Below are 120,907 nucleotides of genomic sequence, written 5' to 3'. Positions count from 1 at the left end.
TAGTTACTTATGTTTATTTTTTCATACAGAGAGTTGTAGTCGCCCTTTCCTCATTCACCGACATGCCCTCTCAGGCGTCTTCTAAAGTCCTACCCAGAGTCTCATCAAAGGTCCCATGCTGTAAAATATGTTCCCCTGCAGAGAAGGCCTGAGCATAGCTTCCTTCTGAACTTGTTGAAGCCAGTCCTCACATGAGCCAAAATATTCCCCTGAGAATGATGCCAAGAGTTCTTTCACGGTGCCCCACACCCTTTTTGAGAGAGCAGCGTTGTGCCTTTGCCAGTTTTTCCAGCCCTGGGTGATTCAACAGCTCAGGCTTCAGTTCAGAATCCAAACTTGTATCGATGTGTGACGGATTTTCACTACGCTATCAGGCTGGCTCATTGTCTGTTAGCGAGTACTATTTTGTGAGGTCTTCCAGCTTTTTCCACTGGCTTGTTTAATACCAAAGTGGGAATCACCAATCTGGTTTGATTTGTGTCTTAATACCTGGAAAAGGATCAAAGTCAAAAGGATATAATGGGGAATATAGTCACTGAGGTTGCCGTAGAACTTTTATCTTCATCATGTGTGTTATATATATGTAGTCGTCATACATGAGTGTACATACGTTATGTATGTATGACAATAAAATACAAACCATAATTTGCTCAAAAGATATCTAAAAAGTGATCTAAGCCAAAATCTCAGATAGGGTAATGAGCTTTATGTGTGTGCTTCTGTCTAGATAATATAGTAAGAAACTTACTGAACGTGTATAGATTGTTACTAAATTTATAAGGCTAACTTAAAAAAAAAAAAAGTTTTTGGCTTCAGCATGATCACTTCTTACATGAAGAACTAAACTGCTTAATAGGTATGACATTGAATAATATTTTGGGAAAATTTCTTCTGGATAACCAAGAGAATAGATCTTTTAATATTTGACAGAAATGGTTTTAACACTTTAACTAGAGGCTTTTCTAGACATCTAGTTTTTTAAAAAAGGACGCACATGACAGCTTTTATCTTTACAGAAAGTATTACCCTATTTTACATATGGGGAATGAAGGCATAGAAAGATTAAGAGATTTGCTAAAGATTACAGAGTAAATTCCTAAGAGATGAGCAGTCTCTCCTGAATTCCTGTTTATACTTCAGGAAGCTTGGTTTATGTATTAACCACGAGACCTTACTTCATCTTCATGACAGCACATCATGCACATCTACTTCTGAAAATGGAGCATTTTGCAGTTTTAAAATCCGTAAGACTGGGTACCAATTTAGAAATTATAATGTTACAAAGCAGTCACAAGGACTGTGGCTCAATAAGCTCATTACAAGGTTACCATGGCTTTTAGGGAATTAAAAATATTTACTAAATAGCGAATGAGATCCCTGAGAGCCCTGCTGGACCCCCTAATTCTTCCCACTGCTCTGTGTAGGTACATGGTGCAGAATCTGACCATTACCCTAACCCATTCCTTGATGGGATTTTTGAGTGATATTTTCTCTCTCTCTCTCTCTTTTTTTTTTTCTTTTTTTTTTTTTAAGTAGTTTTGAGAAGGGTATCAATAGGTAGAGATAACGACTGATGGGTGATTGTTTGAACAAGTCGTTTTGTGAATGACAGACGTGGTGTGTCTTCTTGTGACTTGGCATCTCATTATTTATTCTACCCATCTCACTTCTCCTCTGTCTTTCTTCCTTCCCCGCTGGAGTACTTAATCTGTCCTTTATCTACGTTTCTCCTGCTGGTTGAACAAGGGACCTTATGCTAGCAGCTAGTGCAGACCATTGTGCATCATTAGCCAGACCACTTGTGCTGACTGCTTTGTCAGCCTGATTGTGATGCTTTGCCTCTTGCTTCAGGGTTGGCCAGACAAAGGCTTCGGGACTACATGCAGCCTTGAACCAGGCATTGTATTGACCAGCTGCAGCAGGGAATCTCCTGAAGGCCTCTGATGACTTTTGTCAGATGTTTAAGTTGACTTTTGTGAGGCACAGAAAGATACACACATACACATATAGGAATGATGAGTACAATTGCTTTACAATAAGATTAAGATAAGATTAAAAATGAACTGGCTCCTCTCCTTAGACTTGCAATTATACTCTGTTGGAACTTTTTTGAAATCTATTTATAAAATTGCTTTTACTGAAGTTTTATTGTTTTCATGTTCCCATCAGTTTCTCATTTTGGTTCCAACAAAGTATTGTGTTTCAGTTTCTGGCTGATATGTGTATTTTTAATCTCTTGTTTAAATAATATTCTTCCACTTTTCACTAAACAGATTGGTTTCTATCTCACAGCTAGATACTTCTCTTGTACAATTGCTTAAGTGTTAATTCTTCAGCTCTGGAGAGCAGTTCAAACCTGTTAAAGGCCATAGTCTATCACCGGGCTTCCTAAATCGTAAAACTCCTCTTTCATTTATACTGTTATAAATCACAGCCAAATTTTGACAGTAAAATCATAAATAAAGATGCTTATATTGATTTAAATAGATATAGCTGAACCTCAAATGGCTCAGTCTAGCCAAATTGTTTTTCTTGTCTGTTCCTCCCTGTATGAAATCGATACAAACAAATGTTTGAGTTCAAGAACCAATTGTTTCCGTATTTCTAGAGAAAGATCAATTTTTGCTGCTTACGTTTGGGATTCTGGCTATGACCTGTCAAAAGTTTCGTGTAATGTTAAAGAGACTGTTTAAAAAAAAAAAAAAAAAGCAAGAGCAAATAGCCTTTTCAAAAAATGTACCCAAGTTACCTTATTTCAGTACTCCAAAAAGTATATTGAAACTTTAGTCTTGATGGCTTGGCAATAGAACAGTTTAATAACTAGAACAGTTCCTACTTTTTACTGGATTTTTTTTGCTCATTGTAACAAATTTTACTATGAGAAATGCAGGGAATTTAGAGGTTGTAAAACAGTTAGGTATCCCAGTAAAGGGAAAGGCTGGAAAGTCATCACTGCAGGACAAATTTCTGTGTGTTTCCAGAAACCAGCAGAAAAAATGGTGCCCAAGTCTCTCTTTTACTCTCTTCCAATAAAAAGAAATCCAATGAATTTTACACAGTTCTTCCAACAAGACTAAAGGGAATTCACTGAATAAATTGCTGTGTGAACATCAAATAGGGGAAAGCCATTTAGTGAGCGGCTTATTAACCCTAAGTAAGAATTCATTTAGAGCTACTGAAACACAGCGTGAGACTGCGGTAATGTATTTTCGGTTGGGGGGGAGAAGAGCTTTTCTACCTTTTTAACAAATCGGAAAAATACTTCTCAGCTCCTCTGTCAAGCATTTCATGTTAGGAAGCGGGGGAGGGAGGGGAGGATGCAGGAGTGGCTGGAGCTGCTGGGCTCTTCCTTTTCCCTCCTTTCTTACAGCCTTTTCCTGTTCACGCCTGGCCGCTGGCAGATGGTGCTGCGCTGGCCGCTTTCATCCCCAAAGCGGACACAGGAAAGGCAATCAGCCGAAGCCAGTGTTTGAGATCAACAGGGCTTTGTATCTGGTGTGGCCGGCTACGGCCTCCTTCCTCCGGCCCCAGAAACCCGCCTGGGGCTGGGCCGCGGGTGCAGCAGGGCCAGGGCCAAAGCTGGGACAGGTGGGGAAGCTGCCCCAGAGACCAATTCCCCCTCGAGAGTTAGCCACCCTGGGCTTTAGAAGAGGGTCTCAAGGACAGCCGTGCCATTATTTTTAGAGCTTTAGGACCCGGTATAACAGGGGATAAAAAAAAATCCCCTTTTTCTGGTGGCGGCTTGCAGAGGTTTGGGCTTTCCACACAGGCCGCGCTTGTTGAGGGGCTGCGTGCCTGTGAGCGGTTCTGTGGGAGCCGTTTGTTGCTGTAAACAGCCACGGAAACTGGGAGCTCTGAGGTCTGCTGAAAGCACCAAAAGATTTTATTTTATTTTTTTTCCTGCACACATCATGCTTAGCTTTTTCAACACCTTAACAAAAACATTGAAGGAGGGAAAATCAGTTTGATCCAGCCATGGAGCGGTTGTGCTCTGCTTTAAAACTGTTAAAATGTCTTGTCTTCGTATTTTTTTAATTAGCCAATGAATAATTTAATACCAACTGACTACCGTACAGACCAATCACGTTTTTGGGAAGCGTCTCAGGATGCTTATGTCTGCTGCAGATGACAGGTAGTGCAACAGCATCCAGCAGACGTTAATGGGGACAGGACGAATGCATGCTTAGAAAATGATGTTTGCCTTTGGTTCGGTGAGCTTTGCAAAACTGCAGTGCATAAACTGCTGTAATGCAATCCAGCTGTGCTAAGTACTGACTGGGGACCAATCCTAAAATGATTACAGGGTGGGTAATGCTGCTTTGTGGTAAACCTTTTTTTTTTTTTTTTTTTTTTTTTTTGAGTCCGCAAGCCCGAGGAGATGCACCTGATTCTGCATTGTATCAGATGTTACGTTACTGCCTGCAGGAGCTGAGCTTTGGGTTCCGTGATGGAGGATGCAGCAGGGCCTCTATTTGTCCATACTTTCCAAATCAGTGTGTTGTTTTAGGATGTTAGGCTACTGATATGTGCTAGCAATTATCTCTAGAGAATTGGCTGTATAGACGACCATGGTGCTTTGCCAAGTGACACTGTGTTTGGCTGAACAGTTTGAACAAATTGTTTCTTTTGGGGATTATGACCAAAATAAATGGAATTATTTAACAAAGAAGTTAAATCCCACAGTTTATGCAAGACAAAGCATGCAACCAATTTTTGTGTGGTGTTTTAAACAACAAAGATTGGAATTGGATTGTCAAAGACAAAATACGTTATAGTCACCTAATATATTCTAGTAGGCATCTGATAGCTCACTTTATTCAACAATGGTTTATTCAATGAATAATACATTCTGTATTTTTTTTCTGAAAAGTAATATTTAGGGTTAAGTTATGCAGTTAATGAGTCCAGTAATTAATAGGAAATCACCACAAATATATGTTGTAAAAAGCAATAGTATTTAATTTTCTATGTATTCAGAATTATGATCTACAATTGTTTGGTTATTTGTCTACTGTCACAAGATTTTCCCTTTTCTCTCTCTCTCTCTTTTTTTTTTTTTTTATTTTCTAGTGCTTCTGGGTTACAAAAACACAGGCATTGCTTTGAAGCCCAATTCTGGTTCATTAACACTGACATCAAACTCTGACTGGAAAATTGGCAGTGTTACAGCTTGTGAAGGAAGTTCCGGTTGCTTTCAGCATTCATGTTAGTGGTGAAGTTTGCTCTACAGTTTCCAACATAAGGACATATTTAGAAATTTAATTTTAGTTTGTGATACACTGGAGATGTTCTGACCACCACATCTTGCCATAACCAGTTTCCAAAGATGTACCAGTGCCAGACATGGGAAAGCAGTAATATTGGTATTAACAGCCCTCACCCTGAGCATTGAGGCAGGAGAGCCTGTCTCCAACTTCTGCTTCACTATCACACAAGTGGAAAGGGATTCTTGAAATGAAAGGCTTGTGGAAAAAAGTGTGCAAACTTTGTAGAATGTCTCTGCAGCACAGAAAGGGGCTGGCTATTCATGATTTGTACGTTTAACAAAGTACACTTTCTTCTACTGACTTCACATTGCATCTTCGTGCAGCATGAATGTCAACAAAAAGGTGAAAAGGTGTTCCTGAATTCTTTTTTTTTAATTTAAAAGCTGGAGTAAATGTTGTTGAATCATATGAAGGAGAAAATATATTTTTGACATATTTGTATAGATTTTGGAATTCAAACTTTTACCACTTGATATTTTCCCATTTAGAGCTTTACCTCCTCTTCTCCTTTTTACGGCATTCATTATCCTTACATAGTTTTGTATAATTTGGCTTTCTTGCCACTGTGAATTACATTTTACAGCTTAAAGAAAACACACATTTCTGATTAGGACTTATCTTTCCATTAGAAAGATATTATTTCTAATCAGTTATGAAGAAATGCTGGAAAGACTTTAAAGATTCGGTATCAGTCCATTCCTGCATTAGGTGGTGATATGGATAAGGGTGAGTATTACACTGGAGAGTCGCTTTACAGCAGGTATTTATTTAGGCAGGTAATCAGTATTCAGACCTGCAAACACAGCATGAGAAGATGAAAGTAGTAGATGTTTGGGCTTTATAGCAATCTAGGTTAATAAAGATCAAGAGGTTTGAAATGTTAGAAAGTCAAATCCATCAAAGACCTTCCTGTCAGTGCTGTCATCCTGAAACAGCAGGGGCTGCTGCCCAGGGTGTTTTCTTGATAATCCTGTGTCACATTTCTGGATGTAAACTTGGAGAAACTGTGTGGAGAAAGGATGTTCTGCGTTTCTGTCAGGTTTTCCATTAGGAGGAGAGAGAGAGAGAAGCAGTGAAGTTACAGGCATGATAAACACTGCAAATCTTCTCAAGCTGTTTGTTAGCCTACGTGTTCACTCAAAGTTGGAAAAAAACTGTCTGAGGCCATATTCAGTAGCATGGCTTTAAAAGAAGTCACACACAACGGTATATGTACTAACTTTCAAGCAGGTAATTAAAATATTCCCATTATTATACTATTCGTAAAACTCATCCATATTATTTGACTTATGTAAAAGGAAGGGTCAAGATGCTAGTTCCTACAAATAAACTGTTTTGTGTACAGTAGATGTTTATGCAATGTTCCAGAACATAAGGAAAGGGCAAAATAAAAGTATCTTTTCCAGAAAACCAATGGAGAACTGTGAAATCTGGATAAATAGTAAAACAAAGATCATCTTACATGGTGTGTACAATAGCAATTTGTGACGTTAGGAGCTATAGACATTTTTCTAGTTTGTCAGATACTTCCTGGTCCCTGGTAGTGGTGACATTCTTCTTTAACGATTGATCAGACTCTTGATGTTCTTAAATAAACTTTTTTTTTTTTTTTTTCAATAAGGAGTAAGACTTCATAAAGAGATAGTCTTCCTGTTCACAAGTTCCACAGTTCAATCAAGACTATTCTCAGCCAAACTAGCCTTAATTTTTGTACTTTTATAGAATTTCCTGTAGATCTCTCAGAAAACTGCAGCCAGCCCAACTGCAATGAGTGCATTCTCGATGCAAATGTAAGTCATCTTTTCAATTTGCTCTTGACTGAAATTTTGCCCCCTTTTAGAAAACAGTGTGGTGAGATTATTAAATAGCAAGTGCAGGGTGGATATCTCCTTCCTGACTTCAGGCCAGACATTTAGACAGGGAAATGGTTATTGATACTGCTGGGGAAATTGTTCCATGCAAACAAGTCAAGGCTCTATGCTCTGCTTTTGGTGGGACTGGGCCATTCAAAGGCAGGGCTATTATGGGACAGAGACATTATTTAAAGACCCAGTGCAGTATTAAGATTTTAGTAAGGATTAAAGCTAGCTTTTTATTTCCTTCATAGTATTTCTTTTAAAAATTTACTACTCCCTTTATTTCAGTGTTGTAACTTTACAGGCCATCTGTTAGATCTAAAAGGGGTGCTGTTAGGATTTAACTGCACCTCATGTCATGCTCTCCTGTCCAGCTTAAACACTCCCAGGACAAGGCAACTGTCCTGCTTTAAGGAACAACACCCACCGTCATAGTTTGTGGTTTGCTGCCATGTCTCTCCAGTAACTCTGGACAGGTTTCACAACTACCTCAAATCTTCATAACTGAGGAGACATTAGAAACCTAATTTTTTTCTTTGTTTGGTAGCTGTTTCTTGAGCTTGCCCTTCTTTGTCAGATTATAAAAATATCAAGACTGCACAGAAGGTATCAGTCCTGGCGTGATACTGAACTCTTAGTTCTGAAGGACCACAAATCCTAGTTCCTGATGAAGCAGAACATTGCTGGTGTTAGCACAGCTAATCCCACTGGGAATGCATTTCTGGAGCCAAATGCTTCTCTGAGTCTCTCTTTAGTCCTTCAGGATTGGTTCTGAATATATCTTCTGAACTAACTGAGGTGTAAATATGATGACAAATAGGAAATCATCAGAATAGATTTACTCATTGCTACTGGATGTATAAGTAAGCTGTAAGCATTCATCCTTGTTGTTGTTTTCCAGTATTTCAGTAAGTAACAGTAGTAGTAGTAATACTTCAGTAAGGCCTAAAAGTATTGATTCCTCTCCTCTCCTTCCCTCCCCTCCCCTTCTCTCTTCTCCCGTCTCCTTTCTTCTCTCCAAAGTGCAGCAGTTAAATTACTAAAATAGTTTTTCAAGGTTCCCTTTATGGCCAGTAGAGTGAAACAAATATTTCAAAAGAAAAGTTATCTGATCTCAGACATTTGTTTTAGTGTGAAATGAACAACCTTCTGGAAGTTCCAGTCTCTCTCTATTGATTCTAAAGTGATCAGGATTAGACTGTCTCTGTGGTGGTTTCACACTGCTGGGCAGCTGGACTCCACCACACTGCTCTGTCACTCCCTGTCCTCAAATGAAGAGGGGAAAAACTATGATGGAAAAGGGCTCAAGGGCTGATACAAGGACAGGGAGATCACTCGCCAGTTATCATCATGGGCAAAACTGACTCAGTGTGGTGAGAGTAATTTATTTTATTGCCTATTACTAACAGGCTAGAACAGGGAGAAACTAAAAGCAAACTAAAAACACCTTCCCCCATCCACCTCCTCCCCCGAGTGGTGCAGGTGAATGGGGAATGGGGGCTGTGGTCACTCTCTGATGCTTCATCTCTGCCGCTCCTTCACGGTCATTCCCTGCCCCTGCTCCATGTGGGGTCCCTCCCACAGGACACCATCCTTCCTGAACTGATCCTGTGTGGGTTTCCCACAGGGAGCAGCTCATCAAGAACTGCTCCCACATGGCTTCGTAGCATGGGGTCCATCCCCCAGGAGCAAGCTGCTCCGGCACGGGTCCCCCACAGGTGGCAGCTCCTCCCAGACCCCTGCTCCTGCGTGGGCTCCTCTCCACGGGCTGCAGCTCCAGCCTGGGGCCTGCTCCTGCAGGGGCTCTCCGTGGGCCGCAGCCTCCTCCAGGCCACGTCCACCTGCTCCACCAGGGGCTCCTCCATGGGCTGCAGCGTGGAGATCTGCTCCATGTGGGACCCATGGGCTGCAGGGGGACAGCCTGCTCCACCAGGGGCCTCTGCACAGGCCACGGGGGAGCTTCTGCTCCATGCCTGAAGCACCTCCTGCCCTCCTTCTGCACTGACCTTGGTGTCTGTAAGGCTATTTCCCTCACATTTTCTCATTCCTCTCTCCCAGCTGCTGTGGCACAACAGTTTTTTTTCCCTTTCTTCAATCTGCTCTCCCAGAGGCCCAACCAGCATTGCTCAGCTCTGGGAAGCAGCAGGTCCCTTTGGAGCCGGGTGGAGCTGGCTCTGATCAGACATGAGGCAGCTGCTGGGCTCTGCTCACAGAGGCCACTCCTGCAGCCCCCTGCTACCAAAATCTTGCAACGTAAACCCAGTACAATGATTTGGATATATAACTTTTAGTTGAACTCTCCTCTGTATTTTCCCATTAACCATCATGAACAGTTTACAAAAAACTGTTGAAACTCATTAAATAGATGTAGATGAATCCTATACAGGTTATATCAGAGAAAGATGACAAACTTCATCATTAAATGCAGAACATTTTTTGTCCTACCACTAACCAAAACTCTCCCAATTTTGTCATGAAGGCAGATTAGAGAATAAAAAAGTCAAAATCTGAGGAAAATCATGAAGGTCATTCAAATCCAGTGCTCAGGAAAGACTAGTACCTTGCACACAACCTCCAAGTATCACAACCTGCAAAGCAAGCAGCAACAAAAATGAAATGCACACGTACTATTTCTGAAGATACAAGTTATAGATGAAATTTTGCTCTCACTTTTTTTTTTTTTTCCCTGAGAAGTACAGCTGTTTGTAGTGAGTCATAATGCCAAATGCCCAAGGTTGTATTTGAAAGTAGGAAGTCAATCCGTTTCCAGTGTTCTTGTAACAGAGAATATGCCCTTCAATGCTTTTTTTCCTATTACCTAAACCAAATAATTAAAAAATAAAAATAAAGCAAGACAAAGACAAAATATGTTATTTGACTTTCTCAGCAGTAGTTTCCATATCACCTTCAACTTTCTGAGTGATCTGAGACTAGCTGTCTCTGCCTCTGCAGAATGATCGTATTTGTTGTGTGACACATCACTCGTGGTGACACTCGTGTGTGACACATCGCACGTGCCATAGCAGTCTGATGGATCTAGGGAGAGCTGCTGTTTACAGGATGTGCAGCTTGCCTTCCGAAATTCCAGGAAATAATCTGATTGCTTTGACCTCAGAGCAGCCATTTCAATTTACTACAAAACAACTGATAATATAGTTGTATTTACAAACAATGTACACATTCACTAGGCTTTTTATCTTCCAGTCATAGATCATGAGAATATAATCTCCTTTTCACTCAAGTTCTGGCCACCGAATGAGTGGTTGCTTGTCCAACCTTTCAATCAACAGCTGCTAAAACTACCAGAACCACATTTGAAGCAAATCTCCAATCACTTCCTTCTTGCCTGCTCATGAGGTCATAATATTCTTTGTTCTTATCCCAAATATTTACTTAAAGGGGTGAAAGATTTCCATTTTAAACAACTGAGCTGACAGCATTTTCTTAGACCCCGCTCAGTAAGATAAAGAACACCGCTCTGCATTAGAAGCTAACAGCGCTTTGGCTCTTTATTTAGACAGACAAAAATAATGAAAGTTACTACATACATTGGTTTTAATGCAGCAGTTCCCTTGGTTACAGCCAATTCCCCAGCACACCTCTACCAGCCAGAACAGGCAGACTCCATCCCAAACAGTTCCAGCTACAAGTGAGTAGGAACTTTTTCTCCTAGTGAAAACATCCCCAAACATGCCCCAAGAGGCAGTCTTCACTACTTGCTGTGAACATACAAGTATATGCTAATTAGTATGCCCAAATTCTTTTTTTTTTTTTTTAATGTATTGTAAATTTTAGTCTTAGTTTTTGGTGGTGGTTGTGGTGGTCGGCGTGCTTAGTTTAAAATAAAAGCTAGTCCTCTACAGTAGTGACTCTGTCATCTCCTGGTTGTACTTTTTTTCCTTGTTTGCTGTCTAGCAGGAAGGAATAGGCAGACACAAAGCACTTTCTGTCTCAGCTCCCAGTATGTGTAGATTTAGAGATTTACTGAGATTTAGAGAAAGTGAAAGAAAGATTATGTACATACTGGGATTCTTTTTTATATGGCAATTAAATTATTTGTATAACCTTCCCTCCGAGATAGCCTTTTTTAGTAAGTCATCTCACTAAAGACTGAGAAGCTACCACTTCTGTCTTGAAATGGGCTGAATTCACAGATAGCGTGAAAACAGAAGGATGGCCAGCATGTTATTTTAGTATGTTGATTGGTTGTGTAATATTACCGATCATTAAATATTAAAAATGGTCATATTGATTATTTAAAGACAGGTTTGCAAATGAACTGATTATGACTTTACTGGAGATGCAAAATTGTCAGAGTCAAAGCCCTCTTAAAAAAAAATGAACAAAATGTCTGGACTTTTACAGTCTGGCACCCAATCTCGGGGAAAGAAAAAATAAAAGAAAGAAATAAAAGACTATAGTGAGGTGCATGCTCTTAGTATATCAGATGAAGAAAGGGACTTACTAATATCTAGCTAGCTCTCCAAGTTTGTCCCTTGGCAGATAAACATATTTCTGACCACCCTAAGCTGTAATATGCTAATTTCCACAACTGTTTTTGTGTTATTCTTGAATGTTCCTGTAGCTGTCAAAACATATAACAACCCATCGTTTTGTTGTAATCCAACTGTCACACCAAATAATCAGACAGATAGGAAGATTCCTGCTCCTCCATTGCTAATACGGTTGTGCCCTGGCAAGCTGCTTGGCTCCTACTACAGATTCCAGAAATTAAAGTGCTGCCTCAGATATTTTAGTCACTCGTTCTGCCATTGTTTTCCTTCAGATTTGGTATCTCCGGATATGCCTCAAGGTATTGCATAAACAGATTGAGTCTTTGTTTGTTTTTGAACTAAACAAAATCCAACCCCAGTCTGCCTAGCCTACATCGAGTAGCTGGAATGGCATCTTTGCTCCCATAAAGAGCTCAACAGATTGAAAAACAAAACATAAGCAAAGCTTCCATGCTAATGGGAGATGCAGCCGCAACAAGCATTTGCTGAATGTTCTGGGTTCTTCAAGATTTTTTTGTACTTATTCTTTAAGTGTGAGAGAAAAGAATCTGCAATACTGCTGATAATACTATCACTGGGGAAAAAAAATAAAATGAGGAGACATAATCAACAATTTCTCACAGAGCTATAGCCCTAGCTTGCACTTAATGACTGTTCCTTCTCACTGATTGAAAGAGATTTTGTCATTTACAGCATTTTAGGTTATTACCAGGCAATTTGCTCATTTGAGAGATGCCTAGCTCCCTTGATAAGAAGATCATAAGGGCTAATATGCTCATCAGATGAGAACGTTTAATTTACTTCCATTCTCTCAGTTCCAATTTCATTATTGGAACTTGATAATATCTATGGCCCATAATTTCTTAGTCCATTAAGGGCTGGGAATACAGGACCATTTATAATACTTACTGTAGTTTTCTCTGCAGTTAACAGCCTTCCTTCCTCAAAATATAAACTTCAGTAACTCAGCAACAACTGAGAATGGGGTCCTAAACTAATCCTCTCATTGTGGCAAATATAAAGACTATAAAATTCCATATTTGCTTAAGATTTTATCAGCACACAAAATCAGAGAACTTGGGTAAAGATACGAATAACTTCTCTAGTCAAGAAGACCATTGAATTTTACTCTCAAAATTGAAAGTGATTGTTTCTTTTCATGGCATTTGTGGAATTAAATGCTCTTTAGACAATTTACCAGTAATCTGGTGGTCATAATTTATTTGAATATACATGAATTTACTGTTGTTTTTGTATTTGCAATGTTTTTAAAAAGCAAATCTGATTGCCTTCATTTCTACCTAAGCACTTGATTTAAGTCTTTTCTGTTATCTGACCTTCCTTCCTCTTTTTTTTTTTTTTTTTTTTTTTTTTTTTTCAGTCTGTGATATGCTTCCATTTTGTCCCCCAGGTTTCTTTGTAACTCTTATTATCAGCCTGTTTCTGTATATGGTTAATATTTTTCCTTTTGAGTCCTCAGATATACCCAGACCATTCTCATCTTGTTAGCTGGAGAGACTGTAAATAGCACCAAGGAGCAGAAAAAGTATTTATTTTTTTTTGCTCTATTGTTCAAACCTGCTTCCAGGGTCTTTTAGGACTGGCCAAATGTAGCTATTGGAAAGCACTGTGGGCATTAAGCAACTCTGAAGATTATTTCCTTTCTCTATTCAGATAAATTTCCTTTCCCTATTCAGATAAATCAATGTGTGCAAGTAAGCAAGGAGGATAAAATTTGCTGATTGCAAATTGTAGATGGAAATGACAACTCCAAGCAGTAAAATATAGACTATGAAAAAAAAAAAAAAAAAAAAAAAAAGAAAAGAAAAAGAAAAAGATAGCTTTCTGCTCTGAAGATCAATGAAAGAATGGGAGACAGAGACTCAAAAATGGGAGACAAGACTCAAAAATCTTGGGTTATCCTTACAGCAAAGCACATTCAGAACATTTGACCAAGACTATACAATTCCAATATTGATCAAGACTAAAGACTCTAAGTAACATAAATGACTTAACTCTAGACCTTGAGATGATGAGTTTGCTCTTTGCAAAAAGAGTTTGCTCTTTGCCATCATGGGAAATACTGCTGCATATTTCCCACATATGTGCACCACATATCAGTGTCGGAACGGTTTGAGAGGAAAATGGTTTTATTTAAAACAGAATTTGCAGTGAAACACCTTTAATTCACATCCTCACAGTTTCATGCTCAGGGGCACCAGAACATGTGTGTTTGGGAAATCTGTAAAGCCATGTGGCACCAAGGCAGAGATGCTTAAGCCACCCGTCCAGACCTATGGCACTGTCATGCCTAGGTCCAGCATCCCTTGCAATTACATACAGGACAAGTGACACCAGCTTTGAAGTCCTCAAGTTTCCTGGGTTCTTCTGAGGCTGGCAACTGTGTGGAGATTTTGGAAATGACCCTGTGGAGTCTTTAGGAGCTGATAGTGATAGCATCTCTATTCTGTCTCACCTCTGTGAGTCATCTGGATTTGTTCTTTGATCTTTTTTCTCCAGATCTGGGTGTCTTGTAAAACTGCACATAGATGTGCTGTGGTCTTGATAATCTGCTAATGTGGGTGCCATTAGCACAGGCCCTGTTGTAGCAGTGTGCTCAATCTGTTGCCTCCACACCCAGACATTACCATTCATTCTCCATTCACACCAGTTTCAGCCTATTACAGTTGTCTACACCCAGCGGCAGAGAAAACCATCTCATTTTTTTTCATTACAAGCATACCAAGCCCAAGAACCACAGGGTCTGCTGATGAATGGGGTAGGTGACCCATTGATGAAGGATAGAGAAAAGGCTGAGATATGCCAAGCCCTCTTTCCCTTGGTATTTACTATCAAGGTCAGCCTTCAGGCCTCACAGACCTCTATGCCTAGAGGCAAAATCTGGGGGAAGAGATTACCAGCTCTAGGGAAAGGTTGTATTAGGGTCACTTTAGCAAATTAGATGTATACAAGTCCACAGGACTGGACAGGATGTGCACGTGAAGGTGCTGAGGAAGCTGACTAATGGAATTGTGCTGGTCCTATCATCCCTGAAAAGCTGTGGCAATCGGATGAGATTGCCAGGTACTGGAAAAAAACAGCCTTGTGCAAGCCTCTCTCTCAGAGAAGATGATGAAGGAAATCTTTCTGGAAGCCGTTTCCAGGCTGATGAAGGACAAGGAGTTGATTTGGAGAAAATAGCACAGAGCTACCAATATGTTTGTTTTCTATGATGAGATGATTGGCTCTGTAGATGATGTGATCAGAGAAGCATACCCTGATTTTACCAATGCTTTTCATCCAGCATCCAATAACTCCAAAGTGGGTGAAAAAGAGGCAGAATCACTTTACACAAAGAGTACTGATCAACAGTCCAGAATCAAATTGGCACGTGGTCATACATGTTTCTTTGGGTTGAGTGGGTGGACACTCAGCCGTATTTGGGTCCTCACACTGAAATCACGAGGTGCTTAAGTTTCTGTGGATTAATGGGTCAGGCTGCAGCCCGGGGCCAGTACCTGCCCTCGCTCTGAGCTGGTGTGGCTGAGTCCATGTGAGGCGAAGCAGGAGGGCCCCTGGAGGTGTTCCCCCTCAAAGTGCCCCTCACCATCAGGTGCTTATCAGCACCAGGCTCCCCCAGCTCCCAAACATGTGCTCCTTGGAAACAATTCATCCCAGGCTTCCTGGTCTGGGGACCCTGTATCTGAAATCAACAGGTGAAAACAAACTGATTTTGCAAGATTTTTAATGAAAACCGTTTTCAGCTTCATACCCCCAGCATTTCAGTGAAGTGCTCCCTGCTCATGTCCCCAGCTCACAGCTATTCTGACACATGGCATTTCTCTGCAGGACTCCTGCAGCCCATAGCCTTTGACTCCAGCAGTTCTCAGTTACAGTAGTTCACGTTCATCCACGAAACTTGCCTCTTTCGTGTACCCTTTATGAATACATCTCTTTTTGTATCTTAAAATTACCTAATTAATTAAAATAACAGCTGGTTTCTTTGTTTCCTTCTGGGGAATTTACTCTGCTCCAGTTCCCCTCCCTAAAGTCAAACAACGCCGAGCGAGCTTTCGTAAGATGCGGGCGTTTCATTGTTCTCTCTGCACCAGATCTGATCAGATACTGCTGGTCTTTAAAGGCTGCTGCATGCTAAGGCCACAAAGTCACTGTTGGATGCATTTTCCAAATCTTTGTATGCTATGTAACTAAAGTTTTTGTGTGCGTGTTGTTTTTATTGAAACGTTTTGGCTGAAATGGGTGTGCAAGCTGACTGTCGCTGAGAAGTTATTTCCTGCTGTATGTAACAGCTCTATGAGGCAGCACAGTGAGCTTTTGGGATTGTGCTTTTGGGATTGCGAGGCATGCGATGCCTCCATCTCCTGTGGGGTTTGCGAGGCAGGTCGAGGCTTTTCCGAGGAACCTTTAAAAATACTTCTGCTGTGACTTCTTAGTGGATTGCAGTAGTTAATTTTATAGTGAGGGCAAGGTTTATATAGCTTTTACCATCCACGCTGCATTGTTTTATGTTGTGTATCTGTGGTATTACGTGGGATGTGGGCTTTGAAGGCCTTGTTATTCATTGTTGAAGGGATCAAGACAGAGGGGCTGATAATCCTGTGGATTTGGACAGCACAAGGCACAACACGGATTTTATTCCTGCACAGTGGCTTGATGAAAATGACTTGAGTAAAAGGTGTTTTTTTTTTTGTTTTGTTTTTTTTTTTTTTTTTTTGCCAAGGCCCTAAGCACAGTTAAATCAGGGTTTAGCCCTCATGAGGGCTTGGCGCTCCTGATTTAAGTTGCTCAGGACCAGACTCCAAACACCTTTCTGTGGCTGCCCAGACGAGGCTGCGCGTGCCAAATTTAGGTTTTCCCTCACACCTTCGTGTCTTTTGGACAACCCTCCTCAGGCGACCGCTCTTTGGGCAACACCGGTGTGGCCAGGGCAAGTTTACGGGACTCCAAGCGTAAGGATATATTAATATTTATATTAAACTTATAACACGAGGTTTCAATTTTTTATTTTTTCACGCTTTTAACCGAACTGTTTCCACACACCGCACCCTGCCCCGCTCCACCTCAGCAGCCGACCCCGGGGCTCCCCTCAGCACGCCCCCCCGCCATGTCCCCCCCGCTCGGCGCCAGCCCGCCCCGGCCCCGCCCCGCGGGTGACGTCACGGCGCGGTGACGTGTCGCCCGGGCGGCTCGGCGGTGGCGGCCGCCGGAAGCGGCGCGGGGCCGGCGGCTGCAGCGCGGTGCGGCTGCGGAGCGGCTCCGGAGCGACTCCGGATCCTTCAGCTCCTCTTTCCTCCCTCGCCGCGGCCCGGCCCAGCCCGGCCGTCCCGTCCCGATGAGCGGGCTCCGAGCGCTGCGCGGCGCGGCGGGGACGCCGCTGCCCACCCGCCTGCTCCTGTTGGGGCTGCTCCTGCCGGGGCTGCTCCTGGCCGCTGCGGGCGGCGAGCAGGAGGCGGCGGCGGCGGCGGTGGCGGTGGGAGGGCGGCGGGGGTCGCGGGCGGGCGGCCCCCCTGCCTCCTCCTCCTCCTCTGCGGCGGACACCGCGGCGGTTGTGGCAGGTAACGGGGGGAGCGCGTCCCGGGGCCGGGGGGGCGCAGCCGCCTGCCTGCGGTCCGATACCGGGCTTCCCTTCCCTTTTTTCCCCCATTTTTCTTTCCCTTGCTCTCGGGTTGCGGCAGGCTCCGGTGGCCCGGACCCGCCCGGTAACGGACCTGTCTGTCCGCAGGCTCGGGGGCAGGGGGTTGAGGAGCCGGGGAGCCGTCGGAGGGGGGCTGCGAGTTGCCCGGGTCGCTTTAACGCCTTCTTTAGGGAGCCCTGCGGCTGGGGGTGGGAGGGGAGCAGCAAACCCCACCGCCCCTGCGAAGCAAGGCGGGCTGCGCTTCCTGCCCCAGCAAAACCCGCCGCTGGCTGAACCAGCGCCCTGAGCCAAAATCGCTACTTTGCGCTAGGTATTCCGTTAGCCTGCTCCGAGGCCAGGGCGCTTCGGAGGTCCCCGTCGCCTGGTTTTTGTTTGGCTCGCCACAGAAACTAAGGAAGTTGGAACATCCGCAGTCTGAAGCAGGAGTCGCACCTCCCAAGGGTGTTGGGGAAATGCCGTGTTGGATCGGCTTTTTTTTTTTTTTTTTTTTTTTTTTTTTTTCAGAACATAACTAATGTGGTTGTAGGTGGTATTAAGTGGTTCTCGCTATGCCTGGTGCTGATGCTGTCTGCGTTTCACGCTCAGTCAATCTTGAAATGTCAATTTGGAGGGAGAAGTATTTTAAAAATATTTTTGGACTGTAAAACCACTGCGATGCTTGTCAGCTGCTGTGGTGCCTCCCTCCCCCACCCCCCTGCACTGGATCTGGCGAGAAAATACATGTGAGAAATGTAACACATCACACGTGGATTTACTGTTACATGTGTAAGCGTGGTCTGGGGAGCAGGTATGTTTAAGAGCCATCAGAGAATCAGTTTTAATCTTTTGAAGGTTTTTAACACAGTTCTGCATTCATCCACTTGCAGGATTTGGTGTTTGAGTTGAATGTGTGAATTGGCTGCCTGTCTGGTAGCTAACCCAAACAGTTCTAAGTTACTCTGCAGAGTCGGAAGGAAGAAGCCTTGAAAGCGGGGGGAGAACCAGATGAGTGTGCAGGGAGTGATTGTAGTTATATTATCTCTCATTCTTTCCTCTGAAGATTAAAACTTGCAGATGTGACATCAAGTTAGGAGGGACTGCAAGTATTCTGCTGGATAAAAACAGAATGAAAATCAAATTCCATAGGCTTGAGAGGCAAAATCCAGAAGTTAAGTCTGTTAAGTATAAAATGCTGTGCACAGAGGACTCTCAGATGCTCAAATACAGTGTAGGTGTATAGTCAGCACAGCTGTAGGAAATAATCCAGGAGTGATGGTTGCAAATTGATCTGAACAAGCAACATAAAGCAGCTGGCAAAAGCGGATGCTATCCTGGGATGTGTTGATCTGGCTTAAATTACAGAAAGCTCTTCATTTATTGTTCTTCATTGCTCTTCTGTGCCTAGTCTCGAGTATTAAACAAGCCAAAAAAAAAAGTCAGAAGTAGCAATGTGGATGGAGAGGCTTAGCCTCTGACTGATGTATTACTTTATTTGGGGGGATGGAAAAGGCTGTGGGAGGGGTGTGTCACTATCTAAGAAATTAGTTCAAGAGAGGATATTGATTTAATTTTTTTTTTCCATCTAATGTGGTTAAGAGGTGGGTTAAGAGGAAGTGAATTGTACGGGGGACGACTGAGGTTAAATATCAACTGGAAAGTTTTTACCAATAACATTCAAATTACAGAAATGGTTCAACAAATCCCATCACTAAAGGTTTTTAATGGGTTAGAGGAGCAGCTGGCAAAGGTAATCTAGAGAGATACTGACATGGCAGAAAAGGGATGTGCAAGTAATTTTATGACTTTATGATTTTATAAACAGCCATATTTTATCAGCTATTCAGGGACTCAATCGTTTGTTACTGTTGTCTACTTGCGTGCGTGCACCTTTTTAATCGTAACTTGTAAATGACAACTCTACATATGTTGCATCTGAAGATGTGTAGTCACAGTTATAAAAATCAGATCAATGAAACTGTTTCCACTGATTGGAATACTGTGAGGTTATCTTCTCTTCATTCTGTCCATGCTTGTTTACTCTTAATTTGGTTGAAAGTTTTAAGGAATCATTTATCCAGACCTTGAAGATAAGTGTGAGTTATCATATTCTGTTTATTCTGTTGTTATCTGCTTTGCAATTCTGGAGGATTTTTTTTTTTTGGTCTGAATTTAATAAATGATCAGAAAATCTGGTCATCTTTCAGGCAAGACAGAGAACTTGGAACTGTATCTGGCTAATAAAATTCTCTCAAATAGTAGCTTATAATATTTAGCTAGGCCATTCTTAACTGTAGCTCTACATTGTATTTACTGCAGAAACAGTGGATGCCACAATGTAACTGCTTTCTCAAAGTGAAAGATTTGCCTTGTTTACTGAGCTTCCATTCTGGAACTGCCCCATCATGTAGTCTCAGTGCTCTGTGATCCCCAAATTTCTGTCGTTGGCACTTGAGAAATAAAGGTTTGTGTAAAACACTGTTTTTTATGGAACTTTGTAACTGATTGAAGCCATTCTAACGCGGGTGGCTGTCAAAGGCTGGTTTTTCTCTTTGGAAGCTGACCCCAGCTGGCCATGCTAGCAGGATCAGTGCAAGAGAGCAAGCAGGAGGACATCCTGGTACCGGGAGGGAGGGAGTTTCCTGCTCTTTCTGCTTTGTGCTTTCTTTGTCCCCAGTGCTGTGATGAGCACTGCTGCGTTAGCTTGCAGGAATGTGAGAGGGGCAACAAAAACCAGTGGTTTTCTTATCAGACTCTTTCCTGGCATGCTCTGAGTGCCAGCAGCAGTGCAAGGAAGAGGGAGGATGGGCTGTGTGGGTGGGGTCAGCAGTGATGGCAGTAAGTGAATAAATGAGCCTCCCTGCCCATGTAATTGCATCTGAAGGTGACTGAAACTGCTCTGGTGACCTTTTTTAGCTAGAATAATCTGTTTAGAAGTTGGTGTGGTTACGTGTGAGACTTTACGCTTGCTATCACTCCAGCATATGTGTAGTGATCTTGATCGTGCAGAAAAATGATCTTGGATTACATGTGCATGCACTGGTCTTGTACAACTGAGCTCCAGGACTGGTCTCTTCCCTAGCAGGCTGCTTTTTAAGGCCAGTAGATTTTTCTAGTGACAAAAATTGAGTACCTCAAGCTTGTTTCGTTCTGTTACTTCTATATGTATGCTTGTAGCTAAGCTCTTTGTGATCTGCACCTATCATTTAGGTCGAGGACAGAAATTTGTGTCCTTTTCCCACTAAAATGATGCCGACCTAAAGCTGTCGGTCGCTTCCTGACTGCATTTCGGTGCAGTTACTTGAAGTTCTTTGACTCAGGATCATCCCTCCATCAGCAGGTTTTCGCATTGCTCTTTCAGCTGTAAGCATTCTGAAGCAATCTCTGCTTTCCTGGGGACCTCCTACTAGGCTCCGGCTAGCTACTCCTACGCAACTTGGGCATGACTCATTTTCTTCTAACTATCTATCCTAAGTAGGTTGAGCTGCTGTGCATCTGTCAAAAGAGAACTGGACCCGGTGGCAGAGGCAGTGGATCACGTTAAGATTTCTCATGATGATACTATCGCTACGGAAAACGCCTAAAAAAGCAGTTTCCTCTTTAAAAAAGCTTGTATGAAGTAAACAATTTGATATCCCTTTTTTTTTTTTTTTTTTTTTTTTTTTTTTACTGTGTGTGCTGCACTCTTTGTCCTTTTGTATTTAATATGTTCTCAACCAGCACTAGGGGAGAAGAACATATTGTAAAGATCTGTGATGCTGTGGGAAAGCTGGTTACAGGTTTAATCTTTCTGTAGCTTTTAATGCACTATCTAAAACTTCTCAGGAGTCAAGTGTGGTATTTTACATAAGAGTTGACTCTGAAACTTGCTGCAGAAGCCCTGATGCACACGAAGACTTCAGTGGGATTAGTCTGCATCTTATCTGTGAAATGCTTTTTTAAATACAGGAACTTGAGATGTTTATCTTGACCACACATGGTATGTGTGGGGAGTAAATAATCATTACAAGTGTTGTCCTAAAATAAGCACCTGTGCGTTTTCCAAACAAAGGTGAGTTTCGAGCTGTTACATAAGTTGGTGTTATTCTGCCTTGGTGGATGCTCCCCAGTCTCTCGTGTTGCCATGGAAACTATCTTTGCATCTCTGCAAGGGGGAGGGTGCATAAAACAAAATGCATATTTATAATTGAGAATCAGCATAAATGGGATGGGATGATTGCCTGGGTACTCTACAACTTGCGTTTGTTTACTTGATTTCTGCCAGCACTTCAGACTTAACTGGAGGATGTTTGTTCCTGTTTCTTTAATGCTTTTTTTCTCCCTTTGGACCTTGCTCCTTTTTCTTCCAATCACAAAAGCACGCCACCTTTCAGAGGCCTGTTAGAGGGATGTTTAATTCTGTATAATGAGAAGTAGTCCAGAGTTTTAACAAAAAAATAATCATGGAAATTGCACATAAGGTGCTTGCCAAAGCAGTTAAAAACTTGGGTTAACACTAACATTAACATAAGTGTTGACTCAGCAGAATATGAATTAACAGGTAGGAACCACCAGCTTTTTCTTTTTTTCTAAATCTCATCCTTGCTGTCTCTAGCAATGATTTTTAGCTACCTCATGAGGAAACTTCCTCTGTATGCAGACAGTGTTACACTCCTGCAGGTGAATTGTGCTTCTCTGGGGATCTCTGGGTGCAGGGGTAGAAGGCAGCGTCACTGAATATTGCGGCTTGTATTGCAAATCACAGGCAGCACCACAGAAACTTGGGTAAACTGGAGCAGTTGTCGAGGCTACTGGGACTGTGTGAAGCTTTAACTTCTGCTGTAGCTTAGAGTTTATAGGAATGCAAAGATAGCTTTGACACTCTTCCTCTAGGCCATGCTTTCTGTTCCCTACTTCTTTACCATGAAGCAATTCACAACTGACAGTGGCCCAGCCCTATGGTACTGTGTCCAGTTACAATTTTAATACATGATTTTTTTGTGTATATTGTTTCTGTGGTTGTAAGAAGCTGACGTGTGCTCAGCTTCCAAAACTGGTATCGGCAAAAACCATCAGCTTATCTGAAATGATTTGAAGGTGTTTAAAAGCAAACAGCCTTTGGTATCCGTTATTCAAACATTTTTTTTGGTGAAGATGTTTTGGGTTTCTAAACTCTGGGTACTTTCTCCTTAAAATTTGGAACTTTGCATACAAGAAGGTGTGGTATGAATGTTCTTTCTTGCTTTGCGGTTTAGAATAAAGGAAGGGGTTAGTCTTATGTAAATTACTCAGCACACGTAATAACGCTACACAGGAGAAGGAATAGGTTTTCCTCAGTTCCATCAGGTTACTGTGTGAACTGAATTACTTAAAATTTGGAATTCTTCACAAGTGTGGGGGATTCTCACAATATTATTTTGTTCTTAATGTCAATTAACTCTACTAGATGACCATTGAGATTTGTCATCGGTAACTCCTGAGCATACCATCTTTTTTTCAGCATTTGTAGTACTTCATGAATAAGGGAATGGCTCAGCAAGTGTTTTTTATATTTATGCTATCGTCTCTGTTTACATGTAGAAGTCTTTGGTGAGTTTTGCTGGGAATTTTTCAATGTAACTTTTGTTAATGTGCTGACACTTTGTTCCAACCATAGGATTTCATTTGAAACTCATTCCTCCCATGTGTACCCTCACTAACTTCTGTAAGCAGATGAATTTTCAGGTTGTACACCTAACCTAAAGCAGATTAAGATAACTCTATGTTGCTTCTCCATAGTTATAGCCTGAAATGACCAGCTTGGTTTGCTTTTCCCTCAATTTGCAGTGCTGCCTAGTATTTGGAGAACAGCAAGCAAGAAATATTATACTGTTAACAAACAAAACCACCCAAACTTTGTGGTCTTAGAGATGATTTTGAAACAAATACTGAAGTTAATCATTCGTAGTAGGAGACTTCCTTCTAGTGTGGTTTTAATTCTAGACTGCTATATATAGAAGGCTGCGAGATAACTTCTTACTGTAGCGTTGTGTGCCTGGGTGAAAAGTACTGTTGGCTTAAATTAGTTTTTGTTGCCTGGACTCAAATGATTTTGAAGTGAGAATGAGGCAGTTTTCTTTTTTAATGCTAAGTATGGTGTACTGTTTCATTAAATATTAAAAATTAGACTATAATATCATGTAGCTCTGATACTTACATAAAGATGTGATACAAAGGAAAAAATGTCTTTACATCCTTGTCTACTTGTATTTTTTAGGTTGAAATGCATCAAGGCAGCACTGTCCCCCCAAACATGTATATATGTTTGACTTAACTTTTGTCAGTGCTTTTTGGGAACATGGCTGGCTCAATTTCCTCTCTCCTGTCTGGTTTGTGTTCCCTGAAGACATCTCCTGAAACACTGCTGGCATAGCCACCGAGGGTATTGTGGTTAAACATGTAACAACTGAATAATATGTCAGTTCATAGATGAGAGACAAGGACATTATTTTGATGTAGGAACCTGTGTCCTGTATTCTCTAGAATGTAATCCCAACACTGCATTTTAAATGAATATTTTCGTTTTGGTCTGAGGAAACTGCAGTGCCTGTAATTGCCCTTCTTTTGGTTGCGTTGCAGGAAAATGACAGAGTCACTCTGCAGTCTTTGAAGGATGTGGCTTTGTTATCAATTTCAGCTGACCTCAGTGCAGGCTCTTGCTGCAGAAGAGGATATTCCTTTGTGCCTGTTGCGTTCTCTTCCTCCCTGCCTATTCTGTCTGTCCCAAGTTCTTTAATGTTGTTGTGGCTGAGGTGGTCCAGGGGAATGCACTGAGCTGGTAGTTGTCACTTGTGTTTTAGCAGGGTCAGGTCCTGGCTTCATTTCACTGCACTGCTGCATAAGAGCATCTGTGAGAAGGCAACAGTGTTGGAGGAAGGTAGTGTTGGCCATTTCAGTAGGAGCACATGCATGCCAAGTAGAAATTTTTGCTTTCAAATTAAACCTTCCAGGAGCCAACTCAGTTTTTACCAGTTGATTGTAAGAGAGCTTATCTCAAAAGCAAAATTGCTTGCTTGGCATAACTATTTGATCACATAAAGCAAACTAATGAAATATGATTTTTATTAATACAGGATAAGGAAGGCATCTTCCATTCTGATTGAGATGTAAATGTTTATCAGCTTGAAAGGAAAAAAAAAAAAAGAGCCAATCTGAACTCTTAGTTCATCTGACTGCTGCTTTTAATCTTTGTCGTAAAGGAATTTGAGTATAACTGGTTTGTTTCCTTTATTAAGTAAACATCTTTCTGAAGAAGCTACATCTGTGGTGTTTCCTTTTTTGTCACAAAAGCACTCAGATACTTGTGTCATGCTGCCTCATGTCTGTGTGTTTATAGTATTGTGAGATCAGTAGTCAAGGCTCTAATTTCTCTCTGTGTTGAAGAGTGGTAACATTTCCTTGCTTCAACAAAATGGAGGCTCTGTACACGACCTGGCCTGTTACGAGACCCACAGAAACTGCTGTTTCTTTACAGATGAGTGATAAGCAGTCACAGCTAATGTTACCTTAATGGGAAGAGAAGTTATGCATCTTCAAAGTACTGGATGATGACAAATGGAGCGTTATCCTAATTAGCTTCAGGGTGAGTGGAAGTTTGACGCATGACGGGATGATGAAGGGGGCCCTGCCATAAACTGCTGTTGATTGCACAGGTATCTGAAGGTATTGCATGATACTGTGTGAGAGGGTAATGGAATAGTAGCTGAGACTGTCTTAGTGCAGAAAACAAAACAAAATAACAAAAGCAAACAATACACTTAGGGAAGAAGAGAGAGGAGGAAGGAATTGGATATTTTCATACTCAATACAAGTAAAAGCTTGTATTGAATTTAACCGTATAACTGGAACTTGGTTGACTGTTACAGTTCTGATTTTGGGAGTAATTGTGGATTGTCCTTTGGAAAAAGCCTGGTATATTTCTTCCTGAAAAAATGACAAATTGTGAAGAAAGGAAGATAGTATACATACCGTTGTCATTTGAAAAGGGTATAAGAAACTAGAAAAGGTCTGGATAAAGCTGGATGAACTTCTTGTACATATGCTTTTGTGTATGAAAAGGCATTGAGACTCCTTCCTTTTAAAAGACCTGCCCTGTGGCCGTAGTTATTTGAAAGCTGAAGCCAATACACATTAACAGCTGTGGTTTAGGCCTTCACCCTGTGTTCTTCCTCATGCTGAGCAATTTCAGTTTAGTAAACTGACACTTTCTACTAGAATAATTCACAAACTGGTTAAGTGAAGGTCATATGTACCCCAGGCTGGGTCAGGGAAGGAAGGAGGGATGTGGGGCACTGTGGCAGCCAGGTGGGCTTTGGGTGGTAGGGATTGGTGGTGAGGATGTAGTAGACCAGTTTGAAAACATGAATGTTATAAAGGAGGCAACTATAGGAAGACTGGTAGTTTCTTTCATATGGGACCTAGGGGCACTGATTGCAAATCAGAAGGTTTAAATTAGACATCCCACCTGCCCCACACTTCCTCGGAGGGAGCGGACCTCTGTGAACAGGTGGAATTAAACTGGGGAACTCATTGCGGTTGTGTTGTTTGAAACAAGACAGCTTGGCAGATGCTGTTTTCCATTAGCTCTTCATTTTCAGTTTTGTGCAAATGTTTGAAGTGATTGCTAATGCAGAAAGAATAAGGTTAAAATACTCAAAGGAGAATGTCATAATGTTGTAGTAAGCTGCATCGTAATTTATACAGTAAGTTTTTTGGGAGATGTTGCTAAATGAAGGTTTTCAACTTGAGGGCTTGCAGAATACTTGCTGGCACTCACTTTGTAAATGGATTTTATTGAAATGTTTTCCTTCCATTGATTTGCATTGGTTTGCAGGCTCCTAAATGCTATCTTAAAGCTGAAATTTCTTTCCTGACAGAAGTTAATAAAACTACAATGACTTTTTGTTTTTGATTTTTTTTTTTTTTTTTACCATTCTTAGTTTTCTATGCCCAAAATGCTGTCAGCAGCAGATTAACATTCTTGCAGCAGCCAAGAACAAGACAACCATTGTCTTGTAACCTAAATTATTGCTTTAAATATTCTTTAAATATGACCCTGCCACTCTTATTTGCAGGATGATGAGGGAAATTAACTTTTCAGAGCTTGTGGTTTCTTCTTCTTTTTTTTTTTTCCTCTCCAAAAAAAGGTTTCAAAGGCTTACCAGAATAAAAACGATCATTTCACTGCATCTTGTGCAGTCGAAAACATTTTAAATGAAACTATCTGGCTTTGGCATGGATTCTAGTCTGAAAACTGACTCTACAGAAACATTTCATGAATATCTCTAGTTCAGTTTGCCTCTTTCAGAATTGTTTACTGTGCACATTAAAAATGAAAATGGAAGTGAAACTCTTCTAGTAACTGGGATGCTTTGCAGATGAAAACTAACAAAAATCTGGTGTTGGAAGCAATGAAAGTTCACCTTTGCCACATCTGTATTGTGCTCTCAGTGTTCATAAAGAGAAGCTTAATTCTGGCCTGTTTATTAGGAGCGTAGTAAGAGACTTGCTAGAAGCAGGAAGGAGCATGTATTGCACCATCAGGACAGAGCTCTAATTGTTTTCCTTGGCAAGAATTGTAGTCAGAATTTTGGAGAAGACAGTCTTCAATATGAAGTTATTTGGCTCTTTTTGCATACAGATGAGAGTTAGAAACATCAGCTCTGAACTGCTGTAGAAATCGGTGGCATACATATGTCCTGAGATCACCATGGAGGCTGCTGTTTGCACAAGCATTGGGAAATCTCAAAGAGCTCGTTGTGTGAGGCCGGATAGTGAGCTGAAGATCAGAATGTGAATATATAGGGCATTCTGTATCCTTTGGAGTTAAAACAGCATTTCTCTAAAGTACTTATTGCATACGTACTGGAGAGGAATATTTCCTGGATATTTTCTTAATGTTAGGATGTGAAGTAAGCATAGGCTAGAAATATGCTATAAAGTGAATTGCAACATTCATACAGGTGGCAAGTACTGACACTAATAATGAAGTGTTCAAAATATTGTGGTTTTAAGTGTTGGGCTGAAGTGAATACTGTACTTTCGTAATGCACCCTGTCCAAGAGTTGTAAGTAGCCTGCTATATTTGCATGAATAACAAACCTTTGGCTCTTACATATTTGCTTGTTTTATGAAATAGCCTCACCTGATGATCTCAAGTTTCTCATTTACTTAGAAATATTTTGAAGCTTGCTTCCTCTTTAAGAGAGGTTTGAGATAGGCCACGTTACTTCAAAGGGCAAGTTCTCATTAGTTAGTTTGTTAAACAGGCAAAAACCCTTGATTTTACTGATTGTGCATTAGTCATTTTCTATTTACTAATTCAAATGGATATGAAGTGTAGTTGTAATGATGATGTCAACCTCAATTATTTTTTTTACTGACCTGAAAGATTTTAGATACCTGAGCTGAGTTACCTAGGTATAACCAATTCAATTTTTCTATGATCAGAGATTGTATGTAAGATGTCATCCGAAGGATGACGTTCAGAAATCCTCTAGCTTTTATCCGGTTGCCATTTCTGTCAGAGGATGTAGGCAAATAACGATTTGCATTTGTTGGAGCAGGCAGAAAGCTTTGCTGTCAGTCCTTGTGCTGCTCCCAGATGGGGCTGGAAGTGTGTGGGATGGTTCCTGGTGGGGTATGGGCCCCAGCAGCAGTGCTCCCTGCCCGGCTGTTCCAGCAGGAAGCCTGCCTCCATGCCCCTTGGCTTCTCTGCCTCGCTGCTGGTCGTGTCAAGGTGGTTAGTGTCACACCAGACCTGGAGAATGCCCTCACGTTTGGGAGCTGCAGATTTTAACATATGAGGGAAGAAATGTACTTGGGTATCAATTACTCTGCCCGGTTTGCTGCTTAATTATTTTCATTTATTTTTAACATGGTTAAATTAGTAGGGCTCAGACATCTTTAAGTGCTTCCCTGTGATGTTACTTGATCAGAAACTTTAAGGGTTAGATTCCTTCCACAGTTCTTGAGGTGTTGGTATCTGAGTGAAGAATCTGGGCTCCTTCTCTAACACAGTACAGAGAGCAAACATGATACCTTGAGGTAGCAAACCCTGCTCAGACATGTGGATCGCACCATTAACTCTGTGCATTCAACATGAATATAACTGACAGTGGAAAGAGGACACTTCAGATGCAGGCAAAAAAATGTGTGCTCCCAGCTCTATATGAAAGCTCTTCCAGGAGCAGTGCCTCAACCTGCTTAAGGAGCCTCCAGCCTGTTGAAGGTGATATCTGACCTTACACCATAATCTTATATCTAACATTAGGCACCTCTTGAGTCATGCAAAAAAAAAAAAAAAAACTACCTGCCTTTAAGTTTTTAACTGCTGCAGACTGAATAATTACTGCTTGGGTTAGATATTAATTTGATATTTACATTCATAGTGCAGCTTAAGTGTGCTAAAGTCTTGTTTCCTGTCATTTAGCTTTAAAATGCTGCAGGATTAGGTTTCAGCCAATCAGTAATACTAGCTAGGAAGCTATAATTAATGTCTTAGGGAAGGGGGGAGGGAGGTGTTAACTCCTTCTCATCTTTGATATCCTTGTTAGCCTTAATTTATTACTTTGAGAAGGTTTGGGAGTTCTTGGTAGATGACTTGGTAGAGAAGATGATCTATCTATGCTTGAAGTCACTTCAGCTTTTGCACCGTTTTACAAACTTGATTTGAACGGTTGGATTGCACTGCAAGGCCTTTTTGTGTGTGCTCAGCTGGTTTAGGACCGATATGCCTGTGTTCATAAGGAACACCAGAAGACTATGCTGCCATCAGCTCATGTGGTTCTGAAAGTCTTTAACATAAATGTTTCAGATCTGCAGATAAGAGAGAAGCACAGCTATGAAAAAGGGAAAGAACAATTCCACCTCTGCATTAATTGCATCTGGGAACTTGAAGTAACGCTTTGTACTTCAGAGCAGAATGTTGTGCTAAATTGGAAATGGTGATATTCTCGCCCACAACCATTCGGTCTCATGCAACTGTGATTGGTTTAGTCACAAGCAGAATATTGGTCTGCCTACTCCGTCTTTGCAAGCTACCACGGCACTGGAGTTGCTGTTCGTGGTTCATTAGTATTCATAGGAGCTTTGCCGTAGGAAGGATGAGAGTTGTGGGCAGTGTCTTTTAATGGCATAGATTAGTCTCTGAGAGATAGCAGAGAGCTGGAGAAAAACTGAAATCTTCAAACATGGCTGGGGATGATTATAGCTTATTTGGAGGCTATGGTTGTCTTGTATTTGAGGACCTTTTAGTAGTCCTTCAGAATATCTGTTTCTGTGCTTTTCTTGGGCTAATGTTGGAACCTGCAGAGAACTTACAACTGTTTTATCTGACTGGTGAAAATTGTAATAAATCAGCATTTATGTTTAAATTTTGTAAAGTACTTTGAGCACAGTTGGATGTGCTTCATGTAATCAAGACATCCAGAAGACTGCGGGCGAACTCCTCATATACAGTCTTCCAAATATATACTTACTAACAGCAGCAATTTGTCTAGTATGTGATGACTTCTGTCATGTAACTCTTAAATAATTTTTTTCTTGGACAAACTCTGGCTTTGGGTGCCTGTCCACAGTTACCCTCACTTCTGCTCATGCTCCTTACTTGCCTCAGTTGAACAGCCAGTGGAATTTTCTAAGTATTGTGTTCAAAAGAAAAGCAAAAGCTGCACAGAAATCTACTTCTGTATTTTTTGTTGTTTATAAGCTGGTTCGGTTCAGATAAGGAGGGGGTGAATGAAATGAGAGTGAGTATTTGAGCAATCTGGAGTTCCTGTTCTAAATAAACATGGTGCCAATCCATTTAGATTAGTTGAGGCCTTGTAACTGTCTGAATTTACTTTGACTTTTTTGTGATTCTGCCCAATTTATGACCACCTGTAAAATTTGTGCTTTTATTCTGCTCTATCATTGCATTTAGAGTTGATGGTTGACTCATCACCTAATAGCTTTTATGTTTAATGTGAGGAATAGTTTTGCATTCGGTCTAACACAATATAAGCAGAAGGATTTAGCATGTGATATAGCGATAACATCTCCTCTGAACTAGGACCTTACTTGTGTATAGTGATTCTAGTAAATAGCAAGTGAACAGTTCCATACGAAGTAACGAAGTCAGCTTTCAGCAGAAGGTGACTCTAAATGAATTCCTCCATTCTGTCCACGCACCTGCTTGGCTTTAATGTTTAACGTGCCAACCAGCTGTCACTATTGCCCAACCAGATTGTAAAACGAGGAGATGAAATAAGAAAATTGGAGGAAAATGAGAATAACGAGAGGTTCCCAGCATGGCCTTCTGAATGTTCATCAGAAGATGGATGATGGCAGAACATGGGCAGAGAGACTAAATAGAAGCTGCTGGTGAAATGTTGTCGACGGAAGGAAGACACAGACGCTCAATATGAGTGAACAATGAACTTCAACTTTAATGGATAGTTCAGTCGCCTTTTATCTAGTTTGAACATAATCAACTCATACATATTGCAAAAACTAAGCTCAGCATTGGCTAACATTTCCCGCTCTTTTCAGGTAGTTCCTCCTTCTTTTAGCCACCGTCCCGCCTTAGGGACTTTCCCAATCGCCCAAGGGCATCGTGTCCTTGAGCATGATTGGCTCTCAGCCAGCTGCGTATGTGCCAGACTCATGTGAGTTGAGTACGGTACTTCACTAGCCCATTGCCTCCTAACTGCCCAACATCCACATGTCCTATTTCACTTAACCATTCCTCCACAGTGAAATGTGGGATGGGTGAGGGGAAAGCTGCATCAGCGGGGGTGATGAAGATTGTGGATGCTGGAAAGGTAAAAATTCTGGATCTTTCAGAAGAAATACCTTGGCATTATGAGATATTCAAGTCATTAGGATAGCTGTGGTGACAGACTGCTGTTGTATAGCATTTGAAGGGTTGCATGCACAGATCCCAGGAGCGAATGAGTTGGGGCGGCTGGGAAATGCTGCTTCAGTTCATTCCTTGCCTCTTTTTTTTTTTTTTTTTTTTTTTTTTGTGCTGTCATGTAAGCATTTTGTCCTAAGTGTTTAAGAAGCAAGTATAAAGCAAAGCAGAAATACTGTACTAATAGTTTTATGACTGTGTGGTTCATATTTGTATAAGAAATGTGGTGATTATGAAATTTTCTGCTTTGAGGGTGCTTGGCACGGTATAGTGTTTATTCTTCACTCGTGGCAGAATATTTTTCGTATGTCTTGTGACTGGAAGCTGTTAGCTAATTCACTGATTAGGATTGGCTTTAGTAATCAGTTTACTAAAAACCACCACCCCTGGCTTAGAGGAATTTGAGTCTGTGTACTCACCACTGGTGGTTTGACAATTAGTACTGCTGAAATGATCCTGCAAGAAACCCCAAGGTCATCCTTTCGCTTTTCCTGTGAATAATCTGGTTTTACTGATGAGTACTTCTACACTGCTAAAGACTTGGATAATGAACAAGGAGGGCTGTGTGCATGGGTCACGCTCTTGTTACTAACTGTAACTAACTAAACTAAAAAGTGGCAAATGGCTGTGGATTTTTACAGATCACTGAAGTATTTTTTGGATTAAGTGATCTCAGGCAATATTTTTATTTCTTTTATAAAAGAGTGAAGTTACTTGCATTTCTGCAGACCATTATCACTCACCTGTTACCCAGAATCATTTTGCTAAAAATTTTACTCACTGATTTAGGACAAGATTCAATTCCTGTGGCATCAGCTTTTATTATTAAAACTTTGGTTTCTGTTTCTTTAAGAGGAAAAAACACGTGTAGTCCTTATGGTTTAATATGGAAATACATGGGGTTGTTTAGAAATACTGGAATTGCAGTGTTTTTTTCATAGGCAGCTCTTACAGGGAACAACTGACACTTATTCTTCCATAAATACTATCTTTAGGTATATCATTGTGGGCTTTTTTCTCATCCTCGTTGATCCAGAGGTGGATTAAAAGGTTAAAACCTTGCTTAAGAACATAGTCATCTTACAAAACCAGGGAAGTAGCTTCCCTAAAATCTTGAATTAACTGTGTACCTGCAGCTCAAGAAGAGGGTATTAAGAGAAGTCTCAGCACGTGGCTAAGGCATGTGGTCTTCAGGAAGACTCTTCCTAACAAAAATGTCCTTATGTCTTATGTCCTAGTCAAGATTTTTTCCAGACTGCTTGTTTTTTCTTACCTAAAAAAAAAAAAAGTGGCTCCGTCACATAGACCTTGCTTTGGAAGGAGTTCTTGGTGTCTTGGACATGATGTTTATCAGTAAGCTCAGTGTCATAATTGAGCATCACATTGTGTAAAGGCAATTTTTTTTTAATTAGTAACTTTTTAAAAATACTATCAACTGGTTACAAATAAATTCAAAGTCTGGGTTATTTTCTCTCTCTTTTTTTTTTTTTTTTTTATCACCTTGCTTCTAAAGTCCTTTGCATATCTCCCCCCTTATTTTCCTTTGGAATTCGGCTCAGTCTATTTTGAGATGAGCAGAACCAAGGAGCGTACTCAAGCAAGGGAGGTATAATTACCTCTGCATTGCTCTGTTTAGTAACTTCTAACAGCTGCTTATTAAGCAAATGACTTAATTGACTTAATACCTATTAGCAATCTTTCTGGTAAGAAATTTTCTGCTAAAACAAATTCCAGTGTGCATAATTACCTCAGGTGACTTACTGTGCGGATCAGCAATGGGCTGTTTCAAACTTCTGTGCCTTCCCCTCCACTTCTCCCTCTCTGCAGCCCTGGCTTGGATTCCTCCTGAAAGTGTCATAGGTGGGATTTGCTGTTGACATACTTGATCAGCAGCAGTATTCAGTAGGAAGAAGATTGTTATGCTTGGGATCAGTTTTGCAATTGAACTTGCAGCTACTCAGTGTTGACGGGGGGGAAAAGGGAAGTCTTCAGTTTTGTTTTGGGTATAAACTGAGAAATCCTTCAAGTAGAAAAGATTGGTTCTGTACCCACTGTTCAGTATTTCTCTACTGTGTTTATAACCTGTCTCTGAGCAGTTGTCATTTGTCTGGTTTTACAAGTCACACCATCTCTTCTGCTGAGTGCAACAACTTATAAAAAGGATTTGGTACCAGTTTATTGGCTGTGGAATTAAACTTCAGGTAAATTGCTAGATTTCCCCTAAGGAGCAAAAGCAGCATTTTCCAGACAGATCCGAAAGTAGCTGTTTTCTCCTAGAATCTATTTATGCAGCATTTATTGTATTGATAAAGGAAGACAAAAATAGAGGCGAGGCACTCTGGTAGGCTGATTACAAGGAAGATATTAAGGGGAAGTGTAGCTTTTCCTTCTTTGGTAAATGTTTTATGTTAAAAAAGCAAACAATTGGAGAACATGCTATCAGGAACCAATCGGCTCTGTGCAGCCAAGCACAACTGCGGATCCAGATTGAAACAAAGGAGAAAAAAATTCTTAATTTCTAATAAATGGTTTTACTTACCAAATGATTAACATCTGTTTTTGGAATAACTCCTGCTAAGAAGTGGCCTTTTTATTTATGTGCTGCATAACTTTATATCTCGTGTATATTTTTGTACAAGTCTTTGATAAAGTTGATTACATTCTAGTTAATTAGTTTCTCCTATTCTGTATATGGTTAGGGCAACGTTGTTTCTTCTAGCTTCGTACTCCTTTTCTTGATTCTGTTCCCTAGTAGAAGGGAACATCTCCTTAAAAAAAAAAAAAAAAAAAAAGCATGTAAATGCTTTCATCATGCAAAAGTGAAATTCTTCTGCTTTTTGGGGGCGAAAAAAAGAGCAAAGGGAAGCTAAGATACTTGGAGTCTTCTTTCCCACACTGTGGGAAATGCTCCATGGAGGAAAACTCTAGGTGTGCTAAACTTAAGCATTGAGACTTTCTGTTATTTGTCTTCTAACCAAACTGCTTCTAGCATCTTTAGGCAGAAATACTAACATGGAATGGAAGAACACAACCACTGTTCCAGGGTGAAAAAAGAGGTGCACAATGGCCCAAGCTTTATATTTTGACAGAGTTCTTTGCTGAGACATCTGAGTGAACCATGCCTGGGAATTGTCATAGCGTGGGCTGTTAGGACTGCCTGGTGCTGTGCAAAGTTTGTAAGGCAGGGCTTTTTGGTTCATGTACAGCATTTCTTAAACAGATGAACCACTTTTGTACCACAGCAAGACATCTGAAAGTGTTTCTGCCCTGATGTTCTCTGCATGTGGAATAAGGATGCTCCTGGATGAGCAGTGTTGGCATCCTTACACTGATGTACGGTGATCTTCCCTTACAGTGACTGGCAATCATCTTTGTACATCCAGAAGATTTGTCTTTTTTAATTAATCCAGCCTGCCTGTAAGTCAGTTTCTTAAAGCTTAAGCCCTGAAGTGGCAGGGGAGAAGCAAATAGCTATGGATTTATGACCGTAAGATTTTTGAAGCTTAGAGAAGACACAATTAAATTTAGCAGGTCTTTTTAAAATAAAAATGCATGCAAGTAAATTTTATGAAGAGTTCTCACAATTGCTCTGTGGCCATCTTCATTCACCTTAAGTAAGCTAAACTCTTGAGATGAAAAGATGCTGACGAGGCTACAAATGAAGAAAGATGTTTAAAGTTTAGCACTGTTGTGGTGTTAACAAAGACATGTAATATAGAAATTTGCACCCCTCAGTCTATATTTGGTTTCAGTGGCATTTGAGAAGATTGTTTTTCCCGTGAATGTAAAATAACATTGCTATTCAGTGCATCTTTAAGATAAGTGAATGCTTTGTGCAAGTTTAGGAAAGGATGACCTTCTGGACAGAGGTCTCATCTTTGCCATTTCCAGGCAATGCTGTTACCCTGGAGTTGCTCTCGTGCTGGGTTGAATTAGTTTATTATTAAACTAGATTAAATTGTCCTCGTCCATGTGATGATACTGCTTTTGTTCTCCTCTGCAATGTCCAATTTGAACAATTAGATTTTTGAAAATTTTCCAATTAAAATTAGTTCTTAACCCTGTTTGGAGAAGTGCACGTATGCACATGTGCAAAAATTACTTTGGCAGGTTCAGTGAAAAAGAACACCTGATCAAGTGTTTAGTTGCACATATTTCTCATTCTGTTGTTAAAATGAGAAACTAACTAGAATGAGCCACTCTACCATTGCCAGCCAGTGGGAAGGATACAGGGGGAAGATGTCTTACAATGGGAGGAACTAAATTTTTAGAAGGAGGGGCAAAAGTAGAAGGTCTTTATAATCAGGTAAGAGAGCCAATAGGTCACCATATGAGACATACGTATTTTTTTGTTTGTTTTTAAATACAGTATGATGATAAATTTGGTACTAGCATATCAAAACTAGCAGTGAATTTTAGTACTACTTTTGCAGATAAGGAGACTAAGAAACCGGAATGAAAACCTTGTGACACTTGAACTGGCAGGGGTTGGCATTGAGAAGACCTGGAATGGAAAGAGGAAAATATGAGCAAAGCAGGGAGGGAATATCTGTGTGTGTGAAGGTTGGAAGGAGAAGGGGCATGATCTAATTTGTTATAGGAACTGATGGGGTTGAAAGTAGGAAGTAACAAGTTACAGTTGGCTTTCTATTCCTTTTTAAATATTAAGCCTGTTTATAGTAGGAATAAGCACGATGTGTTTCTCCTGTCGCCTTGTTACACACTACAGTATGTGTTGGTAGCCCTAGCTATCTGGCAGTGTGTGTAGCATCTTGTAAACTTGTTTTTGTGCTAGATAACAAGTTGAGTGTTCGGAGCACTAGATATTTTTGTAGCTTGTTCCAATAATGCTGCTTCCTGGCTGTGAACCGAGCATGCAAAACCACAGGCTGGTGGTTCTAGCCATAGACTGCTCAGTGATGCGCTAAAAGCGACTGTTCGCTTTGCAAGTCCTGCCTGAGGCGAATGCAAGCAGACTTAAATGTTTGCATCCATACAGAAAATCTTGATACTGATTTCCTACACCAGTTTTCTATTGTCCTGGCCAGTTAATGGCATGGCAGGAGGTTTGTTCTTCTGCCTCGTGCTCATGGGATGTGTTTGGGCAATGGAGCTTTGACTGAGGAAGAAAAGGAGCTGATGAGAAACTTCTTAAAATTTATTTATTTATTTATTTTTGGAGCTAGTTCATAGCTGCTCTACAGAAACTGCTGGCTGAGCCAACTGTACCTGTGATATGTCAGCAGAGCTGTGGTGGTTCCGTGAGGTTTGGGTTAAGATGCTACGACTGAACAAATTCTGGACCCGGGCGGTGTTTCTAAGGAAAACACAACACAAAATTCTTGCCCTGGCCTGCTGTCTCTATATTGTCATCGAGCTTAATTTGGGCAAGGTTGAAAACTGTTCTTGAATTCTTCACCTGTCTCTGTTTTGACTGTGCTGCTGCAGCAGGTGGTTTCTTAAGTAGGTCAATGGGCATGTGCTTGGCTACTGGTACACGAAGCTGGCATGAGTTCATGTGGCATGTAGCAATACCTGTGGGATTTGAAAAAAACACACGTATTCATGTGGCATGTAGCAATACCTGTGGGATTAGAAAAAAGTATTACAGAAAAGGTAAGCCTTCAAGAGACGTTTGTATCAAGATGTCCTTGTGAAAAACTAGCCAAGATCCTGCTTGTCTTTGTTTTCGTTTTATCTAGTTGCTGGCTTTTTGTTGCTTAGCATATATTTCTTTTAGCAATTACGTACATAGTTATTTTCCCTTGTGAGTGTACTGGCTCTTGTGCATACATAAAAATGAACAATTCCAACAAATGGCCATCTAATCCAAAGAGTGCTAGTGAGTGTTGAAGTGTATAAAAATATCATCTTTTTTTTTTTTTTTATGACAGTCCACACTCTTGCTGTCTCTTTTGTGAGTCATTTCAAATTAGGCTGCAGGTAGGAAGCCTTGAAAATAAGAAAACACTGTGCTTGTGTTTCTTCAAGGATTTTTTTTTTATTAAAAAGTGTATATAGAGTTGCATATTACAGGGTGGGCACAAATTTTTACTTGTTTTTAGAATAAACGAGATGCATGCTTTTAGACTAAAAGTATGGGGATGTATGTATGTATGAAGTATGTATGTTCTGGAGCTGGGTATTTGGTTTGTCACCTTACTGGTCTGAATTTGTGTGATTTCTTCTGTACCTTTGACCTCTTATATGGAATGGCACAATTTTAATGTTTATGAAAGCTATTTTGAACATTCCTTGGTCTTTGCTGATGCTTGTAGAACTGCCATTGTTTGAAAGATTGAACGTAGGTCTGGACTTTGCTGATATCAAATATTTTTTTTTCTAATTGCTGCAACTTTTTGACATTCTGTACTTGACATAATAGGTACTAAATTTTTGCTTTGGTATTGTAGTCTTGCAGTCATGTCTGTAACTTCAAAATAGTGGTGTATTATTTTAATTGGCAAGCTAAAAGAATTCTTTTTAATCGGGTTTTACTAAAACAGATGATCCTTTGTAAGGGATCAGTAAACCAATAGCCCATGTGATCTCATATGAAACAAGGGAATTTAAAGAACTCCAGTGTTTAATTTTTTTATTAAAACTTGGGTGGAAGTACTTGCTGTTTTTTAAAAAAATGAACAAAGAATCCTTTATGCAATGCAGAGATTCAACTGTACCGTAACTTATATAACCTACTCACTTTGGTATTCTCAAAACCTGTAGATTAAAAACAAACAATGAAACTTCCAGTTCATGTTAATAAATTCAGCAAACTTAAATAATGTTTGATGCATTGATTTTTATGTCAGCTTGCTGTTTGAATCTGATTAACATTTTTAAGTAATAGTATTTAATATCTTTATTCTCTTTACTACGTAAGCTATTCCTGGCAAGCGTTAGAGAAAAGGTTTTAAGTGCATTAAAGCCCACCTTCCAATAAATAATGCTCAAGCTCACAGCTTGTGCAGTTGCATGGAACAGCTGATGTTCAGAAATGGTTGGAATTAATTCTGATCATAAACCCTGAACTGGCTTGCTCTCTAAGGTGCTGCTGCTGCAGGTAGTTACATATGAGCTCTGAGCTCACTCTTTATCCTGTCGAGGTGGAACTTCTTTCAGTTTATGGGAATAGATTTGGTTATTTTTTTTTTCAGGGTGTTGGTTGTATTAATTCTGCAGATCTCCTTAACTTCCCTTCAATTTATTTATTTTTGGTTGTTTTTCTGCTTTAGTGCATTTCACTTACAATCATTTTTAAACCTTTCTGATCAAAAACTATGGGTGAGGTGTTAAGGTTACAAATTCTTGTTTCTATGAATATATTAAAGGTTTTAAACTGCTTTTGTCACTTCTCTGAATCAGTACAATTTAGTTCACTGTATTTCTTTTTCTACTGTTTGCACACTTCCTTTCCTTTCCTCCTTCTGTTGGCTGCAAGTTAGCTAACAGCATCTTGAATCTTATTTTTGATCGAGATTGCAGTTCTAGTGCAGTAAGTTATGTAACACTTTTTCATAAATTACGTTTTCTGCTTATAGAAACAGTGATAGGGTTTTGAAACAACCCTGTTTTTTTTTTTTTCCTCTGCTTCCCTTCTACTTAACAATGAAGTTAACCCTTCTCAAAACCTTGAGCTTAAAAACTGTTGTGTGAATTGTGGAAAAACTGTTTGTGTGAACAAAGCCATTAAACCTCTATTTTGTCTTCATGCCTAGACAGTCTTAGATCAGTTGGTGAAAGGAAAGGTGAGGCTTCTTGTATATCATGTACCAAAATACCACTGAATCCCATTGGAGCTTTAGACAAGTTACAATGCCAGAAACTCCTTGCTTTTAATCATGGCAGTAGGCTGTATACTCTTGTAATAGAAGTTTCATTTAAAAATACAGATCCCCATTTCTTTGGAGCTAGACATGGCCATGTTTAAGTAGAATTTTAGCTCTGTCTTTACACGGATGCGTGCATAAAGTCTCCTAATACAAGGTAGTTTTTATTGAACTATAAGACGCAAATCAATGTTATACAATATACTTTGTTTTTCTTTTTCCTTTTAAAAAAAAAAAAAGCTATTAATGAGTGAACATGCCTACTCATGCCTTCATTTGTGATGAACTCTTTCTTCTCAGTGATTATTACCCTGTTCTCAAGCTCTGGGCCTTTACAGGCATGCTAATTCTTATCATCCTGTTCTCGTTATTGTCTTTTAGCCTGTCTTAAGTTCTGCTGAAACTCATTTCTCTTCATTAGATGCAATGATGTGATGGTAAAGACCTGCAGATATTGTGAAGGCATTCCTAAGCAGAGTTCACACGTGTGCACGAGTACACACATTCTTTGCCCAGGCATGAGGAATACACATGCGTGCTTAAAGGCAGTACACAAACCTGTGCACAAACGTCAGTGCTGTAAGATCTCATTTTGGACTTGTTCAGGATTTTGCAACGGTTTCTTCACAGGCATGCCTTGTTCTTTTCCTGTCTGTAATCATTAGGTGTCTACTTAATATTTCAGGTTGTAAATGTGGTGGATCAACAACTTCTTCAGAACAGCGTGCTTCTTAGGAGTGTCCTAAGAACACATGGAGAGGACACAACTAACAGTTCATAAATAAGAATGACTACTGCTGTTACACCTTTATTTATATTTGTGAAGTGGAGCACTCCATTTTGGGGGCAGTCATAGAATCACAGACTTATAGAATCATTAAGGTTGGAAAAGACCTCCAAGATCACCTGGTCCAACCATCTCCCTGCTACCAATACCATCAACTAAATGGTCCAACCACCCCCCTACCACCAATGTCACCCACTAAACCGGGTCCCTAAGCACCATGTCCAACCTTTCCCTTGAACAGTGACTTCACCACTTCCCTGGGCAACCCATCTCAATGCCTGACTACTCCTTCAGAGAAAAAATGTCTCCTAATTTCCAACCTAAACCTCCCCTGGCATGACTTGATGCTATTCCCTTTAGTCCTATCACTAGTCCTTCTTGAATCTGCCTTTCAAAGGAGATGACAGATGCTTGTTGAAAAGGAGCACTGGAATCCAGACTTGTGCTCTGAGCCAGAATGTCACCCTGACCCGACACCAGCAGGACATCCATAGCTCTCTGGCTAATTCATGGAAACCTTCAGGGATGGAGTTTCTACATCTTCTGGATAGCCTGATCTAGTGCTGCAGTGGCCTCCAGGCAAAAAAAAAAAAAAAAAAAAAAAGAAAAGCTTTTCCTGATGTCCAACCTGATCTTCCCAATGCATCGTTTGACTGTTTGTCCATGTTTCATGGTCTGCCACTGCTGAAGAGGCTTTGCCATCTGTTGTGAGGTGGTTGCAGGTGCCTGTTAGATCACCTTGGCTGCCTTTTCAGAAGACGTTAAACAAGCCTAGTTTCCTGAAAATAAGTGGCCTCCTTGAATGTATGTAGGATTGAAACTTTGTTTTCTTAAGCCTAATAAGATTGAAGTTCGTTAAACACAAGATTTGGAAAATCAGTATTACCACACACTATAACTTTTGATTAAAAATGAATCTAAAATAAAAAAGGGCTGTAACTAGCTGCATGATGCAAGTTTGCGTTCATGTGTATACATAGTCAAACAATGCAATGTTTTAGTTAAAAGACACCAACAATGGGGGTTACTTGGAAATATTAGAATGTCGAAATCTTTTTGTGTAGAGGATCCAAGTCCAAGTACTTCAGAATGTACATTCTTGAGACAACCTAGACTGTTGCATATAAATAATGTAATAAACCAGTAAGATATGGAGAGAGACCAGATGAAATCAACACGTAGAAAGGTTGTTTCAGCTGAATTTAAGATGATGTGTAAGCAGAAAATAGAATAATGTTACTCAGTGAGAAAAAAGAGTGATGGAAAGTTTAGCGCTCAAAACATCAGAGCGGCTTAAAGTAAGTAAAAGTAACTAAAGTAAAGAAGTAAGTGTGTAGACTTCTTTAAAAGGTGATTTGTTTTAATTGAATGTCTGATATGCCTAGGTGGAAGATTCTTTTAATGTGTTGACACTTTCTGCCTTAAATAGACCATAAGTTTTTGATTAAGCAAAATTAAAAAAAAAAAGGGGGTGGGGCAGAAATTGAAGATGCATGTTGATCACTAAGCTAGTCGGGTAGTAGGCCACTACTGGAGTCTGCTGTAGGCTGTTTGTAATGTAGGTATTGGAAGTGAGAAAGTTCTTTAAGGTAGTTGTTTGCTTAGGATATGGTAAGCTTTAAATTTGTGATGCTACCACTTCAAAGCAAGAAGTGAAAGCTATGCTTTTAAATTCAGGTTCACTTCTCTTGTAATAGCCCCATCTTTGCTACATAGGCAACTATTGCCTTTCTTTGCTCTGTCTCCAGCACGTCTAGGACTTCTGGTTTGTGTGGTTGCAGAGAATTTTGGAATGCATGTGGATTTTTTTCCTGTGTGTGTCCTCCCAGTTCGAAAACGTTTGATTAATTTATTGATAAAGTTATTTGAGAAAGGAACCTAGCTTTGGTTTGGTATTGGTAGTAAAACTGTGTGGAGACAACCTCAGTTAACAGTTTAAACGTTGGTAGTTTTTTATTATTTTCATGTTAACTGGCAACTCTTCCCTTTGTTAATATGTACTGATTCAAGTATTACTGAAGAAATGAGACTTAATGAAAAGCAAAAACTTTCTTTGCATTTTAATAGAATAAATGAGAAACTTGCTATAACCCAGAGCTACAAAAAGGCATGGTTTTTGTACCTATTTTCTGGTTATATATTGGTAGTGTTCTGTATTCAGAAATAAAGAACTGACAAACACTGTCCTTCCCTGCCTCCTACAGATGACTTGGTATAAGAATTGCTTTGAAGTCTGTATAGACAAAAGCAGGTTCAAAGCAAAGTCATGTGTTACGTGGATCATTGTGCTAATACACAAAGGATGAAAACATTTGTACTGGTTGTTACATGTGACTGGAGTAGTTGGTTTTCAGGTGTCAGCTTTGGCAGGTGTTGTATTTAAAGCATCAGAATAGATTTCAAAAATGAAGTAAAATCCCTTGTATTCGAGTAAACCTGAGAGAAACTACAAGGTGTTACAAAACATGCTTCTATTTGAGATATGAATGAAGAACTTCAGATGTGTTTTACTGTCTATGGAGGCTGTATAACAGCAATAGGACACCCGATGAAACAAGACAAGCTCCAACATTTTTTAAAACAATCTTAGTTTAGTATTTTTATATGTTCTATTTGTTATATTTCTGTTTCTGTGGGAGACAGAAGGCCTTGTGTGAAATTAATTTCCTAGGGTTTTTGAAAATGGGGTCTAATTGAACGTACTGAATTAGAATTCATCTTTCATGTCTCTGGCTTGTTTTTGCTTATGTTTAATGAAAGACAGGTGGCTTTTTATCTTCCAGAAGTTATTTCCTTTTTGATAATTGGAAATGATGGACCACCTGTACTTCTTGATATTTGATATATTTTTATAAAAAAAAAAAAGTTACTGTAGCAGAAACACTTCTATTGGAATTTGTCTGGCTCTGGGCCTCTTTTTGTTCTTCTGTGTATTGCAGGGAGCAAGGAGCAGCAGAAACATTGGTAATACAGTGCACAGGGGATCCAGTTCCAGCAGAGTTGGGGAAAAAAATCTAGTATGTTGTTTGTCATGCTTCAGCCTTTTCAAATCTGACAGATACAAATGGCCATTAGTGTTTAAAGTCTCTTTTAAGACTCTTAAATTTTTAGTAAGCTTTATTTATGGTTGTCATGAAGCACCTGTAATGACTCTTGTAAAAATAGTCATTATCTGGAAAAAGCATGCTGTCCTTCGTTTCATCTTGATTTTTTTCACCTGTGCAAGTCAGGAACAAAGGCAATCTCAAGTGAGGACTTGAGAATAAATATTGTATGTATCTCTGAAAGTAACCAAAGACGTTAAATTGTATTTTATACTAATAATCTTTTGCAGATGGTTGTAACCTCAGTTGTCACAGTGTTAAATTTAAAGAAAAAGCACACTTTCTCATGCTTTCCCTTGAGTAAATTTCCAGGTAAATACCTTTCTGTTTCTTCTCTTCAGAAAACTTAAAACCACCACTTATTGATATCACAATCAAACAAATAGAGATGATGAGAACAAAAACACCCACCCACCTGGCTTTGTGTAGCCAGGTGTCACAGTCTGTTGGCTTTGGGAGAGACCTGTGTGTGTTCAGGTCTTGCATTTTGAAATCTTACTGCGTATTTTGGCTCATAGGTTTTTGGAAAGCAATCAAAACAATTGGAGCTTGACTTATGGAGCTACATAAATTAAACACTACGTGGACCTCTGTATTGCTATAAAGCCCAGCCATGGCATCAGTTTGTGGTTAACTACGTATGCTGTGTCTCCTCCACTTGGTAGTTGTCAGCTGCAACAAGTCTTCCAGGGCACGGTACGGAGGGCAAGGATTTAAGACCTGGAGCTGCAGTTCCCCACTCAAGTAGTAGCATAGCTGTTGTTCCACTGCATTAATTCTCATTTTGTTTATTTTGCTCACTCGCTGCATCGGTGGCTGGGTTCAGAAGACACCACAGGACCGGGGTTTAGAAGCAGTGCTGTCTGTGAAGTGCTTTTCTGCCGCCTCCTCCTTCAGTTTCTCACCCTCCTGCCCCCCTCCCTCTTCTGTCGCAAGTCTTTGTGTAGGAATATAGAGAAACAATTCAGGCTGAATCAGTTTCCTGAGCCTTCCTCTGCAGCACGACGGCACAAATGTGCTTCTGTTGGTACAAGGAAGGGGACAGTACAGGGGTAGGAACAAACGGTGGGGTACGAACAGTTAGGAATCCTTTTGGCACCAGACTTTGGCTTGTTCTGCCTCAGAGCATATGTGAAATAATTGCCTTGGCTCTTCCTTGCATCCTGGATGTGTTCGTGCTGTTGGGGAGCAACTGATGTTATTTGAAGCCGCGCAAGTAGTGTTTGGCGATGTGTGGTGCTCAGGCAAACGTAGAATACTCAGGAGCTTTATGCTTTGCTTTTGCTTTTGTGAACAGTTTCTCAAAATTTGTCCAGAGGCGTAAGCCTACTGCTTTAAGCTTGTGTACAAATGATATCTGTGTGCGATGAGAAGAGCTTTGTGTTTTCAGGTATGCATCATTTAACCATCAGCTTGAGCGAATCCTATCCAATGTTATATAACTTGTTCCGAGTTTTGGACTTTTTAGTTGAACCAAGTTTCCTCTTTTGTCCTCCGCATGACAGCAGTGCATGATGTCAGGCACATGATATTTGTTGTCTTCTCATTGTGTAAGAACTGGATTCTCTTTTAATGCCCACTTTAACAGCCAAGGGAGTGGATGTTGGAAAACAATACCCTTCAATACCCTTTGCTACTACTTCCATGGGCCCCAAAATATATTAATTAAAACTCTGTCAACCAAGAATAATCTGAGTTATGTGCGTCTAGAGTTTATTCTGACACTCTTAATTGCAAAATCAGTATCTGTGGTAAATTTGAGCTGTAGCATAATGGTGATATGTTTACTTTACACGGATATGTGATCATCTTTTTTTTTTATGTTCTGAAAACTTAAAAAGAAAACATGAAAGGGAGAGAGGGCTGTTCGGATCTTCTTAGCATCAAATAAGCTAAGGTGAACTGGGGCAGCATCAGTAGGTTTGTCAGCCCATTTTATCACTTGGCAAAATTTGTCATAAGAAAAATATTTAGCAGCATATTAGTTAGGAGCAGAACTGCCAGTTGTGCAGTCTGGATGTGAGTGCTAACTGCAGGGCAGTTCATGTAAGCTTCTGGAAGTAGGATAGTGCTCTACTAGCCAGCAATCTGCACCACTAAATCTTCCCATAAGCTAATGTGACTATTTAAAGAAACTATGATATTTGTACTTGCTCAATTACTGATGTGTTGAATGGTGCTGAAAGGAAAGGTTTAATTATGGTCTTATCGGTTAAATAAAATGAATCTCTGTAGTCAGCACGTTTGTATTTCTAAAAGCATAGGCGCTGCACAGGCTGACAGATTTAATGCTCAAATGCAAAAATCCTAACAGATTGTGTGTAATAAAAAAAAGAAATGCCTTGATGCTAAGGGCATGCTGTATTGTAAGTATAATGTTACAGTTTTTTAAATTTAGGTTTCAGTTGTATAATTCTGATATGCTCTTTTAAAGTATAAATACATTCTGACAACATGTTGTTACAGGAACTCTAGGGGAGCTGATGATGCTACAGATGGTGCTCATAGAGGATTAAATTTGATTCCTTCATAAGAACAGTTAATAATATACGTACTGGATCGGATGGTGTAAAAGACTTGAAGCGAGGTTGAGTAATGTCAGCAATGTCATGCATACTTGCCTGATTCGTGGATATAGGATATGATATGAATCACATGTGAAAACAAATATCAGCAGAACTAGCGTAGTTAAATGTCTAAGTGTAAAGGTGTAGTTTATTTGAAAGTAGCTCATGACCTTAAAACTTCTCTAGTATATATCTTTCACATGCTTTATTATAACTGCCTGGAAGTGTAATGATTTAGGACTTAAAAGATACATTTTTAAATCTTAAAATCATATTTATAAAACTTACGTCTCTTAGTAAACTTTTCTGTGAAAAATTAAGATGGGAGTCCTTTCAAAGTGCTTTCAAAGTGCTCCAAGAAAAAAAACACATTCTATTCTAACTTAGGATGTAAGTGATTAATATAATGTGTGAAGAGCATATCGTACTTTTTTTTTTACGGGTTTATTAAGTAATTTTCATGACAAAATCAAGATGCACGTCATGTTTACAATCACGTTAACTGAATTAAATATTTCCCTTCTTGGCCTTGTAATAAAGGATAGTAAAGTGAGACATTTTGTATTGCTAAGAGGAGACATCAGACATCTGTCTTTTTTTTTTTTTTTTACTGTACTTACAGGTTTGCACACTAAGTATTGTTACCTTATAGGTAAGGTTGGAAAGAGGAAAAGTGGAGAACTTTTCAATGGGTAGCATAAGATAACATCTCCATCTCCCAGTGAGCTCTGATACTGCTTTGTTAGGTTGGCCAGAGTTTCTCTTCTAAGTCATCTGTCTTTAACCATTTTATACGTGTTGTTCAGCTTCCCCCTTTCAAACTCACATGGGCTCAAAGAGGTTGTGCAAAGGGAGTCATGAATCCATCATCTTGACTTTTGTCTAGACATAGAGAAGAGTTGTAATTTGCTAATTAACTTACTAACAATCTAAATGTTTGCACTGATATCTTGTTTTGTCAGAGTAATCCATTAAATGATTAATGTATTCAAACTCTTTATATAACTTCCTCTTCAAACAAGCATTGCTGATTTGGGCTCATTGGAAGATGCTTGCTTTGAATTCTGTTTAATTACAGCAAAATTAGATTTGACATCAAATTTAATTCTTTAGAGAATTCCTTTCATGTCTTTTCCCTTTCAGTGGTTGCTGAAAAGTTCTTAAATTGATATGTGAGATGCTTTGAATGTCTTACTGGGTGATCAGAAAGTTAATCATATCTGCTGTTCTGTTTTTCACGGCTTTTTATCTGACACAGATTAGAGAAGTGCCAATCGAAACCTGCCTTAACACTTGGGTTTGCTAGTGGCATTATGTGATTGAGTTTCTGCTTTAAATAATGTATTGTTACTTCACTGTTTTCTTGTATATAAAAAAGAAATTTAAATTCACAGTTGAAGAGCTTTTTTTCTGTGGGTGTGGTGAAAGCAGAGATAAATTGATGGTGATTTTGGGAAAAAATCTTTCTTGCTTCATCAAGTGTGTGTAGGTATGATCAATTTGAATATACTGAAGATAAACAGAATAAATGGACACTTCTCAATAGTTGCAAAAACAGGTTTGAAACTTGCACATATGGATCACTTTTATACACATTGAAGGGGTATTGATTTATTTTAAGGTTGTTTTAAATGGTTATGCAAGGGATATTTAGTGGATTTTTAAGAACTGTGGCAACTTTTATGGAGCTGAACTAGCATAGTTTTTTCCCCCTCAGTGAAGTGTTACTAATCACTAAGCTTTCTATGTATTCAGAACAAGTCTTTCAGGTACCAGGTTTTGCAGTCAAGAGTTTCATTGTTAAGTCTTATCGGCTATTGTAAGCACCATTTCAGAAATTACCTGATTTCTAATATACAGTGGCAGAAAAGCGAAGCTTTGCATATCTTTAATTCAAAGACAACAGGGCATCGTTGTGTCCTCTCCTTTTGCATTACACCCCTTCCCCTTTCCCTGCTGTCATTAGTATTATTGTATGTTCCTTTTCCAGAAGCTCATTTAAGTAACATGAGTGTTTTGATTAGAAGATAAGTGTATTCTGCCCTTTTTGTCAAAATTTTGTCTGTTGCTTTAACGTCTTTTTTAGTAGAAAGATGTGCTGCAGTGATGAACTTTTTTCTCTCTCATCATTTAAATAAATGTCACAAATGACATTGTCAAGTTAACTGTTATCCTGCTCAGCCTACTTGCCATATGGAGGAGTTTAATTATTAAGAGTAGGAGTGATTTGCTTTGGGAGTTGTTAATTGAAAGATTAAATGAAGCTCACTCTGAGGATCTCTCTTCAAGCATTTGAAGATTTTAATGACACCTTATGTAAGCATTTAAGATAAAAGCTACATGTTTGTTGCTTTTATTGTGAATAGGCGTTTTGAACATCTGGTGAAATTTCTGAAAACACTTGCTTTCCAGTAATTCAAATAATCCCCACTGTATCGTTCAGATTTGTACTCAAGCTTCTAAAAAATCATCATTCTCTTACAGTTTTTTTTTTGCCTTAAATAATTTTGAACTGATGGAGAAACTGTAGTATATTAAAGTATGGTGTAAAACTAAAACAGAAAAGAAATGCAGCTGTAAGAAAATCCTAGTGAGGTGAAGATGCATTTGGTGGGGGGGGGAGGCAGGAGGGGATTTTGTGGTCACTTGCTTAGACTCTGGAAAATGCAAAGAAATCCTGCTTCTGTCACCATGGCTTGCTGAAACATAGTTATTTTAAGCTCAAAATATGTGCTTAAGAAGCTGACACTTCAGTATAGTGCTTGCCTGTGAGGTTTCCCTTTATTCCAGATGGCTTCTTAGGAGTGAGGAATCATAAAACTAGCAGAACGTGGCACACTCCTGAGTTTATCACAAAAAGGACAGTCATGGAAACATCATAGGCTTCCATGGGACTGCTGCTTGTCAGCTCTTCCTCTCGGTGAGTGCTCAACAGAAATGATGTGTAGCTGCCCACTTCTCCAAGCAACTCCCAACAGCCAAGTTCCTCTCAGCAAACTAATTGGGAACCTGATTCCAGGTACTCAGGACAATCTTGAAGGCTTTGTGTGTTCATGTATTCTTAAAAAGGCTCCTTGAGGTACCAAAAAGCCTTTGGATGCTTTGGAGACCAGATTGGAGCTGCAGGCACCTGGCAGGAGTCCCTCTGTCACACTCAGGCACAATTGCAGCACTTACGCACCAGTGTCCATATGGAAAAGAGGGGTAAATAACTGCAGGTTATCTATATGTGGGGCTGTTGGGCCTTTTCATTCTGAGATCTGCTGTGTTCCCAACAGTTTAAGGAAAAGCAAATGCAGGATAGATAAGACTGTGCGATGATCATATACCCTTTGCTTTGGAGCCACGTGCATTCCTAAAATAAATGTCAAGGGCTTTGCTGACATGAATGCTTGAAGATACGGGTAATTAATTTTCCTTACTGGCTTGTGTTGACAGTGTTGCTCTGCAAGCTTACATCCTGTTACCTTCAGGAAGTGGGATGAAAAAGCTGTGACCCTGCAGTTCAGGAGAACTTCCAACTGGAGATTTTCTTGTAGCCTTGCCTTATTTTAGCACCCTTTTAAAATGAAAGGGTGTGGGGGGGAGCCAAGTATTACTTTCCCCTTATTTGTGTTCAAAACAAACAAACAGCTTCCTGTGTACTGTACTGGGTAACTCTTAACTCAGTTCATTATCATCATGTTCTACAAGAAGGGTGGCTTTGAGCAGCCCTCTCCTACAATTGTGGCTTTGAGCAGCTCTCTGGCCAGGCACATGTTTTCTCCTGCTCTCAGAGCTAGGAGGCAGTTCCTGACCTACTCAAGGCAGGAGGAAAGGCTTCCTTCCAAAGCCTCCGCCAAGTTTGAGCCGTAAATCTCACATTTAATATTTCAGTGACAAATTTCCTTCATTATCATGTCCCTAACGTGCGAAATCCCCTCACTTCTGACCAATGCCCAAAGAGGTGCTTTGTAACTCCTGCATGTCCTGACAGCAAGGTGTGCCTGTAGGCACATGGTACGTGTGGTGTGCCTTTGCCAACCTCAGCTAAACAACATCTTTTACTTCGTTTTACTTTGCTAATTTCTCAGTGGTGCTCATTAAAGGAAGGATCAAACCTGAAGTTACCAGGTTTGCTTCCTGAATATCACCTCTGTACTCTTTTCTGTGACAGTGATTTTGGACCATGCTTATTTATGTATGATACACCAGACTAGGGCAGACATAGTGGTCCAGGCCTAAAAGTTAGATTTATCCTTAAAGTATAATAAAAGGTTTTGAATCCCAGATGCCTTTGGCAGGGTGGATTCAGAATGAGATATGAATTGCCAAGACTTATCAATTGTTACTTGTTGCTGATCCTTAGGCTTTTGATGATGGCACTTGCTGTATATCGAGACACTTCCCCTAGACTTATTCTAATGGACTGGACATTTGAGAAGTTTTTAATAGTACTTCATCTAGTATTAATTTGAATTACACCTGCCTTGTAAATGAGGCAAAATGCAGTGTTTTAAAACCTTCTGCAGAGTTACAAATGATCACATTTCTATCAGTTGTTTTTTGGATTTGGTAGGGGTCTGTAGGTATTCCTTTGAAATGATTTTCACTTATTGTGTAGGTTGTAGCTTTCTGATTTTTTTTGAAATTGTTCTCTGAAGAGAGGGATGACCAAGTGTTGTCAGTCTGGGAACATTATTTTTAATTTTACTGCATGAAAATAAGGTTGGAGTAAATTTGGGTTCTGTATAGAGTGGATTAATTTTTATTGCAGTCGAGATGTCCTGCTGGATGTTTCTCAGCTCAAAAAAGAGCAAACTGGAACTCAATCTGTTCTTCGAGAGAGATCAAGTGTTCTTGGGGCCAGGGCATGGGGCATTTGAACCATAAGTAGCCTATTTACTTCTTTTAAGAAGAGTTATAGCTCTTTCAAGCGCTTTCATGTTTAAATAACCAAAAAAGGCTTGGGGAGGTTTGGGCTGGACTTCAGGAAGAATTTCTTTCCTGTGAGGGTGGTCAAACATGTGAACAGCCTTCCTAGAGAGGTGCCTGTTGTCCCATGCCCCTTGGTGGTCAAGAGGCATTTGCAGAATGCCCTCTCATCCATATGCTTTAAGTTCTGGTTAACCCTGAAGTTGTCAAGCAGGTGCATTCAACCTTTGGGGATCCCTTCCAACTGAACTGCTCTATTCTAACGCATATTTAGAAGTACTCATTAAGATTAAGAAACTGATCAACCTCAGTGTTGAGAAAGTGTAGCCTGAGGAAAAGTTGTGACTTGAAAAGCTGGCCTTTCAGCTGAACAAAATGGAAAAGCATTTGAGTGGGTGCTTGCAAACTGTGAACTCCATTTATCTGATGTATTCCACTATGTAAGAGTAGGACTAAATACAAATCAAACAAGTTGGGTGTGTTGGAGGGACCACTTTATCTGTTCTAACAATCGGGCTTTCTTCTAACTTAAAGTGTATGTAATCTTGCAGTACAAGTATGTTATGATTCTGATATATGACTGTTTTTAAGTAGTGCCATACTCTGTGGCTACTGGAATTTAATAATTAGCAGAATGCTGCAGTGATTCGTTACTATTGCAAGGGAAGCCTTTCTATACCAGCCACCATATTCCAGGGGGATAAGTCCTTAAATCCCCCAATAATTGTAAATTTCTCATTGCAAGGTAAAAATTTAAATGCCATCTAATGTGCGAACTAAACATTTTCTAATGAAACAAAGATGGATAAATAACTGATTTTTCTAATGTTAAAAAAACAAAACCAAACCCCACAACCTTAGAAGAGCTTCATTTTTTTTTTTTTCAAGGCCTTCTGATTGTATTCCGAAGCTGAAAAATGTTTGTGATAGGCCTAGTTTAGCATTTAGTAATTTGTCTCTCTGAAATATGTGAAGTACTTGTTAAATAGGTAGTATTTCTATCTCTGTGACTGTGTTGTGGTTTTTGGTTGATATGTGGACACAGATGGAACAGTTAACTTCTGTGTAATAAAACTGGTATAGAAAGTAAGAGTGCATTAACTCATGTCAGTCTGTAGGGATCAGTCTTGTTAATGTCCGAGATCCCAGCTGTGACTTGGTTGCCAGCTTTATTATACTTCTGCTTTGTAGCAAGTGGAGTTGTGTCAGCATCTCTTATTGTTATAAATTAAAAAAAATAATCAACTGAAGTCAGAAAAGCAGAATCATGCCAATTCAATTAGTATGGAATACTAAAGCAATAAATTTTTCTATGCAAACTCAATCCTATCAATTTCTGTATGTTTCTCTTCCATTACTTGTGCAAATGAGCTTTTAATAACTTCAGTAGTAGAAAGAAAGCTTAGTCTTTTGATAGACTAGAAGCAGAAAAAAAATCGTGCCTCCTCAAATTATATTTTTAATGATATGACTGAAGCTGAGTGTACTTAACTGTTGTTTATGGGAATAGTGTATTTTTATAATGGTTATTATGTTGGGAAATCACCATCTCAGTACTGAACTTACAAAAAATAATTTCTGTATCCTTTTCCACCTCCTATTCTTTGAAGGGTTTGGATGCATCAGAACAAATGGAAGTTAGCTACTAGTTGATGCGAAGGTCTGTGAAAGACAAGTCTTTAACGATGGGTTGATCATTGTGTATTATAAAAATGGGCAGCATTTGGCATGTGTCTTGTGGCAAGGAAAGAAAAATGGTATACCAAATCCTGACATGGGGAAGCACAGCCATCAAATGGGCACAAATCATGAGCCTTCAGTAACAGACATGGTTGAACATGTGCTATTTGTGACCTGGGTTCCTGCTCTGTGGTGACTGCTGTTTTTTTATCAGAGTATTCAGGGCTGTGGGGTATCATATTCTTGTCAGTTCGCTTTCCTTTGTGGTGTGATTTCTTCTCCTGTAGTCCTTCTTGAGTATTTTATGTTCAGTAGTACTACCTACAGTACTACTGCACTGTGGGTATCATTCCTTTATCTGCTTATGAAGCTGTGATAGAAGAACATTATAATCTATTGTCTTTCTCATCCTCATCTGCTTTTTGTTTTCCTCCGGCTTCCAGAAAGGAGGTTGGAAACAACAGTGACTTTATTTGCTGTTGTGATGATGTATCGTGCAAAATGGTTGACAGATAGGAGAAGAGGTAGAGGTTACAGGGCGTTGGCAGTGAGGGCAGAATTGCAGGAGTCAAACTATACCAGTGTCTGCTGAGAGCTTCCTTATTGCTTAAAAAGAGGGTGTGTTTTCACTTTTTTGTCAGAATTCATATTTTATGGTTAATTTGTTGTCTTTGAACTGGAGGCTACGTGCGGGCAAGTACATGTATACAAACAAAATCTGAAGTTCCGTGTTACGCTTTGGGAATTTTATATTCTAGAGTGACAGTGACTGATATTTCTGTTCTGATTTGTTTTCCCCCCTTTAGATCCCTGCAGTTCCCTCAGCCCACCATGCTTTACTGAGGAGGACCGATTCAGCCTAGAAGCTCTCCGCATGATACATAAGCAAATGGATGATGACAAAGATGGTGGTATTGAAGTAGATGAAAGCGATGAGGTAAGAATATAAAAAGTCTTCACTTGTGCATACCTATGAGGTCTGTCCTTCCCCCTGTTTTACATAGCTGCTCTTTATGTTCCAGAACCTGAGTAGTTGTTTCTTTTTAAATTCAGCCCTTTCTGCATGAAAATGCAGAAAGTAAGTCAGAAATGGAAAATTGTTGTCCGTGGTTTTAGCCTAAAAGAAAAAAAAAATAAGAGTATGTATAAAAGGTGTTATTTTTGATATTAGTGTAAAAGGTCTTGGCTTGGCTTGCATTGAGGGTTACTAAGCATTGATATAATCTACCAAATGTTATTTTAGTTTCTTTGCTTTAAGATTTTCTTGCTTAAGGCATCACCGGGCTTTCCTGTTTACCTCACATTTGTTCAAGGCGCTTCATGGTGCAAAACAGTACCTGTAAAAGACAGTCTAAATGCTTTATGTTTTTTTTTTTTTTTTCCCATCTTATGGGCAAGTAGTAAGCACCTCCTGCTAAAGGTTAATGACAGATTGAGGTCTGTGAACTAAGGAACGTTATTCAAAGCTGCCTGAAGCATTTTGTGATAGTGCTTGAATGATTTCAGTAGTCAGGCTCCTGGTGGCCCTGGCAAAGGGCTTGCCCTTTTGTACTTCAGCTTTACCATCTGGATACTCAGAATTACTGGGGAGGAATGGAGATCTATCCATGTAGTTTCACTGTTCTTGCTTCTCCAGCTTTCTGGCAGGAGAAAGGAGGGGTTGGTGTGTGTGTGTGTGAAGATGTCCCCTGATTTCCTGTTTGCTAAAAATGAGGGGTATTACCATGTGGTTCTGAAACCAATTCTCACTGAAGGTGAGTAGGAGAAGAATCTAGCCTTGTTTTCTCATCCCTTTTTTGTAACATCTCCCTGAAGGAATGAAGTTATGAGTTATCGTGGTCAAGTCTAATTTGATACCACACTGAGTTCTGTGTGAATATGTACAAAACAACTATGGTGCTTCCTGAAGGAATACAGTACAATAGAGAAGATGTTCCAGAGTAAACTAACGTGCTCCTGAGGAAAAAATCTGCCCTGTACCTTAAGGCGTGTAATGGTGCAGCAGTTCAGGCACTGAAAATACTCTGTAACATTAGAGCTAGGGTGTTTATTAACATGAATATCTGGGAGAGGCACAATCCAGTCTGCAAAATGAAACATTAGTGACTGTGAGTTTTCTGAGAAGCTTTTCAACATTGCATGATTATCTTGACTTGCACTGCATTTTTTTTATACACGAAGGTGAAGAAAGTTAAAAGAAAACACTGAAATACACATTGAAAAGTTTCTAGCAGTATTCAAAAGACCTGCCCTTGCTTCCAATACACCTCTTCATCTTTATCTCTGAGACTAAGTTTCCTCCTGTTGCAGAGGAGTGTCAAGGTGAATCAAAGCAGCAGAAGCTACTCTTAAATTCGTTAAAATGACTGAAATTTGAATAGATCATGAGGGTTGCGGTTATAGCTAGGGTATGAGAGATTAGTGAAGCTATGTATTCAAAGTACTCACCGTGCATAAAGCAAGACAACTGAAATGTAGCCCTTTCTCTCTACTCTGTTTTCAAATGTTGGTGTATTTAATAAGAGCTAAATTAGCTTTTTTTCTGCATTTAGTATCTTGCAGATCAGTGAATACGTATTTGCACAGATGTACTTTCATCTAAGACATTACAAGCAAACCTGAAATTAGTGAAAACCATAATTTAATTGGAAGATAAACTAGTAATCTATATGTTCCTGTGCTGCTTTAACTAGTTTTTATCTTAATCTTCAAAAATCTGACATTTTAACAATGAAGTTATCTAATTACCTTATTACTTACAACACATGTAGTATATATTCAGAACAGTAATTGACACTGCTTCCAAAACAGATGTTTTATCTGTCAGAGTGGATAATGCTGCTTGTCTTGATTAAAGATGAGAATAGATAATAAACCACTTAATTATAAATAAAGCTTGCATGAGATACAGGGATCTTCTTAACAGCAAGGTAATGGATTCTTACTGTTATGTGCTGCATGGCTTCTGCTTACAACAAGACTCCTGGAAGAGCAGTATATTGATATTCACCAGCTTTATTATTATTATTTGGCAGGAAAAATGACAAGGTATATTAACTTTCTGCTGTTGTACCACTAGTAAAACAGTGTTATGGATTGCAAGCCTGTATTTACACTGAGGAAGGAAGTTCTTGTAAATAAGTTATTTTGAGAAAGGAAAGGTGACAAGAAATAAAGATGTTGAACTACTTTAGCTATTTTAATTTGCTAATCTAGTTGAGAACCCCTGGCAGTGATTCCCGAGACCTTGCTTGCTCTTCTTTTTTGGAAAGTTTCTCATGCCTTGTTTTTGTTGTAGTTTGTTTATTCTATGTAAAATAAAGTCTCACATAAAACTGTTCCTTAGAGAATGAATTTCTCTAGGAAGTAGGAAAACGTGAACATTTATAAGAAACTTCGTGTTTCCTCAAAACTTGTCTGCAACTGGAAGCCTTTTGGGGTTGGCTTCTGTAGGCTTGAAAGAAGATTTTAGCTAGCTAACCTTTGTGAAGTTCATGTGGGAAACTTGATCAAAATTTTTACTATGAGATTTATTAGTCACTGAAACACATAAGGGATTTGTGGAAGTCAGCTAAGAAAGGTGGAAGGGTTCTAGTCTGATCATGGACTGGTGAGATTTTTCCTTAGTTTTGATGTGTTACCTAAGTTAAATTCACCAGAAAATACTTTTCTAGTTTGAAATGCTAGAAAATATTTGAGGAAGAAAAGAGGTTATGTCATAGATACTCATTTTTGATTTTTTTTTATTCAGGATTCACATAATTTTATAACATTTTCCTGAATTTTTAATATAGAATAACATAATTCAAAAACAAGGAACATAACTCAAAGGAAAAAAAGATTGATTTGGATAATAAACTTGTGTTATAATTTAAAGTAGATCATGCTTTACTGTGCTGCTATTAATTTTTGTGAAGTAGGATATCACCGTGAAAGGCAGAATGGGAGGAAAAAGGAAAAGCATAGAAGACAAGACTGTAGTTATCATTAGGGTAGGTCAATATGAATTTTTCAAATCTGGCTCCTGCTACTAATATTTTACTATTAATGTACAAAAGGTTGCAGTTGTTTACATTGCTTCAAAGGTGTAGACTGTAAAAGGGTAACTAAAAGGGAGGACATTATTGACTGAGGCTTTAGTCATGTGCTGTGGGAGGCTATCTGCCTCAGGAAGCATCTGTTACAGCAGGCATATATGACTTATTTTAATGATGAAGAGGCACGAGTAGCAAGACAGACTTATCAGCATGTTCGTTATTTACCAAGTTTTTTTCCTGTTTCCAAAGAAACTGTATGTGTAGATCCTACATCATGTAATCACCTCAAGGAATCTCACTGTAGAAATAAGTAAGTTGATGGTTTTGAAATATTACTATGTTATGTGTATAATGACACAAAAGCTAATGGCATGAATTTACAGCATTTCATGGGATCCCTCGATTAGGTGATTTAGTATCTCAATATCTTGCATAATTAAAACAAAAACAAAACAAACAAAAAAACACTAAAAAGAATACCAAGAGACTGCAGTACTGAAAGCATCAAATGATCAGAGAATGCCCATGAGCAAGATTGGTCAAAGCAGCTGGAAACTCAGAGGTGAGATGTATAAGTGATGTCTGGAGACAAGAATGTAAAAATCAGTCTGTAGCAGCTTAAACAGGGTGGGTGATCATCATCTGTACAGCGACCAAAGCAGTAAAAGTAGCTAATGTGATTTGATCAGGAAGAGTAGATCAGCGCCTTGGCTGTGTGATGGGCAGCCCAAGACCTTCCTTGAAGTGAAAGTGGCCATTTCAGAACGTGTGCAAGCTCTGTGAAGCCATTAGTTGAAGGTCATATTTGCATCTGTGATGCAAATAATCCAAGAGAGATGGAACAACCTATGTTATGAGAGAGTGTTTGAAAGAAGATGAAGAGGTGGAATAATCCAGTTGGGAACCAAAATTGAGGAGGTAGAAGAGTCAAGCATAAACAGAAATAAGTAATTTCTAGAATTAGGTTGAGTCGAGAAATACATGCCTCAGTAAACCCTGCCTTTGGTGCTCATTGTCCTTTAAGGTTTTAAGAAAAAGTAGAAGAGTATGAATGGTTCTCCTTTTACTTAGTGTGTAATTTGCTGGTGATATTCCCGGTGGTTTACATTTCCTTTCTTTTAGCAGTTAAAATGGTACATACAAACACCACAGTCTGTTTTACAAGCTTGCTATATGAAAATATTGTGCACTTAAAACTTTTAAACTCCAGATACCTCTGTATTCTTGAACAAAAGCAAATTTATACACAGCATCTCTGTCCCCTTTAATTGTTAAATCTTGGAGACAGTAAAGAGTTAGCAAAATATTTTAGGGGAAAAGTACATCTATGTAATATGTTGGAAAAATGAGTGGCTGGTAGATAGTGCATATGTATAGGCAGTTGATGGAATAAATGGACATACTTCTAGCTTTCCCAAACTTTTTAGATGATAGGGAAGCATAGAAGTTACAACCTCCCTAAATTTAGCCAGAGGCTCCTGAAGAAATCCATTCAAATGTTTTTAAACTGACACGTGTTTTTTAAACTGTCACACGTGTGACGTAGTTGGAGAGCTTGATCTGCCTTTGTTAGTGTCTCTTGGGACCTTGTTAAACTTCAGGAGCTCACCCCAGGTGTTGTAACTTCAGCTGGGAGGAGATCTACTGTGAGCTCTTGCTTCCTCTCATTGCCTGCAAATATACACTCAGCAAGAAATGTCCTTGTTAAAGGACATAAATTCCCTTAGTGTTTTGGCTTTGACATTATCACTTTTATAATAAATGTCCTTAAACTGCTGTTTGTAAGGTGTGTAAGGTAGAAAATGCTTCAGAGGCAGACTGCTGGGCAAAACTGTGTGTTGTAGGGAAATGCTTACTGCGGCGGCTCAGAAACGATACAACTGTTTTGCATCATCCCAGATATCTCCCGAGTGCGTTTTACATCTCGCTGTGCGAGAACATTGTGTGAAGAACATTGAACTTTCAGATGAGTACGCTGAGTGTCCTAACCAGTACGACAGCCCTTTTCCCCCAAAGCTATCTGCTTACTCTAAAATTCCGTTAGTTTTAGTAAGCAGCTAAATTTCAGCTGCAGATGTGTTAGTAGAGGTCTTGCTTCTATTGAATTTTATCATTCACCTGCTAATGCGTTTGCCTCTGATTGTTAAAAGGCAAACTCTTCTATCCTCCTGAAGTTTTGCAGCAGCTCAGCATGTCTACACAGTCTGTGCTTTTCAGAGCCCGCTAGGCAGGAGGCAGCCCTGCCTTGAAAGCATGATGGCAGTGCTAGTCTGTGGCTGTGTCTGTGCAAAGAAGTCCAGTGGAGCGGCAGCGTCTGTTATCATGGGTATGGTTGCATAGAAACTCGTGCAGACGTGTTTTGGATCAGACCTGCCTCATGCCTTGCCTCCTTGGAGGTGCTTAAGCTAATGTGTAGCTGTCTGCACCTGTTTTGTAGCATTGCAGGCAGTTAGTCCTGCTACAATTAAATGCTCTCTTGGAAATTAATTCCAGCTTTTTTTTTTTTTTTTTTTCCCAGTAGAACTTGTAGGTTACTTAAGATACACTTGCTTCTGCTTTCATTAGCCATGGACTTTGTTTTACTGGAGATGTTTCCAATATGCTTGAATAAATTACCTTATTTTACTCTGTAAAATCTTCAGAAGCTATTTCTATGGGGGGAAATGGTGAATGCTGTTGTACCTTAATTGCAGCATGTTGAATGTTAAAAGCACACTTGCCATCAACTTGCCATCATAACTTGGTAAGGCTTGACAGTGTGCAATAGATGGAGTAAATCTGGTAGCACAGGATGGGACAGCTTTGTAAAAGGCCATTTAAGGGTGACTGCTGCTAGGACTGCCTCTATACTAAGGTAGGGTTAAAGGAAAATTGAGGTTTTGACTTGTTGCAGGTTTTCTTCAGAAGAATTAAAGCAAGAGGAAATAATAAAACTGAAAGGAATAACACTGTAGAAAGGAATGGTTGCTCAAGGGAGGATGGTAACACTTAGCCAGGAGATGTTACTAATTGCTCTTAAAGTAAACTTGTCAGTTGGAGGGTCTATTTTAAGTTTGTGAAACTGAAAATCATAAACTTGTGTCTTTATCCAGAACAAGGAATAAACATAGCATGAGTGCTTCCTTCTGCAGTTAGTGAATGTGGTTAATTTTACTTTTCCACTGTTTAGCAAAAGTATGCGATTGTTCATTTGCTCCTCAAGGAGCAAGGATGTTTTGCAATTTTGCAACTTCCATATTTTTCTGCCCTGCATCTTTGTGGTGTATGGCTTTAGTGTGTCAGTGCTCCCTTGGTGTCAGACCTGTGTTGGATTTTGGTGTCTGTTTTTCTTCTTTGGAAGGGTTAGAAGTTTGTGGTTCTTGCTTCAGGCTAGTTCTTGGTTGAGTTTGCTGGGTTTTGGTGAATGTTACAGAAATAAAGGCTCTGTGGAGAGGAAGGTGGTGGCTCACCTGACCTTGCCTTGAACTGTTCCAGGGCTTCAGCTTCTGTTGGCGCCAGGATGAAAGTTTTTCATCCCCACTTTATTACACTGAATCCTGGGCTCTGGGATATGATTTTTTGTTTGTAGGAGCACAGTTGTTAATATTTCTTCTGGGATCAAAACTCCAGGTTTGATTTTAGGTGTGTGGCTTTCTTTAAAGTAATTTTTAGTTGTTTTTGAATTACCTACCTCAACTAATGGCTATTTTACACTTCTTTTTACGTAACTCGTCTGCTTTCTTGGTTTCAAATTTGTAGTCTTTAAAAGGCCTTCTCCCTGTTGAATAATTATGTTGGCTAAGATAATACTTCGATGTGTTTTGTCAGAGCTAATTCTTTTAACCTCCCAATTTAGAGTTACTTTTCTAACCTCTTCTTTGTGTACTTAATGGCCAGGGCAACAGAAGAGAGATTAGCTGCCATGACAAGGAACAGAAAAATCCTCTTTCTACCAGAGTTGTTCTGTTTTTATGGCTTTCTTCAATTTAGGATGCAATTCCTTTTCTTAACAAAACTTCCATATTAGGCCAGCTCTTAAAAAAAGGTATTTTAAGCAAAAGAGATGTTTGTTGACTGTCATATCTCTTCATTAGCGACTGCATTCCTTCTTTGAAAAGTGATGTTTTCTTGTCCAGCTGTACATGCTGTAACTCTTCCCTGTGGCAGTCCTGTGCTGTGACTGTCTCTGACCTGAGAGCAATATAGGTGGGATTGAACAGAAGACAGGCACTTTGGTTTTTCATGGAGAAATCCTCATAAACACAGGACCACTCCCGTGGAGTTACTGCAAACTAATTATTTAATGCAAGTTGCTCGAGGTGTTTGTGTGTGGACTCCTTGTTTAAAAAAACAAACAAACAAAAACATTTAGTCAAATACCCTAACAGTCTTTCAATGTAAATTAGATCTTTTCCACTATTCTTCTCTCCTTCTGGATTTTTTTTTTATTGTAAACTTAGATTTTTCTGTATTTGTGATGAAATTTGAAATTAAGCTTTCAGTTTTCCCCCCTCAAGCTTACATAGCTGTGTTCGCATCAGTGCCGTGTGAATGTATCTGTTAACTCCTGCTCCCTCTGCTGGCTTTGTAGCCCAACAACAGGAAACCTTGAAAGTTTTCCATACATCCTTTCTGCATTGCTTAACTGGCTGTCGAGGTAACCCATGTTGCATTTTAAAAATCAGAACGCTTTCCTGTATAACCTTATAGGGCTCTTGTGTGATATGTAACACCCTAAAGCTTTTCTGTATATCAGTTGGCATCTGTCATCTCTTTCTTCCTAGCCTTGTCTGTAGCATGATTTTCTTAACAGCATTTCAGACTTTTTCTTGACAGCACCTGTAGCTGTTCAGATGTTCCTGTCGTGAAATATTTTGCTTTTGCTGTCAACTAGCAATAGATGGAAGAAAATTGAAAACTCGGAGGTATGAGCTTTAGCTGGGGAGGTGCAAAATGTGCTGAAACCTTTAGCTACAGCATGTATTCCATTCTGTTCCCCTTCAGAAACCACACTGGCCTTTTTAAAACAAATGTCTGTGCCTGTCACAGACACCTTCGATTGTACATCGTGTGCTGGTTATGGGAATTACCAGCTTCAGAGTTGTTGTGCCAATCTGGGAAGTACTCAGAGTTCATGTTTGGACTGTGGAACATGCAGCAGATACATTTCCATATGGTTACAGCAGTCATTCCTTTCTGTGCTTACTGTACTTTTTTTACTACTGTTGGACCAGGGTGTTTTCAAAGTTCTGCAAATGGCTCTACCCCAACAGGCTGCATTCTCAATTTTCTCATTTAGTACATTTCTCTGATATTTCTCGTATGCATGCGTGTGTAAACATGAGCATCTCTGCCTTCTTATACGTATGCACAGTAGTAGTTCAAGCACACATGAAATTTTTATTGGCTAAACAGAAATAATTGAGTAATCAAACTGCTTTAGAAAGCTATTGTCTGTCAGTCAAAAATGCTCTGAAGTGGTAGGTGAAAGAGGGCTTGCACCCAACCTGTATTTGGAACCAAAAGATAGGCATGGTATTTATGATTGGATTCAGGAAGGCAACTACTATTGTATCTGAAGTGTAGTAGTTAGAGGAGAAACCTGAATCCCTTCCTGTATTTTTTTTAAGACTTCTAATTTTCTTGTAAGAATGAAGATTTTAATAAGGGGACTTTGGTAAGTGTGAGTTTCTTCTTGTATATTTCTGCTATCATACATTGATTGTTTTTCCATCTGGTGCAACTTGAACTAAATCATCTCTAGATTTGTTAGAAATGTGGGAAGATCTGCAGATGCTCTATTCCAGGAGTAAAGTTTAAGTGGGACATCTAGCAGTTCACCACTTGCCATTCTTTATCACCTTTGTTTGAAGCAGAGATAGCATATGGACCTGCCACATAAAAACTCTTTTTTGTTAGCTGTCTTGACTACCTATAGCAAGTTTTGGTTGGGCTGCATATCCTTCAGGGAGTGAGGAAAGCAAGTAATCTCCTCTGAGATTACTTTGCTCTCATGTTAGTTTTCTGGTACTGCTACTCATAAGGTGTCCATCCACAGAGGTGTCTGATGGTGTGCTTTTTAGGGTCTGATACCGATGTAAGGTTACTGCTACTAATGGGAGATGGGTTTGCTAACCAGTATTCCAACTTCTCTAGGCTCTGTGTGAAACAAATAAGACCGGCACCTATTTGTTATGTTCTGTGTTATTCTTCTATTGTCTTGCTCACTTTGTCCACTTGGAAAGCTTCATTCATACCTGCAGTAAGTTTTTCAATCTCTCCCTCTCATAATTTCCCCTACTTCAATTCTGACTTGCAGCTGAAGATATTTCAGTTACACTGAAACTTGGAAAAAGAATGGGAAGCAGTAGGTACGAGAAGAATTAAGGGGTTTCTCTGGCATAGTGCTGTACTACACTGCAGCACTAGTGTGGTTTTATGCACACCCAATAATGAATGCAGTATAAGAGCTAAGATTGTTGGCTAATGGACATTTAGCACTCCTCAGCTTTTGGGGGAGGGAGGAAGGTCTTCATTTCATGGTTGTGGTATCCATTTTTCCTGACAGTGGCCCTAGCTAAGAGGATATATGCTAGGGTCTTGCATTTCCATGCTTTTTCTGGCTCTATGTATAAAGAGAAACCATTTGCAATGACTTGTGAAATACTGATACAACACTGTTGTATAATGAGATTGCAGGATCTGTTTTGTTATGCTTACTAATATGCAAAGCTTGGTATTTTGACATAGGCTTTCTATTAATTATTGTAAATGAAATGCCATGTGTAATACTTCTGTGCTTGGAGTGTAGCCACTGAGGCATCATTATTAAGAAGAAAATTGTCCCTAAGATGGCTTCTGTTTTTAATTTGAAATGGAACTAAAATTTGTTATCTACTCAGAAGACTAATATTAGTTAACACCTTTCTATCATTCCACAAGCGGTTGTTTTTAACTGCTGTAGCAGGATTCAGGTATTACTCATCATCCATAAAGGTCTGGTGTGTTTTCTATTATTACATAGTCATCTTCATCTATTGAAGGTAAGACCAAATGTATTCAGAATGGAAAAGTATGCAGTATGATTTGTGCGGTGCATACTTGGAATCACTAAGTCTAAGGTACAAGAAAAATGTTGTTAAACGTTATATACTAGCAATTGCAAATTCAGTTTTCCTAGAGTTTAATAATTGCAGAATCAAGTCCTGTAAGAGTGTTAAAACTTCCTTTTTGAGTCTTTGACATAGTCAGCTTACATGAATTGTGTGCTGCTTGCAAGGGGAAGAGATAGTAAAGATTTTTTTTGCCCTGATATACTTGCAGCTTCTGCTTAGAAAGTGATGTTTTTTAATTTGTTTTCCTTCAGTTTTTAAGGGAAGATATGCAGTATAAGGATGCCTCGAATAAACATAGCCACCTACACAGAGAAGACAAGCATATTACCATTGAGGATTTATGGAGACGCTGGAAAACATCTGAAGGTAGGTTAAAAATATATTGGTTATTGAAATAGACACAGTTTTCCACCAAGTTGTTTATAGTAGTAAGTGGATGACCTCTTCTTCAGCATTTTCATGAATCTGTATCAGTACCGTGATTCACAGGGGTATAAAAACCCAACTGAATGCTCACTCTAGTGTTAATTTCTTTTTGACGTGCTGGGTACATTAAGATAGCTTTCACACTCATCGGTATGAGGTTGTAATTTATGGAAGTGACTGTTGCAATCATTGAATTCCAGATAAGTGTTTTTATTTAGTGAGCAAACCCTAAGGGTTTCTATCAAGGTGTTTTTTAACATTAATTATACACTGTACTAAGTGGAAAATCCAATGTACTTCTACTGTATAAATTGTCTTTGGGCTACAAAGAGCTAAAATTCCTAGTCCTAAGTATTTTTTAAAATCTTTTGAAACTTGGGATACAGGACCATGCAATGATGATCCAACGTGCATTCCTTGATTTGAATGAAATTATAAGCCACATACTTCATGAATGGTATACTGTTCATTGCTGAGTATGTTCCAGGATTTAGTGATGAAAAAATAAATCTGTAAAAGTTAGGAATGTTGGTCATAGTTAAGAGTAATTTTTTTTAACATTCATAAGCTATTGAACTAATGATGTGTGCTTAAAGATCTGTAAATTAGTATCAGTTGAACAAAAGATTGAACAGAAGCAAATTGAAACTAGGAAGATGACATTTGTTCAACTACTGTTAGGCACTCGTTTAAGTGCAGTCAGAGGTCATACATTGCAACTGTTTGCTATGTAGTAAACCAGTTGTATTTTAATCGGTGGATGTTTCTTGCTTCATCTCTTCAAGTATCCTTTAGGTACTTGCTCACAGAAGATCTTGTGCAATGAAAACATTGCAACTAAATTATCAAAGAAAAATTTGTCTACAATTTTGTCTGACCTATAGTAACTCTTCAGAAATGCAGGCTGTAGTATTATCAGAAGTATCTGTATATAACTTTGTTCCACGTCTCTTGAGTACAGTGAGTAGTGTGAATAAGACTCAGATTTTGAAAGGACTGTCTGGTCTTCCTGTGTCTGCTTATAGAGGCTTTGCTCTGCACTGTTCAGTGCTGTTGTATGTTCAGTACCATTATACTGAAGTTCTACCATAGGGATGAAAATGAGCCTCCCAAGCGGACATATAAAGGATGCTTTAGGAAAAGTGGAGTTTATACTAACAATATTAAAGTTTTATGTTTCTAATTGAAATCTAACTGTTATATGCTTATTTTCTTTATTCTTTCTTTTAATTGTATGCTAAGAAATAAAGTTGTTGAAGTTTTTGGAACTTTTCACTTGAGCTGCTTAAATTCTGAGATTTCCAAACTCATGTTTTGGTAATTAATAACTGCCTAAGCTTTTTATATGATGTTCCTCTTCACTGCTTTTTGAACTTAGAAGCAAAGTGACATGGTCTTGAAATGTTTTTTTTTTTTTTTTTTTTTTTCCCAATACAGAACTTTTCAAAGTTGCCTCTGATTTTTTTTTTTTTAATATGTATATGCATGCTTGGTTTTGGTGACTTAGAAAGCATGAAGCCTCTCAAATCTTAAACTATTTTCTTTTAACTTTAGGAAACACACAAGATATTGCTTTTCCTTTTTAGATGTTTTAGGAATACTGATTTAAGTGCTGCTAGTATATAGTGCCAGTTTAATGCAATTTGACAGCATGAAGCAAGAGCGTGGATGGTAGTGTAAATGGTGGTATCGGTAATTTGAGACTTCGTTAAGTAGTCTGTAGGTATCTGTGAGAATTACAAGCTCTAAATAGTGCCTTTGACAGTGCCCATTAGTGCTTATGCAGAATTGTCTTCTGGATTTAGTGTTTCTTATTTTATGGTGAATTGAATTGTCCTTTCTTTCTCATAAAGATAATTTTCTCCAGATGTTTGTCTTCAGCATATATCAAGTAGTTTAAAATAGCCTTTTGTTTGATACAAGATGGATGAGATTTGAGGGAAGAAAAAAAAAAAAAAAAAGCAGATTGCTTTTTAATTATTTCTGGCACGAGGCCTGCTTTTGGTATCCCCCCTTGCCTTAAAATCCATAAGTAGTAGTCTGTACTGGTGCAAGTTAAAGGGATTTCGAGGCTGCTGTAAGTTTTTCTTGCATGAAAGGAAAGACAGTGCAGCTAAAATCAGCATCTAGTCTGTTGCTCTGTTGCCATACAGCTTTGGTGACTCTTTCAGTGAAAACAACTGGCACTTAGTTTAGTTGATGCCGCTGACCATTTAAACTTTTAAATCTTGTGATTTAACTCTGGAGAGACAGAACTCTTTTTAGAAGATTGGTTAGGAACTGGCATATCTTGTGTAAAGCATAGAAAACCCTGCTTCCTAAAAGTCTTCTGATTTCTGTTCTTATGTACGCCTGTTCCTTGTGTTCCATATGCTTGCCGTGTGGTGTTTGACTGTCTTTTTAACTAAGCAGTATTTATTTATATATGCACAAAGTCTGTCAGCTATTCTCAAGTATCAAGGTTAGTTGTTGTTGAGTTAAAGTTCAAGTGCAGAGTCGGTATTTATTCTGCCTTGAAGAGGTGCGAGGTGGGAGTTCACAAAGGTGATGCATGAACACTTGCTTTGATGTCTAAAAAGTGATTGAGCAGAAATTGGCATTCAAAGTCCAGTCTGGAGCATCTGTGGCCCTAGCCCTTGTATTCTGCACCCCCTACACCACCCAGATCAAGTCTGCATGAATTTGAGTGCTATTAGAAGAGAGATGTTTACATATTTAGTCTCAGTCATAAGGCAGTCTGTAAAACTGGGGCAGGAGCCTTCAGCTGGATAGCTCTCTGACCTGCCTGGGTGAATAGAGCAGGGAGCTGTATTCTTGACAAGGTAGCATTGTCCCATACGACTTCATTGCTGTGGCAAAACAAAACTGTAGTGGTCAAACCTGGAATTCTTGAGTTGTTTACTTCTGTCAGAATAAGTCCTACCAAAAGTCAGTTTCTATGAACTGATTTTTTTTAAAGAAAAAGCAACTACTTTTTCTCTGCCGTTATGGCTTATTTGACGTTTAATGTCATACATCCTGTAGTTTGTGGACTGTTCTATAATACAAAATGGCAAATACAAAAAATGCAAGCTCTGTATTTTTCCTTCTGCTTTCCACAGAGAAGAAAGTAAAAGGTGACCTGAAGTCTACCTTCTTTAGTAGATAAACAAAGCCTTTAAAAATATCATTATATATGTCATCACCTGTTTTAATCTGAGGTAATATTTCGTAAGTATTCTTGCAGTAGCTAGGACTAAACTGCACGCCATGGAGATGTTAGGATTGTTTTCCACTTTGTTAATCGTTTACTGTCTCAGTTTTTAAATATCGGAGATTGGAAACACGTGTGGGTCTTGGCGAAGGACATGTTACCTAAGGCTCCATGCCATTTGGAGCAGGATGAGTACAGTACTGCAGATGGGTTGTCTTGCATGAGGTGAAAAAAGACATGCACTTGGCTATTGAAAAGATAGAGAAGAAGGTAAACGCTGACCCAGACTTAAAATTTTTCATGCTATTCAAAAGTTATAAAAACTAATAGCAGCATATTTCATACTAATGCTTTTGAATCTTTCCATGTGTTTGATAGAGTATGTTTTTTTTTTTTTTTTTTTTTTTAATTTATTACCTGGTCAGCCTGCTTTTAACTCTAAGCCCAGAATATGGCTGTCATTCACTTTTGGCCAATGCTAAACTCTTTGAAATACTGCTGTTGAATGCAGTCTGACTTCTGAAAGGTGCAGGAGGTCCAAAGGAGTACTGGGGCTGATACTATAATGGTTTTACTTTGTGGCTCCCTGTGCTATGTGATAAATCTAACGTGATTAAAGGGATATATATATAGCCTGATCTTCCAATCAGTTATGAATATGTGTTAGCAAGGAGCAACTTTGATACAGGGCCAGTTTGAAGGTCCTTTTTGCTTCTTTCACCTTCAAGTATGTTATAGATGTTTTTTTAAAAAAAAAAAAACAGCCACGTTGGGATCCAGAGCATAACAGCTGATGCAAGTCTACAGACTGAGTGCTGCATTGGGGTGTAAATGTGGCTTTTATACCTGCCCACCCAAAGCATGCTGCTGACATCCTCAATCTCAAGATAGCTCTTTGAAAATAAGTGTGAGAGGGAAGGATATGATATCTCTTTTAATGCAGTGTGCTTTTAACTTACAGCAATTGTCAATTGCTACTCCACTATCTGAAGGACTATGCTCTTTTTGGGTGATTAAAATATGGAAAAATTACTACTACTGCAGCTTGCTTATTGGAGCTGTCACAATCTAATTGCCAGTGCTGATCGAGATGAATTTCTGCTGGCCAGCTTGACTTTCAGTATGCTCCTGTCATCAGTGCTCTTGTGTCATGTTTCAGTAGGCTATAAATGCTTCTGCAGGAGAAAAAGGCCAGTTTGCTTCTCGCTGCTGTGTGCTGTTGTAGAATAAATTCATACACTGGTCATAAGGTCTTGTTAGAGACAAGTCAAGCAATACTTCTGACCAGTATATGCCATGTAGAAAACACAAATGGAAAGAAACAATTTGAAGGCTTTCGCTGATAGCAAGTCTCCCAGGGCTCTGCTGTGGTGCTGCAGAAAAGGGAGGACAGGGCTACAGCTGGACAATGTGGGCATTTGTGGGCCTAGCACTAGAAATTCACTGACGCAGAAGCAGATTCTAAGTGTCCGAGCAGTGTCAATAACTTACAGAAAAGTCTTCTACAGAATAAAGCTCTGATGGATTAAGCACTTGTTGTGAAACCTTGTTTTGGGACCTGGAGCAAATTGCCTGGCTTGAAGGTTGGCTTTATAAACTGACAGGTTAAACTGCAGGTTTCTCTTGCAGTCTTTGTTTCTGTATTATAATTGTTTCAGACTCTCAAACAGTATAGATATGAAACCCTTAAGTTGAAGGAAGCTTCTGTGGTGGTAAGAGGACGCTTCAATGGACCATTATTGTTGTATGGAACACTTGTGTTCAGTTTCCCCAGGGTGTCCCCTGGTCTACTTCCATTCCCTGATCAGTGCTGTAGTTGAAAAGTGATTTTATGTGTATTTCAAATAAAACATAAGTGAAAAAGCAATCAGTTATTGCATGAAGTCAAAATCTAACAGTTTCTACAAAGAACTCGTATACTTTGAAAATAAATTCTAAATGTAGAAATTGTGCTTCATGTAAATTCAAATGTATTTCATTAGAGCCCAGATGATATTTCTTAGGTGAAAAGTTTAAAATTTACTGCTGAGGGGTGTGTGTGTGTGTGTGTGTGTATATATATATATATATATATGTTTATATATATATATATATATATATGTGAAAACAGTTTCACCTAAATCTTGACAGTGTGACTACCAGGTATTTTCATCAGCAGTGAAATTTCAGTTTTTCCATTTATCAACTCAGTGAATTGTGTTACTTCCAAAATTACATGTTGTACTCTCAGTGAAGTCTGTAGTGTGTAGTAGCTATTTTAGGTAACTTTTGTATGTCAAATCAAAACTGTGCATTTGCTTTGAATCAGTTTGTGAATCTGATGCTTGCAGGATGCAATTAAGGATGATCTGGATGATCGTAGTCAACCTTTCTGAAATGCTTAAAATTAGTTGTGAAACTGATCTTTTCACATTCAAGAAACATTTAAGAATCTTTGCAATGAGCATATGATCTGTTTACAAATAGCCGAGACATCATTTATCAAAGCTTAGGGTATTACGACAAAACCGTGTCTGTTGTAAGATCAACACCTGGACAACAGCTTGTGGTGCTAAAGCAGAGGAAGAAATGGGAATAGTGTGCTGAGAAGGAGTAATACACCACCTATATGAATGGCTGCAAGCGGTTTGTATTGTGACTGTATTTCAAAAGCTTGTAAGTGGGTCTGAAAGGTGTTCTAGTTATCTGAATTGATCAAAATCTGAAATGTTTAAGCTTGTTTTTCATCTTTCCTGATTGTATGTGTGAGATGCTGTCTCTGCCCAGCTTTGTCACGTGCGAGTAGTTCTAGAGAGCAAATTTCCTTTCTTCTCTCCCCTTTTGTGGTCAGTAGGCACAAGCCTCTGAAGATGCTGGTGAAAATGGGTCCCTGGGAGAGATCTTGGTACTTTGCTTTAAAATGGGTACAGCACCTGCAGACATATGCAAAGACAAAAGGGTTGAGACTGAGATCATTAAGCGGATTTGTCACAAGATGCAGTCCCGATTTAAATATATCTATAAAATTATTCTGTGGATTTTTAATAAAGAAATATTGGTTCCGTGCTGGTTTGGTTACCATGTGTTTCCCTGAGGAAGCTTAGGCAAATAAGAAAAATGCAAAATGCCAGAAACACATTGGTTAGTATGAATGCTAATTCTATTCTAGAATCTGCAGTTCTATTTGGCTAAAGCCTTATGCTCACTAACTTCCTTTTCTACTGCTTGTCTTCTATGTCTTGCTATCGATTTTTGTGAAAATTAAGTTAATCAAACATTTTTCTTCTAGTTCATAACTGGACTCAAGAGGATACCCTTCAGTGGCTGTCAGAATTTGTCGAACTGCCCCAATACGAGAAGAATTTTAGAGACAGCAATGTCAATGGAACAACACTTCCCAGGTGAATTTCTTCTGAATTAGTTTCAAATGATTCCCCACAGGTTCTGCTGATTTAGTCAGGATGTGAGACCGACGATGTGAACTTGAAGTCTAACAAGACATGGATGAATCCAAGAAAAGAGAAATGCCCTCGTGCTTCTGAAGAGATGACTGACTTTTTTCTGCCAAAATAGTTCCAAATATAATTTGTATCCAGCCGTTCCTTTCATTTTAGCCTTGTTTCTTCCTGTTGAATTTCTATCAATAATCATGCAGTTCTGTATGTTAGCTCACTTTGTTTTGGACAACTTCCAATATATTGCATAGGTATACATCAGAACTATCTGCATAACACCTCTTCTTGAGCATAGTTACCAAAGCTGAGTATTGTGTGTATTTTGTGGAGTTGGTTTCACAAATTTATAGATCAGCTATTGCCTTTAGCTGTGGCAGATGGATTAATGATTATTCCTGAAAAAGTGGAACAGGGAAATGTGGAACAGGTCAATCTATTGTATCTTTTAATTAAATTGCATGATTATAATCCATATAACCAGGAAATTCCATACATTGAGTGTTTATTTTTTTCATGGATGGGTTTGAATATAGCTTGTGAAGTAGGTAATGTTTTTGTTGTTAACAGGATAGCAGTAAATGAACATGCTTTCATGATCTCTCACCTCAAAATAATTGACCGGAGCCATAGACAGAAACTTCAGCTTAAAGCCTTGGATGTTGTTTTATTTGGACCTCTCACACGTTAGTATTTTTTTGTATTTTTTCTTATATTTTCATTGTAGGAATTCAACAGAAAATACTTTCAGTGAGGCTTGATGCTGTAGGTAGGATGGCTTATTTTATATTGTGATTGTACTGATGGATTGGTTGGCATACACTATGAAATTAAATGAATTAAAACTTGTAAGGATGCTGGAACTCTAGAATTGTAAAATTTAAGACTGTAGTAATTTTGGTGTGTTACCAGTGGGCTGCATGTTGGCTTTTGTGTTGCAATAAGTACATTCTAACTGTTTTTGACTATGTTTAAGTTACACTTCTAGCTAATGTTACATTCACCTCCAAGAAATCTTGGACACTGCAAGCTGGGATGTTGAAATGAGAGGGGATGACTCCTCGCTCCGTGTCCCAAAGAGGAGGAGACTGTGATTCAAACCCAATGCCAATGTCTTTTGTGCGCACTCAAGTTTAAGTGCTGTTAAATATAGTATTACAGTTTTGCATCTGACACATTTTAGCTTATGCAAACATTTCCTTACCACATCACCAGTGGTCTACATGCTTACTTGTACACAGTTACAGTTGTGTTGTGTTTCTGTGCGTGTTGTCTGCTCCCAAACTAGGAAGCCCTTCCAGAGCTGGTAGGGAGTTAGCCTTCTAAAAATCTACTTTGTACAAGAAAATTTTTAATTTAGTATTAGGGTATTTCAGAGGGCACAAATGGAGGAGAACTTACTGAAACATAACTTAAAGTTCTTCCCAGGGTGATAAAGTGTAATTGGGAAAGCTCTCTTAACTAATTTAAATATATAGACAATGTAATGTAAAATTTAATAAGCTTTCCTCAATGTAATGTACGTTTTAGTATAGACTGTAGATTGCATTAGAACAGAATGGCTTACGTTGCATCACCTTTTAGGCTGTGCAGGAAAACAAAACAAAACACAACTTCACGGTGTATTCATGTATCCACGAAGTGGTTAGTGATCATGTTATTCTCTGTACAGGTCCCCCTCACAACTGGATGAAAGATTTTGTATTAACGGTTTCTATAGTTATTGGTTTTGGAGGCTGCTGGTTTGCATATACCCAGAACAGAACCTCCAAAGAACACATCACAAAAATGATGAAGGACTTGGAAAGTCTCCAAACAGCAGAACAAAGTCTCCTTGACTTGCAGGAAAGGTATGAAAACAAACAAAGCCTAGTTCAGTTGTCCTTGACTTCATTTTGTGGTGAAATACAAATACAGACCATTTATGCTCATAAACACTGCGCCTTAAAGCTTTCTTTGGATTTTGTTAATCTTTTTACATAGAAAGTGTGATGTCAGTGATGATGGGTTTTTGAGTGGGTAGATATTGCTCCTGGATGTTTTAGAATAAAATAATAACTTAAAGGTGAGAGTAGAGATTCAGTCTTTTGAATCTATTGAAATCTATTGATTTAGAAGTACATATTGTTATATTCATACAATTAGTTTGCTTTGGAATCTCTATTTTCTTTATGTACATTGAAATGAGAACACGGAACTATCTTTCTCCTGTTTCAAGCTCTTAAGTTTGAAATAGACTTTGGCTGATTACTTTGTATTACTTATTTAGCATGATAGTTGGTAGGTTTCTCTGGTACTTACGTAACTCAATTTTCTATGAAGATGGCTATTTTGATCTTATTAATGAAAGTTGATCTTCTAATGAAGATTCAACTGAAAGTTGGCATATTTTGTTTGACACTGGACATTTTGTCATGATGCTGCACATTCATGCAGCTTGTATTCAGTATTACAGAATTGCAGAAAGGTTGAGGTTGGAAGGGACTTCTGGAAGTCATCCGGTCCAACCTTCCTGCTCAAGAAGGGACACCTAGAGCAGGCTGCTCAGGATCACATCCAGGTGGCTTTTGAAGATCTCCAGGGAGGGAGACTCCTTACAGGGCAACCTGAGCTTGGTCACACATACAGTGAAGTAGTATTTCGTGATGTTCAGAGGGAACCTCTTGTGATCCAGTTTGTGCTAATTGCCTGTTGTCCTGGCACTGGACACAATTTCTTCTCAAGAGGGTGGCAATTTTTAACAAACATGCTGTGTGTTTTCTCATTTTTCTGTTCAATGTGAAGGCTTGAGAAGGCACAGGAGGAGAATAGAAATGTAGCTGTGGAAAAGCAAAATCTGGAGCGCAAAATGATGGATGAGATCAATGATGCAAAACGAGAAGCTCATCGCCTAAGGGAGTTGAGGGAGGGAGCTGAATGTGAGCTCAGCAGGCTCAAATATGCAGAAGAAGAGCTAGTACAGGTATCTGCAAACTGTATGTATTTTAATGTTGACTTTAATTTGGTCCTTTATTAGATATTTAGGGTTTAGAACAGCCTTTCTCTGACACTAGATTTGAATGGAAAATTCTGGGAGTACTAAAAGCAAAAGTCTGTCAATCATGTCATAGCTTCAGGAGTATTTTGCTACATAAAAGGACATAACTATGTATTATCTTATCATAACGTAACTGGATTCATGGAACAGGATATAAGAAAGCTTGTTTTCTATCTTGTTATCACATGAGAAGGAGTAGCTTTATCTCACTCTTGAGTAGTAATAGAGGATTTATAATACTAAATCAATGTGTTGTCTTACAAATACTTGTAAGCCTCAAGTGAGTGACTATATATCACCAGAGAAATATCTGAGTGTAATATAGTACATGGAAATTCACATACCTTAATTTCAGAAATGCCTCATCTGCCTTCCTGACAGATGGGCACTTGCCAAAGCTTGTTGTAAAGCCTTAATATGTTGCTCTGGGTTTAAAAAGGTGTTTATATTTTGTTTTCTGCTGTCAGTTCTAATGAGAATCTTGGTGATGCTTTTTTTTTCTTTTTCGATGCTAGGTTCGCATGGCTCTAAAAAAGGCTGAGAAGGAATTTGAGCTGAGAAGTAACTGGTCTGTTCCTGAAGCTTTACAGAAGTGGCTTCAGTTAACGCATGAAGTTGAAGTGCAATATTACAATATCAAAAGACAGCATGCAGAAATGCAATTAACAATTGCCAAAGATGAGGTACTAATGTTTACTCTTCAGTTACTTAAGAGCGATATCTTGCTAGGTGAATGAAACAGTAAACACAAATTATTCAGATAAGTGTATGGATATTTTTTCTCCTTTGAGATGATGTATGCTGCCTATCAATATTGCTGATATTTTGCTGTCTGTATTAAGTACATAACATAAGCGTTTCTGCTTTTTAGGCAGAAAAGATAAAAAAGAAGAGAAGCACTGTATTTGGAACATTACATGTTGCACACAGCTCCTCACTGGATGAAGTGGACCATAAAATCCTTGAAGCAAAGTAAGACTAATAACAGGACGCATGTGTTTTTTTTTTTTTGACTGTGTATTTCTGGAATTTGAACTTACTATCTTAGTGTTTTTGCACTTCTATGTGGAACAGCTTAAAAGACATTAAAATGGGAATATTTGCAGCCTTAAAGGGCCTAGAATGGCTGCACTGGTGTTGCTTTGCTATTAAGAACAGAATAAGTAATTTTAATGCTTGCTTTTTTTCAGGAAGGCACTCTCTGAGTTGACAACCTGTTTACGAGAGCGTCTTTATCGATGGCAACAGATTGAGAAGATTTGTGGTTTTCAAATTGCACACAACTCTGGGCTACCGAGCTTGACCTCCTCTCTGTACTCTGATCACAGCTGGGTAGTTATGCCTCGAGTTTCCATTCCTCCTTATCCAATTGCAGGGGGAGTTGATGACTTAGATGAAGATACTCCTCCAATAGTTTCACAGTTTCATGGTAAGTATTAAGTTGAGTAAACTTGATGGGAAAGCTTTCGAACATGGGATTTTAAAATCAAGTGGGAGGGACATACTAAAATCATATAGGGTTGCATCAAAGTTTAGAAGCAACAAAATTCTGTGTAACTTTTCAGATGTCTTTTGGGACTTGCATAAACTGAAAATAAGGTTTTGCAATAAAAATAAAGGAAAAAAAGCCTTTGTTTCTTTACCATGGTGGGGGTGGGGGACACTCCAGGTACAGAGTGAGCTAAAGTTTTTAAAGTCTGCTTGTCATGCTTGGTTCTCCACTAAAACAAGTTCTTATCTGTAGTGCTATTTTTTTTTTCTTAGCACATAGCACATTTATCCTTTCAGATGGAAGGGATGGATTTTGCCTAGGGTTCCTTGTGCTACATAGCTTTTCAAACATTCTTCAAATCCTGTTGTTGTCCAAGGGAAGCTTTCAGGGAGAATGTTTGTGTTTAGATACATTGGGTTGTTTGAGTGTGAAGCACAGAGGCCAAATGCTGGAGGGAGGGAAATCCAGCTTTGGTTAAACTATGATGAAAGTATATACACTGGGGATCCAGACCACCCTGGTATCTTGAGTCATTACGTCAATACAAGAGCCTGTTTCATGGAAGTTTTGATTAACTGGACTCTGGAGGCATATCAAAAGATGAGCTTCCATGTAGCTTTTTTAAATAAACAATATCAAGCTGGGGAATAAGTAGGGAAGAAATCTTTGTTATGTGTGTACATTTTTCTTCCAGGGCTGGAATTCTTAGAATCAATTAGAATTTTAAAAGCACATAAGGAGAATGCCACTTTGCTGGCTTTGTTTCATGTGCTTGGGGCATGTTTTCGTTCTAAATATACCAGTGTTTTTGCGTGTATTCCATGGAGCCCTTTGAAAAGTTTAATACCAATGCAATGCTATTTTTTCTGTAAGTTCTGATTACTTGTAAAGAGTACTATAGCCTTCTCTATAAGGGCTTTGATTTAAAGCTTAGTAACAAATTCCTTGGATGACCCAGTAAGATGTGGATTCCCAGGTCCAAAATTCCAAGAAAGAATATGGAGTAACCTATGGTGTGGTTTTAAAACAGAGCTCACGACCTTCCAGATAGTCTAAAATGGCAAATCACTGAAATGTGTATGTAAGATGTGATTTTAGTCCATCTTCTTGTTCAGGTCTTGCATGAAAGTGAAGCCAGAGAGCAACAAAGTGCAGCTGGTTCAGAGGATCGAAGATTAGAGAAGGACTGTATAGTTTCTAAGAGCACATGTAGTTGAAACTTCTGTTTTTGTTAAAATTTAGTTTGTCTTTTTGGAAGTGTTTATAGCTAGTGAGTGGTATCTCAGTTAATCAGTGATGAAAGTTACCTAAATCATAATAACGTTACAAGAACTTTAACTATGTTTTCTGAGTTTTGATGAAGCATAAGTGTCTGCTTTTTGTAAAGTGATAGCATGAGAGAAGTAACTTTTTAGTTTACTAGCTTTTATAGTTTGTACTATTTACAAAAACAAACTGGAAATGTTTGGGACTGGGGAAACAAAAAATATGTTCAGTGATGTTCCTGAAAGGAACATCATTCAGGAAGTCAAATTATTGTGTGATACGTTGGTAACTGCTAAATTATTCCCATCCTTTAGAGAAAAATGACAAATGCACACGAGGAAGGACAGAAGCAAAATGGCTTGTCTCACTCATGAGGCTTCAGGCAAAAGACAGTATGCAGACAGGTCAGTTACAAGCAAGACTTTCAGTGTCTGGACATAACTGAACTGTCTGGTCTAGGCTGTTACCTGGCCTTAGCATCCTTTGATATCTGTGTAAGGTTGGCATAGTTGGCAGTCAGATGGACAGGCTTCTTTGCACTTCAGCAGGAAATATGATAGGCTAAAATGGTGTGAAGTAATGGATCTGTTTAGTCCTGAAATTAAGAACAGGAGGATATAAAGTAGATGAACAAGGCTGAAACGAAGGCATTACATGAAAGGGATAGTGAAATTTTCTGTTTTCCATTAACTTGCTAGGATTCAGTTGACTCCTTGATCTAGTGGGTTTCATTTGCACTATAAAACTGATTCTAAGTTGTCATAGCTGAATCTTTCACAATCCTGCAAATATACCCCTATAAGAAAACAAAATGCTTATAATTTCTCTTAAGTCAGTGATGGTCTTGTTTTTTACACCAGCAAGTAGGATGGCATCTTATTTACCTGGACACACAGTACAAATTGCCTAAATAGATTCTGTATTCTTTGGTATACATTTATTTATTTATTTATTTATTTATTTATTTTTTTTAGGAATTTGATTACTGACAGGCTTGTTTTTTTTAGCTGCTTTTCCAAGTCATAGGGAATTCATCAAAGTAAAATTAAAAGTTTGATTTATATGATAACTGTCATGTTAAGACTTGGAAGCCACTGTTTATTGCTCACTCCAGCAGGACACAAAGTCCATGTTGTGGTGAAGGTGCAGTTGTTTGCAGTTTTGTGAATGGTTGTGGCTTCCTGCACTGAAAACAGGAACTGAACCTTTTCTGAGATTCCAGGAAGGGAGACTGTAATCTACCTGACTGACTTGCATCTCAAAAATAAGATGCACGTTGTGTCAGGCTAGACATCTTTGTCTACAGTAAATGTTAAATTCTTTTGGTATGCTGTACTAAGTAAACGTCTTGAGCAGCAGTAAAGGTATGGTCTGTCTTATTTTAAGCTAAGTGATGCATTCTGTTGGAGAGTGTAACGAGGTATATGAGAAGTCGTGAGGCATTACAGCTATCCTGAAAATAGATCTGGAGGTTTCTTTCCATAAAAGTATTGATGTCTAATCAGTTTCTGAAGGAGGAATTGGATGAGAAAGATCATAGTTTGTCACTTCCTGTTAGGTGCTTGAATGGTCGACTCTTGTGTTGCTGTCTCCACCCATTATTTTTTTCCTGAAATTCTTAGCATGGAAAAAGAAAACATCAAATAGGAAATTCTTGAGCTTGAAATGAGGTTGAATTATATATTTTCTATCTTGTTATATATGATTTAGTTTTCTATGTCTAATGTAATTTTCAACTAATGCAGTGTATTTCAGTTGAGTGTTTGGTTAGGTACCACCTACATTACAAAACTTTCATGTGTGGTTATTTGGAGCTTAAAGAATACAAGTAAAATACAGGATATTGTGTAGTGTGCTAACTTGAGTACTGCTATTTTTAGTTCATAAGGGTTTGCAAGTCTCATTAGTCTCTTCCCTCCCAAGGGAGGGTCGTGAGGCAGTGCTGCACATGGTCAGAATAGTATTTGGTAGGCACAAAACTTCTGCAGTTGGTTAGCTGCTTCATCTACCTGTAGAATGTGTAAGGTGCTGTTAGTCTGCCTTCTCTCTTAACAATAGAGCAATGTCCTCTAAATAATTGAGCAATGTGAAAGTTGTTTAAGAATCACTGTGACTGAAGCAGACACCTGCTATTTAGTCTTTAGAGTAGATTTTGTTAACATCGATGTCACATGGGGGGGTTTGGTTTGCTTTTTCTTTGCCTCAGGGTCCATTGTAAAACCTCCCAGCACACTGGCAAGAAGCAGTAGCTTGTGTCGATCAAGACGCAATGTTGTGCCATCATCTCCACAATCTCAGCATGCTTTGCACTCCCCTGACCCTGACATCCTTTCTGTGTCGAGCTGCCCAGCTCTTTATCGAACTGAAGAGGAGGAGGAAGCCATTTACTTCTCTGCTGATAAACAATGGTATGGGGACTAGCAAACAGCACTTGGGAATCTGATTAGGAGTGTTTGAGGCAGTCAGTTTAGAATTAGAGGTTGAACCATGACGAAAATTAACGTAATTTGTAGGATAATATAAATGAATGTAGTCAAAAGGAGCAGAAAGTGTTCATGTCTGGTATGTGTATGTAAATAGCTAGCATGTCATGTACAGTTAAGTAATGTTACAATCCAGGGTGCACTGAACTAACCCTGATTCTCCATTACAATATGTTACTGGCTTTTACATCTGAAACTAGGATCAAAAGCAATGTCAGCTACTGGGCGAAGAGAAGATGGATGGTAACACAATTCTTACAGCATGTTGAGCGTGTACCTACTCTTGTTACATGGCCTCATAGGAAAAGGTTAAATTCCTTTTGGAAGGAGCAAATGAGCTTGTTGAAAGGTAGGGACACTTGTCCTGAAGAAACTTTTTGTATATGATAGACTTAAATCTCCTCCTTTCATTTCATAACTTTTCTGACTTCACGTGCCAGAAAGATAGTTTTTGTTCTTTGAAGTGAGATGCAAATGACTGATTCTGGGCAGATCCTGCTGTCCACAAAAAGCAAAATTGCAGAAAGTAATTATTTTAAGTTTAGGTAATGAAATGATATAGTGCAAGTTGTAAGTTAAAATGTTGGACTTGATGTTTTTGTTAATTAACTACTAGGGAAAAGTGGGTGGTGCTTTTAGACTGATATTATTGATTCTAAATTTCCTTGTTAATTGCATGGTGGAAATAATAGTTTCATTCTTTTTTCCTTTGTTTGCTCTGACTCAGGGAAGTACAGGAAGCAGGTTCAGAATGTGACTCCTTAAATTCATCCGTTGGAAGGAAGCAGTCTCCTCCATCTAGTCTTGAGATGTACCAGACACTTTCTCCTCAGAAAGTATCCCGGGAAGAACTCTCACTGGAGGAATCATCTACAGGAGACTCCTCTTCTCTAACTGCAGATATATCTAGGGGCTCTCCTGACTGTGTAGGCATGGCAGAAACTAAGAGCATGATTTTTAGTCCTGCAAGCAAAGTTTATAACGGAATCCTGGAGAAGTCCTGCAGCATGAACCAGCTTTCAAGTGGGATCCCAGTCGTAAAGCCTCGGCACACCTCGTGTTCTTCAGCCAGTAGTGACAGTAAACCCAGCCACGAAGCTTCTTCTGTCCCTAGGATAAGTAGCATCCCACAGGACCTGTACCAAAATGGTGAAAAAAACAAAAAGCCATCAAAAATAAAAAGCCTCTTTAAGAAGAAGTGTAAGTGAGGTGGGCAGAAGAAGCCTTGTAGTAATGTTATAAGTACTGTTTTTTAAATCTTTAGGAATGTAATTCCATTTGAGCATTCCAGACTGGATGCGTTAATGGAATACTCTGTAGGTGGATTCTATTTAACTGACTTTGCTATCAAAGTTTGTGCCAGCTGTCAATGAGAAATCATTAAAAGTTTCAGACAGTTTACATTCATTTCTGCCTATTTATTTCTCTTTTTTTAGTTTATTCATAAACCTTTTTTAAGCCACTTTGGACTCACAAGCTTTAATGAACTAGTAAGCCCTCCTGGGCTTGCCAAAGTTTCTTGTTTACCAGAGCATCTTCCTATCTTTCCATAGAGCTACAACATTTATCTACTGGACTTCAAGAAAAATAAAAGAACTAATTGAATTGCACTACTGTTTTACAGACTGGAAAAGTCTCTCTGCAAGTGAAACTGAAAGACTTGTATTTGAGGAGATGAATCTTTTCACTTTTAGATCTTTGGGGTTTTTAAGTAGAACCTAGAATTTCTAATTGACTTGATTTCTGGAAATGGAAATGCCACGCTTTTATTATGGGAAGCTTTGTTAGATGCATTTATTATTAGAATGGTTCAAGTCCTGCTGTAAAGATCATGTTTTTCCCAGGACTTTCACTGTGATTTCACTTCACTGCAGGCTGTATGATAAATATATATATATATATATATATGTATGTAATTTAACAAGAGAAGAGGCTCTTGATTCCTTATGCAAGTGATGGATATGAAACTTGACCGAGGACTAAAAATATTCACTCTCTTAAAACGAGGAGGTGGGGGTTGTTGCTTTTGTTTACAGACTGACAGACAATGGACATTTCGGTTTGTGAAAGTTTTGTACTGTGGTAAAGATAATAAATTGGAAACATTATTGTGCTTGGGAATGTTCCAATTTTAGCTAATGCTTGTTTCAGAAGTCATGTTTATTGAAAGCTGTTGTAGGCTACATTGCTTATGCTTACTGCTGTGTATAAGTTATTGTTATATTTTTTGGATTAGCTATTAATGTCTTAATGTCCTCCTTTTGTAAGATTTCATACACTTTATTTTTGTATAGTTTGAAGATTTAGCTGTTCAGACATGTCTGAAGTAAATGGTATAATTTTATAATGCATACTGTTATACTAACTCATAATTTTAGATATAAAGATAGCTATAAAGGTGAGACTCGACATGCTTCAGAAAAGTTTTTGTTGAGCTTTTATACGGAGAGATGAAGTTACTACGAGATAATAAGGAAGCCTTCTTAGGGCAACAGTAGCTAGTTGCTTGAAAACCATTTTTTTTTTCCAACAGTTGGAGACAACAAACGTACTGCTTGAGTAACAGTGCCTTTTATTCAGTTTGTCTGAAAACGTTAATACTGAGCAGGAATTTGTTTTGAGGTACATTCCAAAGAAATACTTCTTGCTCTAATGAACACAAGCAATTTACCCAGCGATGACTAAATAGTTTCAGCTCTTCCATAGGGGTATGCTAGTTGCCTCAGTAACAGGTGCCACTGCCAGCAGCCTGTGATCAGGGGCTCATTCCTCGACAATATGTACATGCTGTACTGTATGAAAGAATTAATTCACTGATTGCCTAATCTTTTTTTGCTAGTAAGGAGCCTTCAACAAAACCTGTAGCTAATTGAAATTGAAATGATACATGTTTTTCTATAATTTTCTATTTAGGTTCCATTGTACATAAATGATGTGTTAGTTCTGTCCTTAATAAGTGGTGGTGATGTTAATGGAAGCATTTACTGTGGCTAGTGAAATGGTTAGAAGAGGAGGGTTAGAAGAAGAGATGTAGATGCTACCTATGCAAGTACCTTAAAAGTCCTGGAACATTTGGATTCTTCCTGTTCTCTTACAGAATTAATCAGATTTTTTTTTTTTACTGTATGAAAATGAGTGTCATCTATATAAATATAAGTATAGGCAAATAAAAGATTTGGTAAAGTTTGGAGAAGAGACAAATTGCTGGAATAGTAAGTAAGGAAATTACATTGTCCCATTCTCTGAATCATCACTGAATAACAGTGGCTGCAAAAGTAGACACCATTGCTGCCTTGTGATGACTTTAAACTAAGATTGTGCACTCTGTACATGTTAGACTGTCCAAAGGCAGCTATGCAAAGACTTGTGCCAGAGAACCACCTCACTGCTGAGACTTCAGAGTTGTAGTTAAAAGCCTGATGAAGTACTTTAACCTGTACAAAGGGGAAATGCATAAAATTAAGGCACTTTTGGCTCCACAACATCACAGAAAAGAATACCACCAAAAATGTTCAATTTTGATGTCTGCACTTAAGAAGGCTATAGCAATAATTAAGGTTTGGGGCTGGATAGTAGATCTTGTGGTGTAACGTTTGAGGAGTTCTGTCTCTGTCATTACCAAAGAAGATAAAGCAGCTTTTTGATACTGGAGAGTAAATATATGTACACATGGGGGAAAAAAAAATAAAATATCTGGTACCGAGGAGCGGGAGGACAGCACTTTCTTAATCCTGACGTCAAAGTCATGCAAGCTCAAATACAGAGAAGCCAAAACAGACAAATCCAGTGTTCTATAGTAACAAAAACTGAAACAGAGGTAGTGGTAAGTTCTTCATTAGCTGTGAATTTTTAATGTTAAGTATCTTTTCTGAAATACACAATTTAATCAACTTCTAGGGAAAAAAGATGGCATTGTACAAACAAAATTATCATAGGTGTGATAGGTTTTGGCTTTATAGTGGCAAACTTTTGGAGCACAGACTGCTCTCAACACTCAGTTTATCACCAGCTGTCCTGTAACCTTATAGCTGCTACTTAATAAATATAATAGAACTAAAAGCTTAAGTTAATATGATCAGAAGTGGTGAGTATTGGATGTTGGAGCATAAACTGTAATTGGTTTTAAGTTCAAAGCTTTTTTCATTATTTTAATAGAATCCTTATACTTTTTGCCACCTTAATTTGTACACAATCTAAGTGACTTGCATTGCTACTATTATGGCTACTATAGACATGTTCGTCTTCAAACCTGTAGCTTCTTTTTTCTTGTCCACTAGAAAAAATAAAATCATTTGGCTTCTATCTGTTTTTGGTAAGGTAGAGAAAGGAAATAAGAAGGAAATGTATGTAGAGATCACTGATACTGGGATAGATCCTCACTGGTAGACATCAAATCCAGCCTTAATGCTGAAGTACCTGGCATATGTCAACATCTCAGGATTTGATGTGCTTTAAAAGGCCCTCCAAGTTTTTCCTATTTTTGCTTAGTGCAAGTCAAACCAGTTGGCAGTCACTGTCCATAAGGGTTCCTGTAAGATGTTAGACATCTGAGACGATCTAGTGTCATCATTGCTTAGCAGCTCAGGACTTCCTAAGCTCTAAACTCAGAATGGTTGTGATCAGAGTATTTTTTTGATCTTTTGTAGCCAAAATACGTTTTATTTTGAATTCTTCAGTACTTTCTCAGAAAATAAGGATCTTTGCTTTCTTAAATGTATTGTTGAAGGTTCATTTGTCAGCACAGGGGCCCCTTTGTAGACACCGCCTAATTGGTAACCTCTTCAGGGTGAATCCTAAGTCTTTCACCTGAAAGAGGAAGAAATGTCAAGTATGTGATTCTATATCAAGAAGTGTACTGACAATAAAAAAAAAAAAAAGGGGCAAAAAAACAACAAACTACCAACCTTCTAGAACCAAACTTTTCCCTTGTTCTTACTTAAGACTAGGATTTTTCTCTTCCCTAATAATACAAAAACGTAGGGAAGTTGTTCCTGGTTGTGTGGGGAATACCTTTGACTAGATTATTGCAAACCTTGAGATGAAAGCAGTTGATTCATTTTCTGTGGTCAGTGATGGAATTTAAAGCTGCATATGTGTAGTTCCAGGCATATCAGTACACTTTTCTTTCCCCATTTCACTGATACCTAGGCAGCAGATTGCTTTCTGATGGACAATTTGCTGAAACAGGGAAGATTCTCCATCATTGTCATGGTTATAATGATCCATCCTCATCTGGAAGACTTGGAGATGGTGAACCCAAGAAGACTTCCGTTTGTTATATGTATGGATGCGAGCTTGAGTTAGGCATTAATTTTGACTGACTAAAAGCCTACAAAGACAATTAGAAATTAAGCTTACAGTATTTTGATGTTTTGCTTCTCAACATGCGGGAAAGGAATGTGCAGAGGAGAGAGAACTCCAATTAGCATTTCTCATACCTCCAGCTTTTAGAGCTTCAGGATAGTTTTTATTCCATTACCAGGTTACATTACTGAAGAAGGATTGCTAGCTTAATTTTATAATGTATGCGAAGAAGCATTTATTTTCCATTTACTTAGAAGCAAGGGAGAAGAATGTAAATAAACCTGAGTGTTTAATTTTTTTTTTTTTTAAAGCCAAATAGAGGAATCACTGGGTCTTGTACCTCTTTACTACTTGCTTATCTCCTTGTACAATATGTTAACTATGATGAACGAGGTTTTCTCATCTGTTCCGGTTGCACTGACTGAAGTGATGTGTGTTTGAAACACAGCTTGCTCAGAATTTCTCTAAGCATTTTAATCCTGGGTATTGCATCTTCACTGAATAATGGTTAAGCCTGCTAAGGCTGTTTGATTTCAAGTGTTGGTAAACTTTTCTGCTAGTGACTCTTAAACACTGACTTTTTGGTATAACCAGTAACCAAAAAAGGCTTTTGCCTGTAGTGTTTGTGTGCTTGATAGCATGTAAATGTTTAGGTAACAGTTCTTTTGAGGCTATAGTGCCAATTCAACAGTGTCGTACACATTTTCAGTAGATGGCTTTCCCTTCAAGGCCTTTTTGAGATGGTGCTGGTCTGAAATTCCACTTAGTCCTTTCTTGCATAAACAGAATGTACTGATTCGTATAAATTAAAACAAATTTAAACTGTTATTCCCAGTTGCTCTTGCATCTGACATCGCTTAAGTGAGATGGCAGCACTCACCAATCTGCTGTCTTTCAGCAATAAAAAGGATGCATTCCATTGTTCACTCTCCATCTGCGAGTCCCAGAGTCCCATGTTTACCAAATCTGGAATGTGTGCTCTGTGTATTCAATGCTTCTCTGAAATGAAAAGTGCTTAGGGTGGCCTCAGATGTTAAGGGTGGCACAGGGAAAAAAAATTCCTTTTGCTCATTGCATAGGATGAAAAAGAGTGCAAAGATATATCACTTCTAAGTCACAAGACTAAAGAATGCTCACAATTTATATTGCTGGAGATGAGAGGTGCATTCAGTCTCAAAACTTTCAGATCAGTGACTTTGTCCAAGAATTAACCTTTCTTCTGTAGAAATTTGCAGGGCATTGACTTGACATTTCCATTCTATTTTCAATCCAACATTAAAGTTGGTAGTTACAGCACTAACTTGTGATCGCCAGAGCTCAGAGCTGTTTCAGATAATGATTTCAGTAGTGTGTCTTAAAGCTGACTTCGGTTTAGTACGTGTTAAAGAAATCTGAATTAACTCTTTCTTCTTTACATTCCTTTTACTTTAGTTCAGCTCAGTTCTTTGTGATCTTCTACTGTTACAAAATAAATACAGGTACTGATACTTGATTGTTTGTTTAGAATACATTTTTTTCAATTAGTAATTGTTAATTACTAATAGATAAGTGATAGATACTGCTTTTAAAGACTAAATTGTGGTTGGATATAGTTGTAAAAATGCTGCTGTACTTCAGTTGAGCTAGGTACGGCATTGACTGGTGCAATTTCTGTATGAACGGTGAAGTTTTCCTTCTTAAATTCTCCTTTGTTTTGTATCTTAACTTGAAGCTGCCCAATTATTTTCAGACTTGAATTTGTTTAAGGTCAGTATGTCTAGTCCTAACAAAGGTCGGCCAGTTGTCAGCCATCAGCCCGTTCTTACTGGAATTAATTAAAAGTGGTCTTCTGCGGAAACAAACATCTTGAATATTTGTACTAGCTTATTAGCTTGTTAGATGGTAGAACAGGTTCCTGGAGGTCTTCAGGTGGAAGGCAGAGAACTGAAATGAACCAGGTAACCTGTGTTCTTTTCTCAGCTTTCAAATCCATCTCCCAATAGGACTGAGTCTCCCCAGGGGAATGTAGATGTACTTACTGCTTGGAACTCTGTAGTTAATTATATTTGGCTATCTAATTCTAATAACTTGCATGTGCGCTTTGCTTGCTTGCTTTTCAATAGCTGACATAAGCCATGGGAGATCTTAGGGGTTTGTTTAAAAATTGGCGATGGGGTGGGAGAAATCTGCCAGGTTATGGACTGACTTGAACAAAAAACCTCCCAGCTTGTGGTTTAAAGGACTTGTTTATATAGCTCTTAATGAAATGAATTGGATATCATGTGTTTTCACATTACACGCTGCAAGCAACAAAAATAATTACTTTTAACCCCACATTTTAGCAAGGCTATTTGGGAGATGTCTTCCCCTGCTTTTATTTTCAATAAAAAAAAAAGCAAAAAACAAAAACATTTAGTAGTGAGTGCTCAGCATATTAATACCTGACTGAGAAAACTAGCAGAATTTGAGTGACTTGCATTGTTTTTTTAATTACAGCTTTTTAAAACTGTAGATACTTGCATAAAGACCATCATTGGATATAGGTTGTTTTTCAATGACATAGCAAGAAGAGGACCAAGACAAGTAAACAAGTGCACAATCTAAGTCTTTCTTAAAATGCTTTACTGTTCTGGGAAGATATGTTGTCCTCCATGCAGATTCTGCTCTTCCTCTACTTGCTCTTAGCTGCTGTTTGTTTTCATTAGCTGAACTAAAATAAGAAACAAAGCCCTGAGACCGACCAGTTTCTGTCTCTCTAATGTATACACAATGTACTTGCTTTTAACTTCATCTACTGCATGTTGTTAATGCTGTACACAGATGCAGTTGGAGTATTTCTTTAGTGTTGTACAGCATGATGCATTTCATTCCCCTTTCTAGTTTACCTCCCATTGGCTATATATTGCTTTACAACTGGAAAGAACTGAGTTTTTGGGAATTGAGTCTGTTTGCATATGATTTTTTTTTTCCTGTGAGTCTTATGAGAAATGTCCTGCTTGGAGAGTCTCAGACAGTATTTTCCTGTGTTTATTCATGTTATTTTGCTTTATTTTATAAGTGGATATTGATTTCTGATGTGTTGTTACACTTAATGTTGAATAAATCTGATTTCCGTTTTGAAAAGTGAAATTGTGTTAGTGAAAATGTTATGTAATGCTAATTCATTTGAGACTTTTCCCAGAGTATATAAACATTGATATTTTTATTTTTTTTAATTTTTTTTTTTTTTTTTTTTTTGTTATGCTTAGAAGTCTGGCCAGTATTTCTTTGCTTACCATGCGATCATTAAATTTGATATCAATTGTACTGGGAAGAAAAAGGTTTGGGCAGACTTATTAGGCTTGGAGATTCTGAGTCTTAGGGCTCTTGCTTTGAAAGACACTTTTACTTTTAAAGTTGCTTCATACTATGAATGTTGAGGATTTGGGGGGGGTGGGGGAAGGTTCTGAACAAGGTGAAAAGCCTTTCCAATTAACTATTGGTATGATGCCTTGTGATTTTGATCATAAGGAGTGGTTTGAGAATCTTCAGGCTCTCTTAAAAGTTCTTACTGTTTAATATTCCTTACGTTACTAACTCTTCATGACTGAGAAGAAGCACAAGCTGCACATGAAGAACAGTTTTTAAAATGAGTTGTCTTGTAACCTCTGCTGCAAACGGAATGCCTTACATTTAAAGTCCCACCTATCTGAAGGTAATAAAATTGCAGTGAGATAAGCAGGTGAATGACAATACAGGTGAGGGACCATGGAAACCATGTGAATGGTGTTCAGACAACTTATAGTACAGAATAAATTTCTGCTCTAGAAAGAAACAGGTTATTGGAAATCAGAACTGTTTATAAGTTATTCTCAGTTTAGTCTAACATAGCTCACTACAGAAGCAGTAATGTGGTGTGTGAGATGGTCACTGGCTTCACTTCACTTTGTCCCTATTACCCTTGATTAAACCTTATATATGAATCAGCTCTGCATCTTTGGAGAGCTAAATTACTTTCTGTTGGGGACCGACCATTCATTTCTCTGGAAAGTTGTGAATGAGCTTATTTTAGCATAGGCTGTAATAAATTTTTTTTTTTTTTTTTTTTTTTTTTTTTTTTTTTTTAGCCGTTAAATTTGGCACCCAGGCAAGTGGACCACAGAGCATTTTAATACCGTGGGATGATAGTGCTGAGCTTTGCATAAAGACCAGTTTCAGCGGGCTGGGATTCAGTCACCGAAGTTAGATCTCTTTCATTCTAGATGAACTACTTTTTATTACTACCGAATTGAAGTCAATTTCCTGACCTTGTCAAATTTAAGCTTTTAAACTGACAGTTTTAACAGCTCCACTGGGTGCTGGCATTGCTGGTGAACGTCTGCAGCATCCTGCTTAGCCTTAGTGAGGTGAAGGCCAGGGGTCTTCTGTATTCAAGGAGTGGCTGAAAGCATTCCAGAAATATTTTCAGAATCTCATCCTGGATTTCCGTTTGTTCCATACATTCTATTTAAATCTACTCATTCTATAACTTCTCTCATTAGTACTGGTTTTATACAGGGAAAGCTTAGCAATATGAAAATAATCAGAGGATTGTGAATAAAAATAATGGCTTGGGAAAAAATCCATTCTGTTTTCTGCTCCAACTATAAAATATGTTAATCTTTTTCTAGTAATTTTAGAGGAAGTAGATAAAAGAATGTTATTTTGGATGTTTTGTCTGTCTCCAATGGTATACCAACGTTATGTGCCAGAAATGCTTCAAGATAGATGGGTACAAAATAAAACACCAAATCTTGTGGTGTTTAAAGCATTTTTTTTTTTAAGCCTGCTGTTGTCTAGTTAAAGTAGATAAAAGCCTGCATAGCTGTAGTTTACGTTGCCAGAGATTTTGATTAATTTCTGTTTGGGGCTGAAGAAGCAGCAGAGACATAGGAAAGAACACACCGAGTTTTGGAGAAAGTTGATGAAAATTAATGAGTCACCAGTATGTAACAAGCGAAGATCCTCTGAAAGTAGACTTCTCATGAGGCTTATCGCACTTCCTAAAGAACTTTAGTTAATAAGTCCACAATGAATTGTTCAAAGGTGTGCTTTAGCTGTAGCGTTTCTGCTTTGTGTGTGTTTGGATTCGTAAACAGCAAGAACTCCAAATTTAATTAGAAGTAAAAAGAACAACCAGCTTCAGCTATGAAACTTCAAAGAGGAAAGAATAAATCATTTTAAGACAAGTTTTCTAGCGTAAAGTAACCAAATACAGCAGTGAGCTGTGTATCAGTAACCTCGATTTCTTTTGATAAGCTGCTCAATCCATCGTTATCTCAACATGAAGTTCTTTTGTAGCAAAAGTGACTTTTTTTTGTTGTGTAATGCAAAGAAGAGTTTCTGGAGTGCAATTTATCCCCTTGTGAACCTCCTGCAACCTCTATTGCCTAAGCAAGGCCTGGGATACCTCTGCTGCTTTGTGCGTGTCAGTGCACCTCATACAGGCAAACCCAAGTGTTTTTTTTTTTTCTTTTTTTTTTTTTTTTCTGAAGTTTCTATTGGAATTTTGTTTTGTGGAGCGTGGAATACTTCATTTTAAGATTCCTGGCAGGTCTAGCCAGAGCTATTGGGTCACAGTCTGAGCCGACTGCTCAGTGCATATATTGCTAATGTTAGCCATAGACAAGCACGTTAGTTTTCTAGAGACTCTACAGAGTGGAGACAGTTCTCACTCACCAAAATATTGAAATGTTTTCCATCTAAAACATGACAGTACAGGAGGAAGCCTTGAAGTAGATCTACTTACTTCACTTGACTCAGGTTATTTTTTGAACAGGAAAATCAATATTACTTTGTCCTTCAACATCCCAAAGTAGTAAATAAAGGAAAATATAATTTCCTCTTACACAGGGCTACCAAAAAAATTGTTCATGACATAACTGTCAAGTGTTCAGACACTAAAAGGGGTAAAGTAATATGCTCGTGTAGCTGGTGGGAACAGTGAAGGCACCATGGTTCCATGTTAGGTTTATCAGTATTTAACTTTGTTAATGATGGAAAAGATGAAATGTAAGCGAAGGAAGCAAAAGACATTTACTGGAAATTCAGTGTAAACAAGACAAATATGAACAAGTGTAGATGAGTGGTTAGGTGATCAGTTTTGATAAATGTATGTTAGAAGTGTTAACTACTTGATCCCTAGAATGCTCTGGATGTAATTCATTACTCGGGAAAGAGACTTGGCAGTCCAAGTGAGAACTCAGCATTCAGCTGCTATCAGTGTGAACATGTAAGATGTCAGGATTGGAATTGGATATGTAGAGAATGGCGATTATGCAAGTTGATTGTTAGCAGCCATGACACTAATTTCTCTTAAAAGCTAATTTTGATCTTCTTGAATCAGTCATGTTGAGGGATTTAGTATATACTCTTCAAAAACACTTTGCCCCAAAGCCCCACTCAACCTGGCCCTGAACATTTCCAGGGATGGGGTATCCAGGGCTTCTGTTCCAGTGCTTCACCATCCTCAATGCAAATAATTTCTTCTTAATATCTAACCTCAATGTACCCTCTTTTAGCTTAAAACTGTTACCCCTTGTCCTATCACTGTATTCCCTGATAAAGGGTCTTTCCCTATCTTTCCTCTAGGATCCCTTTAAGTACTGCTGTAAGGTTTCCCCAGAGTCTTCTCTTCTCTAGGCCGAATTATCTGAACTCTAACTGCCTGTCTTCATAGGAGAGTTGCTCCAGCCCTCCAATCATCTTTGTGTTCCCTTTGGATCAGACGATCATCTTGGCTTTTTGGCCTCTGCCAGATATTTCAGTATTCCTGTGGAACAAAACTGTTCTGAGATTTGTATGGAAATAAATCAACCTTCCTTGGCATGAATTTGCTGCAACTGCAAAGGCTATTTTGGATCTGTATCTGCTGTAGTTAAGAATACTCAAGAGTCCTATTTTCCAAGGGAGCTCCAACAAACCTATTATCAAAGAGCTGTGATTGATTTTGTTGCATTACAACCAAACATTAATTTTCTTCTTTTGTTCCACAGGGAGAAAGGGGCGTATGTTTTCCATCCCTTTAAAGATGCTCTTCATCTCCAAGCACTGTGTAAGCTGGCATATGTTAAATTCTGAACATCAATGGAGAAGGCAGCACTGTAATTCACACATTTTGATTTGACAGCTAGGTCGCAAATATGCTAACGTTCAACTTGTTGGTTATTATTGCTGCTCCTTTTCACAAGGGAAAATTAGTATGCACATTTGAGGATGGCTTCTTTACAAAGAGTTATATAAACTAGGCAGGCAGCTCAATTTCCTAGCTGTTTATGAAAAGACCTTTTATTTCTTACTATATTCCCAGTCTGGGAGAAGTCAAACATTCATTTGAACAGAAAGGCTTGGAAGTTGAACAAATAGCTCCTTCACTTAAATGCAGCCTGAACTCTTCTGAAACACTAGCTGTTCCTATTTTTTTCTTTCTTGAGGGTTTTGCACTGTTGAATCACTGTTTCAGTTCTGTGTTCAGGATATATCACATTCAAAATTCGTCTATGGAAGACTTTAGGGAAATCTGTGTGTCCATGCTTTGCCATTAAAGGAATAAGCAGATGAGAGAATTTCACTTATTACAGCTCTTAGGTCGGTCACCTAGCTATGGAGGAAGGAACGAGTCAGTTGCATATTAATAAGAGGTTTCTCTGAATCTGAAATAAAACCAGAAATTCTAAAAGTAAACTAAGCAGAGAAAAACCTAATAGGAAATAATATAACATTAAAATCCTACTGTCCTCACTACTTGAAAATAGCTGTTCCCATGCATTTGTTCCTAGACAGTTGCAGTCACTGCTTCTTAGATTACTGAACCTATTGACCTTTGAGGTATGACTTCCCAAATTCAAACCAAACCAGTGTGAAGCCATGTATTGAATGGGGCTTCTTGACTTCATCGTTACCAGTCTTTGCATGGTGTGTCTATTTCTCACAGCAGCTGTAATAGTTCAAAGCTCCTGGTAACTGTGTTAGGAGCTACCCTCAGCTTGTGCAGGGTGATTAATTGCTTTGAGGGAATCACTAAATTATTAGTGGCCTCCTGTTGTCATTGAAATTGTAATGTTTGTAGTAGTTTGCAACAGCAAAGGACACCTGATTTGATCAATACTCCACCGCAGGCTGTAGTTAGTGGGAGCAATGAAGAATTCAGAGATGGAAGAATAGGACAGTCAGGAATTGAAAAACTGAATCAGTTTTCAGTGAAATACTGCTGCTGGATTGTGAATCTAAAATCAGCTGCCTCCTTGAATTTTTATAGCTTAATTGTATGGACAACAGAAGGATTTGCCAACGTGTGTTTTTAAATTGTTTTCGAATAGTACCCTATTCGCTTGAAGCACTTAACTAGTGCTCCATTTACTTGCCAGCTTGGAACTATAACTCATCAAGTTACCTTGGTCATTTATTTTTCCAAATTATCTTATTGGAAGACTTTTAATTACTATAATTTCTGCTACATTTCTGCCCCCATCTCTGCTAGCATTACATGGCCAGCTGAAACTAGCAAATTCTTTCTGTATAATGCTGGAAGTGTGACAAAACCCTAATTACTGAAGTTCAGTTATTTTGCTTCCACAGCACCATAATACAGGATTCTACAAATGCATAGAAAATGGTGTCACATATATGACTGCATGACTTTATAGCATAAAGGTATAACTTACTGTTACACGTGCTTTGCACCATTGCAAATCATTTGCCCATTGTGCTTAGTGAAAATGAAGCAGTATAGTGTTCTTTATTTCTGTTTTCTAGTAGTAAAATACAGCTGTAATATCTTGCTCACAACTGTCAACAGGTTAGCTTCATGAATCTTTATGCAGCCACTTTCATTTGATGTGGTAACGAGTACTCTGCAAATACACTACAAAACTACAGGTCTTTCAAAGCTGCTTTTAATGAACCAGTGGGACTTGGTTCCTTCGCTGTCAACAGCAGCCAGCCCCAGCTGAGCTTTCCTCGTGCACTTCAAGTCTGTATTTGATCACTCTGCGTAGACTGCTACTGCTTCTGTTTTGTCCATTTTGAGGTCCTTACTTGATAGGACACAACCCAGAGCAGCTTTGCCAGGTTCAGTCTAATGAAATACCTACTACCTAGCACAGCAAATCTCACAATAATAAGGTGGGGGAAAAGAAGACTTCCTTATGAGAAATTCACGTTGCCCACTTTGAACTCTACATCTGCTAACAATGTGGGCATTGACATACATATGTATATGGAAGGTGTATGGCTAAAGTTTAGCATAAGTTCCCACTAACACTTTAAGACAGCAATGTAGCTTTCAAGTGGAGAAATTCTATTGTTTTGTCTGTTGTCACTTTGAAGTGAAAGATTTCTATTGTTTTCTGGTCCTTCAAAGGTAACTATCAACAAAGGTAGTACCTTCGGATCTTTGCTTTAATGAATGCAAGAAAATAGCGTAATACATTTTGATTAAGCTTCACATGGGAGGTTCAAATCTAGTTCTTACTGTTGCTCATTTGCTTTGTGACTTTTAATTAAAACACTTCAATTGTTCTGTAAAAAAAAGGTAATAGTGACTTGCTTCCTGCAGGGGGTTGAATAAATGTTAAGCTTCTGTTAATTGAAAGTGCTATTCTGAGTTCTAGGTATTAGTAATTCAACGGATTAAGGGATGAAACTCTTCTGAGAGCTGAACATTTCCTCCTGCAAAGAGAAGTCTTGATTTTCAAAGCCACATGAGACTCTACTCTGTCTTTCAGGACACACTAATCTATTCATATATTAAAAAAAGTGCAAAGCAAAATGAAAAGCCAGGAAAGAGTATAAAAATAACAAGCAGCTTTGACCTTTCTTCATCTTACACAGGGAGTTTCAGAAAGTGACAGATGATGGGGGAAGGAAAAGACACAAATCTGGGAATGTGAAGTGGCATGGGACCATCACAAAGACTTTCAACAGTGCTCTGTATTTATTTCACAGATGTATTGCTATTTTTTTTTGTTTTGAAAACCACTCTAAATTAATGGAGTAATAGAAAGGAATGCGCAGGCTTATCCTGACATTGCTGCTCATTAGCTGAAGGCATGAACGTGTACTCTGCTAAAGCAGGTTCCCTGTTTCTGGAGTTTGTTTCCTTTCCAAGAGAAAAGCCTTGCTGCTTGACTTCTTTGATATGCGTGTTCGATAAATCCACCTAAAATTTCAGAATTACTGAGATGTCTGATTAACCTGCTAGTGGATTGCAGATAGCATATGTTTTCTGAGAATGTCAGGCTGATCTCTTTCCATAAGTTGATTTTGAAGTGTACTGAGGAACAATGTCTCTTCCCCCTCCCTTTATTTTTAAAACCTTTATTCACTCACTAGAACTTGGTCACAGAAGCACAGAACTGCTAAGATTGAAGAGACTGTTTAATAAAATGCCCCTTTTTCAAGCTGAGGTTTCCCTACAGCAGGCTCTCATGCCTGTGCTCAGTTTGGTTTTGAGTGGCTCTACAGCTGGGGCCTCCACAGCCTCTCTGGGCAAACTGTCCCAGTGTGTGATCAGCCTCAGTTGGGGAAAAAAATAAAAATTCCTTAGATGTAATTAATCACTTGAAGTTACAGCTGTTTCCTTGTGTGTGTGTGTGTGCCCTCCCCCCCCCCCCCACCCCCCCTTCTTCACTGTGTACCACTGCAATTAGTCTGGCTTAGTCTTTTATTCTTGCTCTCACCAGATATTGATGCACATTGACAAAATTCTCTGAGCCTTCTCATCTACAGGCTAAACAATCCCAGATCTCTGAGCCTCTCTACAGATGAAAGTTGCCTCTGTCCTGCAGTCATCTTCACAGTCCCTTAGTGGAACTGTTCCAGTATACCCATCTCTCTTCTACTGGTCACAGCACTTACGGTGTTGACATACCAGCAGCACTGAGTGGAGTGGAAGTATTACCTCCCCTTTGCCTTCTGGCGGTGCTGTTCCTAGTGTGGCCTAGAAGGCTGTTGTCGTTTGTTTCAAGGGGATATTACTGGCTCATGTTCAATTTCTTGTCCACTGGGATCCTCCATTTTTTTTTTTTTCCTGCAGAGCTGTTTTCCTTCCAGTTCGTCCACACACTGTGCTCGTGCATGGCGTTGTTCATCCCCAGGTGCACAACTTGGTATTTCCCTTTGCTGAACTTCACAAAGTTCCTGTTAGCTCGTTTCTCCAGGCTGTTGAGGTCCCTCTGAATGGCAACATGCCCTTTGGTGTATCAGGTGCTCCTCCTCATTTGCACATCATCTGCTAACTTGATGATGTGCTCTATTCTCTTATCTAGATTATTAATGAAGAGTTTAAGCAGAATTGGGCCCCAGTTATCAGCTCCAAGGGTGTACCACCAGTTACTGGTTTCCAGCCAGACTTTGTGCTGCTGATCTCAACTTGTTGAGCTTGGCAGTACAGTCGGCTTTCAGTCCACTTTACTGTGAATTTATCTAGTCTGTATTTGTCCGTACATGTGTAAGAATGTTATAGGAGGCAGTCAAAAGCCTTGCTAAAGTTGAGATAAACCATACCTGCTGCTCTGTACTCACCCACTGCACTCATGATTCCTGTTTTGTAAATTCCTGCTGACTAACCCATTTTGGAAATGGCTTCCAGAATGATTTGATCCTTCGCCTTGCCATGGTTGGAGGTAAGGTCAAGTGGTCTGTAATTCCTTGGATCTTCCTCCTTGTCCAGAATGTACCATACCCACCCTTCCCAGCACGTGAGCTGTGTGAGTGCTCTCGCCACATCTCACTGGGGGCATGGAGACTAATGAGATAGCAGCCCTACAACTGCATGCAGAACTCAAATTTTCAGCATTTGCTCTGCATGCCGAGAGTGTTAGCATACAGGCAGAGAGGCAGTCATACTAATTTCCTGTTGTTACCATGACCAATACTACGGAGACGTACCACAACACAAACAAGCTATTGAAACTTTGAGGAAATGCTCTTCACTTTTTCTCTGCTTTGGCAATGAGAAGAAAGGAAGTACTGGAGGACAATGACTATCGGTTGCTGCTCTATATTGCTGAGACCTTTTTACACCCTGTCTTTAACAATAGTAAGCAGTCAGCTCCCCAGTAAGCCCAAACTGCAGTGCACTGTTAAGAAATGTGGCAAAGGTTGAGAAGGGAAAATGTTCATTGACTACTGGAAGAACTGTCAAGTGAAAGAACGTGCAGGATAGGGTGCTTGGAGAAACTGTGATGCTCAAAGGGCAAATGATTTGAAGTAGGACAAGACTAGCAGATTTGAATAGACAGGTGAATGTAAGAAGAGAAGTGAGATCAGAGTAAACAAATAATAGGACTGGGAAATGTTAATATATAGTTCCACAAGAGGCAAGAAAATGCTCATAAGAAACTACTACTTCTAAAGTATCCATGCTTCATAAACCATGTAAAAATGAAATGCTCTGTTTTGAGTAATCCTTAGTTTTTAATTTCTCTGTGCTGGAATGTATGCTAATGTGATCTGAAATGGAACCAAACATTGTTCTTTCAAGGGCTTGCTTCCCCGTACTCTGCTTTAATACCTTTCTTTCCTGCATTCCTTGGGTATGATAATAGCATTCAGTGAATCATATCAGCATGCAGAGCTTAATTAATGTTTGCAAAACACTTAGATCCTCAGATGATGTGTACTATGTGCATCCGGTGCAACAGATTATTGACAATAAACACAGGGTATTTTTAATTCCGGCAGCAACTCATTCTTGGTGCTTTTTCTATCACAAAAGCATCTCCATGAGGATGGCTGTGATAAGTCATGTCAAGGTCCAGCTATCTCACTATCTAGTCTCCAGGAATAGCAGGTGTTTAAGGAAAAGAACTGTGAAAAAGACAGATGCTTTATCTGACAAGCCCTCCTGGCTTCAAGCAACAAATAATTTTAAAGATCTTGCAACCCAGAAGCTGCATCGAGTACCTGCCTCTGAAGGGAATTCTTGTCCCTACCTTTTCAACCAGTGCTTGGTGAGCTGGGGATTAACCCTGCATACACTCCTAAGGGTGTTGTTTTCCTCTGCCTGAGAGAGAGAACATAGAGGAAAAAAAATCATATATTTACTCCATTTAGTTGGAAGTAAATCTCCATCTACCGTGATGATAAATGTATTTCAGTCACCAGAGGAAAAAATATTATGCACTATTTGGTACTTTGACATAACTGTTCATGGAAGAGCTAAGAGTATATACTTTCAGCTCCCAGAATAAGATGATTTATTGCTTTAAATTTATCTGATTTTTTAAAACAATAGATTCATATCCAAGGAGAGATCAGTTCTTCACCCCTGTGAGCTACAGAGCTGGAGTCAGATGCATTAATTCATATTAATAAGATGCTAAAATTCCAAGGTTTTATATAAATTAAAAAAAAATGTCTATGTAAGGAATTGCTCTGCTTTGCCATGTCCTCCCTTTTCCCCTTCCAACTGATGGACAGTGTTTTGCATATCCACTGGCAGCAGATTTTTTTTTATTCCTGAGGAATAGAGATATTTGGAAATGTGATACATATATGAACTAGAACCATTTTTATGTTAAATTGGGTTACAATTTCTCAATTTGCACAAATAAACTGATTTGTAATTTAAAATCCTGTGAAGAAAATTCTATCCCATTTGTATGGGGAAATGGATAACTACTCTGTGAAATCTTGGAAATATTTTGAGATGTTTGTAATGAAAGGGCCAATAAAAATGTAAATGATCTCGACTGTATTTATATATTTTGCCCAGTTCTCTGGCAATGCTGCTGATTTTGATAACAAACAGCCTACTACGCATTTTTTAACACGATGAAAAACAAAACAAAACCACAACTACAATATTTGCATTTAGTTATCTGCAACCGAAGGTATCTCTTCCATTTCACGTTAGTCAAGCAGATAGTATGTGTTCACCGAATCTTTTCATTTTGGTCCTAGATTTTACTCTAGGTGGCAGAGTTGTTCTATCTATATTATGGGAAGAACAGATTAAGAAACAAAAAATGGTTAATAATGTGTAACTCCTCGTTGTGAATAATTCTTGCTTCCTAAATCAGTTGCTTTATTTTTCCAATAGTGTCAAATTTATCTGTAAGCAGGTAGGATTCATAAGCTATGTCTTTGAGAGAAAAAATTGTTTTCTTCGTGAATGCTGCATGACTCAATTAGAAACTCCAGAATATTTTGTAAAGTATAATTGCTATGATAACACTGATACTGGGAGCGTGTTTGGGGGAGCGTGCATGAACTGCCACGTGTTCCCAGTTTCCTGGGAAGGACTGAGGTTGGGGGACGAGTTCATCTTTCCAACAGTTCCAAGTGCTATGCCAATATGTAATTCTACAGCAAGTACAGTCACGGGCTAAATGCTGGCCTTTGGTTTGTGGACTATCTTGACTTACTTTTCTCTAGAGTTGTGTCTACTATCTGCCCTGTATTTTGAACTGAACTCACCCTTTATTCAAACTGGGTGTAACTTTTCGGTACTATGCAGTGAATACAATGCTTGCCTGAGCACACCTGAATCAAAAGTAGAAGGTTCAAAACTCCGATGACAACTTCTCCGTTGATACTTCTGAAGTGCATTTTATTTTATCACATAATGTCAATCAGAAATCTGTAAAGGTATGTGGAATATGGGATTTATTTATTATTATTATTTTTTTAAGATATCTGACAATCTAAGACCTTGTCAAATAGGATGCTAAGTAAAAGTGGGAAGCAGTAACCAAAATAGACATAGACCTGTCAGACAAACATAGCACAGATGAAGACCAGGAACAAAATAATTGACGGGCTATCAGCAAACTGCAGGCAAACTTTTCAGGTGATAAGGATGAAACCTGAGGCTCCCGGGTGCTGCAGGGACTTGTGGAGCTATGCAAACTTACTGGGGCAATGTGCAGGAGAAAGGAGCTCAGGGAGGAACAAAAGGGGAGTGGACAGAAAGGGGTGTAAAAGGGGATGGTAATATGTAAAATGGGGCCAGTTAGCACTCTTACTTGAGTCCTGTGCCTGATCACAGCAGTCTGTCATAGCCTCTTATAAAATCGTTTCTTAATCTTGTTCACCTGTGTATGTGAGTGCTGCAAGGATAAGATGCCAGCTACTGGGGACTGGTGTGAGTGGATCTGGGGCCTGTGACTGCAGCCAGACTGGGGTGTAGGTGCCCTGCAGCCAGTGGGGGTCCTGGTCCCAGCTACTGGAGCTTTGGGGGACTTACTGGGGACTTGGTGCCTAAACCACCGGGACAGGAAGTGTGTGCTCCTCAAACCAGCTGGTGCGTGGTGCACCCCAAAGCTGGTGTGCCTGACATTTGCCTGCGAGCCTCCAGCTGGACCAGCAGGGGAGTGAAGGCCTGCTGGGCACCTGAGAGGGCTGGGAACCTGGGCAGGGCTGTTGGATGGGTCGTGATGGTACATAGGGAGCTAGAGATGTGTGTGTGTGCTGGTAACACAGAGAGTGCTGAGCGTGTGCCTGCACTTGTGTGCTGTCTCTGCCAGCTGAAGAGGAGGAAGGGGGCCTGGCTGGCTGTGCTTGTTCTATGGCAGTCCTGTGCATGGGCACTGTTGAAGACAGCAACTTGTCGGTGGCGGTCTGTGTGACCAGCCATGTCAGCATGCTCTCCGTGTCTGTGGATGCAGGCTGTGTGTCTGTGTGTCTCTAGAGTGTGCTCAGCTGGGTGAACCTGCAAAGGGGAAAGCAGGAAAGCAGCAGCCACATCCCCCAGCCTGGGCAGAGACCCTGGGATCCCGGGCACCGGGCGTAGCAGAAAGGGCCTGCCCCAGAGCAGCCCGAAGAGGCCGTGCCCAGTGTCCCTAACAGGGTTCTTTGTTCTAGAAAAGCATCAAATGCTGCTGATTTATGTATTCATTTATATATTTAGACTGTGAAAAGTGAAAGGAAGTCTGTAAACTATATTTTTGACATAAAAGTTTTAGGAAAATGTGAATATTTGAATTTTTGAAAAATATGTAAGTTAGCTTGACTCAAAGGCTCCAATATTTTTAAAGAGGAATGAAAGAATAGTTTGCCTATTTTTGAGCTTCGATTTTATGTATAAATCCTCAAAGCCTACAAGTTTAGCATTTCTATGGGCTATAAAAGCAGCTTTTTATTGACTAAAAACTGTACGAATTTGTACTCTTATTGCTTCTAAAAAAATGTCAACCCGATTACTGAATAAAATTGAAGGCTGCCTTCAATTGCTCAACTTGTTTGTAAGAAATCTGTTGTGTTTACCTTACAAAGCTGTAATGAGCGATATGTATTTGTGGGAATATTTTATCTCTCAAGGGATTTTGGCACTCTGCATGCTAACTAGCACCACTGCAATGTTACCATTTATCATTAGGGAGCTTTGAAGGTCTACAGCATTAATGCTGCTACGCACTGCTTGCCATGACAAGACTAGTGTTTCTACAGATTACTCATGCCGTGTTGTCAATGGGAAAGGTCATACAGGACTGAATTCTGCTTAATGTAATATTTCTTAATTCATAGTTTCTTAAACAAAATGCTTTCTCCTTGCTATAGGACAATTGAACTAATAGCCTTTAGCTTGTTACTGCAATTCTTGCAATGTTCTATTTTGGGAGAATAGGTTTATCTTATTGCCTCTCTATAAAAGTGTTCGGAGGTCACCTTTCGAGACATCATTTTTCTTTCTGTTTGCTCCAGTCACCGAGAAGAGATTCTGTTCTCTGAAGTGGGAAGCTCTATGTTAATGTGGTTTAATGTCTTTTCCAGAGGGAGTTTCTATCAAGTAACGTGATGCTCAGGAGGTGAGGGTGACTATGTTTGTAGCTGCTCTCTGTGCTAGAAGAATTTCATATTTTTTTTACATCTTTTGAGTGTTAATGAAGCTATCTTACAAAAGGTTTTTGACTTTGAATATGTTTTATCCTCTAAAAAGCTGAAGTGAAACCTTTATACCTGTTATCTTACCAAGCATTACACAACTTTATTTAAACAAGCTTCAAACAGGCTTGGTATCTATTCCACTCTTGTTAATAAGACATGAAGAAATAGGAGCAACAAATTTGTTTTTTGTCTTTGCTTCTCTAAGAAACATCTGGTCCTGACCTTCCTCTTCATCAATTCCCCCCTCATTTTGCTTTAGCAGTAGTGTTTCAGACATCAACCAAACACACCGATTGCAGTGATTTGCTTTGCCTCTTGAAAGCAGCATGCGGTGCCTTACCACTACCCACCTCAGTGAGCAGCCTTGCTACAGCACTGCTGCAGAGCCCATCCAGGAAGCCTGGCAAGGGTTGGAGTCAACTTAACAAAAAGTATTTACTCAAATACTTTGCATTTTTGTCAAAAGAGAAAAGTCAGTTTTCAGAGTCCTTTTTTTCCCCCCTTTCCCTCTCTTTTTCCTTTATTTTATTTTATTTTATTTTATTTTATTTTATTTTATTTTATTTTATTTTATTTTATTTTATTTTATTTTATTTTATTTTATTATTTTATTTTATTTTATTTTAAAATTTTTCCTTCCTTTCTTCCTCTCAAATTGAAGCTTTGTTTTCAGTGGAAAACATAGGTTAAGAGAAGCACAGGCCTGTTTAGTGGTTGGTTGGAACAACATGTTTGATATGACCTGCAGAGGAAAGAAAGGTGTGAGAAATCTTTGCCTAAAAGCAATGTAATGATTTATAGGTCTGATGACTTTATATCTACAAAGAGATTTCAAAAGAAGTTCTATTACCAGCTGATAGGCATAAAAAGTAATTTGAAGTTGAGTAGTTTTCAAAATATTAAGTGAGAAAGGCCATATAGTTTATGCTGCATCTCAAAACTGTAGAACTGGGGGAAAGAAAAGGGAAGAAAGAGTTGAGGAGAATGACCAGTTAATAAAGGGAATATCATAATGCAGTAAATGCTGAAAAGTTCTCATCCCAGTGAAGGGGAATAAAACCACATTTCTCATAGGTATGTTGTACTGTCTATTGCAGAGTTGTACAGCCTGTCACAAGCATACATATGACATACAAATGTGGAATGCTGTGACTGTAAGATAGTGTAATTAATCTCAATTTCTGTTTCTTCTTTTCACCACTCTGAAACCTCTTTGGGACTACTATATTTCATATTTCCTCAGCCTTTGGCTGCATGGTAGGCTTTCCTAAATTTTGTTTAAATTTAACACAGTGAGGTAAGTCCCGGTACACATCTGCAGTACTGTTCATTCTGTAGCTCCTCTTGAGATCCCAATATTTTGGGATTAAAAGATGTTTCATTGAAGTTTGCATGCTGGAATATTGTGTAGTGAGTGATAACATTTCAGCATTGCTGGCTTACCTAAAACGTGCCCCTTGCTAAAATTACCGTATAGCTTTGCCCTTAAAGTAAGCCACTTATGGGACATACATTTTCTTTGTGTTTCAAAGGAGAGGGTCTCATCTTCCTCCTTCAACCACTGTCAGTCTTGACAAGTCGTTGATTCTCAGGAATGCCTTAAATGAAGACGACACCCATTTTGCTACCGTTGCCTGCCCTTCTTTCATACAATGGAAATACTGCCTAAACCCTGAATGTCTGATCAGTCTGTGTATTTTCAAGCTGAATTTTTTGCACTCAAAGAAAAGAGAGCAGATGGCTGTGTCTCTGCTTGCATTTTAAGAGAAGGTTTAGCTTTAAAGAAAAGTGAGAATAGGATTTGTTTCTTGTTTCAGATTGCAGGTTTACGGTAATTACAGTTTATCTCAATTTACAACTCTTTTAGGGAAGGTAAAACTGAGAAGACCAGCCTCCGGGGATAAATAAAGAAGAAATTGTTGAAGGGTATAGCTAGCGTATCCTTTCCCTCTTAAGGAGGAGAGGAGTCAAAGGATTTGCTTAAAAAATGCCAGCTGTGATATAAGAGGTCATTTAACTCCAACCTGAACCTAGTAAGATGTTAGGAGAGAAGGATTGCGTTCCACCTAATAACATTTCAGAATCCATGCAGATGCACCATTCTTCTGTTTTTGAAGAATAATTAACACTAGACCATCATTAACGATTGAAAACAGCAAAGTTGAGACTGGGTGGGTGGCACACGCTGGGAACTGAAGGGCCATGAAGAAGGATTATTGTGGCAAGAGGAGATTGGATGTCCTTGAACATGTCATTTACAGACTGGATTTTCTGAAGATAAAGATTCATTTTTTTAAAGTAAGGCAATTATTATGAAGATGCTACCTGAAAGCTAAACAGTTTCAAAATTTTAGTTCTCACAAGAACTTTTTCCTGGCTGAGAGATGAGTTCTTGCACACAGTCTTACTTAGCAGAATTATAATAATTTTTTTTTTTTTTTTTAAATCGAATTCAAAGGAAAACCACTGCTCTCAATTTGCTTAAAAATGGACTTTTGGGGTAGTGGGAGAATGGGGAGAAATAGCAAATTATATGGAAAGAAGGCTATTCCATCTTAAAACGTGCTTAGCTACATAAAACTCTTATCAGAACTGACTTTCTGGCTGCAGGAAATAATTTGTGTTTTTCTTTTTCCTGCAAGAAGCACAAGAATGGGTTTTATAAAGTTTGTTCAATATGCTAAAACTCTCTCCATCACACTTTGAAATAGGAGTTTAAGCTTCTCTAGAGGTAGTTCAATACCAATTTGCTTGCATTTCAGTACAGCAGTTCTGTAGGATTTCTGAAGTCTGCTGAGTAATAGACGTGAATACCTGATGTTTCACACAGAGGTCTACGCTAGTTCTTGAATCAACATAGAGAAACAAAACAAACAAGCATTTCAAGATCTGCTTAGAAAAAAATATTTCCATGCCCTTCCTCTGAACAAATTCTTAAAGTGATGTTTGTTCATAGTAATTGGAGTGAAAGTATTTTAGAAAGTAAAAAAAGCATCTCTTTCCTGATACTCAGGATGGCTGAACTTCTTCCAGGCTCCTCCATTTCTGGCAATGAGGCTCTGTCTGCCCTTTTGCAGACCTACATCTTGCTGTCTTGTTAATTTTTCCCCTGTAAGCTTCAGGGTTTTTATTGTTTTGAATTCTAACATTTCCCCCTCCTCTGTGAAGGTTGCTGGCCCTGGAATGGGGAAAGTGAAACTGGAGGAGCTTGAAAGAAAACAGCCTGGTGTAAGCCCTGAAACCAGCCTATCTTACATGGATAACTTGGGTTTCTGTGGGTCTGCATGTCTCAAATAAAACTCCTGAAGCAGCACACATGGTTAGACACACCAAGAATGTTAACAATCTGTGGCGGCGGGGAGTGGAGGAAACAATTTTATTTCCCAATTTATGCACTGAAACCTTCCTTTTTTTTTTTTTTTTTTTTTTTTTTTTTTTTTTTTTTTCTGCTTCATATTAGGCCTGTGGTTTTAATGCCATAAAATCTTGATTTCTACTTTAGAAATATATATGTATGTATATATATATAATATATTTCATTATCTGTGAGAAGGGAACCTAGCTTGTCAACTAAGAGACCTCCAGTGCTGTACCCAAACAGACTTTGATGTGCTCTGTTCTTCTGCATGGTCCCTCAGAATCAGCTTGATTAAAAGTGGGGATTATCCGTAACAGTCAGTATTGACTTAATCTAAGTACTTGTTCAGTCGTGTGCTGAACAAGTTCAGTCGAACTGGGAACAAATTTCTCTGAAGATCTTTGGTGTCTCCATTCTGGGAAATGTATCAGTGGGTATAGCAGAATAGGGCAGACAGTGCCATTGCCAGACGATGCCCCACTTTACCTTATTTCATTGTGTTATAAAAGCTCAGAGGCTGTCACTGCAACTATCCTTGTTATTTGGAATGACTCTGGAGTTTAGCAGACTTTTCTTCATTGTTGTTGTTAACAATAATAATAAAAAATCTTACTCAAGATATCCTATTTAAAATAAATAAATAAATAAAGAGTATGCTAGACTTATTAAAGAAGGCACAAAACACCGCCTGTGGCAGCGTTCCCCAACTTTGCTGGCCTGGGGGTAGTGATATTGAATGAGTCGTGTGCTTGTAGGCATGTTGTGCTTTCTTCTTCCCTTCAGCTTGAATTCAACTTTTTAATTTCCCGTGCCTGTGAGCACGGTTGGAGGGTGTCATGGGCAAACAGTGCTCACGAGCAGTAAGCTCGGAAGGCTGGCCTACGGTGAAGCTCCCTTTGCTGCCTCATCTCTATCGCATTTCTGCTGCTTGGTACGAAATTATTCCTGGAGCTAGCAAATTCCATGAAAAGTTTCAAAACCTGAAAACTAAGCCAGCAGAAAAGCACATAACGTGAGACCTGTTGTGTGATGCTGTTACTAATGCACACCAGGGGGCACAGTTACGCTTTCCCTTGCGATTTTTCATGGCTTAGTTTCCTGAGATTAAGGAAACATTCTCCTGTTCTCTGGAAATAGCGGGGTGCTTAGTGTGATAATATATTAAGATATACACATTCTGAGCTGGCATTTCTAAGATGCAAAAATGTAGTTTAAACCCCAGATTTATAAACCATTGCTATGAAAAATATATTTTTTTGATCTTCGGAATTTGTCAGTAGAGCATGCTTCGTGTAGGTGTTACACACAGTAACTGTGACTTATATGGCCAGTTCTGAGTTGTTGGTTTTCATCCACCTGAAACAATTAGAGCTGATTTTGATAGCCTAGCTTTCCTTTCTCATGGGCTATTGAGAAAGGTTAATTTAATTATCTGTATCACCGTAATTGTCTCATCATCATTTTAGGAAACCTTTAGATTTGCATAAATTAAAACATCCATGTTTTGTAAGTTTCTTTGTTCTAAGGAGGAAGAAATACACAAAAATAAAGCAGCATAACTCTTCATAGTTTTTCTGATAAAGAGCACAACAAATAATGAGTTGTGGTGCTACTAGAAATGAATTTGAAACAATGATGCATGAACACTGAAATGTCTCTGTTATGACCTCTTTGGAAAGCTTGTGTCCCTTTAATGTATGCCATCATTTATATGCAGCACAGGGTGAAACTGGACCTAATAATATTTTTGCTTATTTTCTACGCAGATCTGCTCCCCCAGAAAAATGTGTTTATGATATCTGCAGCCAAATCAGATGTAGGTTCTGCTTTAGATTCAGTGATGCCTACATCTTGCAAATGTTAAGCTAATTTAACCCCAAATAGTGAAAAGTAAATAATAAAAAATGCATGGTATTTCATCCTCAGCCAAAAATTCAAGGATGGCTACTTCACGAGCTTCATTTAATTATTTTCTGCCTTCACTGGAGATTTGGTTCAGGTAGGAGCAGATGTAAGCATAAAAATTTGAACTGAGGTCCTGACATTTTTAGATGGGGACTTCAATTCATGGTTTTGTGAATTCCTATTGTCCTCAGTCCTGTATCTTGGTTTCCAAATAATAGCAAAAATAAAGTGAGATTTTTATATGTGCTGAAGAAAAGTATTTATGCCTGAATTGTCTCTGCGGCAATTTATAGAAGTATGCAATTATTATCTTAAATGCTTACAAGTAGGGCTCAATCATGTTGGAGTGCAAACACAAAGCAGTAATTGGTCCTCGTTTCAGAGATGCTGTAAGTTAAATGGACCTGATGGGGATACAAGAAAAGTAAGTTATGTGGTGGCGGCATGTTAATGCCTTGATTATTTAAATGGTAGGATTGAGTTAAAGCTTTGCTGAATGGAAAGGGGAGAGAAGGCAGCAGGTGGGTGGGCTCCTGTTCTTCCACAGTTGTCAAAGAGAGCCCTGAATGGCATGGGCAGGAAGACGTGCCTTTAATAAAACAGCAAAGTGTGAGTGTGCAAATGGTCTGTGTGAGGGAGAGGTGAGTGTCCTGTTGTGTTTAGCTGTCTGTTTCCAGCAGTTACGTGCTCAAACTAGAGTTCAGCATTGGCCTAGAGGGCTGCTTCCTCTCCTGAAGAGGTAGGGCCAAATGTGTCTGGGGAGCCTGAGCCTGCTGGAGCGTGGCCAGGAGACTTGCACCATAATGCCAAATGGACCACCGAAACCAGTGGGAAAGTTTGTATAAGCCAGGGCCTACAACTACTGTTGAAACAGAGTCTGGATGCTTTCTTTACTTTTTGGATGCTGTCCCCAAAGTATCCTGAAGCACCTACACCCTGGCCAACTATAGCATCACCTAGCAGGTAGCTGTCATCCTACTGAAAGCCAGCAGTAACCACTTCCCCTACCACTGCTGTTTCACTGCTTTGCTGGGGAAAATAGGTTTGTATTTCACCTGAAAGTTAACTTGCACACTTTCCTCTGACCCTGCTACAGAAAGGACCGTTTCTGTCTGCTTTATTCCTAAAGATGTGACTAAGCCAACAGAAAGTTTTCTTGCCTAAAGATACTGGTTTCAAAGCCCAACACTTTGTCAATATAGCTCATGTACAACAAACTTGGATTCAAAGATGTTTGAGGACCTGGGACCTGCTGCCTCCCAAATGCTTGCAGATAGCATGTTGGAGGGCTGACTTAGCACAAAAGTGCTTATCCATGCTATGGCACAGGCACGACCTGTAAGTATATATGTGGTCTAACTGGAAACCATGATCAGCAGAGAATTATTTATATTGTATATTACTTTATATCGTATGTAAGTTTGTATTATATAAAATATGCACGTTTTATGCATATATCTAACTGTCTTTATATGCATGTGCATATGTTTGTCAGTGTGGTGATAGTAATCACAGGCCAACTGTGCTCGTTTATTCTTACAACCTTGCAGCACTCTCAGGTGTTAACACTTGGTGTGTTCTGACAATGCGAATGTCAGCAATAATGTCTCTCTTTCTTTGAGAATACCTCTACAGAGCTCTGTAAGAAAGCCTATACATGTAGATACTGAACTTACACTAGCCTACTGCACAAGGTCACCATTAATTTTTAAAGAACAATTGGAATGCATTTTAAAAAAATCTAGACATACGTATGCTATAATGAGTATTGAGCAGCAAGGAAGAACCCCCACTCCCCTTCCCCAGCCATCAAACCACCAGGTATCGTTTCTGAACAGCAGCCAGGCACTCATAATTCCTTACAGTGCTGTGAGTTTTGAATATAGGCTGTGGAACAATGGACGTGGCTGCCTAATTTTCAGGAGTGTTGAAGCTGAAGCTTCCTTTCTGTTGTTGAGTTGGTAACTTTTACATCACAAAGATGCTTGCAGCTTCATGGTGAGATTCTCTGCGAGGGAAAACGGTTAACCGATTCCCATCTGCGATCAATATGAAGCTGACACAAAGTCTTTGCTTTAGCAGCTCCAATGGAGGTGATGAGCTGCTAGATGAAGGGTTTATACTGGTGTTATTTTTGCTCCTTCGCTTGTGTATTATGTGTATGTGATGTAAAAGGGAGTTGAATGTTTTCTTTGTTGCTTCCTCTGTGCCTAGAGGAGCTTGCAAGATTAATTTTCAGTGTGTGACAGAGAGAGTCGCTGGCTCTGAAGGCTCTTTATTCACTGAGAATCCGAAAGATGTCTCCCAAAGCCTGTGTGTAGATTGGTGCTGTTGTCTGAGCGCAACCAGCTGAAGGTTCTTTGTTTGTGAAATGAATGCCTGTGCTTTTTGTCTGCACTTTTGGTTGAATCTGAGCTTATCTCTGAAATGATCTCTATGTATCGTGATTGAATAACCAGAGTCACAGCTTGGGGAGGATGCAGAGGCAAATTCTTGTTAGCCAACATAAACAGTAGTCAGATGAGGAAAAAAGCCATACCCAGATGAGCTGTGATTTTTAACACTACAATCAAGAGCAATGAACATGCAGATTGAAAATAACTATGGATTGTAGCTGCTTTTGGAAATACAGCTAGGAAAAGAAGCTGTGAGAAGCTAGGTTTAGAAATAACAATGCATAGGAAACTCCACCTTAAAACCGAGGGGTAAATATCTTGGGGAAAACACATATTCCTTGCTTCCAAAAAGGCTTTTTTTTTTTTCTTTTCTTTTTTTCTCAAGTCAAATGCTTTATGATAAAAATATCTCACCTTGGAATATTACTAGGTTGCAATATACCCTAGCAAGAAGAAAATCTGGGAAGGGCTAATGCGGCTTCTGTAGGTGGAGCTGAGGGAAGTTGATGTGTCTGATCAAGAAAAGATCAAAGGAAAATGATTTCTGGAGATGCAAGCTTTCCTTTCCACTGTTACTAAGTCAAAGAATGCCTACATTGTCTAGTTTCTGAGAAAGATAAGTCTGGATGTGTTGTTAAAACTGATTTTGCTAGTGTTCACTGATCTTATTGATCTTTTCAGAAAGCTCTAGATAGCCTCACATACTGTACAATGTAATGTAAGAAAGAACCTTTAGCAAAAGCTGGAAGAGACCATCTGAAATGATGGAAGGGGAAGTTTTACCTGATTACTCTGCAGTTAATAAAAAAACTTTTCTTTCTCTATAGTCATATCCTGTTTATCTGACTGCTGGCTGCAATAACTGAGCATCTCAGCATTTAATCAGCTTCCCTTGTAGAATCTGTGAAGTACAGAATGATGATTTACCCTTTTATAAGCTGGGGGTAGGGAAAACAAGTTGCTGAATATTTTTGAGCATCCTGCTTTAACGCCTTTGCTCAGGACAGTAAAAGGATGAATCTCTAGTGGACAGAGGTCTCCCAGGTTTTATCAGATTCTTGACGTACAAGAATGGAAGTGTTGGAATTAGTGTCTTTTGTGTCCCAACCAGAGCAGCTTGCATAAAGCCAACAGGACAGGAGTGAGTGCCTTGTGTGGATGGTTTTCTGGGCAACTATACGATGAGTATAAAATTAATAGTTTTCAGAAGTTTTCAAACTGGCTAATGCTGATATATGAGTGGTCTGTGAAATGTCTAGGAAATAACTTCCTTAATGGTAAGATCTGCAGCTATGGGCTAGGACTTGTGAAATTAGCTCCATAGCTTTGTCCTTGCATTTACAATCTTATGGTGGTAACAGAGTAAATTAGATGCCAAGATGTTTCTATCTTTAAAATGGCTTTAGTGCCTCTGTTACTGGATATAGTGAGGACTGGCACATATATTGAGACTTTCAGATGAACAGCAAAATGGAATTGCAAAGGTTACTAGCTTTACTGTTTGCTAGCAGTCTAGAAAGTGCTTGCATTCCTAAGGGTTAATACAAAAATAAATTTAGCTTAGCACAGTTGTCAGCCAATTTAAGGTGAAGATTTCAGAGATTAGTTCTGACAATCCTGTGGAACACACCATATGTCATCTTTTGAAAACTGAAGACAGTATTCCTTCTGGTCTTTGTTATGAACTTAATGAGGTTAGAGAAACGTCCTCTGCCTCTTACCAGACACAAGGGTAGGTGGCCTTGATTTGAAAAATACTGATCAACAACGTATCTGTAGTGAGAAAACAACTTGAATTATGCTGCTGGTTTTGTTCCTACGGTGCCTCTCAATACAAGTTTCATCACAAAATGATTTAATTGCAATTGCTTGTAAAACCCACAATTTATTACAAGCCAGAGTAGAATTCAGTAGGGATGACTGACCACTTGTTTTGAGTTTGCTTGTTGTGTTTTGGAATATCCAAGCCTGATGGGACAGACCTAACAGCTGTAATGCAGGTGTAGGAAGATGGTGGCTGCAGAGATCTTTCTGGGTGGGGTTCGCTGGAGGACAGAGCCTCAATCTTCCTCTGACTGTAAGAACTGACGTGCCCCGATGCCAGCATCCTCCAGGCCAATTACAGTATGATGATGTTTTATTGTCTCACTGCTGCAAATATAATGAATGTTGCTGCTATGACAAAGAAATAGTCTTTAATACGAGAAAAGAGATTGGAAAGAAATTGTGCATCCAGCTGCCTTGCTGGCTGTATTTTTTTTGCTATCCGAGTCTCTTAAATGACAATTTGAAGGCTACCTAGTCACTGCACTATCTACTCTGATCATTTTGGGTATATGTATCTCTTTCATCTATCAAATGGCCAAAAAATGCTATTTTTCAATCTTGGAAGATCCTGAAAACTGAGTCTTTAGGTTTTGATTATCGTTCTGTAGTTATTATTCTGTACACCAAACTGGAGCCAAATGTTTGTATTTTGATATTTATCTGTCTTTAGCAAGTTACAGTTAGAAATAATCATAGAGATTCTCCTTCAATTTTTAATAAAAATTGCCTATCATTTTAAATCAAAAAACTTCTACAACTTCTGCTGTCCATTTGATCTCACCTTTTTTAATCAAACCTGAATTTTGAAATATGGGATTTAGGGATCATGCTAGGTTCTTTTTAATTTAAAACTAAACCAGGAAAAATAAAGGAAATCTCATCACATATTTTTTTTTTTCTTTCACTGTTGAAAGTATTTTAAGCAACTGAAATGAGAAAAATGACATAAATGAAACCTAGGTAATGTTAGAAATAAAGTACTTTTTCTCAGACTGTCTAGGATTTAGATCAAGAGATTGGAAGTTTTTCTGACTTTGCTATTGATTTGCTAGGGGATGGTGTTTAACTTCTATGTGTGTTTCTACAGTTGCCCTTATCTCATAAGATTTTCTTACACTTTGCATCCATGATTTTTATTAACTGATTTATGGAGGAAGGGGAAAAGTAAATAAGGTGCAAAGGAAGAGGCACTGACTCCTTACTTGTCCAAATATTTTCAATCTATAAGAAATCCTACTTTTGGGAAAGAGGAGTAATCTTCAGAACACAACATTGATAAATCTAAGAAGATTGAAGCCTGCGTATATTTAAGATGAATGATCAAAAGAGCCAAGTGGCACAAAGCACAAATGGGATATGAGAAACAACAGCAATAATGAAGGCAATTAGTTTACTTTCTCTGAGAGAACAAGATGCTTGCTGCCAAATGAATATCAAATTGCTTGGCAGCTGGGGATGGTGCACGAGGGGGCAGGAGCAGAGTGGTAAATTGGCAGCAGTTATCCTTTTCTCTGTTTCCCAAAGAGGTTTTGGGGCCGGAGCAGATGAGAGAAGGACATCTCTTCCTGGCTGAGCGGGGCTGACCTGCCCTGCAGGACAGAGGGGACATGTGCTGGTGCACATAGCTCTTCTCAGGAGGTTCTTGTAGAAATGCCTCCATCCCAGCCCTGGGGGTGAACTTCTGCTTTCCTAAAAGCCAAGATATCAGGATACTTATTCCCCTTGTCAAAAATTCTTCTCATCAGACTTAAGAGGTGGGGAGGGTTTGGTGAGAAGAGATGGACGTCTTCCAGAAGAGGAGATTTGTAAGTCTGATTTCAGGGCTGAAAGTGATGGCTAATCCTGCCTATGATGTGAAACAAAAAGTAAGAAAGTGACGTACATGCTGAACTAAAGAAAGCCAGAAGGCTAGAAATGATTTTCCTATGGCTGTTGTTCTGTAGGAATTGATTACTAACAGCTGAATATCAATGAAACTTAAATTCTTTGATGAATCTGTCGTTGGACAGCTCTGTAGGAAATATATTTATCTTTTAAAAGGCAGCTAAATGAAGAATAAGTATTCTCTCATGCTCCAAAAGCTAGCCTGTGATGGAAACCCTTCTCATAGTATCTCTACTATGAAAAGCTTTATTTTTTTTTGCTGGTAATGCTGCTGATAGTGAAATACAAGTGTAAGGTATGCCTTTTTTAAAAAATAAAAAGCTATTTACTGTATTTTTATGGAGAAATTACTCATAAATTATGAAGTTCAGAGCCTCCCTAGTCTGGTTTTAGGAATTTCAAATGAATGAACTGCACGTGGCCTTTGCCTTTTTACAGAAACTTTTTCTTATGTGAAATTATTATCCAAATTAAAAATACATCTTTTTACATTTTGTACAGAAAGAGCAGGAACAGACAGATGAGCCTTTGCTTTCAGAGCATGCATATGATTTATCAGGCATTGCGTTCTTTCCCTGGGGGAAGGTAGGTCAGCTGAAGTATGCAGTGGGGGATGATGTAAAGGTTTTTTTATTGCAAGAGATGTTTTGTACACATGTGTCAAGATAGCTTTCATTAGGATTGTTTCAGAATTAGCACCACTGAGAACAAGCCATGGGATTTAAAACTTGTATGTTGCTGGTAAGAGTTCTCTATTGTGGTTTGAAAAAAAAAGTTATAAATTATTTTCACAGAAAAGACAAATGCATGAAAATACTTGTTACTGTGTGAGACGACAGTTCTATGGTATTATATTTCGAAAAGCTGCCAAAAAATACTGTATGAATAACTAGCGATGCTCTGAAATGTCTAGTGCTGTGCCTGCAAATTGCTCCTTGGCATGAAATGTGTTTTGCAGCTGTTATAAAGGTACATCAAAGCCTGGGCTGGGGGAAAATTCAAACTGGTGGGCAAAAAAAGTCCTGGGTGCAAATAGTTGATCTGCCCAGAGTGAGACGAAGCCAAATATTGTTTGCTCTGCATTGTTTGACAGAAGCATTGAGCAAAAATTACAAGCAGGCCAAATTCACTGCTTGCATAAACAAGCTGAATGTCACTGAAGTCAGCTGTTTGCACTGACAGTGAATTTGCCTTCCAGGTTTTAAATGACTCTTACATCCTTTAATGTCAGAACATAAAACAAGTTTCATTATGTGGTCTAAATTAACTAATTATACGAGTTTCCCATCTCTTACTGTAGAGGTGGGAGAAAAGCTCCTTGTTCTACTGCTTAGTACTGTAGGTTGTTTCAGAGCCACGGAGGTGAGAAGATGCAATGCCTATTGCCTCTTTACCTTTGATTGCAGCTGCTTGAGGGGTGAGAAGGCAGCTGGGGACTGCTTAGGGTGATGCATCTTCCTGGGCTGCATGCACTGTGCAGATCCCCAGAAAGGCTTGAGGGGTCTCCTGCCCTGGTTTGCATTACTTGGATACTTTCAAGGGAAGTTTTCTGTGAAGGGAGGTGGCTTTAGAGGGTTGGGGTCAATGACCAAATGTGAGGAGACGCTACTGGCAGATCCCACAGGGGGGTCAAACTGGAGAACAAAACAGCCAAAGGAGGTTACAGCAGGTGAGGTGAGAAACTGCATTAATTCCCATTTTCTTGACTGGGTTAGACCTGGGCCCTCTGCTGATGCTTCTCACCACTTGTATATGTATAATATGCCCTAGATCTGCACTATCTACCTATGCAGATCAGTCCCACAGCTATTTTGAATTGACAGCTGTTAGGCTGGCCCTAATTTTTCTTGTCTTTCAGCCCTGCCTTGTGAGTGGGTGATGTTGGGAGCCTGCACGAGGGATTGGTTTGGGGCTCACCAGGAGCAGTGTTGCTGCCACCTGCACCAGCATCCCTTCCCTCTCCTGCTCTTTTCCCACTCCCCTGCAAGCACTGAGGTGTGTAAACAGGGAAATCACTCATAACTAGCTAATAATCTGCAGGATGTGTCCTGAATACAAGGCATTTAATCCTCACCAGGTATAGAAATGTGCTGGCAATTGAAATCTGTTTTATTATTCAAATCCCTAAGTATTGATACTAACACATTAACTTAATTTACAAGCTAAAAGAATAGTTTTGCCAGATAACAATGGCATAATATACTATCCACATCTGTTAGTAAGGTCCTTTGGGAGCTTCTATTTAACTCCCTTTCTCAAAGCATCCTGCTTTCATTGTTGTTGGCTTTTATTTGAATACTTCTCTTCCAAAAAGAGCAATAGGCATTCTTTTAGGTATACTTTTACTGGTTCTAAATGTCTGGAGGCTCTTGGAGAACTGATCAAAAAAATAAAATACATTAAAAAACCCTTCCTACCCAAAGATGTGATCCTTACTACTTTTTGAACATGGTCAATTTTCTATGGAAAAAAAAAATTCAAATTACACAATTCTGTATTTTGCATGGGCTAAACGAAACATTTTGTTTCAGAGTAATAATTCCTAGTTGAAATATTTTGGGATAATTCAACTTAATCTTGTTCTTGGCTGCCTCATGGGAACTAGAGGTAGTTGATGAGCTGGATTCCCTTGCTTTGCTGTGCCCTCCATGTCCTTCAAAAGGAAAACAATGCCAACATACCAGAAGTACTTGGCTCGATGTTGGGGAAGCCTCTTTTTCTGATTAGCTTGATGCTCTCTCTTAAACTTTTATTATTATTTTTACTGATTATTGATACACTCTTTGCTTTATAAGCCGTGACAAAGACCATACCTGCTGTGTGGCTCTTAAAAATATCCTATTGAAAAAAGAAGAATGAATGAGGGTTAGTAAAAAAAATCAGACAGTCTCCCACAATGATGTGTTAAAGCAAGCTAAGTTTTTAGGAATGGTTTGAGTGAGAAGTAGTAGTTTGATGACTGTGGAGTGCTAACAAGGGAACAGCAGTTTTCCATTTTCTTGACAATAAAAATTTAAGCTCCTGAGAGAAAACTTGGCATTAAGGTAGGAGAAGTCATTTATTTGAAACTGATTCAGGGTATAGTTAATGTTTATTCTAAGGATTTACTTTCAGAGAAGGGCATAATTTACGTGGCAGCCGAGGAGCTTTTGTAACATTAAATAGAGAGGGGCACTGCCTGTATGCTGCTTCCTTCTGATCAGCACAGGAACTGGAGAGTGCCCTGTCTAATGTGCCACAGCCAAATCCCATGTTAGTGCTGCCTGGTAAGTTGAATATACCCAGAAGTGTGCCCTGGCAGCCAAAAGGGCCAACCAACCATACCCTGGGGTGCATCAGGCATGGCACTGCTAGTTGGTCGAGGGAAGGGATTGGCCTGCTCTGCACTGTGCTAGTGCAGCCTCATCTCAAGTATCATGTACAGTTTTGGGCACCACAGTATAAGGACATAAAACCCTTGGAGATTGTCCAAAATAGGACTACAAAGATGGTGAAGGGCCTAGAGGGGAAGACGTATGAGGAGCGGCTGATGTCCCTTGGTTTGTTCATCCCAGAGCAGAGATGGCCAAGGGGAGCCTCATGGTGGCCTGCAGCTCCCTCACAAGGGGAGCGGAGGGACAGGTGCTGAGCTCTGCTCTCTGGGGACAGTGACAGGACCCGAGGGAATGACATGGAGCTGGGACGGGGGAGGGTCAGGCTTGGGGTTAGGAAAAAGTTCTGTACCCAGAGGGTGGATAGGCACTGGGACAGGCTGCCCAGGAAAGTGGTCACAGCACCAAGTCTGCTGGAGTTCAAGAAGCATATGGACAATGCTCTCAGACACATGGGCTGATTTTTTGGATGGTCCTGTGTGGAACCAGGAGATGGACTCAACTATCCTTCTGTGTCCCTTTCAACTTGAGATATCCTATGAGAAATAGCAAAAGATGTTTGTGGAACCCAAAACAGTACATTGAGGAACAGGCAGTTACCCTGTGATTTGGGATGAGTCCATGTCCAGAGCCACTGAGCAGGATGTTGTCCCTGGTCTGAATTTCTGATAGTTCACTGAAGGAAGCTTTAGCTTTTTAACTAGGAATGCTAGAGACACAAGCATCACTGTGATGCCTGAGTAAGCAAGGGGTGGTTATGAAGTGGGGTTGAAAAGTTGGTTATATGAGCTGAATGTTTTGGCTTAGTAACTTCCTTCACTGCTACAGAATTCCTGTTTGTGATCATATTTCAATGCCTTATATTTTTGTATTGAAACATAGGTAAAATACTTCTATACTGCAAACACAGGTACAGTGAAGAAAACTGGTTTACAGACTGGTTTCCAAATGTTAATGGCACTGTTAATTCTATAGATTTAGACTTCCATGCTTAGGTGTCTGATATAAAGCTTACTAATGACAAGGGAAAGGCTGCTGTTCAGTTTGAATTGGTTGAATTGGAAACTTAATGTGATCTACTATAATGAAAGAAGATATTAAATTATATGGAACAATAAGATTTTAGAAACCCTATTGTCTGTCAGTAGGTTACTTTTTGAACTATGTATCTTGATTTTCAGACATTTACAAATAATATGTTTATTTTTGTACAGGCTACCATTAAACAATATTATTTCCCACCTTTTCTTTACAGTAAAGTGAAATGAGAGGAATTTCATTGTTTGTTATAGGAGGACAAGTCAGGATTGCTGGGAGGAGGACAAGGAGGCAAGCAACCACACTTCACATATAATATATGAAATTGATTTCATAAATATCAGGAAAGTCCTGAACTTTGATTAGTGTGTTTTCTGAATGGAATCTCTCTGGAGGACATTCATTTTACTTGGCTTTATTTTAAAAGTAATATTGTAAATGCTAGGAGAAATGGGATGTATGACTTCCAGATTAATTGTATTTTATAAGGAAGTTGCATTCTATTTAATACATATCGTTGGATTTTTCTAAACCAATTCAATCTAAATACCTTGAAGATTTAAGTCTTAAAGTTTCATTTCCATCTGCATTGATTGCTTTAGCAGGTCTTTGGATAAATGTCTAAAGAACTTGGGAGGCAGAATAAGTATTTGATCCACTGAAATCTTCAGTTTTCTCTGAGAAAGATCAAGTTATGAGCAAATACTATTTATACTGCTGCTTTCACTAGTATGAAGATCAGTAAAAACATGTCTATAATAATGTTCAAGGAGAATGGGTGTCGCATCTATTATGCAGGCATTATAATGTTTCAAAACCAGATAAAAATAATGTACTCAATAGACATTACAAAATGAACTCCAGTCTAATTGCTCTCAACATTGTATTATATCACTCTCATTTGCACCTTGCTAATGATTTCAAATGTTCAAACAAGCCATTTTTAAACTGATCAAAGTCTATTGCAGTTCTAACACTGATTCATTTCACCATCTAATCAGGTCTCCGTCAAATTCCTAAGTACTCATTTCCTTGGAAGTAATTTGCAAGTGGTGCTACTCGGGGTATTATGAGTTGATGCAATATCCAGCTGCTTGTTGAAAGAAACAGCATGAACCCTGAATTTAGAAGAGCATAAAAGATGAGCTCACTTGGTCAAACATGTTTTGCAAGTTATGGCATTAGAGCAGACTTCGCATGTATCCTTGAATGTACTTTGCACCTGGTTCTTCATGTCTCTTGTAAATGTACAGCTGTTACGGCATCTTAGGATATGAGTGCCTGTAGCATTCTTGCTCTTTGAAATGACTAACCGCTCTGAGGCTTTTTTGGGCAGGGCCTGTTGAGAGGATGGTCATGATGAGGCAAGGATTTCTCTGGCACTGTCCTAGTCATATGAAAGATGCATCAAGAAGAATACGTATGAAATTCTACTTTCTCCTGTACAGAATGCAATTTCTTTGTTTGCATTTTGCCAAACCTTCTAAGACTACTGCTAACTGAAGTGCTCTTGGGCTTTCACTGTTGCTAGTGGCAGAACCTCACAGCTGCCACTTACTTTTCAAAAATATTGCACGTATATGAAATCTCGTGGAGTCCCTTCTCACCCTGCTTGTGAGTTGTGCTCAGGCTGTCTTGGATAAATGTTGTTTTTTTGCAAAGTGCTCCTAAAGGAGCATTTATTTGCTCCCTCATCTAAGTGGAGTGTCTAGTGATTGCCATGGCTCACACATCGGCCTTTTAACAGAAACAAGGCAGTAATTTGTATACTGTAAAAACCTATTAAGTTGGCCAGAGGCTTTAAAGAAATTGGAGGTAACTAGAATTGTAAGGTTCTGGTAACCTTTGGCTTGCACTAATGTTTTTTCATCACATCTTCATGGTCTTTTACGTTGTATTTCCTTCTATGGAAGGCTGATTACTTGTGCATGTTGAAGAACCTGCAGTATTAAGCTGGACCATATTATACAATTTAATGAGTTTCCAAGAATTTGACAGTGCTGTTTTTCCAGGGAAGCTTCAGGTACACTTCAATTTTAGCTTACATTTCTTTATTGTAAGTTGAAAATCATCGCTTTTCATATCCACTTTGCTGTTTTTATTTGACAACGCAATCTCCACTATTTTAGTGGGCTGAAATCAAAATCTGCTCATTGTACTTACCTGTCCTTCATAAGTTTGCAGTAGGGACTTTATTGATGTCAGAGCTGAGCTGACATCAGCAAAGCAGTGTTTGCTAGCCTGCCACTTCTGCTCAGGAAATGCTAATCAATTAGTCTGGAATCTCTAGATGCTTAGATGCAAAAATACTTGCTGCTCTTCATCAGTTGTTAATTTCAGAGACAAAATTCTTTCCATAGGTAAGATCAGCTACCGTGTTAGCTAATGACTCATGTGTTTATAACACTGCAAAAATTTTCCTTTATTTTTATTTTATTTTTTTTTTTTAATATTGAGAGGAGATTGCTAACTAGATAATAATGGTCTTTACACATTAAATTAAATTCAAATGTGCCATGTTATTTAATTTGATTTAGGAATGCTTTAACTGTCAAGCTTCATAAAGCAAGGATCTGAAGATCTCAAAGAACTTTGCAGGTATTTAGATTTAGACAGAAACAGTCTTTAGTGGAGAAGGATTTTAGAGAATGTCCACCATCATCCTAGTTTCCACATGCACATGAAACTGGTGAATGTTTGAGAGTTCCCTCTCATGGTCAAGAAGGATCATCCAGAGCAGATATATTCACCCACATCTTGTGGTATTTATCTTGTAGCATTAGAAAGGTCACCACTTCTCTGCTGCTGTGAGGTATTATTGGTTCTTGGATCTAACAGGCAGATGACTATTTTTCTTTGGCATTTGCTAGTCTTGCAGGAACAAAACCAGACACAGAACTTGGAACGTAGCTGGCTTCAAGAGGCCAATCCCGAGGAAGAGAATTTTGGGGGGAATCTGGATGGATCTGGACCACCAGCTACAGGGGTAGTGTTACAAATACCTGTTCATGACTTGATTAAAATGAGGTTTTAATCTTTCCTGCGGAGGAAAAAATTTGGAGCCATTTGCATTTAGATTTTTCATATTGAAAAAAGGGTTTATTCTGTCCTTCAGGAGAGAAAACATGTCTGGAAACATTGCAATATTTGTGGGTTGCATTTGCCCAGGACCTTGCTCCAATGTTCAGCTGGAAAAGCCAACTAGCAGGCTAGGTTTGGTGTAAAATTTTCTCTTGCGCTCAGGTTCTCTGAATAATTATCATGAAAAGAACATAATTTCATATGCTCCAAATATCTAAAAGATGTTTTGAGGATGCTTCTTTCAAGCCCAGTCCTCTGACATCAAACTCCATCTTAGCTTTTCTGCAAACATTTTCTACCAAAATTATGCTGAGGGAAACTGATCTTTTATAATAAATGACATGAGAGAATGAATGCATTGTGAAATGAAACTCAACAAAATATTTTAACACCAATTATAAGTTTCCAACTCTACCTAAAGGATTTTGGCAGATTTCACAATCATTCTCCACAGCTATTTTGTCCACTGCAGCACTTTCTAAAGAATAGAAGTAAAAGATACCTGACAGAATAGTTACATAGCTCAGTGTTAAATAACATTTCATTGTAAAATATAGAAATGAAAGGACTACAGATTTGGTATAAATGAACTGATGAGATGACTGAAAATAGACTTACAAATTCACATATGTATTTAAAATATCATCTATTTCCTATAGAATAGAAACTTTCTATTTCCATGTATAATCAAGTAAAATCCTGTAGTATTTGATGACAAGCAGTAAAGACTGATTTTTCTAATGAGGACTACATTTAGTGATAAAAGTGTTGCAAATACTAACATTTCTTGTAATCTGACTTTTCTAGCCATGAAATCTCAAAATATTGTGAATTATATTTACACAGACAATGAAATAGATTTGACTCTTGGCAGCAGAGAGGCTGCATGGATGTGAAATAGTATACTAGCAGTAGTTCTAGTCACAAAATGGTTTTGTGGGCAAGCTAACCTAAGCCTGTTATGAGAAGAGCTACGACAAGTTGTTATGGTAACTGGAACTGTACAGTAACAGGGTAGGATTAAATAGTTGATTTTTTTCCCTGTGTGGAGTTTTGTGAAGCATTGTTTTCCACATACAAAGGAGAAAAACATTTTAGAAGAAAATTAATGAGGAAATAGCCCAGACGAATGTTTGTGTAAATTGGCTCTGTTGTGCTTTCATGAAAGGCCTTGCCCCTCATAAATGATAGGCCATGCCCCCTTCCAGGCAGAGATGAATACACTGAAAGTCAATGTTTGTTTTGGTTGGATGTTTTCTCAGTTTTCAAGATACTGTTACTTTTTGCTTTTCCAGTTTTTTTCTTTCTGATATGGTGATTCTTTTATCATTTCCATATTTCTGCTCAGAGGATGTCTGTGGCATGACGGCTGGTGTCAGGGGCGAGGTTCTTATG

At 38.9% G+C, this 120,907-nt stretch overlaps 1 protein-coding gene across 1 annotated transcript; it reads left to right on the top strand.

The window, feature by feature from the left end:
- Positions 1–14,853: 14,853 nt before the first annotated feature.
- On the top strand, positions 14,854–83,402 carry STIM2 (stromal interaction molecule 2). The gene is made up of 13 exons (XM_032186357.1): positions 14,854–14,995; positions 17,145–17,213; positions 52,869–52,999; positions 63,445–63,559; positions 70,081–70,192; positions 70,814–70,929; positions 71,916–72,093; positions 73,028–73,205; positions 73,796–73,963; positions 74,152–74,252; positions 74,471–74,709; positions 78,245–78,446; positions 79,249–83,402. The coding sequence occupies exons 1-13, from the start codon at positions 14,854–14,856 to the stop codon at positions 79,727–79,729; spliced, it is 2,232 nt and encodes a 743-aa protein (XP_032042248.1). The 3' UTR covers positions 79,730–83,402.
- Positions 83,403–120,907: the final 37,505 nt, after the last annotated feature.

Source organism: Aythya fuligula, chromosome 4, assembly GCF_009819795.1.
Source record: "Aythya fuligula isolate bAytFul2 chromosome 4, bAytFul2.pri, whole genome shotgun sequence".
Classification (NCBI taxonomy): Eukaryota; Metazoa; Chordata; class Aves; order Anseriformes; family Anatidae; genus Aythya; species Aythya fuligula.
Note: the sequence above shows the minus strand (reverse complement) of the source record. Positions and strands in the feature narration are given on the sequence as shown.

What these genes read in the sequence shown, in the direction of transcription:
- STIM2 (XM_032186357.1), top strand. Translation starts at nt 14,854, where the DNA reads ATGTTTGTTTTCTATGATGAGATGATTGGCTCTGTAGATGATGTGATC. An exon ending in CATAAAATCCTTGAAGCAAA is followed by an intron (nt 74,253 to 74,470) that starts GTAAGACTAATA and finishes GCTTTTTTTCAG; the next exon opens with GAAGGCACTCTCTGAGTTGA. An exon ending in TTCTCTGCTGATAAACAATG is followed by an intron (nt 78,447 to 79,248) that starts GTATGGGGACTA and finishes GCTCTGACTCAG; the next exon opens with GGAAGTACAGGAAGCAGGTT.